Here is a 140,520-nt window from a genome sequence, read left to right on the forward strand (position 1 = left end):
GCTTTGAAGGTCCCTTCCAATCTAAACTATTTTATGATTCTATGATCTTGTAACTGTGCTGCCTGCCCTGTTCTCTCTCACTGCCTCTGAAGCCGAGTGTTTATACCAAACCCCAGAGACGTGGCAGTACTTTGAGAGGCTTGAAAGACAGATGATGGTTAAACATGTCTAAAAGGAGTTCTGGATGCAGAGATGATTTCTGAGCACATCCAAAGGAGCCTCTTCACCTCCACTTGCCACCAGCAGAATTGCTCAGGGCATCCATCTTTTAAACAGATGGATGGTCGCCCAACAAAAACAACAGCAGCTTTTATATACAGCCTCCAGTCCAAACTCTTGCAGGAGTGACTGTTTCAAATAGCAAAAAACTACACATCAAAGCTAGCCCACAGCATCTGCCAGGTTTGTTTGAGGAGCCACAACACCTGTATATCATGGGTACGTCACAAGCTTTCACTCCTGGAGTGGGCATCCCTCTTCCAGGAGAGAACGGGGCCATTTTTGGCTATCAAAAACACAGATGAAGTGCCTGTCTCCAGCTTTGCTTTTGCAGTTACTGACCTCAATTGGGTGGCAGGACGTTCCTGGACATTCCTGGTGCACCCTCCCCAGGGAGCATGTCAGGTGTCATGCAGGGCAGCACTCAGCACCAGAAGCAATAGGTACCAAGAGCTGACACGGAGAGTGTGAGCCAAAAAAACATCCAGCCTCATGTTGGCCCCTTTAGTCCAGACTTTGAGGTGTGCTGATAGCTTGTTTGGCACCTCTGATTGCAAACAGAGTCATTTAGAAAAGGGTGGAGGGAATCAAGTACCCTGTGCCAGAGGAAGACCCATGTATCCCAGAGAGGAGCTGGTTGTCTGGAGGGTCAGGCTGTCAGCTCCTGGTTTCCACACTGAGGTTGTCAAGGTCAGGGCAAAGATGAATGAAGCCTCCTCTGCTGTCATCTTCTGCAGTCGCACCCAGTCAGAGGAAAATCTGGGGTGGGTAATTTCACCAGAATATACAGCAGGACCTCCTGGGCAGCCCTTCCCAACTCAAACCAGCCCTCAAACCCAGGACTGGTACACTGGGCTGACACAGGTTTGCAGTGGCCCAAGTGCTACTTTTTCTGAGGAGCAAGGCCAAAGGCAGGAGCCCATGCAATTATAATCAAATCAGTAATTAGTGGAGTCTGATTTCTTTTCCAGGCCTGGCTTCAGGACAGGTAGGGGAGAGTGCAAGGTTGTTGCAGGCAAAAGAGGATTGGCACCAGCCTGTGCTGGAGTAGGGTGGATGCATGACAGCAGATGGGTCATGGGAGCCCAAGAAAGAGCCTGTGGTGAGGAGCAACATGGGTGTCGGTTGTCCCTTGGCCAGGAGCAGCCCTGACAGAGCCATCTGCCCAGTGCAGCAGGTGAAGGGACACAACAGCCCACTGCCTGTGCTGAAGCCCTGGGAAATGACTTTCCCTCAGTATTAGCATCTGGCGGGGCTTCCATGGCATGTACAGCTTTCTTGAGTCAAAGAGACCTCCTTGACATGAGCACGTTTGGCCTGGGGTAGCTCCTGCTACACAGGATCTTCGCCAGTGTAAAAAGCACAGTGTTAAATGTCACCCGCTGAACCCATATTACTGTCCCAGTGAAAGCTCTGAGTGTTCTGGACTTAGTGTAAATAAATAATGTAGAAATAATAATAAAGAGCTATTAAAGCTATTATCTGTAAAGATTGCAGCCTAATCTCCAGTACAATGAAGATACTGAGTGTTGAATCATACCTGGAGCATCGTCAGTAAGCGGCAGTGGTTTTGATAAAGGATAGGAGTGGATTTTTGGTTTCAGCCTGTTGTATGCCTACAGATTCCTGTGGTGAGCTGTGTCGGACCCTAAGCTGCGGGTCCATCTTTATCCTGGTGGCAGAACTGACTCAGTCTCCTGCATCACCTCTTGCTCTGGCTTGGGGAACTGGGCTGGTTTGGCCACACCAGCAGGACCAAACGAGTGGCACATGGCGGGGGTGAGCACATGGGAACAGGATGCAGGTGGGGAGGAGAAGGGGATGGGGAAGAAGAGACGGGATGGGAGGAGAAGGGGATGCTGCGTCACTTCAGCCCCCTTTTCATCCTCTGCTGGACCACATGGCAATAGCTGCATCAGCCTTCCCCATATAATTAATTTCCATGAGGAAGAAACTCCACGTGTGTCCTGGGGCCGCAAGGGCTGTGACTGTCGCTTGGGAAGGACACTGGCCTTGGCTGCTTAGCTGGAGTGAAGCACCCAATTCCCTGGGGCTCCTGCGATGGCAAAGGGAAGGTGATCCCATGGCCAGAGCAAATTCCTGCTTGCAAAATCCTTTGCAGAAAGGCAGGCACAGCGCAAGGGAGTTGCCGGGCCTGGATTCGGCAACTCTGCGAGCTTATACCATCATTGGCAAATGGGAGAAGGTGGCAGGAGGGGGCTGCTAAATGCACAGCTTTCCAGCAAGCCTCAGAAGCAAACAGCTGTCCCAAAATAAAACAAAACACCCCCGGACAAGTTGAGGATACACAAAGGAACTGGCAGGCTCCAAATCTGGCCTTATATCAATGGGTCATAACTTGAAAGCTTTCTTTTGACTGCTAAGAAAAACAGCTGCAGAAAAATACTAGAGACCGGCTTTAAAGGGGGATTTCAACAAGGAGAGAAGCACTGGGCACCTGCTGGAAGCAGAGCACCTAACTCCCCTAAATGCCCTTTGAAAATCCCAGCCTACAGACCGCAGAGCACTGCAGAAGGGCAGGATTTGAGTGATCTGAAGAAAATAAAAATACTTATGAAAAAAAAACAATGTCAGCAATTTAAAAGTAATAAAAACCTACCTTGAGGAGGTGGGGAGAGCTTAGTGGAGTTGTGAGCAAGGGACAGGAGTGGGTGCTGTGCTTGGCAAGCTTTTGGTTTGGGGCTGCGATGCTGGCAAGAGCAGCCTGTGTGCATGGACCTGTGCAGTGTTGGGGAAAAATATTTGCAACTGTCAAACAGACCGAGTTTGCTACGGTGCCCAGAAGAGCTCTATCGCTGAATCCCTATCTGCACAGCAATAAAAAGCAGGGAGGGGGAGATAACTCCATGGTGAGATTCTTGCGAGCTCATAAATCACTGCAAGTTCGGGTCTTGGATCTGATGAAATCCCCGGGAACCCTGGTGGCCTGGTTTCCGCAGCGCTGCCTGCCCTGCCTCCACTAGCGACGGCATCATTGGAAGAAAAATGGAGCCAGGCAGTTGGGAGAGGGGGTGGCTTTTTCTGAGCAATGGGGAAGCTGTTACAGCCCAAGGCTTTCTTAGGATGAAATGATTTAAGCACCTCTCTGGCATCCTGCTGATCTTTCAGACTTGGGGCAGGGGGGGAGTCCAACAGCTGAGACTCCTTGGGATGATAATTGTGGTGTATTTGCAGAATCAAAGGTTTCCCCTTGGAGCAGAGCCAGCAAGCTTTGGGAAGAAGAATGGATCCAATACAAAGGGGTTTTTTAAAAGCCCATTAAGTCGCCTAGGGGCTGAGCTCACGTTCCCACCGCCTCGCCTCGGCAGTCGGTGTCGGGGGAGCAAAGTTTCGTTCCCATCGTCTAAGCCCAAGTGGGAAAGTTCTTCTTCCCTCATCTTCCCTTTCCCAGGTCTGCACAGGGAGGGGAATTGCCCCAGGGTCTGGGGGCAGACCTGGCTGCAGCTCCGGATGGAGCTGGGGAGCTGCCATCTCCCACCTCCTGCGTTGCAAATGCCCGGCCAGCTGCGGGGAGGCTGGGGCTGCTGCGAGCCCAGGGCTGGAACTGGGGCAGACATGTGAGCCCTGAAACCTGTAACCTTCGCTCATCATTTATGTTGTCCCTTACACATAAGCCAGGCATCTGGGAGGTGTATAAATGCTCCCAGGACCTGACCTCACCCTCAACTCTTGGGCTGCATCAAAAGCAGAGTGGCCAGCAGGTGGAGGGAGGTGATTCTGCCCCTCTGCTCTGCCCTGGTGAGACCCCCCCTGCAGTGCTGGTTCAGCTCTGGGTCCTCAGCACAAGACAGATATGGACCTGTTGGAGGGGGGGCAAAGGAGCCACAGAAATGATCAGAGGCTGGAACAGCTCTGCTGGGAGGACAGGCTGGAGAGTTGGGGTGTTCAGGTGGAGAAGAGAAGCTCCAGGGAGACCTTAGTGCAGCCTTTCTGTACTTAAAAGGGGCCAATAAGAAAGATGGGGAGAGACTTTTTAGCAGAGCCTGTTGTGATAGGACAAGGGGTGATGGTTTTAAATTAAAGGAGGGGAGATTCAGGCTGGACATGAGGAAGAAATTGTTGGCCCTGAGGGTGGTGAGAGCCTGGCCCAGGTTGGCCAGAGAGGTGGTGGCTGAACCATCCCTGGAGACATCCCAGGCCAGGCTGGACGGGGCTCTGAGCAACCTGAGCTGGTGAAGATGTCCCTGCTCATGGCAGGGGTGGCACTGGATGAGCTTTGAAGGTCCCTTCCAACCCAAACTCTTCTATGATTCTATGATTCTAGCTCACCATAGGTCAAAACAGGGAGAGCCATGAACAGACCAGGCTCGCTGCAAGAGCTGGGGGTCTTCTCCAAGACAAGTCTGTGTCCCAGATATAACCTCTAGGAAGACTCAGATGTTTCAGAGATGGTGGAAAAGGCTGAGCTCTGCATGCCCATCCTCTCCTAGTGACACTACCTTGGAGGTTACTTGGGGCAGCCCTCTCCATCCCAGCCCCCCTGGGCTGGCTCTGTCCTGTGCCTGAATCCACATCCTGCTCCCAAGCACAACCTTCTGGTTCCCCTGATTTTGCCCAAAACTTAAACAGCCTGGTAGTCCCATCAGCATTTATCTCCTTAAGGGTTTCTGGAGGCAGCACCCAGACCAAGGAGTCAGCTCTTACTCATGCCGCCCCCGTGGAAAATATAAGAATAGGGTTAGTAATCCAGCTGTGACTAAGGAGGTTGCAACTAGGGAGGTCCTCCTTGCTGTTGGTGTGACCGTGATCCCTGCCAGCTTGGCAACACCCTTGTGTCACCAGCTATTTGGGGCAGCGAGGACATGGCCAGGGTCCATCCAGGTTGGGGGTTCAGGGGAGGCTGCAGTCACCATCAGGTCTTCTACCAACCCCCAACCCTCCACTGCACGGCAGAGCCACTCACCCTTGTTCTCCCAGGGGCTGCTTCTGTCCCGGGGAGGTGTTGCTTTCCCAAAGCTGCGATCTGAGTTTGCAGCCGCTGAGCAGCACCAGCCATGGACAGCTTTTAGATACCGAGGACATCAGTCCTGCCAGGATATCAGCCAGACCCTTGTCCATGGACTTAAAATTATTGCAAGGCGGACAGCGGAAGAGGAGAGGTTTGTGTGCTTGGGCAACCAGGGAAAAGGCTGAGCAGAGGAAAACTAAAAGCTTTCCTGTTGTGTCCAACCCCATGTTCATCCAGAAAAACTTTCCATCAGGGCTATTCCTGTGGGTACAGCCCAGAGCAGTCAGAGGCGGCTGCAATACTTCTCCTTCCCCATCACCAACAGTGCTCCCAGCACAGTGGGATGAAGCCACAACAGCGCAGACATCCTGGGGGGGAGCAGCAGCTGGGTACCACGGAAAAGGGCATGCGAACCTGTGAAAGTCCTCCCAGCAGGGAAACTGCAATCGGAAAGCAACCAGAAGCCCTCCAGGGAAAACCCATAAGCAAATACACCCAGCCAAGACAGATGATCTCAGGGCACTGATGTCACCCCAGAAGTGCCCAGGGATGGAGCAGGGAAGCTGGAGCGGCCCTGTGCTTGCTCCAGCCACACAGGACACCTGACTTGTGCTCTCTTGACAGGGATGCAGCAGTTGCTCTGCTGATTGTAATACTGTTGTCCAAGTCTTGTGTCAGATCTGTCCCAAATCCCACTTTTTAGAAAGAAAAACATTGTGAGGGCCTGAAAAAGACACACTGCTGTTTTGAAAGATACTGGGACCACATAACAGAGCTGTCAGGGATGGGAGGAAAATTCCCGCTTGTGCTGGTCGCTGAGTCTTCACATTCCAGCCCCTGTGCTGGGAGGAACAAAACCTCTTAGCTCTGCATTTACTGGAGACAGGAGGCACAAACTTGAAGTCATCTGGAGTCAGGCACTGTAAAAATTTAATGATGCAGGACAAATCAGGGTGACCAAAATAGCGAGCAAGACAGAGATGGTCTCGTGATTTAATGCGCTCGGCCAGGACTCAGGGTATCTGGGAGCAGTTCCCAGGTCGACCACAGGTTCCATGTGTCACCTTGGCTGAGTCACTAGGGATAAATGCTGCCAAGAATTGGCTTAGGCATGTTGCAGAAGATAGGTGCTTGGAAGACTGAATCACATCAAAAATCAAGACGATTAAAATATTTCAAATGCAGCTAGGCCCTTGATGGGGGCTTCTAATTCCCATTGGATAAGCTCCTCTCCCTAATGGATGGCAGATTTGGGCTGAAACCCACCTGATGACCTGGGGGTTAACTGTTTTATGCTCCATTAAGAGGATGGAGGCTCAGCATGAGTCTAAAGCAACTTGGCGCTTCCTCACTCTGCTACAGATCTGGAGCAAAGGATGCTCTGCTGATAAGGCGACAGCCTCACTTGGCTCCCTGGCCATCACGGTGGGTTTGCAGCCTGCTCCCCCAAGCAATGGAGCCAGAATCTGGCCAGGCCACTTCCACCTCCCCATTTGCACTTCCTGTAGAGCCTTAATCTGAGGTTTTAAATGGGAATTAAGTGACACTCTGGCTTTTTGCTGGCCCCTCTGCAAGGGCAATAAATTCAACCCCTGCTAGATGTGAACAAATAAAAGCAGCTCTCCCTGTAGGCTGTGTATGCAAGCATCCCTGTTAAACCCTTCTCTGACAGCCCGAGCAACAGCTGGTGTAAGTCTGAAGTGATCTCTGGGCTTGAGAGAGAGGCACTGATTTACACCCCTCTCCCACCCCCTTCTCTCCTCTTCCTCCCGCTTCACCTCTTCCCTGGCCACTACCCCTCACCTTACCTCTTTCTCTGCTCAAAGGAGATAAATAACCTTGATGTGAGGAAGATAACAGGACACTGAACTTTCATCTGTTGAGAATTTGCTCCATCTACCTTGAAACAGGGTGAGGAGTTTGTCTGGTACCTTCAATAGCAATTCAGTGCAAGAAAAGTCATCTCTGGGAACAGGGGGCAGAAAAAAAAAAGACATGGGCAAAGTCACAGATCCCTAATCAGGAATGGCTTCTTTTCTAGCAGGGCTGAGGAGTGTAGGTGGGAAGAGACAGTGCCCTCAACCCACTCTGATCAGCACATTTGCCCCCAAACACGGCATCTGATGCCAGCACAAGGCTGCGAGTGAAGCCTGGACCTGGCAGGAGGATTCACCCTTGGCTTCGCGAGCTGTGTGGCAGGAACCTGTCGACCACAGACCAGGCAAAAGCGAGATGATCCAAACCAGGGCACGGCCACACGTGCAGCATCTCGCGGGATACAGCCGGGAGGATGGATGGCGAGGGAAGCACGAGGCGCTTCTGGCGGCCGCAGAAAGCAGACGAGAGGGGAGGAAGGCAACCGCAGGAGCCACAGAGAAGGGTGGGGTGAAAGACCCTGGCCGAGGCAGTGAGATTATTAATGGCTTCCTGCATCCCCAGAACGCCTGAAAGTGCTTTATATCTCACTGCCACTCATCCGAGTCATCCATTCCCTGCAGGGCATGGTGGTTTGTGCAGGGGAAGCGGTGGGTGGATGCTCCGCTCTTCCAGCATCTCCCAGCAGAGAGTGGGCTTGGACAGGGCAGGTCTGGAGGAAGAGCTCAACTAGAGGCAGTTGCTGTTTGCAAGAAGTCTCACAATCTGCCTTCTAATTATTTCTTACATTTTACCCTTCTCTGAACATGTTGGGAAAGAAGTCAGTTGCATGGGCTAAATATCCCCACCTCCACCAAGGTAGAACTCCCTCGTACGCCGTAAAGCATTTATGTGCATGTGATTAAATGCCATTGAAGCGAACGGGAATTTGCTTACAAGCAAATTACAAATTCCTTACAAGCTTAAGGATTTTGCAGAATCAGGGCCTAAATCCACTGAGTCTCTGCTAGCACTCCCAGCCAACACAGGCGCAGCTCAGTCCTGCCTTGGGAATGCATTTATTTTCCCTTTTGAGGCTATGAAACATTACGCCGAAGCTTCACCTCCCCCTGCCAGCTGCCGGGAGCTGATGTGAATCCTGGGGCGAGATTGGGTTCGGAGCTGTTAGAGATAATGCTGGTTTAGGGTGCGGTTTGTTTTCAAGCAGAACCTCCCAGCTCAGACACAGAGCCGCAAAAGGTCCTCTATGTACTCTAAAAGCCTCATAGCAAAGAAAGATCAAAAACCATAATGCTGTCTCCTACCTTTGAGCTAAAACCAGTCCTGATTGCAGTTGATGGAAATCTTCTCTAAGCTCCAGTGGAGCAGGATAGTGGTAACAGCACGGAGTGTGGTTTAGTTCATTCAGACTAAGTCTTCAGCTTAGACCAAAACAACAATTAAATAAGAGCTACGGCCCGTTTTTCTGCTGAGCAGATCATCTGTGTAAAATGAAAGACTATAACCTCAAGAAGAGAGGGTTTTTTTCTTCCAGAATCAATTTTATTTAATTTTTGTAAAGGGATGGGTTCCATATTCCATTACTCTCTGCTGAAACAAGAATGTCCTAATAAGTCTCACTGGAGCAGACCCATAAAAACTCTCCCCCAGGGATAAGACAGTATTGATCGCACACGGACTGAGCTCAGAGAACATTTATAGGGTCTAGTGAACAGCTAACAATGAACGATACCAAGTATAGTCTTACAGATTTAGAACAAGAAACCCATTTTCTTTCTTTCCCTCAGCTCAGAGAAAGTCCTGGTTCAGTTTTGCATCCAGTGAACAAACCTATCAAAAACCTCCTGTTACGAGGCATTACAGGGATTATTCTCCAGGCAGACCTGGTACCCATGTTTTCCCCTTCTCAGGGCTGGATGCTCATCTGTCTTACAGGATGACTATTGCATGTGTCCTACTTAGCCAGAGAGGCTCTGGGCAGCTGGTTATTGGTTTTTCCTGTCTGAATATAGGAGCTTAATTTAATAGGCGGTTGTTGGAAAAACAAGCAGGAAAGCAACACAATGGGACTTGATAAGCAGCCTCCAAACAAGCTCCGAGGAGGCAATTACAAGAAAACGGCTGAGCTGCTTCGATGAAAAAGATGCATTTCCAGATGCCAACTGTTATACAGCTGCTTGCCCAAGCTGGGAGCCTCCAGATCAAACCATCACAACATGGTTAACGAATGTTTTTGAGGAGAGGAGTGGGAAGGGGAGACCTGGGAGGACAATTTGTAGAGGAAAAAGGATGAATGCAAGACTGTAAGAGAAGCTGTGCAGGTTGGACGCGGGGACCATCCCGTTCAGCATCCTCTCATAGTCAATGGTGTGTGATAAGCCAAGAATTGTACATGGATATTTTCCTGTAAACTCTCCAAGCCTGCAGCAGGCTGCAGCTCCAGAACTTCCTGAGTCTGTGGCTTGCATAGAAATAATGTATTGAATAGTCCTAGCCTAGTCGGTTACCTAGGAGAAAAATGCTCCATATCTTTCATCATTAGCTCTCTGGTGAGAACAGAGACCAGAACTGCTCACAGTATTCAAGAGGAGAGCAAACCAGGAATTTGTATAGTGGTTTTTCCTCTTTCCTCATTAACTCCTACCCGTCTATTTGCTTTCTTGACTGCTGCTCAGCAATGAGTTGATGCTTTCATCAAATTTGTTATAAGTCAGGACTCTGTTCCTGTGGCATGACAGTCAGTTCAGAGCCCATCACAGTGTGCATGGCATCAGAAGTGCTTCCCCTGAGGCTCATCACTTACATTTACCTCCACTGAATTTCATCTGTCATTTTATCACAAGGTCCTGAGGTTCTTCTGCGATTTGCTGCCATCGGCCTTCCCAAGCAGCTCAGTGTCACTAACAGCCATTGCCACGTCCCCACCCGTCCCCACTTCCCTGTCATTGATGAAGATGCCGAGCAGTGCAGACCCCTGCACAGATCTCCACCAAACTCCCCTGGGCATCCCTTCACTGCACAGACTGATCAACCCTGTCTGGTCTTTGTGGTTTTTGTCTTTAAACCATTTAATTTTTCATGGCTCCTTACTCTCCTCAAGAACCTTTGATGAAGGATTTTGTCAGAGCCTTTAGGAAATCTGTATTTATAACATCTATTAGGTCTCCATTGTCCACCAAATCTTTGGCTCCATTCAAGGAATGCGTGATTGCCACCAGCACCAAGGTGACGTTGAGAGCACCTGCACAGTACAATGAGTACATTGCCATTTGCACCTCAGGTCCCTGCAGCACCCCTGTGCAAAAAACAGCTGGTTGTGGCAATTTGTAATTATTCCTTTTGCCAGTATGATCTGTCAGCCCTTTTTATGGTACTTCAGCTTGAGATGCAGCTTCTGATGTCGTCCCTCTGCAAAGAAGGGTCTCAGCACTGGGACACCTACCACACCACATCACATTACAACAGGAATTCCAGTGACGTATCTCTTGCTGTGGGCTGGGACAGACACACAGACAGGTTCTGGGGTACCTCTGGCAGTTCGCATCTTCTCACACTTCTGGGGAATGGTAAGTCCTTGGCAAGACAAGTATGTCTATAGAAAGATGCTGATGATTTCAGAAGTGGTCATTTCAGCTTCCCGAGTATTGACTAGTTTCCAGGGAGGTCCAAGAGGGATTCCCTGCTGAAAGATTCATTCTCAGGATGGCAGCTCAAGGGTTGGTGCTTGTTTGCCAAAGGCGACGCTGTGAAGAGCGATTTAAATAAAGCTTAGAGGTGAAGTCAGCCCAGTAACAAGGGATTGGGGTGACTTTGAAATTCACAACCAATAAAGAGAAATAGTTTTTTCCTTTGCAAGTCACACTTGTCCTGTGGAGCTCATTGCAGGAGACCAGAAGAAGTTAGGAAAAGGACTGGACATGGTGAGAAGAAGGAGAAAATCCCTTTTATGAAAAGTGTGGCTTTGTTGAAATATACCTCCTTGCTTTAAAACCAAAAAAGTCCAGTTGACATCTTAACGTATTTTTCTAATAGGCATAACCATTCCTGAGACTCTATTGCATTTTTCTTGAGAGGTGGTACAGACAACTTGTCTGGAACAGAGACTTTGGTATGAAACCATATAGGATGGGTTGAAACTCTATGTGCCCAACCCTGGTTTTATTGTGCAGATTAAGTCCTGTGTCAGAGCTTAGACAGGCAGAGGAAGCCACTGTCAGGTCTGTAGACACTTAACCTGTCAGCACTAGCATGGGGTCTATACATACATACATTTCTGTCTCTCTCCTTCATACAGAAGGCCACTTAGGAGTCTGAAAGGCTGTGTATAACCTATCCCAGTTCTCAAGTTACATTTTGTTCCATGCTTTGGTATCAGCTCCCCTAAGGAAGCTCTTCCGTTACTTTCCCATCATTGGTCTTTCCTTTGTCTCCGTATCAATTAGTGCGGGCTCCATATGAAAAACAATCCCTGCAAATCCCTTCCAGCATTTCGGACCTTCCCATGTGGTTGTTGCTGAGAAAAAAGTTCATAGAAGATATAAATAGCTTGACCTCTTATCCAGAAAAGAAAAAAATGTTTACGTAAGCTAAAATGTTACACACTATTAATTTGATCTGGAGTTTTGATTTGCACCAAAAACAATAACTACTTCTCCATTAACCCCACAGCCTTAGCTCATACAAGGAGGTTATTACAGTGCAGGTGGATATCCAGCCATATATCATAGAATCATAGAACAGTTTGGGTTGGAAGGGACCTTCACAGCTCATCCAGTGCCACCCCTGCCATGAGCAGGGACATCTTCACCAGCTCAGGTTGCTCAGAGCCCCGTCCAGCCTGGCCTGGGATGTCTCCAGGGATGGTTCATGCACCACCTCTCTGTCCAACCTGGGCCAGGCTCTCACCACCCTCAGTGTAAAAAATTTCTTGTGTTTGGCCTGAATTTCCCCTCTTTTAGTTTAAAACCATCACCCCTTGTCCAGTTGTAACAAGCTCTGTTTAAAAGTCTGTCCCCATCTTTCTTACGGGCATATCAGATTGCTGCTCTGGTTTACATGAAATGGGAATCCCCGGAAAATTGATTTATTAAATCCGAGGTGACAAGCAGGGAATGTTGAAGCTTGGCAGAACACGGTCAGGCAGCTCGGACACTGATCCTGCGTGTTTGTGATCACCCGTGTCGCCAGTCGGATGAAACTTTATCCTCACCGCTCGTCTGGGTGGCAGCAGGACCCTCCCTGCTCCCATCCCGCCTCCAGCTCATGGAATCACAGAACAGTTTGGGTTGGAAGGGACCTTCACAGCTCATCCAGTGCCACCCCTGCCATGAGCAGGGACATCTTCACCAGCTCAGGTTGCTCAGAGCCCCGTCCAGCCTGGCCTGGGATGTCTCCAGGGATGGTTCAGCCACCACCTCTCCGGGCAAACCGTCCCGGTGTTCCATCACCCTCGAAACCCCAGCCGGAGCCGCCGCCCCGCTCCAGGACCGGCCCCGGCCCCGCTGGCGCTGCCCGGCGCGACCCTGCGGCTCCCGTGGCGGCGGGAGGGGGCGTGGCAGGGGTGACGTCAGCGCGCGGGGCGGGGCCGGCGGCGCGGGCGGGGCGGGACGGCCGCGGCCCATTGTGGGCAGGGGCCGGGCGGGCTCCGCGCCGCTCAGCGCCGCGCCGGCAGGTACGGCGGGTCCGCGCCGCGGGTGAGTGCAGCGCCCCGGGCAGCGGCTCCGCGCCGCTCGCGTCTCCTCTCCTCTCCGTTCGGCTGGGTGTTGTTCGGCGGGGAGGTGCGGGGGTTTGGTTGTCTTTCTCCCGTGCCCCGGGGGCGCTGGCCGTGGCGGGGGCGGGGGGGGGGTCGGATGCGCCGGCAGTGGGGCGTGGGGCTGCGGCTTCTCTACGCTCGGGGGCTGCTTTTCTCCCGCCGTAGGGTGGGTGGAGAGAGGGGGAGCCGAGCCCACGCCACCCCGGGGCGCTGCGTGGGGTTGTCTCCCCCCTGTGGGGGGCCCCGCGGCGCCCAGTTCCGCCCCCCCGCCATCCCGGGTCTGCGGTCCCGCGGGGCCTGGGGTGGCTTTGGCGGGGTGTGTGGGGGGGCCGTGGGGCCCCGCCGCCGTGCCCGGGCGGTGCCCGCCCCTGTGGACGCCGGGCAGGGGGCGCCCACCCGCGAGCGTGGGATGCGGGATGCTGCCGCGCTGCCTTCTCCATGGCAACGCCTCCGAGGGCTGCTTCGTCCCCGGCTCCTGCTGGCACGGCGGCTCCCACCCCTGCGGCAGCTCCCAAACCGAGCTTGGGCCCTATGAGGGTGGGATGTGACCCCCTGCTAACCCGCAGAGCTCCCGGGATGGGGTTCCACTGGCTGATCAACACGTGTTTTGGGGTTCTCTCCCCGCCATGCCTCCCCGGCAGGCACAGCAGTTTGGGGCTGCCTGATCATCTGTGCGTGCTGAGCCACCAGCACTGGTGTAAAACACCTTGCTCTGGTCCATCTCCATGCTCTGCTGTGGGAGCAGGTGTGGGAGTAGGATTTCGGCATGTCTTGCTGTTGGGCTACGGATGCATCAGTGACGGAGAATGAGCGCGATTGTGGCTCAAGCATCAGCCAGATCGCTGCCAGATGGGGAGGTCAGTCTATCACTGGGTGCACCAGGCTGGAAATTTGGGGAGATTCAGGTCAGGGCGCCTGCATTGATGAAGGACAATGCTCTTGCTGCATGAGAGCCTTGGGGGCTGGCACTTGCTGCCGTTGGCAGGCGATGGTTGCAGTCAGATCCTGCCTGATCTTGACTCATTTGGCACAAAGTCATCAGTATTAACGGTGGGGTTTCATCCTTGGGGTCCGCAGCTGCTTGCAGACAGCTGTGCTGACGCATGTGTCGGTGTCTGTGTGAAACGGGCTTTCTGCATCTTTAAATGATCAAGGTTAATTTAAGGCAAAAACATATGATAATTCTCCTGACGAAAGCCACTTGAACTGGCGGGGCTGCGTGCTGCCAGACAGGGGGCGAGGAGCTCCCCATGGAAACTGGAGGTGGGTAGGAGATCCTGGGGTGCGGCTGAGCCCCATTTGCCTGGTGCTGGGACAAGGGGAGCCTGTGGACACTGGATGTCCCGGTGGTTTCGGCCAGGCCAGAGCACTGCAGACGCTCAGCGTTGTGCAACCAGCCGGCTGCACTGAGGAGGATGGCAGAACAACGCTTTTTCATTTTGTTTCTTTCCCCTCTCTAGAGGTTGCTTCTGATACTGCATACAAAATCGGGTGGTGGTGTGTATTAAGGCTGTTGCGGCGAACTGCGATGCAAGCTCATTATCTTCCCTCACCAAAAACAATATATGCCAAAGCCATTCATGTGTCCTGCCTGCCCCACTTTCAGTCCCACCGGGAGTAAATGGGTCCTGCAGTGTCCAAACCTCTTTCTGGGGGCGTGGGGATTCGTTTCAGTGTCCATTGCACCCTGAGCCAGGCGGATTGGGCATCCACCTTGCTGTTGCTTGATTAATGAGTGACTTGCCTTGCTCTCCCCGTGGCTGTATGTCGAGAGCAGGAAGCAAAAGCCAAAGTCCATGATCCCCGACCGCCCCAACGTGTGACACCGGGACAGCAGGAAGCACTGACGCTTCCTGGCTCCGGCCAGCTCTGGGGTAACGTGTGGCTCTGCCCGTGGTGCCCCTGCCATGGCCCCAGGGTTTTTGGGTCCAGCCAGCCAGGCGTACATGCCACTCTGTCCCGGCCTCCGCCCCGGGGAGGCAAACAGGATGGGTGAGGTGTAAAATCAGCGCTGAATCCGCTCATCTGGGCTCGAAACGGAGTTAAACTGGTCTTGACCTGAGCCCGCTCCTTGTCTGACCTTTTGTTAGCAGCAGGGGTGCGGGAGGGAGCAGGAAAGGGGTGGCCGTGGCGGATGGTACCAGTGGAGCCCTCCCGCCGGGGACGGGCAGGAGCTGGGGACAGCCAGTCTAACTGGGTCATGTTTATCTCCCTTTGCTTCTGTGCTTTGTTTTGGTTTCTTCCTCCTCTTCTCCCACGCTGTCATTGCCATGGCTGAGGAACCCAGGCACAGGGGGGGCACAGAGCTGTTGGGCATTTGCAAATACTGTTTATCAGCTGGCAGGAGCACGTCTTCTGCTCCATAGTTTGCAGTTTGCATGCGTCAACTATCAACACTGGCTTGATGCCCGAAGGTCTTTGGCTGATGTATTCATGGCAGCCCACTACATGTGCAGGTAGCAAATTTATATTTGCAAAAAAATTATATTTGCTGCGTTTATAACCTGAACTTGTTAAAAACTGGCTGGCGATGCCGATAGATGCACCATCCGGAGCTGGGTGGTCTTCTGCCCATCCTCCTGCTGCGCAGATATGCGCTGAGCCGCTCCTACACAGACACTTTTATCTCAGAAGTATTAATAAATGAAGCTTGCCTATTTATGTGAGCCTTTTTAAGAGGCCGGCAGGGCTGCCTTGAAGGCTTGCTCGGCACTGCAAGTATTCAGAGCTTTTTTTTTTCTGTGCGTGCTCTCGCAGTCGATAAGCCAGGGCATCCAGCTGTCAGCTTTGGAGATTGCCAAAGCCTGCTCAACGAGATTTCTGCAGGCTTCGCTCACAAACGAGGATTTTGTTGGACGCTTTGGTTTCTGACTTGATGCTGGTAATTAAATACCTTAACTTGGCTTCGGAAACCTGCCACTGCCACGGAGTGACTGGTGAGGCCATGTGAAGTAGGATGCGCTTGTTTTGCTGGAATTGAGTGTGACTTAACTATGGTTCTTCAGCCTGCAATTATTTTTTTTAATACACTTTTTTATATAAATAAAACTCTTTTAAGCGGGGAAGAAAAATCTTGTGTTATACTGCTGTGCTATTAAGCTTGCATGGACCTGCTGGGACAGCTGTTTATTTGCAAGTCGTGGCAGCCGAATTCTGTAAAATTCAAATCATGTCCATATTGATTTTGGTTTTTCCCTCCTTTTAAGATAATCATATGTGTACTTTTCACTCCTGCACTACAGCAGACATCATCACTGTGCTGAAAAAAGAGGTGATCTGAACAAAGGGCTGTAAATTGGAGAAGAAATACTGAATGTCTGATCCTGACCTCTATGTTCATTAGTCTAGAGGCTAAGCCATATAAATTTACTTACTCTATGTGCTTACCATACGAGAGGAGGAGAGAAACAACTAGTAAAGGGTTAGAAAGAAGTTAAATATGCCAGCAACTTTTCTGCATATTGCAGTAGCTCCCTCACCCTTAATGGCATATTTCCAACTTTCTATGTAATGCAAAAAATAGAGGGTCCCCATCCCCTTGGAAGATGCTGGGTGTGATTTGCTGTTTGCCTTTGATTCTTCTTTTCTCCTACACTTCTTCAACATGAGCTGGGTTGGGAGGAAAGCTGTGCTGGTGCCTTCTTACTCTCCTGCCCTCTCAGGGCACTTGATATCTCATGTCCTCATGGTGTGTTATAACGTTTTGGAATACATTGGAGAACCAGGAGTTCTGGGGTGGTGTAGAAAATCTCAGCTCGGTGAGTCATAAAGCTTTGTGGCCGCTGAGAAGAAAACCGAAGGAGATGGAGACGAGAGAAGCGGCACGGCGCACCATGAAGATGTGGTTAGTTGCCTGGAGAGTTTCATGATCTGAGCTGGCAGTGCTTTGTTTCATGAGTGGTGTGGCCTCAGCACCAGCCACCTGAATTATAGCAAATTAACCAAATTAACGTGTGAAGTTGGCCTGTGTTTTCCTCGTAGTGAGGTTGGGTGGGGTCCCTCCCAAGGGTGTCCCGTCCCACGCTGTGCCCAGGTCTGGAGCAACCTCTGGTGCATTCAACCTGAACCTTCGATCACCCCATCCTGTTTGTGCTCCCTCCCGCCTTCATCCCTGGCCCTTTGGGTGTGTTTGTTGTGGATTTGCTATGTGGAAGATGTTTGTGATACTTGGAGCACCTGGGTCAGGAGGTCTCTCTTCCTACATCAGCCAAATGGATGGTGTGGCCCAACCTGGTGACAGTCATTGATGAGTCAGTATTATCGTGACTCAATAAATTACTCAATATATTGCTCCTCATGGACTGAGTTGCCTTGAGAGTCTTTGTGTCCAAAACATTGCCTTGGCCCAGTGGAGGGGCAGTGTTGGTGGACAGGCATGTTCTCACCCATAGCATGTTCTGGCCGGTCATCGTGGCAGGGCTGACTGGTGCCAACGTGTCAAATCACCAGAGCAGGGTTGCTCTTCATACCTCGTCTCTTCCTGGAGGACATGCCCGTTGCTTGGCCACTGTTTGGATTTTTCTTTTACATCGTTTTGGACCTCTCTCGCTGAACTCTACTGGACTCAGCACCGCACGTCCACAGTGCGGTTAGTAAGAGGAGGTACGTTGCTGGTTGAGGCATCCTTGTCTTTCTCAACTCAGAGCGCCGAGCTCCTGGGTGCTTGCAGGGCCTGGCAGATGATTGAAGGTTTATTCGCTTTGCCAGACAAGTGGCTTCATGTTTCGCCTTCTGCATTCCTCCGGGTGAGCATTGCATAGCGCTGCGCTTTCAGCTACGTGCTGCTGACCTGAATCATGTCTTCCCTCTGCACGCAGCTTCACCGCCTGGAAGTCAGGGCTGTCCCTCTCCAGGCTGCTCCGTCAACCTCTGAGTTTTTACAAGAGGGTAAATGAAATAATGTGTGGAGGGTGTGGTGGAGGAGCAGCAGAAGCGTCCGGCTCTGGCTTCAGTGGCGAAGGCGACTGTTGCTGCTTTTACCACCCATCCTTAAGGGACAGTTTTTAGAAGCTGGACCCAGTGACCCAGTTCCCAATGTCTGGATTTGGGCTGTTGCCAGGAGTTTTGCATGGAGGCTCCTTTGAATCATAGACCTTTGAAGGTCCCTTCCAACCCAAACCATTCTATGATTCTATGATCTCCTCTTGCACGGGCCCTGGGTGAAAAGTGGCTGCACCAAAGCTCGAAGCAACCTGGCAGCAGCCAGATAAAGAGATGGGAAGGACCCAATTAATTCATCTGACCTGTGCACATCCTCAGGAGAGCAGAGGAAAACGAAGTGGGATTCCCCAGGTGTTTGTTGCTCCCTGCTGCTCATCTTTCACGTGGGGCTTTCTTGTCTCTCCATGTGGATGGGCTGGGCTGCTGGCAGATCCTGGCCCGGGGCACTATGACAGGAAGAAGACAATTCAAAATTGTGCCGTTCAGAGGCTGACTTGGGGAGGTTTTGCATGAAACGCCAGCAGCTGGACTCTGTACCAATATGCAAAACTGAGCTATGGAGCTTGGCAGCTTTTGGGGAAGGCTCTGCGGCGCGTTGGCTTCTTTGGTGCTTCGCAGGAGAGAAGATCAGCTTCCCTTCCCATTGGAGGTCAGTCTAGCAAGCAGGACATCCTCAGAGATTTTTAGGGTTGAGCATTTGAGGGTAGACTATCAACAAGCAGGAAAGTGCACACACTGGCTTTGGACAGAAACGAAACTGCCTGTACTGCAAGGCTGAAGGACAGGGGAGCAGGTGCTGTACTGTGCACCCTGGAGCCACTTTTGCACCAACTGGGCTAGGAGAAAACGGTGATAATTGTCCTAAAAATCAAAGAAAACTGGGCTGTGAGTATGGGGGATGCAGAGGGGTGTTGTTCTGGGGTTGGACCTGCAGTTGCTCAGGTCTGGGGTGTAACAGGGAGAGTGCAGTGGGCCAGGGTGGTGGAAGGACCCACGGTGTTTTGTGGGTCCTGGCAGCTTGGTGCCCATTATAGGCAACCTCTGCTAGTAGGAGATCTTGCTCCAAGCTCCAGCAGGGAGGAGGAGGATGGAGGAACAGTCCAGAGACCATTTTCCTCACCCCACACAAGCAAGAGGAATTGCTCGCTATGGCATGGCTATGGAGGCAGCGCAGCTGGGATGTTTTCAGGCTCGGATGTGTTGCATGACATTTAGCTCAGGCTGTGGTAGGTCTGCCCTGCTGCTGCTCCTGAGTGTTTCTTTTGTGCAGACCTTTCCGAGGCGGCTCTCTGGAGCCGCACGTCCATCTGACTTTCACCTTGTCATGAGATCTTTATTTTTTTTTATTTCTGGGTGCCTGTTCCTTGCTTGGCCTCAGCATCTTCTAAACAAATGATGCTTAGAGGAGCTGTGAACTCTCGCGTGCCATCCTGGAGAGTCTGCAGCAGCTGAGGTCCGGTGCAGCTGTTTCCTTCAAGGATGCTTGTGTGGATGTAAGCGACTGTAAATCTGTTTGTGTAAAGCTTTCTCTCCTGTGGCTGCCAGACACCCTTCACGCTCCTGTTCCTTCGTGCTTCTGGAAACAGCAACACCTTCTTGGCCAAGCCAGAGCTGAGGACGGAGGAGATGTGGCTGGGAAGGTGATACCGTCACCATGCCCAGCTTTCACAGAAATTGTATGTGAAGGATGCTTCATTTTCCAAGATTTTCATCCCCCTGCCCCCAAAGCACTAGGAGTGTCGTGGCTGTGGCTGTGTGCCCAGGACAGGGAAGAGAGCCTGCTCTCTGCTTTAATATCAGGTTAAGCCTTTTGGATGCAGGGTGGTTTTCAGCTGCCCTGTTTTGCTTGGCACCGTTCTCCTTGTGTATAGAATCATAGAACAGAATCACAGAGTAGTTTGTGTTGGTATGTCATGCATGACTTTGGGCTGCCAGGGCTCTGCCAAGGGACACTTGCCCAGCCTGCTGTTGGACCTTTTCCAGCTGCAAGGGAGAAGAGCAGCCCCACGGTCATGCCACCTTGGGTCTTCTGCTGCTGTTAAGTCCTGTGGTCATGCACGGGGCTTCTCCCATCCCCGTTTCTCAGCCTCCCTGTGCAGGAGTCGACAGGGTTAAGGCTGCCGGGAGTCTGGGTGTTGCTCTGTGGTGCCAGGTGAGCGTCAGGCAGGAGAAAAGCTGAACTTGCAAATCTGTTCCTGGGCGCTCCGGTAAGTCACGCCAAGGACTGTTTGAACTGTGCTAATCCCCGCAGCCTCCAGAGCAACCTTGTTTATAAGAGCCTGCGCTTCAAATAGGAATCCTGACAGATATTCTGCGTAAGCCGTTTGCTTACCAAAGCTCTCTGGATACGAGAGGTTGGTTTCGAGATATCAGCCCATGTGCTGCCTCCTCGCCTCAGCATTTCTGAGGCATCCTGCAAAGGGGCTGGAGGCTCTTTGGGGACAACTCAGATCCATTTATAAACTCCAGCTCCTTTCATCTTCTGTGGAGAGCGCTGCCTGGCAAATCGCGTGGGAAATGGCTGGTGGCTCTGGAGCCATGAGAAATCTCTACCTGTCACACAGAGCAAAAAGATGTTGAGGAAAATTTTTGGAGCGTGCTAAATACTCTAATCCCTACAGTCAGTTTGCTTTTGGGTATGGAACTGGAAATGAGTCTTTCTGCTCATCGTTTTCTCACGTTTACGTTTGTTTTAAACACTGCTCTTCCACTCACAGAGTTCAACAGCATTTGCCATTTCTAAAGTGATGCAGCAGTGGTCATAGTTGTGTTTGAACCGCGGTGATGTGTGATGGGCTGTGATTTGGGTTACACAGTCATGAAATTGTGCCATTTCCTTAGTTGGCATGCCAGGACTCTCCTAATATCCATAAAATGCAGTATCTCCCTGGCTTTTCAAGCCATCCTATAGTGTGACAGCCTTCAGCATCAGAAAAAGAGAGTAAAGGGGGATTTTAACCTCAAAGTACTCAGCGGATGGATTTCCAAAGGATCACTTGTAGTTGCATCAGAGGAAGCTCTGTTGGCTTTGCACGAGGGACGAGCCTGAACTAGGTGAGAGACGTGGGAGTGTGGAGATGATGTGTCTCACAGCTGTAGCTCAGTTGCCTCATGTCCACTTTTTCTGCCCTTTGCCTCATGTTTTGGACTACATCTTTCATTTTGGTGGGAGTCAGGGGTGAGACTGTGTCTTTGGGGTCTGGTGTCCCCTGTAGGCCATGGGGTGCTGGAGCAACTAAGGAGAAACCTGTACTTGGTGATGCCGAGAGCTGAGTTCTAGCTATGACAATGAGCTCTTAGAGTATGTCTTGAGATGCATCTTCTTGCCCTGGGAAGTCGACTCTTTGGGCAACATGGAAAGGGAGAAGAAAGACCCTTGAGAAATGGGTGCTCGTTTTTCCAGGGGGATAAAAAAAAGCCCAACAAAACACATCCTTGTCAGATAACACCACAGGGATGTCCTTACCCAGCCTCAGGGCTATGTTCTGTGTAGCTAATTACAGCTTGTCTCGCTGCTGAAACTAACAGTTAGAATCTGTTCACTCTGGGGTTCCCACAGCAGCTTTTTGGGATGGCACCAGCCCTGTATCTCCATGCCTGGCAACCCTTGTCCAAGGCCAGGACTGGGCTGCCCTTTCCTTGCACCAAGCCTTGGGTTTGCAAGCACCCGTCATTGTTGAAGATGGTCTTGGAAAAACGCCTTTCCAGCCCTATGGTGAACCCACCTGCTGCCATTGGCCCTTGCAAAGATGCTCTGGAGCCTGAGGGATGTTGCTGTAAAGGTCCAAAACACAACCACTAGCCTTTCTGGCGCTGGCCTTGCTTTTGGCTCTGTCGTGCCAGAGGATCCGCAGTTCTGCTCTTCCTCGGGTGCAACACTTGCCGCTGAGCAGAATTGGCTCTAATTTGGGAAAATTAACAGAGCTGGGAGTCCCAGGCTGTTGCAGAAGGGGAGAAGGTTGTAACCAAATGGACCCTTTCATCACCTCTCTACCTGTAGTGCCGCTGGCTCCGCAGCGCTGCAAATGTTTTGCCGTCTAATTTATAATATGCTGCGTTTGGAGGACAGCTTTATATTCTTGTTTCTGAATTCTTGCATAGCTCCAGGAGGGGAAATGATCACTAACCTTTCCGTTCTGCGCATGGTTTTGTTTCTGTTCAGGGTTCCGCCTTGTGAAAGCTCGCGGGGTGCTGCTGCCGGGTGGGTGATCCCGTGCGGCACATCTGGGCAGAGGAGCAGGATGGGCTCTCACCTGAGCTCCTGGGATGCTCGCTGCTTTCCTGGCACCAGCTCCAGCTCATATGGCGCCTGACGCAGATGGATATGAACAGCTTGCCAGTGCTGGTCTAACCCCAAGCCTATTAAGAGCCCATAGGACCGAGTCTTCCCCTTCCTCCTCCTGCTTCCTCCCCATCCCTTGCTTTTCAACACCAGGTTTTTGAATGAATCATCTAGGATGTGATCACACAGGAGACTCGCTTTTTTTTTTTTTCCACAGCCCCTTAGGAAGTGAATTCAGCTCTCAAGGGTTTCAGTCCTGTGCTTTTTAATCACAAGGTTCTCCATCCTTTCTACTCCGTCACTTGTGACACAACATCTCCTCAGCTGTATAAGCCTTTCTCCTGCTACTGCCTGCCTGCAGAAATAATAGCCACTGGAAATGCTCTTCAAGAACCCAAAATGGATGGCGATTGCCTGTGGAAAATGCAGATTTGATCTACGTTAGGGCCTTTTGTTGGTGTTTTGTTTACCACTTGGTTATCCTTTTCCTTCAAAGAAAAGCAAAGCCCTTGTTCTTCCAGAATTCATCATGTCTGATGTGTTACTGGCTGGAAGTAACATGCTCAAAATACTGCATTCCTTTGTGCATCTTTATTTTCTTTTTCTTTGGCGGTGGGAGCTTAGGCAGTATAATGGGCAGATTAGCAACTGTATTTGTGGAGTAACCCATCTTTGTGCAGGTCTGGCTAGAAACCAATTAAGCTTGTCTTGATCTCTAAATGAGATTTTCACCCAACGCCTTACCCAACTGCCTTTTTGCATCCATTAATAGCGGGGTGGGATGAAAATAGCTGAATGTGTAAAGATTGCGTGTTGGATAAATAGAGAGGCGTTGGTGGCGGGGAGGTTCCCCAGGTTGCGTGCGAACCGCTGCCTCTTTGTGCGGTGGTTTTGTGGCTCCGCTTCTTGAAATCTGGGATTAGGTATATTTGGCTGACAATGTGCAAAGCTCCGCGGTAGCGTGCCTGGTGCAGGGTTGGAGGCAGAGCTGCTGGATAAATAGCGAACATCCCTTGGACTGCATTAATGTCCTGATCCCCATCCCTGGGGTAAGACCAGGGTGAGTTTGGCAGCTCCTGGTGACTCGCAGCTGTGGGTCCCCCAAAGTGCCTTGGTCTGGGCTTATCCCCCTGGACCTGGGTTGCTTTTTAGCTGGGGAAATGCCAGTGGCTTTCCAAGGGGCATGTTGCATGGCCAGGCTGGGGGACCCTGCCTGGGTGGTGTTTGCTGCCGCTGCGATGAAAACCAGTCCGGGAACAGCACTTCAGTGCGGTGTTTTTGAAGAGAACCAACTAAATAAAGATGCCTTTAATAAACCGTGCCTTCAGGGAACCTTTGTATCTCTGTCCCAGACTGCTTCTGCGTCAAGATAAGATTGCAGAGCAGCTGGATTTGTGCTCTGCTTTGGGAGGTATAGGTGGGGGAAGGGCACTGGGATTTCTTTTAGGATGCAATCATTCATTACAATCGCCTCTATTTGTAAAATAACTACAGGCAAGGAGTGCACAGCCTAATATCTTCTTCCCTGAATGCCTGGCTTCTCTGTTGTGGCCAAATAGTGGGGAGAGCGATCTCAAGGGAAGGAGGGAAAGAAAACACTGAGCAAACTGTGTTCCCTGTGTTGGAAAGGATCCCTTTTTCCCCATGCCAGCTCCCCCAGCTCCAAGCCGGGAATGCAATCTCTGCCGGTGGTGGGTTATGGGGTGTTGGTGGTGGGATCACGGTGTTGTGCTTGTGCAAGGCCATAGCTGCTGCAGTTGAGCCAAACTGCGGAGCTAGGAGAAATAAATCCATGTGAGGCGTGGTCCATGGCAGACGGGAGCTCCTGGCATAAGCAGGCTCAGCTAATTTAATCTGTGGTGGACCCGATCTCCTTTGTCTTCTAGTTGAGTTAAATATACCCTTCGAGCTGTGGTTATGGAGCCTGACTCCAGTTTTGATGATGCAAAACGCGCTGACGCGGGATGCAGCTGCCTGCTCTGAACGGAGACGGGAGGAGAGCGGGATGGGGCGTCCCATGGCCAAAACCCGCGTTGCTCTCTCCTGCTCACCTGTGTCTGGACCGTGTCCAGGGCATGGGATGCTTGACAGGCAGCTGCATGGATATCTCTAACTCTGGATTTTCAGACAATGCAGATTTTGGAACTACTAGGTCTTGCAGCATAGCCATAAGCTTTCCATCGTCTGACAGGTTATAAAGCTTAGTGGCCGTGCTGCAGCTACCTGGGCATGGCCGGTGGCTTCAAGACGGAGAAAAGGGACTTCTTCATCTTTGCAGAATTCCCAGAGGCAGCAGCTCAGAATTTCTGGATGCCACAAGTGAAATAAGTTTGTCTTGGAAGGCAAAACGGAAATTAAATGCCAGGTGGGAAATTTAATGTTTTAATCCAAAGGTGCCACCTGGAAATTATGCGCCTGGGATTAAAATCAGCAAGTTGTGACCATGTGCATTTTGGGGACCACCTGTTTGGACCCAGGTCTATCTGTGTTGGTGCTCTGCTGGAGCTGCTGGATGGGTCTCTGGTTGCATCGTCTCCCAAGGTTTGTTTTCTGTGATAGCATCTCAGATTCTTCAAAAGACTAAGAAGTCACTACAGGTAAAAAGCACTGCTACGTCTTGACAGTGTTAGGTTAATGGTTGGACTCAATCTTAAAGGTCTTTTCCAACCAAAATGATTCTGTGTTTCTCACCGGGGTACCAGCCTCAAAGCCAAGAGTTGCTTTATCTTTTCAGCCTTCTCTATTGCAGACCTCAAAGCAGCCAAGAAAGCAGTTCATCAGGAGAGCTAGAATGAAATGTGGCTTCAGGGTCTCCAATATCGGCAACTTCTGAGTTAAATATCCAGTGACAGTCGTGCAGGTGACTTGTGCCGGTGTTTGCTGTAGGCTGGCAAACCGCAATTCACCATTTGCTTATCTGCAGTATGTGACCAGCTTAGCCCTGAGCAGCTGGATTTAACCCCCTTTTCTGCCTGTGTGTTGGCAGCATGGTGTGCCGTGCCGTCCCACCGAGCTCTCCTGCTTCTCCATCCCAGCGTGCCAGGAAGAGCCCAAATGACCGCAGCCGCGGCTGGAGGCTGGGGCTTCCGAGGGAAATGGGTGTTTGCTCTCCCTATTCTATGATTCTGTGCCTGTTCTGTATTGCTTCAGGTGTGCATGGGCAGCAGCTGAAGTGAAGTGTGTGGTGCTCAGGGATGCTCACAGGCTCGCCTGCCCTGTCTGGGTACCAGGTGCACCACAGCTTGAGCACAGAGCTTGTTTTAGGACCACAGCGGAGAACGATAGTCCCTAAATACCACTGTGTCTGGCCTCGGAGATGTTCACCATCAGGGTGAATTTCTGAGACAGAGCCACCCGAAAGCGCTTGGTCCCAGCAGCCAGGAGCGTAAGGACCTGTGCAAAGCATATGTGCCAGCTCGCTCTCCCTCTTGCCCAGGCTGGGAAGGGCTGACAGGGTTTCCGGCCTCCCCAGCTCTGAGCTCTGGGTTCTTTGGGGTTATTTCTTGTGCCCCTGAGAGCTGTGAGCAGTGGTTGGTGCCCTTTGTTTTCACCACCCTCTCTGCAAAACTGTCGGATGCCCCCCCATGCTGTGCACAGCATGTCTGCTGCAAGGGGACATTTGCAAATGCTGCAGTGATACAAATCCATTGATTTTTAATTTTTTTTTGTAATTCTCACTGTGTAAAGGAGCAGTTTTCTCTCCAAATAGCAGAATTTGGGCAGGTGGTCCATCCAGGGTGGTGGTTCTTGGTCCCCAAGGCAGGAGAATGCTGGAACCAGAAGGATGCTGCCGAGCCCTGGGGCTGGGAGGAGGGACGGTGTCACACCAGGGATGCGAAACCCATTAGCATTTTATTCCACCAAGCCAATGCACGTGGGAATGGCAACCCCTTGATGGCGAGTTAAGTGAATAGATGTGACGAGACATGTTTGTTTATCAAAATACTAATCGGTGCCTGGGGGGAGGCGGGAAAGGGTGTGTTTTGGGGAACGGGTGAGGCAGCGTGGTGGGGCGTGGGTGACTGCAAGCGATGGGGACCGCAAACACAGCTGTGTGTGCCTGCGCGCCCTGATAACGTGAACTCATCGCTGCTGGGAGTCCCTGCCTCAGATTGCTGCCAAAGATGTGGTACCCTTTATTAATCTACAGAGATAATTGTAGTATTAATGTTACCAGCGGGGGAGTTTGCATGAAGCAGAGGAGTTCCTAGAAGACCTCTGCAGGTACCGTCCTGGAGGCGTTGAACATGACTTGGTGTTTTCGCTGATGGTTTTTAAAAGTTGGTCTCAAATTAGCACCGATTTTTAAAAACTAAGAGATGATCTGAAGGCGGGGATGCAAGGAAGTGATCCCAGAAGGTGATTTGGAGGTGTGGAAAGCAATTTGAGCCGTGATCAGCTGCACCTGTTCCTGCAAAAGGCATTTTGGAGCGGGGCCACTGCCGAGCCCGCGGTGGAAGGGCAGCGCCTGGCCCTGCCCTCGGCGCTGGTGGGGCTGGTTTGACTGATGAGGGTATGAGGAAGTGTCGCACGTGCACAGAAGCTGGATAAATGCTTTGTTCTGGGGAAACGTGAGCATTCCTCTCGCCTTTTCATCAAAAAGCTGAAAAACGTAAGCGCGTATTGCTTTGTCAGGGGGATGGTGGTGAGCATCCAGCAGCTCTTCAGCCTAGCAAGCAACCCGTGTCTGTAAGCCAAAGCTGAATGAGTGCTGTCCAGAATAAGGCACAGGTGCAGCCATAAATTTATTTATTTTTCATAGCGTCATAGACTAGTTTGGATTGGAAGGGACCTTCACAGCTCATCCAGTGCCACCCCTGCCATGAGCAGGGACATCTTCACCAGCTCAGGTTGCTCAGAGCCCCGTCCAGCCTGGCCTGGGATGTCTCCAGGGATGGTTCATCCACCACCTCTCTGGCCAACCTGGGCCAGGCTCTCACCAACCTCCGGGTCAAAAATGTCTTCCTTATGTTTAATCTGAATCTCTTCTCTTTTATTTTAAAACCATTACCCTGCCTTTAACCAATGGAACAAATGCTTGCAGAGAACAGCCTTGACCTCATCTCGATGTCCTGGGTCCAGACTTCTGGTGCCTCCAGGAGGGAGCCTGAGTTTGACAAAAGTGCATTCAGCCCCTGGTATTGCGAGAAGTGGTTCAGACAAACAGGCTGTGATACTTGGGAGTCCCATACTCCAGGAGAAACCACTCTGTCAGAGCAGACACTTCTAATGGAGCTTCATGGAGCCGGAGGAGGATGATGTAGAAGATGGCAGTGTGGATCTGTGCCATGTCTCTCCAGGCAGACAGTCCCAGCTCCCTGCCTGTGGTGGGCAGACCCTGGACAGGTGGCCAGGATGGTGCATGGGGTGCTGTTGGTGGCAAGAACCTCTGTGTCCTACTCTGCCTGGTGGCTGCAGCCCTACACAAGCCAACAAGCAGGTGTGGATGGAGCTTCCATGGGTGCAAAGCGGATATCAAGCAGAATTTTTACCTACTTGCTTGCAAAAATCATCCATCAGATCTGTCTGCCATGGCACAGGGAGGTGGGAACTGGGTGAGATATGGCTCAGATCTCTGTTGGCCTCCTCAGTGTCATCCTCCTCCAGCCCCGTGAAGCCCCATTAGAAGTGTCTGTTCCAAACGAGTGGTTTCTCCTGGAACATGGGACTGAAATGATGTTGCTGCAGCCTCTTGCTGCCGAGGATAGCCCTCATTTTGTCTTGTCCTGTTGATCTGAATGAAGTAATTTATAAGGACATTTTCCATGAATCAATAAATCCATGCTTGCTGCTGTGCCTGGGAGGTTTAATTTGCTCTAGATACTGCACCGAGTATCTCTGTCCTGAATTGCACTGCAAAGTCCTGCTCTTTGGGAGAGGATGGGGATATGACTGGATCCTCCAGGAGAAGGCTGTGGGCAGCTGGTGGTGCCCTGTCCTTCTTGGTTGTACATCTCCCAACGCGGGTTAAAGAGGTTAGGGAGGGTGTAAGTGCAACAGTTTCTCTAGGTATGCATGTGGAGCTTGAGGAATTTGTCCCTTGTGCCAAGCAATTCCTGCTGTTGCAGGGCTCGGGGAAACCAAAGCCAAAAATTGAAGGAGGGGAGGGAGCCTTTGGAAGGAGAGCACGGTGCAGAAATCTCGGTTACAGGTGGGTTTCCCTTGCAGATTTCTGCGTATTGTTTCCTGTTGAGAGGAATTGAAAAATTCCTGTTGTACCACGTCACCTCTCCTTCCAAAACCGGCTTTTGCGAGCCAAGGAGCTCACATCTTTAGAAAGTGATGCACGTGTGTTGAAGAAGCCTGCCATGGGATCTGCCTGGAAAAAGTGTTCAAAACCCCAGCCCTGCTACACACAGAGAAATCAAAGATAACCCTGAGATCCCCAATGCCCAGCTTGTTTCCTTTGTTTTGTCTGAGCACCATGGTCTTGATGGGGCTGGAGCTATGGTCATGGATGGGTTCATCCCCTGTGAGAGGACCTTCCTTTCTGTCCCATGCCATGGGTTTGGGGTGTTTTTTTTTTTGTGCTAAGTGGTAAAAGGCTGTTGCCATGTATGGAAGGTGGTTTCTGACCTGTTCTTGGGGCACAATGGGTGTTTTTGGGACCTCTGAGGTGATGGAGCATGGACTGGGGTGAGCTGTCCCCATGGGCACCCAAAGCCGGTCTGTCCATCCCGCCCCACCTGCCCGGCTGAGCACCCCGAAACCCCCCTGCTTCTCCTCCAGGGTGGCTCCAAGACTGTTTTGCAGCTCTTGGAGGTCAGAGCTTACACTGGGGAATCCTGAAACGTTTCCAGAGCCAAACCCCACCATGGCAAGTGAGTGTGTGCCTGGTCTCTGCTTCTCATTTCTTTCATTGCTTCAGACAGCAGTTGAGCTGCTCACAGGGTTTCAGCAGGGTGTCCCCTCTTTTGTTCCTATATATTAGAAAAGTCTGTGCATATGTTCATATTTAAAAGCAAAAAAGCATGTATTTTAGCATAGCTGTTTGTGAGCTATGCCAATTGAGATTGGTCTGATTGGATGAAGAAGGGATCATAGAATCATAGAAGAGTTTGGCTTGGAAGGGACCTTCAAAGCCCATCCAGTGCCACCCCTGCCATGAGCAGGGACATCTTCACCAGCTCAGGTTGCTCAGAGCCCCGTCCAGCCTGGCCTGGGATGTCTCCAGGGATGGTTCATCCACCACCTCTCTGGCCAACCTGGGCCAGGCTCTCACCACCCTCCAGGTCAAAAATGTCTTCCTCATGTCTAGTCTGGATCTCCCCTCCTTTATTTTAAAACCATCACCCCTTGTCCTATCAAGGGAGGTTGCTCACACCTGTGTGCACACACCTGTTGCACTGCAGCTATGTGATGGTCCTACTGGTCTGGCCATGCTTGTACTTGGAAATAACAAGTAGTGTCAGGGAGTGTTCCCAAACCTGATCAAACCCAGCTACAAAGGCTTCCTCTGATGTGAACAGCCTCTGGAGTAAGTTTTGCAGCACTGGTGACAAGGTCTGGTTGTTGTTATTTGTATCGCAGCCTGGTCCAAACCTTTCCATGTGTGTCCATTGTGCCTTTTCTCTCCCCATTTTCCTGCACACTCGCTGACATGTTGGGATAAAACTGGTGCATCTTGTGGTGGGAGAGCTGGACGTGGGCTTGCTGCTCGCCACGTTGCTGCCCATCCTCTGAACAGCGAACGCAAGGTCAAAGCATCGTGGTGCCAGTGGCAAACTGGAGCAGCCATATAAAGTTGTCATTTGAAATAATTGCCAGGATGTTTTCTCCTCCCTTTCCTTCCTCCCCCATCCCCATGTTCTTCCCCAGCTCCATGTCCTTCCCCACCCACCACCCGGGGGCTGCATGGATCTGTTCAGGATTTATATTAAAAGGGAAATTTTATGTACGTAATTAAAACATCGTATTGCTGGGTAGAAATGGGATTTGGTGCTTACTGCTGTGACTCTTTCTCATGTGTGAGGGTGAACTGATTGATTACTGAGGTTTGAGATTAAATATTCCCCTGAGCTCCGCTGGCATTTAATGTGGTGGGGGAGGGCAGAGAGAAGGAGAGGAGGAAAACGATGGTTTTTCTCCAAGGCAAGGAGAGCAGAGGAATGTTTACTGAGCACATCCCCTTGTCTCACTCTGCTGTAACAGGGGCTCGCGGTGCTGGGGTCATGGACCACGATAAAGCAGGTGCCTTATTCTATATCCGTGATGGTGGGCGAGATGCTGGTGGGCTTTACAGGTTCTTCTTGCCACTGGGGCAAACATCTCATGTTGTCTTGTCCCTGCGGCTCAGCTGCATTCCGGTCCCATCTTGGCTGCCTCAAGCCCTACAGCGGGGTAGACTTGCTGTCCCCTCCTTTCTCCCTAGGAAAACACTTTATTTATTTATTTTCCTTAATTTCTTTTAATCTAGAAAACACTCTATTTTTGGTTTCGATGGGCGGGGAGGAAAAACGCCGACACGCCGCTCCTCAAGCGTGGGGTGGGAGCCGTGTCGGCGTGGGTTGGAGACACCCACTTTCCTTGAAGTCCAATTTTAGCTGAAGGCGACGGGATCCCTCCAGGGTACGGCGGAGGTTTCCTATCAGCCTAGACCTTAAGAGACACGCACGCAAACAAAAACAAGACAGAAGCACTTAGGTTTATTTGGGTGAATTCTTTTAGAAAAGGGTGTGACTGATTTTTTGCGAGCAGCCCCGGCGAGCACCCGCTTTGTTCTGCTGCAGTCGGGTATTTCAGGTCTTCCAAGATTTCATCAGAATAATTAGTTACTGTCTGTTTATACCTTCTGTTTTTGTTGCAGGGTTTCCAAAGGGCGTATTTATCTTCCAGAGCGCTGCCTAAGTGTCGCTTAATCATTAAGCATCTGATTTCCTCCAAGTTATCTGTCATGCTGCTTATGTAAGTAAATAAAGAAAAAAAGAAGAGAGGGTGGGGATTGTGTCGGTGGATTCTGCTTGGGGGGGGTTGTAAGGATTTTTCCTGATTGTCACGGGTTTAATTGTGAATTGCCTTTGGTTCCCAGCCCGTCATGCGGTGATCAGAGGACTGGATTGGTGCTTAATGACCCAGCCAGTTTAATGAGGTTGCTTTCAACCAAACCTTCATGTATACCCCACTAAACTGGCAAAAGCTGTGCTATTCCCTGCCATTTCAGGAGGAAAAAAAAATAAAAAGCTTTACAGAAATAAAGGGCATTTGCTTGTCTGCTTACGCTTCTGACTCCTTAACCTGGTGGTGTCTGTTATAAAAGTCACAGCTCTGTCTGGAGATAAGTTACCACTGTAAGTTTGCCAGGGTTAGAAATCGGGTGCTTTTCAGCCTGTATTTGTGTGTTTGGTTTGGGAAGAGGGACCGGTGATGCACATGTTTGCCATCTCTTTAACACGGGAGATGAGGGCATGGATGTGGTGCTGAGCCCAGCCTGGTTCATGCTCAGTGCCTAAATGAATTTAATGATATTTTCCCTTCAGTATTTACCACTGAGAGCAGCAGAGGGTGGCTGCTGTGCTGGTGGCAGTGTGAGGCTGGACAATTTGCTTTTTTCCCCTTTGTGGCAGAGGTTTGGTGCTGGGATGCTGGCTCGTTGGCTGCCCTGGCCACGTTATTTGTCATGTCAGACGGGGTGCACGCTGCTTCTGTTATGGGTTTAGGTCCTCTTAAATCCAGAAACAGCCATTGCCATCATCTCCTGTGCTCTCCTGTGGGATGGGGACCATAAATCTTCGAGGTGGGTAACTTTGTGTTAGCCCTTCTTGGGGATTGTGGATGCACAGTGGGGCTTTGCTCTCCATCTTCCCTGGGGGAAGCTTGTTAGAGGAAAGGGGCCAGGTCAAGGGCAAGGTCAGACCACCGGGATCTGTGGGGCTTTGGTGGCTTCGAAGACCCAGTGAAACACACTTGCATGGATGTTAAGGTTGAAATCCCTCTCCCCTCTGCATTTGTTGGGGTGAGCAAAGATGAACCACTGTGTTGGGGCACGTCTTGGACTCTGTGCCATGGCAGAGCTGAACCCGAGCAGGTTTCCAATGTCTCATCCACCTCACCCAGCTCCCAAGCAACATTTTTGGAGATGCCGCCAAATCCCCTGTCCCCTCTGGGACTGTCATGGCTGTCACAGCCAGAGACGTGTTGCCAGTGGCCTTTGCTCTTTCTGCTCCGGTGTGCGTGTGGGTGGGAAAAGTCTGATTTGATGGAACTGTTCTTAAGGAAGGCTGTCAACATGATTTTTTCCTTGATGTTTACTCAGCTGGAAAGCTGGTGGAGGTTCAGACGACATTTCCTGAGGTGCTGGGGATGTGTGATGTGCAGTGTGACTGTTGCTCCTGCCCAGCGTGGTCCTTCCAGCCGCAGCAAGGGATGCCGGAGGGGGCAGCGGGTCCCTAATCCCCATCCTCCCAGCGCGTCGCTGCCCGCTTCGCTCAGCCTTTCACAGATCTGCTGGGTTTGAAAGAGGGAGAGATGGGGAGGAGGAGCAGAGCTGCTGGGAGTTGAGGAGGGTGAAAGCACAGAGGGGAAGTAGAGGCAGATGCTGGGAGGAAAAGGAGACGGTGTGGCTATTTGCCCGGTGCTTTAGAAGCTACTTAGTTAAACGAAGCATTCACTGGGGAGCTACATTTGGCTTTTGAATAGTTTTGGAGCATGTGAATGCTCTGTTTTGCTTTCTTCTCCTTTCCATGATGGGAATCGCCTCCTGTCCCCATCTCTGAAGGCCATGTCCCTGTTACAAGTCCACCTTGCAACGTGGAAGGTGCAGCTTGGTGACCAGGTGCTTTAAAAAAGCCCTTCCAATTCTCCCCAAGCTCTTTGTCACTCTGGACCAACCATCCCTTGACTTCTCCCCAGTCTGGCCACTGTGAGCCCTGACCATTGGGAGTGACCACAGGTCCCTTCTCCTGTGTTGCCTGCTGTGTGACAGATTTAGTGCTCATCACGCAGCACCAGCTGCTCTGAGATGGGCTGGTTGGGCTTCCATCACCTCTCTTCGAGCATCCCACTTGAGGCAGACCTGATGCTCCTTTGGCTTTACTATACATTTGCAGGGCTGTGTGTTTCTTCTTTCAACTACCAGAAACACTCCTCCCAGAGACTGGAAACTGATTTTTTACTTGGAATATCTTATTTCCCCGATTGTCCTGTGGCTTTTCTTTGTGCACTTGGGTGCCCTGCCACCTGGTAAAGCAAACTTGTACCGCTTAGTTTTATTTAATTTCTGTAGAAAATGATGGTATTTCAAGCCATTTTGTTTCTTGGGCCACAGAATGACATAACCCTGTGGCAGAGGATGCCAAAGGCAGACCCAGATCCTAAGGATTTGTGTGCAAAGGATGTTTGCTTTCCAATCTCAGTCAAGGATAGAGAATATTCCTCCACACCATAGCCACCCTCAGGGGACAGGCCGTGTTCCCCCATGCAAGCAGACTGTGGCCACCAGGTGCCACTGAGGTCCCCCCAGGGCTGGGGCCAGTTCTCTGCTCTCACCCTCTGCCATGTGCCCACCAGGCACTTCCAGACGTGGCAGGGGAAGGTTTGGGAGGAGCACACCCCATTTTCCTCATAAAACTCCAAACAGGAGGCTTGGCCTGGTTTAGATTTTAAAAATAACTTGCACATTTGGAAGCTAGAGTTTCAGAAGGGCTCCAAATGGGATAATGGCTTTGATCGTGGCAGTCCAAGATCAAGGGAGGGCTTTTTAGGTTTGCTGGATCAGCTGGAAAATATATTGTAGTGTCTAGACTTTATCATCCTTGAGCAAGGGTTTGGTTTTTTGTTTTTCAGCTCTACAACAGGTCTAATCAAAAGCCCACGTCCAATTGATAGGAGGGCTCCTTCGGTAAGGAGTCTGCTCTGGGTTTCGGTTGTGTCCAAAAGTGAGCTGAAAGAGGTGGAGATCAGCTTCGGATTTTGAAGGACCTCAGAGACTCGGCTTTACAGGCGCTGCCATTTGCGATGAGGCCATTGACGTGGGTGGAAGCTGTTGTGTCAGGAGCAGGGTGAGAAGCTGGGGCCGGGGATGGGTTGTGTACCAGCCCCCCGGTCCCCAGAGCCATCGGTCATTGCATCTGAGCCCTGCTGAGTGTGCAATAACTGTAAATGTCCACGTTTGTTGATGTCTGGACAGAACTTCAGCATTTCTTGTGTAAGTGTAGAAAATGTATGTTTTTCTCTCTTTATTTCAAAAACTCACTTATTGAAAGTATTTTTTTTCTATAATTCCAAAGGATTAGAGGCAGATGAGTGAAGTCCTAAGGTACTTAGAATGAACTAAAAAGCCTGCCGTGAAGGTGAGGACATCTGGCCATGTGCATTCACTGATGCTCTGTTCCCAAAAGCCCACATAGAAATCGAGCTCCATCACATTGGAGGATGCCCCATTGAGAAAGCAGAGGTAGTTTTTGTTCAAAACGACGTGTTTTCTGCAGAAGGGTCTTGGGTGTGTTTTGGCAGGTGTGTCGTTGGAAAGGTCATCGCCAACCATCTCCTCAGTGTGTGCTGTGACCTGCTGTGATGCTGCACTCAAATAATGGCACGGGCTGCAACCATAGCCCGAGGCTGTGAAAGCTTCAGCTGGAAGCTTTGGAAAACATTTGGAAATGTTTTGGAAAACATTTGGATCGAGGATGTCATAGCTCTGCGTCTGGTTGTTTTCCTTTGCTTTGTCCTTGAGAGAGGGAACTGCTGTTTTTTTTCGTTCTTTCCATCAATTACTCTTTTAGACATATTTATTTCTAGGGATGAATCAGAGCAAATGCCAGTGTGTAAACAGATTGTGGTGTAAAATGGTTTCAAAATAGGGCTGGAAGGGATCTTGAGAGGTTACCTTGTCCCCAAGGCAGGGTCAGTTGAATCCATGCACTGAACTGCAAGGTGATCGTGTTTACTGGGAGTTGTTTTCTCATGAATTAGCTAAGGAGGAGAGGCAAAAAAATCTGCCAAATAATGCTGTCAGTATGTATGCACAAGGCTCCCTCAATTTATTCAAATAATTTGCTGAGTAAGTGTTGAAAATTGATGCTGGGTTTGTTCCCAGAGCTATTATTCCAAGTAATATTCTAGAGTAACCTTTTCATCCTTGGAATTTGCCAAAACACTGCAGCTTTCATGGATGAGATGCATTTACCCATAGTCTGTATCTGATGTGGAGCCACCCCTGTTTTGCCCCATTTTTGAGACAACCAGACCCCAAGAAGCCTCCCTGGGATGAAAACCAGTTTTTCTTTGTTTCTTGTGAATTAGACGTGACTTTCCATTTCTCCAGGTGGTCTCTGCTTCAAGCTGGAGGGGCAACAGCAGAAAGTCCCCAGCTCGGAGTAATTTGGGATGTTGCAACACCAGCCCCATGGAAATCAACTGCAGCATTGCCCCTTGACATCTGAAAATTTATCTAAAACTGTGAAATCCTGGGCACTGGTGGTAGAGGAAAAGTCTTACTCAAAATCCTTGTCTGCTTTGAGATTGAGAGCTAAGCGATGGCTTTCAGTTAATTTCTCCTCTGTCCCAGCTTTTTGTCTTTAACGATGGATCAAAAAAACTATACACAGGAGCCATAGATTAATCCTGTCACCTTTGAAAGATGCTGCAGAGCTCCAGTGGGTCTTTTTTTCTTGCTTATACCTCCCCATTTGAGTGATGAAAGGTTTTGAAAGAGGTTCACCTGCAATCAGCCGGATGCTGGTTTGCTCTCCATCCAGCGTTGTATTGGTATTAGCATCCACGCAGCCCAGACAGTGACTGGTTTTCCTTCATCTGGTCCTTTCCCTAACCAGTTTACAGTAGGTGACAGCAAAATTCATCCATCTTTGGCCATGTGGCAGGTTTGGCAACCCCCCCCTGGCCCATCTGTACATTTAAAGTCAAGACGGCTGGCATTAGCGTTATTGTTTGGCCAAACGTATGCAGTGCTATCACGGCTTAGATTTGTTACAGATGGGTTTCTGGATATAGACTAAGGCATTCTGCCAGCCAGTTTTGTATCTGTGTAAAAGTGATTGGCATCCCTATAAATAAAGCTGCTGTGAGGTAATAAATCTAAATATACTTATTCATTAAGTTATTTTTACATCTCAAGTGACTTGCTATCCTGGGTTATCATAAGCGAACCATGCTCTTCACATATGTGTTATCCACAGCTCCAGAAATGCAGCTTCTGAGGCTTTGAGATATTTTTTTCCTTTGGAAATAAGTGTGTGTGAACTATCGGTGAGTCCCTGTGCCGCAGTGGGATGAAGGACCCAGTCACTGGGACCTCTTCACAGTCATCAGTGGCAATGACCCTTTCCCAGAGGCTGTTGTAGACAGAGCTCCAGAAGTGGTAGTGGCTGTAGATACGGGAATGTGGACTCTTTATTTTTTGGCTGACAAGTGAGTATGAATTTACTGGAGTATTTAGTCCCCATGGCCAGGTAAATGCTATTTGCATGGCTCCTTTGTTGTTGGGAAGGACTCCTCCACTAACATCTCTATCCATGCCCTTAGGTTGGGAGTCTCACAAAGCATTTCTTCCCTCTGCACCGGGGGCTGGGCTGCATGGGCAAGGGGCTCTTTCCACCTCGTTTAACCATCCCTGCTGTTGTTTCAGCTACAGGAGCAGGACAAAAGTCCCCCAGAGCAGCTCCAGGTGCTGCCGTGGAGGTGCAGAGCTGGAGAGAGAGCCCAACCAGCTGCCCACGCAGAGACATGGGCACTGGTAAATCTGGCTTGTTCTTTGAACAGGCTGATGAAAACACTGCGAGCTGCAACCTCTGATTTCTTTGGGTTTGTTTTCCTTCTCCTTTCAAAGCATTTGAATATTCATTCAGTAAATGCTGAAGCGTAGGGTACATGTGCTTGAGTGGCAGAAAATCAGCCGCCTCGCTTTCCTCAGTAATAACGTGCATCGTGGAAAGCTAACCGATGATTTTAGCTTAATTTCATAAAGAAAGGAAGCTTTAAAGTTAGTCTGTCTATCTACTACTCCTCCCCTGTCACTGGCAATTTATCAAGTCCGTTGGCTGGTTTTGTCCTCTTTTCCAGGTTGATTTTCATGTTAAACATGTGAAGCTGCTGCAAGTTCTGTCAAAATAGGCACCAGGTTAAAAGGGTGTTGTGGAGGTTTTTTATTAAGGGAAGGGATGCGATGAAAACTCAGTCTGCACTAGACACCAGGGACTACACGTAAATGGTATGAACCTCCAAGCCATAAAGAGTGCTTTAGCTGGATTTACCATGTTACGAGACACCGGAGAGCCCATGTTGCACGACTCTGCACAGACACATAGGTGTTGCAGGGGTGATGTTCACCTATGTGAATTCTTTGATGTCTCATGAATTTAAGTTATCACTCTCTTATCACTTTCTACAGCTACCTGAAAAGAGGTTGTAGCATGGAGAGCGTTGGTCTCTTCTCCTAGGTAGCAAGTGATAGGATGTGAGGAAAATGGCCTTAAGTTGTGCCAGGGAAGGTTTAGATTTCTTCACAGAAAGGGTTGTGAAGCACTGGAACAGGCTGCCCAGAGAAGTGGTGCAGTCACCATCCCTGGAGGTGTTTAAAAGACACAAAGATGAGGTTTTTAGGGACATGGTTTAGTGCTTGATTTAGGTTAAGTTATGGTTGGACTTGATGATCTTAAGGGTCTCTTCCAACCAAAATGATTCTATGATTTCAAGTTGATCCTGTAGCCTTAATATAAATGTAGCTTACATTGTTTAGTTTCACAGAGGAAAATCTCTTCTTTTTTAGTGTTGGTATTCCTAGTGCTGCTTACCCCACTGGGTAGCATAGCAGGGTCAATACAGTCTTGTAGGGTCTTCAGAGGCTGGTAGCAACATTTGCATGTCTCGACTCTTTGCTGGAGCGGGTTGCAGGTCTACATGCCATTCGGTGTTGTGGAGGACGAGCTGCTGGGATTTGGCATCCTGAAGGTGGGAGCTGGATGATGGTGTTGAAAACCTCGCTGTCTTCCATCACTGGAAAGCTTGGCATGGCATGTGAGCAGCAGATGGAGAGAAGGACCTGTCAAGCCTTTCTGGTGCACAGTGGCTAAGTTGTAGCTGCATGATGGAGGTGAAAGATTGGCATTTGGGTTGTATCCTGGAGGTGCCAGAGGTGGTATATGGCTTGGTCACACTGTTTGACAAACCTTAGAAGTGAAATGAATCGCCTTGTCTGGTGTAGGTAAGGGCAGAGATGACCTTGGACATCGCATGAGTGTGACTGGTGGCAGCAAACAGGGAGGTGGTGGCTTCCATGGTCCCCATGTCCTGCTGCAGACCCTGATGCAGTAAGGGGGCCCTTTCCTCCCCAAAACCAGCAAACAGCTCCTGGTTGGCACGTGTCACCCAGGCACTGGACGTCCTGATGTACCGAGCATCCATAACGTAGTCTGGAGGTTATGGTGTGACTGGCTGTGCTTGGTGCTGTGCTGCTGGTAGATGGGTCCTATGCGAGTGTGTGAGATCCTTGGATCACCTTATGTCTCACAGAGGGGAAGGGAGAGACCCTGAAAGACCATCCACCTACTTCCCTGCAGGGATCCGATAGGGCGCTAGCAGGACTCAATGCTCATTGTGTTCTTGGTGAGCTGCCAAATGTTTGCATATCTGCTTGGCTTTTACTGCTAGGTGTCAATACTTTTTTTTCCACGCCTGGTTTTTGTTCTCTGCTGTCCACCAGAGTTTGAATTATTTGCAGAGTTGTTTTTTTCCTCTTAGTTTCTTATTTTTTTTTCCTTTCTTTCCCTCCCATTTGGTGCCTTAGTGCAAACACAGCTGAAGTACTGGGAGCCCAAACTAAACCTGTCCATTTACGCATTACCCGATTAGACGCCATGGTAATAAGCATTTGAATCTAAAGCTAGATTAGGCAGGGAGCAGTCTGGGGCTGGATTTGCATAGCACACATTCCTTCTCCATGTGACGTGTTGGTAAATCTACTGAAAGTGAATTTATAAAGCGCCAGCATGCTTCAAGTGCTCCTGTTGATGCCTGGGTTGCTCCCCCCATGAGGCACTTAGCTGGGAAAAAAAATGCCTGCGATTGCCTGTAAGATGCTTTTTCTCCCCTCCTCCTGTGCTCTCACAGCTCATGTTGCAGTTGATGGGGACAGATAGCTCTTACCAGCTCTAAAAACCTGCACTAATGGTGTTGTTCTCTGTAGAAGAGGTTATTTTGGGGTGTTTTCTCTTTCTGTGGCAATTTCCTCCAGTAGGGAAGTGAATCTAGAGTTTTCAGGTACATAAATCCAGTGTGAAGCGTCTTCAAGCTTTAACTGCAATGTTACAGGTCTGGTGCTGGAAAATGCTGCGAAGATTTGTTATCCAAAAGCCATTTAATTTCCTTTCCCTCTGGACAGTCATGAGATTGTGGGTGACCTCAGGGTCGCTCTCTCTTTGAGGTATTGTGTTTTTAGGGCATCCAAACTGCAGGGTTAATCTGGAGCAATGGGCTACCAAGGTTAGAGACGGAGGAAAATGCTTTTAAAGATTGAGTGCAGTGGGGCTGGGCAGCAAACCTTCCGGCTCTGTGTTGTAGGGACAGGTTTGAGATGGAGGTCCTGGGTGCTGGAGCTTCTGGATGTTGAAGCTTCTGGATGTTCTTGTTCTGTTGGAGGTGGGGTTGAGATAGATGTGCTCATGCTAAGAGCTAAGCAGAAAACAACCTTATCCACCCCTTCTCGTGGTGACCTCTGTCTCGTGGTGAAGCATATGGCAATGATAAAACTGTGGGTGTCTGAGCAGAGAAGCTCTGATGTCGTTGCAGCCCCTGGGCCAGAAAGCACCATCCCCGCTGGCTTGGTTTTGCTTTTTTGTTGTTAGGGCTCTGCTTGGTCACTTCAGGAGTTCATCCCACTTGAAGCCTTTGCTCAGCTGGCTTGTGACACTCATAATGTGAGCAGGAGGAAGCACAAATTGAGGATCAAGGAATAACGCTCATCTTACTGGGTTTCAAGCTCAGTTAGACCTGCTGAGTGCCACTTCATTATCAGTGGTGTTGTCTGGGCCATGTTGAAAGATCTGTCGAGCTGGTTAGTGGAAAGCTGCTGCCCTGGGTGGCTCCTATCAGTTGCCACCTCTGCTGCTAGAGCTGTTTCAGCTTCAAAGCTGCTAAAGAAATGGAGGGGTGTTTTGGGGTTTTGGGGTCACATTTTCTCACTTGAGAGCTGGATGGACCTGATGTCAGTCACCATGAAGCCAGGAAAGGAGGTGAGCTTTGAAGGAATGTCACAAAGGTGTTGACCACCAGTGGTACCATGAAGCCTTGCCCACGTGGCACATGTAAAGACCTCTGCAAGATCCTGCCACCACCAGGGCTTAGGAATCTCTGAAGAGGTGAAGTTCTTCATTGCTCCGGATTGTGAGTAAACTGGACTGGTGTCGATGGGGAGAAGTACTTTCCTTTTGCTGGCCAGAGTGCAGGACTCCAACCCCAAGCAAGAAGTCATCTGCAAGCTTGGAAAGGACCAGGACCATCAAGGACTGGTACAAAGACTCAAGAAAGTGAGCAAAGTGATGGTGTTGAACGATGCAGAGAACACAGTGGGTGTGTGGGAGGGAGCTGGTGGATGGAAGAGAGCAGCATACGGTGCTGTCCCCCAGCAGAAACAGGTGACTCCATGGCTTTCCGAGCCCATGTCACGCCTGCAGTGGCCCCTGGGAAGGTACGTCTGTGCTTGTGGGTGCGTCTGTAGTGTGGCTAGTCCCAAATATATGAACACCCGGACTGCCCTCCTGCAGCAAACAAGATGAAATTAAAAACTTCAAACACAGTTATCTTCTCTTGGGGTGTCTGAGCCTCTCAGGATCCCCTTGGGTGGCTTTTTCAGGCAGCTCTTCGCAATTGCGAGGTTGTGGGGTTTTATTTTTTTTTTTAATGAAAAGGGAGATCATTGTATAAATATCTACAGGGATGGCAAGCTTGTGTTGCAATTTGTGGCGGGTGCAGTGTGAAAACCAGCAAAAAAGATAAATCCACTTCTATACGTAGCCCTGGCGGGGAGGTGGCTGGTGTCACTACAATATTGCACCTTTGATGGGTGTTTTCTCACCGGCGCATTTGCTCCAGTGGAGTGGAGAGGCTCATTTTTTAAGCAGCACATAGAGATGGAGGCAGACAGGATGCCTGAAGCATTAGCGATGCTACGGATGCCCTGTTTGGACTTGAGTGTGTCTGGGGAAAACCAGATTTGGTTAAATCAGTGCACAAAAGACAAAATAGAAATCCTGTGCGTGTACTCGGAGTGTTTAAATTTGGTTTGTATCGATGCTACTGATGCTGATACTTTCCTGGATTAAGCATTAAAATAGCCTCTATTGATTTTTAAATGCATCCCCTTGGGATCTCCACTGCTTGGATGTTCCTGCTGGGGAAAAGGGACCATCCGTCAGTCCACCCCTGAAAATAATCCCGACTTTGGTGGGAGGCAGGATCATTTGGCAATTAAAACGCTGTGCCTCCATTAAGCCAGGTCCTCCAAATTGCAGGCGGTGGGTTTGAGCAGTTCTCCTGCGAAACTCGAGTCCTGCTGTCCTGTGGCGTGGGATGGTGGAGCTCAGTCCTGCTCAATGTGGGGCTTTTGCCATAAGCTACATTGTTTTACATCTACATACAAAAAAAATATAATCAAGCCATCCAATTAGTCTTGCCTGCTGTTCTCGCCTGCTTTTCTTTATCATGTTTAAATGCAAACAGTCTTTTAGTGTAATGTAATTAAAAATTGCTGCTTTTTCCCAGGCCGGGCGGGAGCAGGCGTCGCGTTGGAGATGTTGGGATGGCGTTGTGCCTGGTGCAAGCTCACGTATATTGTTTTTCAGCGTTCATCTGCTGTAGCATGGGGAGATATTAGTGTCATACTGGAAGGAAAGCGGCAGGCTATTTCTGCCATCAGACATATTTATCAAGGAATTCTCAACCCTCTGTTCGTACTTCAGGGGGTAAAATCACTCTGGATTAACATCAGGATTTAAAAATCTTTAGATGGAAATCAGCGTTGCAGATGGGTAGGTCAGCTGAGAGATCTGACAAGTGTGGTTTGCTTGCTCTGGGCACTTTCTGGACTACAGGTTTAATGATATCTTGAAGTTTAATGATATATACCCATCAGGGTCCCTGGTAGCAAGGACTCCTATTTACAGCAGCCTCCACCCAGTTTCCATTTTGAAAGAGAAAAAAAACAACCGACTACACACTACAAGCTGCATGAACACTCATGGTTCCAGTAGCCTCATCTTAAGCTTGGATAATCCTAAAAATCCCCAAACGCAACCCAAAACTGGTCTGTGGGGACTCAGCCAGTAGCTCCTTTTTGCTTTGCTGTGCGTTGTGGTGCTGATGGACTAGAAGCATCTGCTGCTGAGCAACTTGGAAACTCCAGTTTGCAAAGCCAAATTAATTAAGAGGCTTTAAGAGAGGAAAAACCTGCCTGTCTTCCCCCTCGGTTTTACACTTGGAGAGCCCCTCGCACCCCGGGGATTACTGCTGGAATGGGGAGCAGTGAAATGGAAAGTTCAGCAGTGAGGCTTTGCATATGATAAATCAAAGTCACAAGGCCAAATATTCATTGGAGGAGCAGGGCATGAAGCTGGGAGGGGGAGGAAAAAAAAGGGGGAATTAAAATCAAGGAAGGTTTTTTATTGAACTGTTGTTCTCCAGGAAAAGGCTAATTGGCAAACAAATATCCTCCTCCAGTGGGAAATACAGCGTCTCTCTCCCCGCTTGCCAGGCTGTTGGGTTTTTATTGACAAAAGCTTTGCATCATCAAAGGGAGTAGTCAGCGCCGGGAGTGATCTCGGAAATGAAGTGACTTAAATCCACGTCCTCTCGGATGGAGAGGGAAATATTTGAGAGGGGAGGTCTCCTGCCAGCAGCCAGGCTGGGGGGTGAGTTGTGTCGGGAGGTTTCTGATCACCGAAGCTGCTCTTTCTGGCTAATTATATGTAACTTGTGATACCCTCGGGTGGGTTTCACAGCTTGGTATTATCTGCATCCTGGAGATGTTTTGTGCTTTGCGTGTTTTCCCACAGCTGGGGCCGAAACCAGTGATGGAAAAGGAGTGGGGCTGGATATTGGCTTGTGATGGGGATGGAGCTGGGATGGAGGAGGATGCTCACCCCGGGGTGCTCGGTGGTGCAGGAGCAGCCCCTGAGCTGCCCAGGGAGTCTTGCATCCCTGTCTTGACTGTTTTTGGCTTCAAGGGCTGCCCAGCCAAGGCTTGACATTGCCAGCCCAGACATCTGCCCTGAGAGACCAGGTTCAGATCACAAAAGAACAACTCTTGTGAGGGTCTTCTCGAAGCTGCGGGCTTTCAGGAGAGCCCTGGGCTGGTGCTAATCCCTCCTCGTGTGTGACCTGTCTCTGAAAGGGCCGTCTCTGCCTCTTTGAGCCCCACCACAATGCAGCACTGGCAGCTGCTGCCCCAAAACAAGAGCGGGGTGAGGGGAACACTAGAAGGGATGGCCCCTCCTGTCTCCTTTCCTTTCTGCTGGGTTTTTCTGTCCTGCCTTTTAAAGCTGGTCTGGGGGCAGGGGGATTCTGCAGCATCCTTCCTTGAGAGCCCCCTCCGCACCACCTGTGCATTTCTGGGAAGGCTTAACCCACCTCCGACAAGAGTTTTGCCAGGGTTTCAGGATGCAAATCATTCAAGATGTTTAAAGGAGGAACACGCAAGTTGACAAATATTTATTCCACCACCAAGCCACCCTGCTTTTTGGTTTGCTAAAGGAACACAAATCTGCCCGGCTGCTGGAAAAAAAGCATGTGTGTGTTTGCAGAATTGGGTCGTTTAGCACCCTAGTGAGCATTAAGAAATATCTATATATTTATATAGGTTCCCAAACTGGGTCTTGTCTGTGGTTCCACGTTTGTTGTCCTTGTTCCTGAAATAAATGGCATTTGCCTGAGCTGATCTGCTGGAGCTCCTGTAACAACCGGTCTGTAGCGGTTTAGAAGATCTGGCACCGGTGCTCAGCTCATCACCAATTAAATTAACCCTGCTGATGGAGAACATGTGACGTCCTTCAGTGTTAATGTGCCACTCACCATCTAGCTGACTGGGAAGCTTCCAGCAAGGTTTGGTTTTTGGTCCTCAAAAACTAAACGAAGTTTTGCTCCAGCAGCATCTTCCTGGTTTGATTCATCAGTGCACCGAGCTGTGCTGGTTTCTGCAATCACAAGGTAAAGGGCTCTGTGGGTATCCCCGATGTAGCTCCCACCATGAAGAATGGATGCTGCAAGCCCTCAGCGTCTTCTCCGTGGACCCAAGCTTATCTCCATGCCCTGGGACAGACACAGTTCTGCAACACACCGGCAGCAATCCCCTGCTCTGGATTTTTGCTGGCTTGCCAAACCGAGCAGCGCTGCCCTGAGTATTGATTTCAGTTGGAAAGCGTTAAGACAAACCTCTTCTCACCCTGCTGTGCACCACGCTCTTCCCCCCAAAAACTGGATTGCAGAGTCAACAGCGCGTGTGCTGCCCTTGGCAGGGAGCTCACTCCCGCAATGGAGAGACACCTTGCAAACCGAGTTGTGATATTCTTGCAGTGTGATGGAGGTGGTTGCTCTTTTTCCTGGGCAGCATCATCAACGCTTCTAGATAGGAAAAATTCTCTCCCCACACTTTTATTGCTTGCAGTAGGTATAAATTTGTTTAGGTGGAAAAAGGAAGGCTTTTTCTGGTGTTTTACAAATTTGTGCAGCTGGGTTCTTTTCCCCATCAATGAATGTATGAGTGTTTACTGGCTCTGTGGATGAAGTGATTTGATTTTTCTTGCTGAATTTCACCATCGAGCCCCTAAAGCTCATCTGCCCTTGAGCAGCATAAACTTCATTCTTGCGAGACAGCAGGCCCAGATGTATACTTCAGGTTGTGACGAATTCCACAGTAAAAGGAAATAATACAAAGAGGAGGTGACACATTCTAGGCAAGCGCTGGGTTTTTGACGGTGCTGGCAGATGGGTCTTTCCAGCAGCGAGCTGAGAGCCTGCGACCAGCTCCTGCCAGCATCCTTTGGGTACCGGGCAGCCTGAGCAAGATTTGGAGATGCAAAACCCTCTTTGTTGAGTTGACTGAGTATAACAGGACTTCTGGGAAATGGGAGGAGGATCTGGGGTAATTCAGGATTTGGCAGATGTATTTATAAATCTATGAAACCCAAGTCTTTGAGATTTGCTTATGCTGAGAATTACAGCTCTTGTGATTTAGCGATGAGTCAGGCTCCTCCTGGCAGCTGGTTTTCCTGCGGCATCACGGGAAGGGTCCTGTCCCCATCCCCTTTCACGGCCGCTGTTTCACAGGTGGATGTACGGGGGAAAGGCAATCATCAAACAGTTTAAAGCCTTTAGGCAAGTGTTTTGCCTTTTTTTCCCCCTCTTGCCCGTACACGTGGATTTCCACCAAACACAAACATTCCCCTCCTGTGTAGACTGTGTGTGGAAACAGCTTTACACTGGAGAAGGGGGGGTTTGGAAGTGGGAATGGAAGCTTATGGCCAAAAAAATCATCCTGGTTGCTTTTAACAGGAACGGCAGTGCCAGGGATACCGGCACCGTGCTCAGCGTGGGGTCTGGGCTGGAGTCGCTAGTGATGGGCTCAGGTCCTTTGGGCTTCTGCATTGAAGGGAAAGGTGGCTCCTGCTTAGAGGAAGGCAACCCTGTTTCTGAGCCTCTCATCCGCACAAGGGCTCTATTTCAAAGTTGTGGGGTTCTGTTTGTTTGTTTGTCTGTTTTTTGTTTGTTTTAGTTAAATAATGCTTAGATCCTCCTCATTAAAGAGAGTTTCTTTGCATCGGCTTTTGTGCAAACACGAAACAGAGCAGCACTTCTTGGTCTCGAGAGGGATGATGGGCCTGAATGCTGCTGCCTGTTTGGAGAATCAGAGCACTGCGCATGTGTTTTTGAGGGCTTGCGATCGGGGCCAAACTTGAGCAGAGGTCAGGTTAGCAGGTGAGGCCGAAGAGGCTGCCAGCTGTCTTGGGTCCATAAGGTGAAAAATCACATTATGTCCAGGGAAAGCTTTCCTGTTTCTCAGAGGATGCCTCAAATGTAGAGCTGGTCTGAAAAATGCTGCGGGAGCATCTGGCTTTTATTGCTCTGGAGATCTGGATGTGACTTATCATGGGAGGAAAATCATCTAGAACTGTTTGTTTTAAAAAAACGATGCAAAGTACAGGGTATTTCAGAAAGATGTACGCAATTTGAAAACACTGTATCTCTGCAAATGTTTGTGTTATTGTAACACGTTGCCATCGTGAAACATACTGCTTTGAAATGGGGTCCATCTTTTTCAAACAAACTGTAATTAGTGGGTTTGATGTGCACCCCAGCACCGCACCATGCGCTGGGTGTTACGTGATGGGAGATGCACCGAGGGAGGGGGCACCATTGCTCAGCAGCGGGATGGCATAAGCATAGGCTGCAATGTGTGGGATGCCAAATTTCTGCCGACTACATGCTGTAAAAAGTGGTCCAGGACACCCGGCTCTAGCACTCGCTTGGGGTGACGGTGTCTTCCAAAACTGCCCACTGAAGCAAAGCACCTCCTGGCCACCGCCAACCAAGAAGGTCACTTTGCACTGATGGAAGACAGTCAGAAATGTCCATCAGTCGGGAGCATCCTGGGCTGCACTGAAACTGTGGGGTGAGAGGATGGAAAGCTTGGTGTGGCCCAAAATCAGCCAGGGCGCTACAGAGATGGTCAGTGAGCATCTATGCACTTGCACAAAAATACTCTCCCCTTATGCAATGTGCTGAAATAAAGCTCCCCATTGAGAAAGAGCTCGCTCAGAATCTTGCCTCCTCGTTTTGGGAGAGGAGCCAGAAAAACAACATGCTAATATTAATATTTGAGGATTTATCTCCTAGCTTCTGGGCGGGTTGGAGGCAGGTGTGAAGGGGAGCGTGCACACTCCTTTTGCATGCGTTTGTACCCTGGCTCGGTATTTTTAGGCTGTAGACCGCAACACTGCAATACCAGTACTGGCTTTAAACCAGCTTGTTGGGGCATCGGTCACAGACAGGCTTTGACAGCATGTTGCTCCACGAGGGCTAATTTAGCTTGCTGAGGAGGCTGTTGAATATGCAAGCAGTAATTGCTGCTCTCGTTTCCTTAAAGCAAGGGCGGAAGCGACACCAGGGTCCAATTTTCTCCTAATGAGTGATTTCATTTAAGCACTGCTTAGGGCAATGTAGGCTTTTTTTTTTTTTTGCTTTCTTTTAGGGCTGGGAAAAACAACAAAACTTGTCTCTCTGTGCATTGCTGAGCTGCAGCTGAGGCCTCTGTGCTGCATGGGGTCCCTGGCTGGTCTTGGTGCCATGTGTGTGTGGGCTGAGTTCCTTCTCCTCCTCCTCTTCCTTCTCTTCCTTGTTCTCCTCTCCCTAGGCTTCCAGGCTGAGCCCGTTGCACACACATTTCCACCCTTGTTTCAGTGAAAGAGAAGTTGTTTGGAAATGATTCAGCCCTGTTGGTCCTTCCTTGGGATCTGGGGTTTGGCTAGAAGTTTCCTGAATGACCCTTCCCATCCTGTCATCTTCCCTGGCTCTGTACAGAGGCAATTAAACTTAATTTATTCTGGCCTGCTCAATAGTAAAGGCCAGAAGGCACCATTAGATCACAATCTGGCTTAAATTTATTGATCTAATTAGCGCTCAAAGGTATAAATGAGAGGTGCGAGCAGGACACTTAACACGTGATGCTGCGTGGGACTGGTCCCTTCTGCTCTCCTTAACACAAGCCTCCAGGTTGCCAGGGGCTGTCAGTTTTTCTCCATGAATAGCTGATTTCTGTAGGATTTGCAGGGAAGGAGAAGACTGCGTAGCTGGACTTTGTTCTGACGGTGCAATCTGTGCTGTCTGCAGATCCCGACGACCTGCCAGGGAGCCGCCGTGTTTTGATTTTGATTCATCGTTTCAATGAATATTCATCAGCCTTCTGAAGGTTTAATGCTATTTGCTTAGTAGCTAACACGTTCTCTCTCTAACCCTTTTTAGCCTTTGTTGCTGATAACCTGCAGCCCACTCAGCCTGCACTATAGGCTGGTTTGGTTTTTTTGATTGTTTATAGGTGAAAATGAGAAACCTCAGTAGCTCCAAAGCTGGAAGCAGCTCAAAAATACCTTGTCTTGGTTGCTACATGACTGTCTGCTTTAAAACCCAAAAGAAAATCTTGCCTTTTGGTCTGTCATTCAAACTCATCGTACAACATCATCAGGAGCGTGTATCTCTGAAGAGCAGGTGTTGTTCTGATAAAAGCTTTCTGTACATTTTGGTAAGCCCAACTCAGAGCTTGCGCATAGCGGTGGGTTTCATGGATGAGGTTGACACAGCGTCAAAAAGGGGATCGAGAACACCCTGTGGAAGAGGAGAAGGGGTCTGTTTGCTCTGGACTGGCATCAGGAGCAGGGTGAGGCCCTACCCACAGACTGGGAATGACCAAGTGACCAAACTTTGCAAAGTTGAGGACGTGTGGGTCAGGACTGAGCTCCTGCTGAGGCACAAAGCGCTGGGCAGCCACCGGCATCTCCCTCTTCGCCTGCTCCTTGTGGCTCTTTAAAACCCAAACCAGCAACATTTTCCACTGCGTTGGAGTGAACAGAGGCCTGTGTTTCTTTGTTTTTTAGTTTCCCTCCCTCCTTGAGAAAAGAAACTCCCCAGCAGGTCCCAAACCCCTCCTAACACCGAGGGATGCCAGCAGGCTGCTAATGGATTTACTGCGGTGCTGGATACCGAGGAGCTGCGATGAAAGAGATTTGATAACAGCTGAAATTCCTCCGGTGGCTACATTTTTCCTAAGTCCAAGATGCTAAATGTGAAATGAGATTTGGGGATGTTTAGGAAGGGTTGACCCTCGGGACTGGGCACAGAGCAGTTGCACAGCCTGGGATTATCCTGCGTGAAGACCCAATAGCCGTTTCACATCATTTGTGCTTCAGCAGATGTGCTAAAAGCTTTCCATCAAATATAATTTCAAGGTTCAGATTCTCTGTTATGTGGATAGAGCCTGAGTTTTCTGCACGGTCCCTGTTTTGGGATGGCAGTGTTTGCCTCACAAGTGGTGGTACAGGGTCCAACCTCAGCTCTGCCCCCAACCTGCCTCCGGTGCTGGCTCTCTATGGCTGTTTATTTGGGTGTCTAAATCTGTAACCAGAGGGGAACAGCTGGCTCCAGGGAGATCAGACACTTGTCTCCAAATACTGACCATTTTTCCCAAGTCTCTTCATAGATTTGTTAATAAAACTGAGTCATCCATATTTCAACCTTCTGTATTAACCTTGGCTGTTTGTCCTGTCTCTTAACATCTCGGCGTCTTGTTTTGCAGAGATAAGATCTGTGGGTGTGTGGCTTTATAAGACAAATGTTTAGGCTTTTTAAAAAGTCTCTACGTTGCTGGTTGACTTTTCTCGTTAGGGTGTTTTCTCTGCCATCCTCATTCCTCATAGGTGGGTCTCCGCTTGTATCATTGACTCGACAGTCACAATTTTGGGGCAGTGTTTGCCTGGTCCTTGCCATTATCAGTTGGGCATGACATGTGTCTCCTGCCCTGAGCTCTGCTCCTAACCTGGGTTTCAGAAATCAGCAAAACCCAGGTGACCTCTGGCACGAGCAATGCTCCACGTAAGCACTGCGTAGGAAAGTCTGAGCTACCGGCACCGTGTGATTTTTATCAGCTCAAATCGCGTCTTGTAAATATTTACTGGAATTTCAAGTAGGGTTTATCTAATTAAAACCAAGCAAAACTTTCCACGAAAAAGAGCCACCCAGCCGGCGGTTGTTGGTGGATGTTTAGGGACACGTTTAAGAGCTGGAGGGAAGAATATAGGATATTTTCTCAGCTCTGCTGCTGTCTGTGGCATCCTGAGCCACATCAAGTCTTCAAGCCCTGAGTCACACATGCTGGGGACCACGTACCTGGTTGCCCCGAGCACATCCAGCTATTTCTGGCAGCAGCCTCCCAAATTTGCCATACCCCTGGCTGGACTGAGACAGGGGCTGGCCTGGCTGCCACAGCACGGGGCAGTCAGTGGGAGTTTGCTGGGATTTGCAGCAGTGGTGGGGGTCCAGGACTCCTCTCTCCATGGGGACGGTGGCACATCTCCCTGCCGCTGCTGGCTTCAGCACAAGGCAAGCAAATGTATCTTCTTAATTCGTCAAGGTTGCCAGGACCGTAAACGTCAAAACCGAGCAGAAATATTTGGCACGTAAACCGTCTCCGCTCTTCCCCTCCGTGCCGAGCGCGTGGGTGGCTTTGGTTCCTCCTCCCCTCGATGGGACGGGAGCTGTGGGGCGGCCGCTCCAGCCTCCGCTCTTCTCTTCCCCTTCAGGATCTAGCGCCCAGGAGGGAGGGACGCCGAGGGTTTTGGCCATGGCCCCAAGGAAGAGGAGCAGTCGGGGGATCTCCTTCATCTTCTGCTGCTTTCGCAGCAGCGACCACCCCGAGATCACATACCGGCTGCGCAATGACAGCAGCTTCGCCCTGCAGACCATGGAGCCCGCGCTGCCCATGCCACCGGTGGAGGAGCTGGACGTCATGTTCACCGAGCTGGTGGTGAGTAGGATGGTTTTTTATGTCTATTTATTTTTTCTCCCTGTTTTTTTTCCCATATTTATAATCTCCCCAGGCTTAGTTTTGAGTTTCTGGGCAAACCTTGGTGTGAAGGAAGCATCAGGGACCAGTTCTGCGCTGAACCTTGGGCTTTGCTCATCCCTAATGTTCTCCCAGTCTGGAGTGGTTTCTCTTTCTCGTTAGAAAGCCTCGATTTCTTAGAGCAGGGCTTTGGGGCTGGTCTGGCTTCGTGCACCTCCAGGGTGATGCGGGGGCGTCCGAGCCGGTAAAGCAGGTTGTCTCCATAGGTGCAAAGTGACTGTACCTGCTGGGCACTCTGTGTTGTAGAAATTCTTGGGTGTGGGCTAAATTGTGATTTGGAGAGTCAGGATACTTTTTCTCTGTCCCTCAATATGAAAACTCTGACAAATATGAATAAAATTAAAAAAAAAAAAAAAAAAGTCAGCCAAAAAAAAGCTTAATTTGTTCCAAGCAGAAACGTTTTGGAGTGGCTTGTTTGATAGACCCAGAGTGCTCCACTCTGAGTTGATTCACCAGTGAAAGGGGTTTTCTCCATGGTGTTTTGATGTGTAGAGGGAGCTGGGAGTTGTGTTGCTGGTCAGTCATACCTCATGGTATAGCACATCCTGTTAGGTGCCAGGCAGCACGGCATTGGTCAGCCAGACCCCTTGCTAGAGGAGACCTCGGGGTTGTATTATGGGAGACTGTTTTGCCAAGATGTCCTTCTCCATGAGTGGGATGTGATGGCAGACTGGGACACCCAACACAGTATGGTGGGGATGAGACCTCCTTGCAGCAGAACCTCTTCTTGCAAAGAAGCAAAACACTGCCAGTCAGATTTGGTTTGTTCAGGTGGATGTGCGCTCTCTGCTCCACATTTTTCTCCACTGATAACTTGGCCAAATCAGATTATCCTGGGGAAATTCCTTCCCATGGAAAACTTTCTCCATGCCCCAGCCGGAGGCGGTGTAAGGGCTTGTGCTGCGGCTCGGCATCGCGTATGCCCATGGTGTTTTCCTTAGCCCGTGATTTTCAAGGCATCTCTCTCAAATTCGTGCAGAGGCCAGGGCCAGGGCATGCCCTGCGGTGGCCCTTCTGCTCTCCATCCCTTTCTCCATGCTGCCAAGATTTTGGGATTTTTCCCCCAGCCAAGGGTGAGAATAAGGCTGGGAGGCAGCTGCTGCTCCAGGGAACGCCGGCAGCAGGAGCCGTGCTGGCTCCTGAGGGCTGAAGTCATTTGTCGGGGGGAACAGTGAGTCCCACCATGCTCCTGTGCAAGCAGCTGCAACCCCCTGGCTCCCCAAAAAACCCATCAGGCAGATCTCAACCCAAGCCAGCACTCGGGGGGAGGGAAACTGAGCTCTGCCCTGTGGGTGCAAGAGGGCAGGTTCCCATTCAGGGGGAGTGAAGCTGCAAATCCACCCTCCCTCTCTACTACAACAGCTCCTTCTTGCTCTCAGTAACCTGTTGGTGTCGGGTATTAAATTTCAGTATTAGTTAAATGGTTTGGAAAGTGTCCCACTGTTTCTGTATAAACCCACTGTGTAACATTTGGAAGAGAGACAGAGAAAGCACTCAGAGGCGCTGGGCTGATTTTTACGCCTGCGGGAGCCCGATGCCACCCGGCCCATCACGCTCGACCTTCCGAGGTGGGACGGCTTGTGTCCGCTCTGTGGGACCAAGCTCCTTCAAAATTCCTTGGTTGTCTCGGTCAGTTGAGTTGAGGGAAGTCAAAGGGGTTGGAGGGGACCTGGAGGCTTTGCCAGCCCGGATTGGTCCTTGGCCAACTCTGCTTTTGCAGCTTATTAGTGACTTTTCTGCCCCGTTTGTTTCCATTACGGACTTGGAGTGGCAGGGGTGGAAGATTTCAGGCTTGAGATGGGCTGTATCTTTGGGGACAGTGCAGCAGTGGGTTTGGTCACCAGGATGGACAATCCTCTCTCAGAGACCAACAACCCCACAGGGTCCCTGCTGTACAGATCTCAGCCTGCTGAGCACATCAAAGGGCAAAACCTCTTTCTTTTTGAAGCCATCCCACAAAATATTCTCTCGGCTTTGGGTGTTTTTAAGTGTGCCTGTTCATCTGAGTCAGGAAATATCTCTAGTGTGAGAAATTAGTGATTGTCCTATGCCAGCAGCAGAGGACCAGGGCAGGAGTTGCAGAGGGACATGGAGGAGCTGACTCCAATGTCAGATAAAGGCTCGATCTGCCTTCCTAGTATGTGTTTCATGACCTGCTCTGTGTTACATGAACACCTTGGATTTTAATTAGAATAGTTAAATAGAATAAATAATTGGGCTTTTATTGTGTGGCTGTGCAAGTGTTTCTCAGGAGGAACATCAGGGAAAAATGGGGTGTTTTATTTTTGCCTGGGTGCAAACAGGAGCAATCAGCCTGTAAGAAATGCCCTATGTCCATCCCAGCTGCAGGGACGTGTCCTGTCCCAGCCAGCAGTACACAGCAGGCAGGGGCTTTTCCCTGGCTCAGTCCAGATGCAGATGTTGTTGCTGTTGTCAATGACTGATCACTGCTTCCTCCCGGAGGGACCTTTTCCCTTTCCCTTCCTTTTCCCCGGACTGGACTGAATGGGTTTTCGTCAGGGTATTGTTGAGATGTCGCTCAAGCAGGCACCGACCCCATCTGAAAGGCTTTTCTTTGTCCGCTGTCCTGCCGGGGCTCTGGCTCAGCCACCCAGGGAGGAGCAGGTGCTGGCAGGGAGGTACAGACAAAAGTGGGGTGTTTCAGGAAGATTTACTAGTTTGCAGCTCCCTTGGCTGGGACAAGGCTTTTCAAATCCGTGCAGCTCTCCTTGCATCGATATTGATGCGTCCCACTGGCTTGGGCCGACAGTGTTTGCTTCCGTCGTGCAGCGATGTGGTACCTGCCAGGCAACATCCATCAGATTTAGGGGATTTCAGGAGCTATCGGTCCTCTCATAGGACACATCAGGAGGATCGCTGTGCCATGGGGCTGCTCAGCCCCGGCGAGGGGGAATATCTGGGCCTGCACGAGCTGCCTGCAAACCAAGAGAACAAAGCTGAGCCATCTGCCACGGCTTCTTTCAAGAGGCTCCTGCATATCCAGGCTAACAATACAGCGTTTCTTCAAAGGCTGAAATCTTACTTGCACGCTCAGAGAAAGCACTTGCAAAGCTCAGCATAATGGTGCCATATGGTAGATCTTGCCGTAACAATCCTCTCTATTTTCTGCCAGCAACAAGACTTTCCACCAGATGGGTAAATGACTGATGTCCTTTATATCTGCTAAACACTCCTTGTCACTCTGAGGTTTGTAATGAAATGCTCTGTGTGTGGTGGTGTGCATCGGCCCTGTGGGATGTGCACTGGGCAGGGGGATGGAGGCACAGGGGGACTGAAAGTTTGCATTTGACGAGTTGCAGCAGCGTCTCCATCCCAGCAGTGATGCTCCAGCAGCATCTCTGACCACCTGGGTGCTGGGAGGAGCTGCCGGGGCCAGGCTGGCTTTGCACAGCCCTGGAGCATGAGGTGCTGCCTCTCCCTGGTCCCACATATAGCTCCCAGTCTGTGTCTCTGCCAACAGAGGGATGGGCCTGGAGGAGATGCTGCCCCAGGTGCCCCTCAAGACATGTCTTCCCAAATACCTGGGCTTTGAGGAAATTCCAGTTACTGGTCCCAATAGGGCTTCTCAGACTTTTCACCTCTGACATGTCATTAATGACGTAGAAGAAATCAGAGCAACCTCCATCTAGCCCTGCATCCTGCCTGTGCTGTGCAGCAGCCCATGTTTAGCCTATGAAACCAGAGCCTCATGTCAGGCTAAACATGAGGAAGAAATTTTTGACACTGAAGGTGGTGAAACACTGGCCCGGGTTGCCCAGAGAGGTGGTGGATGAACCATCCCTGGAGACATCCCAGGCCAGGCTGGACGGGGCTCTGAGCAACCTGAGCTGGTGAAGATGTCCCTGCTCATGGCAGGCGTGGCACTGGATGAGCTTGGAAGGTCCCTTCCCACCCAAACTGTTCTGTGGTTCTATGACCTTCCCCAGGTCCCTCTGCCTGGACTCAAGCAGCCAAAAAGTTTCTGGAGACCTCGGGAGGTGATGCTGGGAGAGGATGTTGGGAGACAGATGGCTGTGCAGTGTCCCCAGCCCCTCAGGCTCCAGATGGGTGCAAACCCTTGCCCACTGACATGGCCGGTGTCACTGACTGCTTTCACCAGAATCTGCTGGACGGAGATATTCACACAGGATCTCCAAAGTGCTGGGCTTTTTGCCTTCCTCTCACGCGACGTGAAAGGCTGCTCCATCCCTCCCTGCTGCTTTATGAAGTAGTGGAAACTCAGGAGCCTGGGGAACAAAAAATAAAAGGTCTCTGGCAGCTTGAAAGATTTATCACAGCATTTGTTTTTGCTGTACTTGGGGCAACTAATGCATTTCTTCAGAGCTGCTCTTTGGACGCTATCTGTTAGGAGATAGCATCTCCCGTCACAGAGATTAATTCTGTGTCGCCTCCAAAATGCTTCATGGTGGTTGATCAGTCTGTGGTTCATGACGTGGGGTGCTTGGGTAAGATGCTCCATGCATAACAGCGTTGCCTTCCCATCCTCTGGGCATGCCGGGATCATTGCTATTATATGCTGGTTGAACAGGGAGTGGAGGGCAACCCCAATGCGAGGAGGCGGCAGTGGTGCGGTCAGTGTGAGCACTGTGACGTGTCAATAGCAATGCCAGGTTGGGAACTCATTGCTGGTGATAACCAGTTTTACTTAGGAGCTTAAGTAATGCGCTTTTCCCTCAGTTTCTAAACCAATAAGGAGAAAGTGTGAGGTTTTGGGCCTTGCAAAACAACACGGCTTTTAAGGTAACAGCTGAGGGATCAGCTGCAAACCCCAGCTTTGCATTTCATGCTTGCAGGTCAGCTGTCATTTTTTGCTGCCTGGTCTTTCCAGCATTAAGGACTTCAGGATTTTGAGAATCACTGAACGGTAGCCAAAGCTGTTTTCCCCTATATCCGCAAAGAAAAGCGTACGGTTTATACCTAGAAAAAATACAATTGTAGTAGCCCTTGTGTTCTGGGCAAAACCACCCCTTTTTACAGAGTTTATCCAGGGCCAGATACTCAGCATGGGGCTCCTGACCCCATCCCACCACTAGCTCCCAAGAGCTCCCTTAGCTTATGAATTGCTTTTAAGGAGAAAAAACAAATTATTCAGTAATATCTGCTTTTAAATTCAGTCTGCAGGGAACCTTGTGCTGTACAAAGCACACTTTTACCAGGCTGCCCAGGTTCTGCTCATTAGAAGAGAACAGCCTGGACCTGCCACGCTCCTGTCCCAGCCCCACCGCTCACAGCGCTTGTTTTCGTCACCTCGCAGCGTTACACCCTCACAGATAATCTCTTAAACATGTGTTTTGATAGGTAAGCATCTGATAGAGAAGTCGCACACCTACTCGGTGTGAAAATAAGTATTTTCTGCCTACCCGTGTTTCACGGACCTGAATGAAGTAATCCACCGAGGAATGCTACGTTTCAACTGAAGCATTTGTGTAATTGCAACATCTGTTACAGCTACAAACTAGAGTGGAGGCTTGCCCAAAAACCATGCTGTTCCCGACCCGTAATTTTACGAAGGAGCTGTGTTACAGCACAATGTGAACCCCAGCTGAAGTTAGAGAGCACATAAGAAACCCCTTTGTTTCCAGTAGAAGTAGAGCTGAAGTGGAAAAATTACATGGTCTACCTGCTAAATGCTTTCCACTTTGCACTTCGTCAAAGAGGAGGCCTTATCCCTGGGAGATGCCTGGGTGGCTCATTCGGTGACCTTAATTGGGACATTCAGGCTTTTTGGCTTGCGCTGGCTCCAGTGTTTCTGGCACAAGTCACCACAGCAGGTACCAACCTCTTTAGATGGGGCAGTGATCTTCTCCTTCCTCATCACTAGGTGTTTGGGTGGTGGTATTGGAGTTATGGGCAGGATTGAGCAGCACGTGGGTTGTGCTTCATCACCAAGCTCAGCAGGAAACATTCTTGCTGGGAATAGCCATATCTGCCTCGTATCCATTTGCAGATGCTGTTTGTACCACTGTAGTATCCGTCGCTGGCAGAGTCTGGGTGTTCCTTGGCATGTGAGCATCACCAAGGTCAGGTTTTGGCAGCTGAGGCTTTCTGCAGCCCCATGGGCAGGTTCCTGCCTGAGCACCCAGTGGTCCTGATTCCCATCAGCTCCGATGTTCAAATCAATACTGTTATTTACAGGGATCAGCATCCTTCCCCAAAACCACCTGACATCTATAAGCCCATCTGATGCCCACCTGCGCTAGGTATCTTGCTGGATGTCAAACCTCGGTCAGAAGTTACCTCCCCATAGGGTGACATTCTGCTTTGCGCCTGCTCAAGTTGTTAAAAATTACCTTAGGATGCTAGGTGTGACCCAAGCCATAGTTGTGGGGAAATGAGGACCACTTGTCCACCCAAGCCACAGGTATGTGAGGAGCGCAATTCCATCCTACGTTGCCATCAACATCAGGCTGTAGCTGGCTCCTGCTCCCCTCAGCCACATCCTTAGGGTCCCATGCACAGAGCGGTAAATCTTGGGCAGTAAATCTTTCAGGATCGAGTTGGTGTGGGGCTTTGCAGCCACTAATTCCTATCCAGCCCCTTCTCAATGCCTTTCCTAGGGTCTTAGCTGAGGAAACCCTCAAGCAGTTTAGCACCAGACCAACCATGCAGAGCTTTCCTAAGCAAGCATCTGCACTGGGCAGGGGACATCTGGAGCCTCACTCGATCCATTGGTTTGACTTCCAACTTCAGTAGCTCTCAGGAATACCAGCTGCAAAGACAGGATCTAGAAACTGTTTGAAAAGAGAAATTGTTTGAGTCCATAAATAGGTGAGAAATCCACATCCAAAACCACCTTATTTATTTGCCAGCTGCGCTGTATTATGGTATAAGGTGCACCCACCAAAGGGCAGTCATACCCAGCTGTGGTTGACTTGAATTTAATCCATTTTAGTGATCACAGTAGTAAATAATGGGCCAGTACACCTTATTTTTTTTTGTTTTGAGGGTTTATGTACAATTGTGTGGAAAAAGCACAGTGGTGATCCATCTGCAGGGTTTCTAGATCTGAAAGTGCTCTTCGAGTTAAAACTTCATTGATGGATAACTCAGACTGTAGAAGTACCCTGTGTTAATTAAAATGGAAGGTTTTCCAGATGATGTCAATGAAAAGGTCACAGAAGGCCAAGCTCAATAAATTAAAAAAAAGGATATATGAGGTTATAGATAATTATTACAACAGAAAAGATTGAGAACCCTAAGTAGATACTTCTCTTCTAAAATACATTAGTATTGGAATATGGAGACCTTTAGAACCTTTAGCCTATTAAAATAATTAATTAGACAAAATAGTATTGAAGCAGTACGTGCGCTCTGCCTCAGTTAGGTGTTTGAACTGTCGGGAATGTGAACCAGCTGCAGCCAGAGTTGATTGAAGAGCTAAATCAGCTCTCGATGGCCATAATCTGTCCTGCAGAAGAAGAAATGAATACATATTTTATTTATGTCTGTCCAATCTGCTCAGGTCAATAACTGAAAGCTGCAGAGCAGGGTGGGTTTAGGTCTTTTCTCTTACAGTCTGGAACTAAAAATTCAATGTAGGAAGAGGTTGACTAGGTGTAAGCACTTTGAAGTGCTTACATGTTATTCCTTGCTGCTACTCATTCCCTTGCTGTAGGCAATTTCCTTTATTCAAAAATTCATTACATGATAAAGGCAAAATTAATAAAAATCTTCTATCTGTTACGCTTATTCATTAAGAAATATGAATAGCTGATTTTTGTTCACGTTCTGTAATTCCAGCTGCAGGGCGTCATGGGTGAATTAAAAATATACAGTGATAATATGGGCTGGGATCGGTTTGTTTGGGGGGTTGTTTTTCAGTTCTGAAGGTACTCTGGCTGAAAAGATGTGTGCTAGGAGGGAGGTATTTTTATTGCTAATACTTAAAAGATTTCCTTCACTACCTTCCTATAAAACAAAACAAGACAACAAAAATGAAAACTAAGATAAATCTGCGCACATTGAGAATAATAAATGTTGCAAATAGAGGATCTTCTCCTGCAGTGCATGTTGCCTGTGAAGGCGGTTAGTTTGCACTGTCACAGCCACTGATTAATAAGCCCGTTTCTTTAGGAAAAGAGCTTAAAAAGAGAATAAGGGGCTAAATAAGGTGGGTTCTGGGGTGGAGGACTATCGCGCACGGGCGCAGGTCGCAGGCAGGGCTGCGGGCAGCGGAAGATTAGATGAGGTACAGGGGGAAAAATGCTGATTGCCATTTCCCTTGACACTGCAGCGTTCTGGGATAAATCAAATTGATGAACTTGGAGAAGAATGCCTGGAAGAGAGTGAAAAAGCGATATGACCCCTGAGAAAGGAAGCTGATGCAGACTGCAACAGGCCTTTTTTATTTGTTTTTAATTCCCATGCTGTACCGGTTAATGCCAAATGTTGCCAAAAAGTTCCCACTTGTTTCTTTGTTCCTATTTTTCTTCTCTTTCTTTTGTTTCTGAGCAATCTTGGATCTCTTATGCTTTATTTGAGGTTGCCTTTATGTGCTGTAGTCTCACAGAGGTTTCTCAATTGTGTGCTTACATCCATCAGGAGTAAATTCACTTGCTCTTTATTATGTTGGTCATTTATTGATCTGGTGATGTATTTCTATATGTGTGTGTGTGTATATATATACACACACACATATGAATGTATTTATAAACCCAGAACAAGACAGCTAATTTTAATTAATTTTTATTTCTATTATGACAATGGGTGACCTTCTTATTTTCCCCTGTCTCCTCCATGTATTACAATTACACAGTTTATCAACCAGAAAGGTGCATTAGATGTCAAAGTTTTTCATCTTCTTTCCTACAACCTCTGAAGGTATTTTGGGTGCAGACCCCTGTATAGGGAATTGTCCTTTATTGAAGCTCTGTTCCCCACTACTTCTTGTAGAATGTTTGGTGGCCGGTGGGACCTGTGGGATGTAGGGGAAGAACCAGTGGTGGTCATGCCGGGGTGCTGCTGCCATGGGTGCACCAGCTCATCCTGGAGATCATTTCTGAAAGTCAGGAGATTTGCAGCACCCTGCTGGCTTCCTGCTGTTGTCCCCATTAAAGCCCTGTGGTTCTCAGCCCATGGAACATGCTCATCGAAACATCCACCATGGCATGGGTGAAGTGGCAGGGACAGGAGCTTGCACCAAGGACCGTGGTGTGATTCTGGGGCTGGACTTCATACCCTTTCTGCTGGAAGGGTCAAACATTTCTTCTAGTGGCAGTGCCTCACTTTTCTGCTAGGTCTGGCTTTGCCTTCAGGAGATGGTTAGAGACTACGGTGGCTGCAAAACAGAGAGGTGGTGGACTCTCCCTCTTTGGAGATACTCAAAAGCCATACAATCATAGAATCATTTTGGTTGGAAGAGACCCTCAAGATCATTGAGTCCAACCATTAACCCAACACTGGCACTGAACCATGTCCCTGAGAACTTCATCTGCACATCTTTTTAAAGACCTCCAGGGATGGTGACTCCATCACTTCCCTGAGCAGCCTGTTCTAATGTCTGACAACCCTTTCTGGGAAGAATTTTTTCCTAATATCGAATCTGAACCTCCCCTGGTGCAACTTGAGGCCATTTCCTCTTGTCCTGTCACTTGTTACTTGAGAGAAGAGACCAACACCCTCCAAGCTACAACCCCCTTTCAGATCATTGTAGAACGATAAGGTCTACCCCAAGACCTTATCTGGACATGCCCATCTGTACATGGTCCTGGGCATTGCTCTAGGTAGCCCTGCTTGATCAGGGAGTTGGACCAGAGGACTGGTGATCTGGGCTCCTAATGCCACCCAATTGCCAGCTTGGAGAGGTATGGACCGTGGGAGCATCCCCTCTGAATACTGCTGTGTGTCCTCCAAGGGAAAGGGCCAGGGAGGTGGTGGATGCCCCATCCCTGGAGACATCCCAGGCCAGGCTGGACGGGGCTCTGAGCAACCTGAGCTGGTGAAGATGTCCCTGCTCATGGCAGGGGTTGGACTAGATGAGCTTTGAAGGTCCCTTCCAACCCAAACTGTTCTTTGATTGTATGATCCTATAGATCACTTGATAAAAACTTATTTGGCCCATGGGATCGTGCTCACAGCCTGAGCCAAATGTTTCTTTCGGAGAACCCTGTGGGATCACCTTCACTGGATCTTGTGCTGTGCTCAGAGAGAGGGGAGGTTTGCTTGGCTTGAGCGGAGAGCCGTCAGCAAAGCAAGCCGTGCGGAAATATTTACCTCCTAGAAACAGCAAATACATGCCGAGAATCAAAGCTCTCCTGTGAGGTTTTTTTTTTTAATCATATTCAAATGAAGATTTAATGTGGAAACATGTTTCCTGATCTGAAGGTGAATAGTTTAACTGTATGGGATAAATATTTAAGAGAAGCGTGTTTCTTTCCAGAAAAAACACTCTGGGCAGAGACTTCCTTTTGGTAGCAAAACGAGGCTGTTATTTTACATGCCTTTGACCTGATTCCAAAAAAATATTTAAAATAGCGAATCTGGCAGATTCTGCCATGGATGGCACCTGGGTGGATGGGGCAGAGCTGTGAAAGGTGAGGCTGAAGCGAGGGGTGGGGGCTGTGAGTGTGATGGGCACCGACCCACCGGTTATCTCCTCGCTCTTCAACAGCCGCCAGCATCATACGCTGTAGCGGGAGTTCATGGCTTCCAAATGGCCAGTAGAATTAATTGCCGGTTAGAATCACCTAATTATCAAGCTCGTGATTATTAATTGAAGGCACATGTGGGTTTGAGGCTGTGCACAGCTTCTCTGCTGCGCTGTTACTCCGCTGTGCAATTGCTAAAGGCTTTGTCAGAGCTGCGTGTGTACAGTGGTCTGTGAGCCCCTGGAAAACGGCTGATGTTCCTGTCCCCTCTTCATCTTTTGGAGTTTGAAGGGCAGTTTCTGAGCAGCCTGCTTGGGGCCAAGGAGTGCTGAGACTGCCATTAGTGAGCATCAGCGAAGGGCTGGAGGTGGGTGCAGGAATCCCCATATACATAAAACCAGCGAAGACCTGACTCCTCACAGTTAAGTCACTGTTCCAACTCAGAATAACAGTCATTAGTCACTGTTTGATTGTGAGAATTTTCATATTCACTGGGTGCCACATAGTATTTATTTAAACACCTCTCCCAAGTATCCTTCAAGATGTCATTAGGTAGGTGTCACTGAGTGATGCAGGGCTGCGATGACTGAACATGTTAGAGCAGGGGCACAGTGAAACATGCTGTGCAAGATTCAGAAGCATTTCTGCACCTTTTTTGGATGTGTTTGCACATTGTCAAGTACCAGCACCTAATATGTTCTTCTGCTTTATCCCTTCTTGCTCCTGCTTAGGCTTCAGCTCAGTTTAGATTTTTTTTTTCTTGGTTAATAAATCTTCGCGTTTGCACAAGTTGTATTTTTAGGGTACGGGTATTTTGAAAGTTTCAATAAATATTTTTCTAAGGACCTAAGTACAGTCGTGCGTGACTGGTGCTTTCATGCCTGAATCCCAGATTCCCGGGGCAGGGAAGCAGGGTCACAGTGGAAGCGCTTTCCTGCACTCACTCAAACCCTCACTGCAGAGGTAAATAATTATCAGGAGACCCTCGTCCTCTCCCACACTCCCAGATGGACTTTTCCAACAAGCTGAATTTCATCCAAGTCCCTGTGTCAGGTGTCATCCTGTTGGCCACCTTTACATCTGCAGAACTGGGGCTGAGGCAGAGCTTGGGTATCTGACGGGCTCATCACCTGAGGAGGGACAAGGGGAGAAGGACATGGAGTGCAGTTTCTGTTCTTCACATGCACAAGACGTGGAAGGCTGACAAGACTTGCCCAAGGCTAGGAAGTTCGCTTGCTGGATATGAATCCTTGACCTCCCAAATTGTAAGGACATGGGGGTTTGAAAGTGGTGCTTGTTGGAGGAGTCACTCAGTCAGGTTCTCCTCCTTGGGTGCAGGGGAAGGGTCTGAGATTTGGCTCAGGCTTTCTCAGCCCTCACTTTTTCCAAGACTATGTTGTGGCCGCACATTTGTTTCTGTTGTAAGGATGTCTTGCAAATCTGCTTCCAGAGCTCTACCACCGTCAGCTCTGTGCAGCACGGTGGCTTGAAGAGTCAGTCAATATGGGGGGAAAAAGTCAAGGAAGAGGCAAAGCTCCTCCATGCATACGTAACAGAAAAACCTCCAAGCCACCTTTCCTTTCGAGGAGTAATTTCATCGGGAAGTGAAATTAATACCTGAAGTGGATGTATAAGCCTCTCTGAGATGTTCAGGACTGCCAGCAGCCCTCTGTCGCAGCATGTTGTACTGGAAAGCCCTTGGGTTTGGGTTACAAGATAGCTGAAGGCTCCTTTCCTTGGCTACTGGGTGCAATATGAGTTTTAATTAGTTCAGCTGAATTTCTTCGCGGTATGTGGGCTTGCTGATGCAAGGACCCGTCTTTCCCCATAGGCATCTTGCTCATCCTTCACCAAATGGCGCTGTTACCTTTGACTGGTGTACCAGGGGCTACCAGCTCTAGTTGATAAGTGTTATTATTCAATCAGGGGAACTTTAATGGGTCTCCATGTGGTTTCCTTTTTTAGCTACTCTAATTGTGTAATTTTTAATGGGGATCCTCTTGATTAAATACCCTGTTGAAGTGGGATGTGTTGTCTGGAGGCCATGGCTGGGCTCTCCTGTGACCTTCTACAGTATCTCCAGCTCTCCCACCACTGCGCCAGCATCCCTCCAGCATGCAGGTTGTCACCAGCGGTGGTGATTTTAAGAGACATCTGTGGTTGTAAGATCAATATTGGCTTTAGCAATGAGCCTGCCAGCCCTGCCTGAATGTTTTATTTAGTTAGTTCTCTGATAAAAGCTTTGACCTACATCTAGCACCAGGAAGCGATGAGGCTTTGATAATACTCAGGCATCCCGGTGGAAGGCATGCTGCTAACCGAGCCTCCAAGTTGAAAATGGATGTGTCCTTTAAAATAAAATCAGATAAACCAATAAAGGTCTTAGTCAGTAAACAGCTTTATCTCTGCTAGACAATACATGGTCCACTTTTGATGGAAAGGATGTGCCTCTTTATGAACTGTAGATGTTAGGAAAAACTCTTTCTATTTTGAGTTATAGGAAAACAAACCCAAAGCCAAAAAAAATCCAAACCCAGTTTTCTATGATACGAGGGTGTCAGCGATGGAAATGTGCTGGACCACTCGAGGTGCTCAGTGAAGCAGTTATAGGTGATGCTAGAAAAGAAAGGTCCTATTTGAATTGTTGTTCTCTGTACGTGTCTTAGATATGGTTTATCATCTGGAGCTCTCAATCCTCTGTGCCAGGCGGTCTTGCAGGCAGCTGTATCGGCTTCGTGGATGTCCTTTCTAAAACACTTGCTGCCTTTAAAAACAATGAAGGCGATGTCTGGGAGGAACAAGGCAGGAAGGTTTGCAGCCCCATCCTCCCAGCAGCCAGCTGTAGCCCAGGAGTCAGGGGGAGGTCAGCAACAGCAGGATGAGAATCAGCATCATTGCCCTAACAAATCAATAGTCACGGGGCGATGCTGCGGGACCGCTGCTGCGCTGTAGTGTGGCCCCGCATTGATTTACACTGCTTTTCTGGGGGGTAGTGCTGTGCTATCACCTGTTTGTGTACTCAAGTTGTATGTTTTGTGGGTTTTTTCCCCTTTCCAGGATGAACTCGACCTCACGGACAAGCACAGAGAGGCCATGTTTGCGCTCCCAGCGGAGAAGAAGTGGCAGATCTACTGCAGCAAGAAGAAGGTAAGAGACTCATCCATGCTGTGGCCAGGGGCTGATCCACTTCCCTCCCACGCAGGGTGGGGAGGAGACACAGGGTGGACACAGCTCTCTCTTGGGATGCCAAGTGGTTTTTGGGATGTTGTAGATATGCATCTGTTCCTCAGGATGGCCCTGGTGAAGCAAGGGCAACCAGCAAGGTCTTCAGTCTCCAAGATGCGTAGCTCTTTGTCCTGAGCCCTTTCATGCTGGAGGAGGTGACTCCACACCCCACATGGGTGTCCCCCACCCCATGTGGGTCTCTGCCTGTGCGAGTGGGTCACCGTGGAGCTCTGTGGCCACTGAGGCTGGCAATGCAGTGGTGGGGGCCAGCTCCAGTCACCATCGCTCGTGGCTTCGCTTTTCTATGTTGATGTCTGGGGGTGCAATTACAGCCACCCCAAAAGCCTCCCCTGGGTTTCCAGTTTGCTGCTATGAAACAGGTTTGGGCGTCATTTTTGTCCTCCCACCAGTTCTTCCCGGAGGACGACACAAATGGAAAGCACCGTGGGGAAGCCGTGTCCCCTTAGCACAGCCGAGGTTGCTTTTAGGGTGAAGCTGTGTCACCCCTGGGGCACTGAAGGGCTGTAGGTTCATGGGTGGAACCAAGATACTGCTGATAAGAGACAAATGTTGATGCTATTCCACTGATCTGTCTGCCGAGCTGCTGGCGTGATATGTCCACTCTGCAAGGCTTGAGATGTCTTTCTCAAGCTGAAAACATGCACAGACATCTTTCCAGTGCTGAAATATGCTGACATCTGAGCTCAGTTGCATCACCCTTTAGATAGTGGTCAAGAATTGAGGTTCATTTGCGGGCAAATCAAAGCCCAGGTGAACGACATATCAAAGCCTGTGGTGGCTGTGGCAGGTCCATGGTTGCAGTGTGCAGCAATGCTGGTGCCACCTCTCATGGTCCCTCTGGGATGGAGGAGATGGCCTCACCACCTTCCTCCTTTGGTTTGTTTGCTTTTACTCCTGGTGGTGTGCAGCCCAAGCAGGGTGGGGTTCTGTGAGCTGGCTGCCTGCAAGGTGGCCAAAATCACTCTCTTTTTCACCAGTAAACTGAAGATTTTTGCCTCTCTATTCTGGCACAAGAATTACCCTCAGCTATCTGTGCTGGGACTCATTTTCCTTCCCAGCCTTCGCCAAAGCAGAGATCCTGCGGGATGTACCACCGTGGGGAGAAATGAGGCAAAAATCCTCAGTATCGCAAGTAGATGGAAGGACGCCGAGGCCTGTGAGGGAAATGCCACCAGCTGGGGTCATGGGCCTGTCGGAAAGGGTCCAGAGGAGGCCACAAATGTGATCCGAGGCTGAAACATCTCTGCTGTGAGGACGGGCTGAGAGAGTTGGGGTGTTCAGCCTGGAGAAGAAGAGGCTCCAGGGAGACCTCATTGTGGCCTTTCCATATTTAAAAGGGACTGATAAGGAAGGTGGGGACAGACTTTTAGCAGAGCCTGTTGCTACAGGACAAGGGGTGATGGTTTTAAATTAAAGGAGGGGAGATTCAGGCTGGACATGAGGAAGAAATTTTTGCCCCTGAGGGTGGTGAGAGCCTGGCCCAGGTTGGCCAGAGAGGTGGTGGATGAACCATCCCTGGAGACATCCCAGGCCAGGCTGGACGGGGCTCTGAGCAACCTGAGCTGGTGAAGATGTCCCTGAGGATGGCAAGGGTTGGACTAGATGCTCTTGAAAGGTCATTTCCAACCTGAACTGTTCTGTGATTCAGTTCCCAAATTCACTGCTATGTCCCCTAACCTGCAGGAGCTGGCTCAGCAGTGCTGGCGGTCACCTGGCCCCGATCGAAGGACGATCGCTGCCATTAATGCCTCTTTTCTCCTGCTGGAGTGATGGCACCAGATTTTCCAGCTGTGTTTTAGGCCAAGAGGAGGCTTACCTTGCTCATGTAGGATTAAGTTTTAAGCCTCTCATAAATACCCCTGAAATCTCTGTATTATTGTTAGACAGAGGCCTGCCATGCTCGAGGTTTAAATCGGAAGGCAGAAGAGATATTAACAAATTACAGGCACTGGTCTGAATCAAGAAAACAGGCAGGGGATGATCGCTCGTCACTGCCTGTCGGATAAGCAGAACCGTGCTCTGATGTGGCTGGATAACAGGAGACAACGGAGACTTAAATCAAGCAAAGCCATGTAATTATTATTGTGAATGGAGATTACATGTTATCTAATCTCCCGGGGCAGGATTTAGATAGAGATGATGGTTCCTCTTCCTTGTTCCAGTACCTCCTTGCGCTTATGGTTTTTTAGAAACTGTGCTGAGAATCTCTCTGGTCCCAGGGGGTGCTGAAGGATGGAGCCACAGAAGGGGTCAGAGGTCCTTGGGGCAGGTCCATTGAGGCTGAATCCTGGCTGCTGTTCTGCTCTGGTCCTCATTCTTCTGGCTGTTCTCAGCTGCTCCTTCCCTACTTGTGATGCCATCTCGGTGAGCTGCAACATATCTTGTGCTGTGGCTGTAGCCCGCACAGCCAGGGCACTCCCTCGCCTCCATCAACAGCAAAGGTGTGTGCGGCACAGAAAACATCTGACTATCTGTCCTTTCAGCATGTTCCCTGCTGGCATGCACCACCTCTGGCTCTTCTGCTTTGCCGTTGGTGTCATCCGCCCTACCCAGCTCTCCAGAGTGCATCCCGCTTGTTACATATTCCTGTGATGGGCAAGATTTGGTGAAAGGTGACGAAAATGAATCATTTTATTGTGCTGGGTTGTCCTGTAAAGGGAGTTGGCAGCACCTGGCCTTGGCAGTGCTTGTCGAGAGGAAATAAGGGAAAAGCAGCTATTCCACAGGCATATTTCCTTCCCTGGAACATTTTCCCCTGGCCTGCTGCCCTGTATCGTAGCTTCTCTGTCCTGCAAGCAGCTGCTTTTATCCCAGCCTACAGTACCAGCTGGACAGGGTGGAGGTTTTGTCCCTCCCTGATTCTCCATCCATGGAGAAGCTGGGGCTGATCCCAACCCTGACCCTGCTCAGAGCAGGAGGTTGTTCTAGATGAACTCCTCCTGGTCCCATCCCACCTGCATCACCCTGTGATGCTCCTGGGGATGGGGAGGAGTGGGGACAGAGAGATAAAAAGCATCTTGTGATGGGGGCTGGCGAGTCTGTCAGCAGCAACCCGAGCGGGAACCGAAGTCTGCATTAAATCCAGCAGCCGTGCAGTGCTCAGGTCAGCAGAGAGATTTAAAGATTATTGGAGAGACCTTCTTTGAAGCCATCAGTCCCCTCTACGGCTGTAATAAAGCAGGGAAATGCAAAGGCGGAGATGCATTAACAGCGGGATGAAATCTGCTTTTAGAAGTGGTATTTCTGGACGATGACTCGTTTCATACCTCATCCCAAAATATTTCACTCCCTGCTGGCCCCGCTCTCCGGGAGAGGATATTGCTCGGAAGCGCAGGGAGGAAGCAGGAGGGTTTCCAGCTTTACCGTTTCTTTGGCTGCCACTTTGCTTCAGTGGAAGAGGGTGACTCAGGATGACCCTTCTCAGGAGGCCAAGCTCCAAAGGGAGTTAATTATTAACACTTTGCACTTAGTCTGCAGCACCTCTTAATTGCAGGAGGTTTGTCTCCTGCCAGCTGATGTATGTAATGTCAAGCTATTAAAGCAGCTCACCAGGTGATTTTTGTGAGCCTCAAAATATGGGTGGATACTGTGTTCAGGCAGAAGCTCCGCATAAATAACCAGATGGAAGGGATCGGTAGTGAAAACCAGCTCATGTGAATGCAGGATCTGGCTGTGAGCCCCCCCCATTTCGATTCGGCTGAGCTCTCTGAGCATCTGTAAAGCCAGGGGAGGGGAAAAATGACCTGTGGGACACCAAGCGATGCTGCGCTCTTTAAGCTTGTGTTGAAAACCCGTTGGCATCGCTAATGCCGAGTGCGTAGCTCTTGGCAGTGTTAAGCTGTCCCCAGCAAGCAAAGCTGACATCTAAAATTTCCTCAGACATCAGATATGAAACCAGGATCCCTTCGCATTAGGAGTAGGTCGTGGTGATGCTGCTTTTGCAGAGGAGAACGGGGGAAAATGTGATAAATAGGGAAATGAGTGATGGGTCTCCAGTAATACTATTTTTCCCAGCCGGACGGCCTCTTTCCTCTCTAACTGCACCGTCCACCCGCTCCCTCCAGAGAGCTTCGCTTTCCAGCTCGCTCTTCCTCTTGTAGCTCAGTCCTGCAGCTTATTCATGGGGCTGTAGTTTCCATCTATTCCATTCATTTAAAAAACATAAATTATTTAAAAAAAAAAAAACCATCAAGCAAAAAGCTGCAGTAGCAGAACTTGGAGCAAAAGCTGACAAAGGTGGCGTGCAAGGGAAGGAGGGAAAAAAATAGCTCCTGGGTCACCTGGGATGGAAGAGAAACGTTTCATGGCCCCTGATCATCCAGATATACCTGCGGTTATTTCAGCAGCAGGTTGAAATATCATCTCAGGTGTCATTTTCTCAGGCTGACCGAGAAAAACGGGCCGTTTGCATGGCTGGGGGTATTTTTCAATAGGAAATGTTCATAGTTTTTATCTTTAAAGGTAATTCCCTTTTTAGCTCCAATCACAACACACTTTTGTTTAAGTAAGATTTTTCTCCCTCTCCAGCCAAAAAAGGCATCTGTTAGCAATCTTTTTGGATTTTAAAGCGAAGCTTTTCAAACAATGAACCAGCTGACTAAGAAAGGCATCTGGTCATGCTATATTTGCTTATGGGGAGCATAATTTTTAAACCCTGGGAAAAGTGTACAAGGGCATGTGTGTAATTGTAGAGGAGAGGGTATAGGAAGTGTTAGCCTATGGAAAAACAGAGTGGTCTGGGATGGGACGGTTTGGACCCCAAGATCCCAACTTGGGGAGAATATGATAGAATTACAGCCCTTCATGGCATCACTCCACAAGCCTTTGGTAGGGCACAGGGAAATGGCTTTAGTTTCATCTATTTTTTGTTGCAGGGATACCTGGTGGCTGGAGGGATGAGGAAAACCTGGACAAAACCTCCACCAGTGCACATTTGGGAAAGGCTTGGTCATGTTGATGGAGCTGGGCTGGATTTAAACTTCCCACGCAGCTTTAAAACCCATCCCCACCACTGTCTGCTTCTTTTTTGGCCTTGAAAACAGAACCCAGGTGGAGCATCCACAACAGACAGGGAGGGGGAAGTTGCCAAAACGTGGTGGGCTGCCAGCTGCTGCCAGTTTTGAGCAGCAAGGAGGGGTGGGGAATACTGCAAAATAAAAACACAATTAGGAAGATGTGTCAAAACAAAGGGGGTTGCTTCTGGTTTTGTTGCAGCAGGTCCTAGCTGAAGAGACTTGTTGGTTTTTTAATCTCTTACTATGACTTCCGTGGTGTGAAGTTCTCCTGGGGCAGACCGGCCTCACAGGTGGTGCCAAGGGGGAGGTGAACCATCTAAGTCATGGATGTTGTGGCTGAAGGGCTCTCTGGAGCTGGCTGCTGTAAGCCAGTGCCTTCCTTCTGATTTGGTTTCACCCTGAAGGATCTAACTTGGTGTGTCGGACATCAGGTGTGTGGGGAACCCAGCCAGCTGTCCTCTGGAGCTCCATTATCCCCGAGCAGCTCCAGATCCATCACCACCAGTGTGGGAAGGAGGCTGCTGGATCAGATGGAGATGGCTCCTGCAGGTTGGCCATCTAAAAGGTGTTGCTAGCAGCTGTAACAAAGCACTGAGGAACTTCACAGGTGTCTTTCTCCCTGACATGGAGACATGCTGTGAGCAGCTGTGGTCCTGCAGGTCACAGGGGCCAGAGCTCATGGAGATGAACCTTTCAGGTGTAATGGTGCCCAAACAGTGCTGAGACCAGCCTGTGAACTGCTGGCTGAGCCACCATCTCCTCCGTGCTGCTCCCCATTCTCCCGAGGGCGGTCACTGGGAAGAGCAAGGGCAGTCTGGCTGGGGGATCTGCTGATGTGCCAAGGGGAGACAGGCAGGCTGTGGAAGGGTCAGCCTTGTCACCAAGGTGTGGCAGGGCTGGGGAGCGTGACATCTCCCTGGGAAGAGCACAGGGATGGGTGGAGCTGGCAGATCAGTGACCTTTGCTTGGAGAAGCTCCTGCTAATGAGGGATCTTGACTGGGCGCTGCTTTCCCCATGGGAACCAGCACTGATGGAGGGGACTTCATCACTGGGTTCACACCATGACAGCCCCTCACCACTGCCACCATGGCATGAAACAGCCAAGCAGCAGCAGCATCCGTCAGCCCCCTCCATGAAATCCGGGGACAAAGGGACGGCGGAGGTGAGGAGAGGGCACAGCGGTGCTGGGGCTGCAGCTGATGCCGTTTGTATTTTTGCCAGGTCTCTGGAAGGAAGAACTGGGTGTCAGGGGCAGCGGGTGGGAAATGAAGGAGGGGACGGGGCAAACATTGCCCTTGGATGCACAGCTTTGGCATTTCCTAATTTTTGCAGCAGAGCACGTGTGTGTGTTGGGGCCGTTTCTTGGAGGACAGTAAGGGATGTTGATGTAAATGTTACAGACGAGAAAGGATACCTGTCCCCGCACTGTGTTGTTATAGCCATCAACCTGCCTCTCAAAGAGCAGCTCATAGTAAGCCACAGTACAGCACCGGCCTGTCTGGAATATTGCGTCCAGTTCTGAGCCCCTCAGTTCCAGAAGGACAGGGAACTGCCTGAGAGAGTCCAGTGCAGAGCCACGAAGATGCTGAAGGGAGTGGAGCATCTCCCGTGTGAGGAAAGGCTGAGGGAGCTGGGGCTCTGGAGCTGGAGAAGAGGAGACTGAGCGGGGACCTCATTAATGGTTATAAATATATAAAGGGTGAGTGTCAGGAGGATGGAGCCAGGCTCTTCTCGGTGACAACCAATGATAGGACAAGGGGTAATGGGTACAAACTGGAACACAGGAGATTCTACTTAAATATGAGAAGAAACTTCTTCCTGGTGAGGGTGCCAGAGCCTGGCCCAGGCTGCCCAGGGAGGTTGTGGAGTCTCCTTCTGTGCAGACATTCCAACCCGCCTGGACACCTTCCTGTGTAACCTCATCTGGGTGTTCCTGCTCTGGCAGGGGGATTGGACTGGATGAGCTTTTGAGGTCCCTTCCAATCCCTGACATTCTGTGATTCTGTCAGCGAGGTTCAGATCAGCCCTCACTTCTGTGCTTCTTGAGAAGAGAGCAAACACAGCAAAGAACTAGACACAGCTCAGAGAATAAGAAATTGGGAGGTATTTGTGTCCCTAGTGCCAGTCAGGTGGGCTGTGATGGAGAATCCTGGAGAGCTGGTGTTGGCAGTGCTTATCTCCACGTCTGGGCATCCCTCATGGAAGGCAGGCTGCAAAACTTGCATCCCCAAAACCCACCCTGGCTGCTGGGAAACCATCTTACCAATTCACCCTTTCAAACCATGATACCCAAAGAGGTGCGTCCCTCCTCCTGCCTTGTGAGTCACTTCCCTCTGGGCTCATCACTTTGTCAGGGGATTTCTTTACTACCACCAAATGCACCAAAAAGGGGTTTATCAGTGTGCTGTAGACCATTAGCCGCAGTAATTACCACTGAGAAGTGTCCTGCAGTGAGCCGAGGGAAACCCGTGCCCTGATCTTTGCCGGCTTTATTGTGCAGTTCCCCTCTGCCTGGGAAGGTCCTTTCCGACGAGCCTGCTTGGCTGTTCATCTAAATTAATGAGGTTCTGCTGCACTTAATTGAGAGCACTTTCTAAATTGGGGGTTTCAGGGAGGAAATGCAAGAGCCCGAGGGAGCCGAGCAAAGGGAAATATTTATAATGCAGCATGTTAATTATAAATGAGCAGTTTAGCCAATTTTGTTGTTCAGCCTCCCCTCTGCCCACCCCCACCCCCGGAGACCTTTATTTTTTGCTCCACTGCTTCCTTTCAGCCCTAAACAAGCAGCAGGTCCGGATCCCTGCCCGCCTCGCAGGTGTGTGCGCCATGTGGAAAGGCCCCGGGACGCGGGATGAACCATCCCTGCCGCCACCCCATTCCTCAACACGGGTCCTGCTCCCTGCCCAAATCTCCTGGCTGGGTGCATCTGGACACCTCTTGGTGCTGTGCCACCGTGGGGACCTTGCTGCCCTTCCCAGCTGGTGCCGCTGCTGGAAGAACTGGTGGGAGAGGGATGCTCCTTATAAGAGGTGCTGATGGTACCCTAGGGTAACAGGGAGGACCTCTGGTGACATGTCCAGGAGGTGACAGGACCTAATGCTTTTAAGGGCCATGTCCAAGACACACATGGGTGCCATAGCTCTGCTGTCCCCAGGGGCACCATTTGTACTGTGGGACATTCTGCAATTCTCATGGGCGAGCTGGGTCCCATCCAAATTACCTATCACTGACTCTGTGTGTTCTCATCTTGGCAAGCTGCAGCTTGGGAAGGTTGGATGCACGGATGTTTCCCACGTATGCCTCTTGAACCGCAGTAAATATTTGGGACTCTGCTCCTTGGGCTCGCTGAAATCGTCTGGAGGATTGGTAGTTGTCTGCATGCACAGGCGTGGGAGCAGAGGAGGAGGTTGTCCACCTCCCACCCTCACAGGCAACTGCAGTGTAGGACGACCTTTGCAAACATCTCTCAAAGTTAGAGAAGGGGCAAAGCTGTGCAGCAGGTCAGACTGTGAACTGAAGAGGGTTAATGAGGGGAGATGTCTGGGATTTGTATGGTATTGGTTGACTCTACAGCCTAGATCTGTGTGGCATTTCTGCTGTCAATCCTTTCTCTTCTTTTGATAGAAGTTTTTAGGAAAATACAGTGGGGAAAATGGCCAATTTTTAAGTATTCTCTCAGTCTGCCTACTTGCTTCAAGCAGTGTGAAGTGTAATCTATCTGGGCTCAGAGGTTCTTCGGTCATAGAATCATAGAATTGTTTATGTTGGAAAAGAACTTTAAGATTATCCAGTCCAACCACAAACGTAATACTACCAAGTCCATCACTGAACCATGTCCCTAAATACCACATCTACACATCTTTTAAACCCCTCCAGGGATGGTAACTCTACCACTGCCCTGGGCAGCCTGTTCCAATGCCCAACAACCTTTTCCATGAAGAATTTTTTCCTAATATCCAATCTAAACCTCCCCTGGCACAACTTGAGGCCATTTCCTCTCTTCCTATCACTTGCTACCTGGGAGAAGAGACCAGCACCCTCCATGCTACAACCTCCTTTCAGATAGTTGTAAAGAGCAATGAGGTCTCTCCCCAACCTCCTGTTCTCCAGGCTGAACCCCCTCAGGTCCCTCAGCCGCTCCCCATCACACTTGTGCTCCAGACCCTTCACCAGCTTTGTTGCCCTTCTCTGAACTCGCTCCAGCACCTCAAGGTCTTTCCTGTAGTGAGGGGCCCTAAACTACACACAGGATTCGAGATGTGGCCTCACCAGTGCCAAGTACAGGGGGATGATCACTGCCCTGGGTCCTACTGGCCATGTCCTACAGCAACATGCTAGAACCTGAAAACCCCTTGTATATCCTGCCAGATGCAGGGAACTGTAGACCGCGATGACCGAAGGAGGCTGCGCATCATTCATTGTCATAGATCAAGGGCCCAGGGGTGGCATCCTTTAATGGGGGACATTGCTGGGTGCGTGTTCCATCCTAACAACTAATGAAGCCCCCAGAGGAGATGTCTGTTGTGCCTGGAGTCTCCCTTAGGATGTTGGTAAAGTCATGGTCCTGCGCCAGGAGTGGAGCCTAATTTGTGTCACATTATTCACTTTTCATTACTCGTAAGAGATTGTTTTTTCCCCCCAAATCACATTAACCAAGGCTGTGCAGCCAAAACTTCAAGGGCACTGTAGAGTTGGTGCAAGAGAAATCTCGATGTAAAATTTCAGTTTGGTTTCTCCAAAGCTGATAACCACAAGACTGATGCAGTATCATTGGGGCAGAGTTTGGTCACAGGCAGGTGGTGTAACATAGATCGTATATAAAATATTGAATAAATCAGGTAATGTTCCCATAGCTGGAGCTGTCAGTGGTGAGCTCAGAGTGTAGAAAGTCACACTAATATTGATATAAAATAATGCAATAGCTCAAGGGCACTTGAGAGGTGGTTGGTCACCAAGGGCAGGGCATGTTAATAATATTTCTACTGATCTGCTGTCTTTGTTTCACTTTTTTCCCCCTCCTCCAGGACCAGGAAGAAAATAAAGGAGCCACCAGCTGGCCAGAGTTTTATATCGATCAGCTGAATTCAATGGCTGCTGTGAGTATTTCCCCAGCACTTTGGTGATTGCGAACCCCTTTAGAGCACACAAGGTATTTCATCCCACCCCAAGCTGGGAGGCTGTGAGATGGGTGGCAAACGGCAGCAACTTTCAGTATAAAGCCACCAGGCTGTAAGGAGCCCATTTGGTTGCACTATGCTACCGTTTTGTACCTGAGACACCCTTCTGCACTGTGCAGCCGTGGCAAAACATGAGCTGCAGCTCATCCACCCCACGAGGGCCGACAGAGCTGCCGTGGCTCTGAGTGCCCTGTGCCCAACCTGCCTGTGTGCTTAAAAGGAATTTTATGGCATACTTTCTTGTTGATATCTTGCTTGGTGAGACAGAAGCAGCGCTCTTTTCTAGAGGAAATACAGTTTATTTCCTGCAAAGCTGTGCAGTTCAGAGCCCCTTCATCCTCACTCTTGCTGTTAGAGGCCGAAGGTGCCGAGGTTTGTGGCCTCTCCACTAGGAATGGCAGCAGCATGGAAAACAACAAAGAAAAGCGTCATTTTTGTATTTTTTTCCATATGTTTGCCCTGCTGTCACGGGGCCAGGGTATCGGGGAAGGCCGGGCTGGGTGAGGGAGTAGGGGTGGAGCAGGGGGCTGTGGGCCAAGAAGGGAGCAAGCTGCTCACATTTGGGAATCAGGGGTGCCCGGGACTGGCCATGGGCTGCCAGCGGTCAAAGCCCTGAGCCTGAGCAGAGCTTGTGATCAAAGCCCGCCAGGTGCCTGGAGGGTGGCTTTGTTGTCCCTGAGACACTACAAAGGTCAGCACAGCTCTGTATGTCTGCTGCGACCCTTGCTCTCTTTTTTTTAGCCTTGGTTGGTGTTGGCAGGGCTCCCTCTGACATCTTTAAGGGCCCAGTGCTGTCAGATGGTGCAGGAGGCACCTGGGGTGTTGCTTTAGCTGTGGCCTTGGTTGCACGAGTTGGGGTGAGCAAGCCATGCCCCCATGCATGCCCGTGCAGCCACTGTCCCCAATGCACATTAGTGGGTTGCACTGGGAGGCCTGGGAGTGACAGGGTTGGCAGGACCCACCCTGGCTGACCCGAGCGTGGCTGCAGTGTCCTGTCCCCTCCAGGCTGCGGGGTGTCCCCTGGGCCCCCCACCTCCTCTGCAGAGGCACATGGGTACCACTCTGCTGGGATGTATGGGTACCACTAAAGGAACCCTCCTTCTCCCTCACCCCAGTTTAGCACCTTCCCTCTGTGGACCCCCAGCAGACATTGGCTTAGCCCCCTGCATCCTACTAGACACGAGGAAGAAATTTTTTACACTGAGGGTGGTGAAACCCTGGCCCAGGTTGGCCAGAGAGGTGGTGGATGAACCATCCCTGGAGACATCCCAGGCCAGGCTGGACGGGGCTCTGAACAACCTGAGCTGGTGAAGATGTCCCTGCTCATGGCAGGGGTGGCACTGGGGGAGCTTGGAAGGTCCCTTCCAACCCAAACCATTCTGTGATTCTGTGATCCTCGCAGTCCCCTCCAGCCCTGGAAATACATCAAAATTCACATCACCCAAATGTCATCTGCAGTATCTCTGAGCAGGGTTCAGCTGTACACTTTCTTATGGGATACTGTGATGCAGTTATTTACCTTTTTGTTATACAAAGTGTTTTTCCTGGAGGGTTGTGGGCCATACCAGGATTTACGTCCAGAGCCCATGAGTTGGGTTGCTCCTTGCCTGGATTGCAGCTCTGATTCTGAGGGTTGCAGGGGGATAGTTGCGAGCATCCTCTAACATGGGCTTGTCTGGATGAGTTGCAGGTCAGCAATTTGGGGTGACACTACTCCTACATGCAGGGTGTTAACTCTGGAACTTAATGATCACACAGGACAACACTAAGTGTGTCCTCTCGAGGTGGTTACCCAGCTCTCCCAGTTGTCTCAGGTCAGCGTAGGCCAGCATGTTTCCTGCTCTTGCTGGAGACCTGTTTGGGAAAGAGGGTGCTGGGTTCCTTGTGGCCTCACTCAGCACCAGCCGATGTTCATTCTCTACTGCTTTGAAACAAAACCCAAGTGCTCGGGGAGATGCGAGGCCAACAGCAACGCTGCTCCAAAGCTGATGTGGCTTGAGGTGTTGCCAGCTTGTGATGCCCCAAACACTGGCAGCTTAATTGTACGTGTGCTAACGAGTTGTCTGGGTGTTTGCAGGCAGCATGTCTAGGCTGAAGCCACCCACTCATCCTGCTGTCCCCAACCCTTCTTCCTGCTGTCCCCAGCTCAGGCCGTCTCCTTGCAGACCACGGGAGGTTTTCGAAACTGCCCCTTTTCCCAAGTCCTGCAATTGCCATAAGGATCTGGACCATAAGGTTGGAACAGATGATCCTTGAGGTCCCTTCCAACCTGGTATTCTGTGATTCTATGACTTTCAGTCTTCCAGAGTGGGTTTAGTGTCCCAGCTCCATCCCCATGGCTTGGTATGGCGGGCAGGGGGTGCTCGTGTTTCATGGGGAGACCTCCCCTCTCACATCTGCCTTTCTCTTTTGCAGAGAAAAACACTGATCGCCTTGGAAAAAGAAGATGAGGAGGAGAGAAATAAAACAATCGAAAGTTTGAAGACTGCACTGCGAACGAAACCAATGAGGCAATGCTCTTCACTTTCCTGGCTTTATCGCTGTGGTCATGGGTTTGGATTTGAGTTTTCTGGCAGAGCGGGGGATTAAGTAGAAATATAAATAGGGCTGCACAGGACGAGGGAGGCAAGGACCTTGAAATGCCGCTTGCTTTTTTCAGTTCACCTCTTGTCGCTTTGTTTCTTTTCTTCGGTCTTTTTAGTGGCCAAGAGCTACCAGGACCTTCCCATCTGTTCAGGCAAATCAGATGACTTTTTTTTGTTGTTTTTCAAATTTGCTTTTGTTCTCATTGGAACAGAATGTAAAAATTCCTTCCAGATTAAACTGAAAAAAAAAATATATCCAATTTTTGTTGGTCAACCAGGCCCTTTGTTTCAACTTCAACTTCTCTTGTGCTTTTTAAAGGAATAAAATCACATGAATCTTCAGGCTTTTATGAAATGCAAAAGCAAAAATATGTTGCTAGGAGGTTTTGATGGGGAGGAGAAAGAAAGGGTGGGACTCTTTCTGAATGTCTGCAGTTTTTCCTAAATTATTTTCTCTGGAGTCTGCATGCTCACATCTGCAAAACCTTTAAGATGCCTCAGGTCAACATTTTCTGATGGGAAAGTATTTTATTAAGAAATGCATGACCTGGTCTGGTTATGAAAGAAACACATTTGCTGTTGCTTGCAAATACATTCCTCTCTTCCATTTCTCTTTTGCAATGTTTCTGGTGATGGTACTTGGTGAGAAATTCCTGGGGTTGAGGGTGACCACCCAATTTCTGTGAAACCTGGACCTCTTGGGTGCCGACTCCCTGCAAGTGCCCTGGGAGCAGGGCTGGTACCCAGCCATGAAACTTGGCAAAGTCCTTAAAAGTGATTTGCAAGTCTTTCTGATTGGAAGTCAGAAGGATCCAGCAGGCTCTCTAGAAAATTTTACCTGTTGGACCTGCTTTTGCTCCCAGGGAAGTGAACATCACATTTCCTATTGACTTTGGCTGGAAGAAGAGCAGGCTTTGAAGCAGAGAAATCAGTTTTCCCCGAGTCTGCAATTACCCCTGTTGTTGCCACGCATCGGCGTGGCTTGTTTCAAATCAAAATCATCCCAGTGCTGGGATGTTCTTGGCTCATTTGCTTTATGAGCCTGTGCCTTTTGCCAAACGAGAATACACCCAGCCTGGATGGCGTTGGGCAAGGAGGTCCTAAAATGCCTGAGCAGCCTGCAGTGTTGTGTCTGCCTGCTCAAGTGAGTCTGCCTGGGGCACTGCCATGTATTTGCTGTCTGCTTTCTATTTAGTGGCACTATAAGTCATCATAAAAATCAGAAATCCCTTAAAATTGGTGAGATGTGTCTAAGGGAGGAGAAAGATGTGGGTGGTGAGGCAGGAGGGGCAGAAAGTCTGACAGGCATCACGGGCTTGGCTGACATTGGGGTGTCAGACGGATGAGGAGGTGACTCCAGGGCTTGGGAGCTTCTTCCAGTCCTGTGCAAAACTTGTCCCATTTAAGGCTCAGGCTGGGGACTGGGAAAGTTTTGCAGCAGCGTGGCTGCAAACTCGTAACCTCCACCCCAGGGCTTGTGCTGATGGCTGGGTTAGCTGTTTTTCTTCCAAATATCCTAGCTCTAGACAACCTTGTGCAGATGATACCTGCTTGCCTACACTATTGGGCACTGATTAAATTGATTTTTGCAGCCCCTTCCCTGTGTCTGTGGACCGTAGGCTTTCTGCTATCTGAAGTTCAGGAAAAAATAATAGAATCATAGTATCATTTTGATTGGAAGAGACCCTCAAGATCATCAAGTCCAACTATTAACTCTGGCACTAAACCATGTCCCTAAGAACCTCGTCTATGCATCCTTTAAATCCCTCCAGGGATGGTGACTCCACCACTTCCCTGGGCAGCCTGTTCCAATGCCCAACAACCTTTTTTTTAAGAAATGTTTCCTAATATCCAATCTAAACCTCCCCTGGTGCAACTTGAGGCCATATATATAAGAATATATAAGAAGGTCCTGGGTTTCCAACAACAGACAAGTCAGCCCTGTTTGAGGGTAAAAGGGTCCATTAGCATTTAGTTTTACAGCTAAAAAACTTCTTTCTGACAGGTTTGTTACCCGGTTCATCGACCTGGATGGCTTGTCGTGTATTCTGAACTTTCTCAAAAGCATGGACTATGAGACAGCAGAGTCTCGAATACATACCTCGCTCATTGGATGTATAAAAGCACTAATGAACAACTCTCTGGGCCGGGCTCACGTCCTGGCCCATTCAGAGAGTATTAACGTAATTGCTCAGAGTCTGAGCACGGAGAATATTAAGACGAAGGTGGCAGTGCTGGAAATCATGGGCGCTGTGTGCCTGGTTCCCGGGGGCCACAAAAAGGTACTGGAGGCGATGCTGCACTACCAGAAATACGCCAGCGAACGGACTCGTTTTCAGGTAGGTCGGTCTCAACTCACCTCTCAGCTCCTGTAAGTCAGTATTCTTGTACCTTCCTCCTCCTGGATATCTAAATGCCATTTGAAAATGATGTATTATGGCCGTTTGCATCTTAGATACTCTGAGAATTACCCCAGAACCATGTCTGACGATGTCTGCAGCTCAGCAAAGAGGGAGAAACCAGTTATTTAAGGCAGCACCTCCCTCAAAAAAAAAATCCTTGCTTATGCAGAGTTGCTGGGATTGCAGCTCTGCAAGGCTATAGCACATCTGGATGGGCTGATGTTAGCCGAAATGGGTGCTGAGGTGGGCTGCAGCTGGTGATCTATCACCAGTGTGTTGCTGCAGGGGCTGTAGGAGCATCGTGAGGAGGTGTTCCTGCATCCGTCCCCTGGCTGTTGGTGCAGCATTGGAGCTGTCACTGAGCTCTTAACTGACGTTGTCTGTTTGACAGACGCTGATCAATGACTTGGACAAAAGCACGGGGCGGTATCGAGATGAAGTGAGCCTCAAGACAGCCATCATGTCCTTTATCAACGCAGTCCTGAGCCAGGGGGCAGGCGTGGTGAGCACCGGGGCTCTTGGAGGGGAAGGTGTTTTGGTGGGCTTGGGGTGGATTTATTTCAATAAGCTTTCTGAGGATATGCACTTTATTGTGTTGACCACAGCACTGTCCATTTCAGGAAAGCCTGGATTTCAGACTCCATCTGAGATATGAATTCCTCATGCTTGGGATCCAGCCAGTCATTGATAAACTAAGAGAACACGAAAATTCAACTCTTGACCGGTGAGCAGTGACCCCCAGCCCACTGGTTGTTTTTGCCCTTGCCTTCTGGTTTATGGAATTGGCCTTTAGGGAAAGCATGTGGGTCTGGACTCGCCCCTCTTGAAGAAATTCTTTGCTGTCACCAGAGAGGGAGGGGAAAACCCTGCTGTGGTTTTGCTGCGCTCTAACGTAGGGTTGAGCTGGGAAGGATGTGCCATCAGGAGCCTGGGGGATGCTGCCAGCCCTCCTCCTCCTCTTCTCATCCCAAAAGGCTCCTTGGAGAGGCTGTAGGGACTGAGAGCTCGAGACTGAAGATTCAGTTATGTTTCAAGTCCTACTTGTCTCTGAGCTGCTGCCAGACTGGCTGACTGTGATTTATTAATTGTCACGTTCATATCTGCTTTTAACTGTGTGGGTTTTTTTGCCCCTTCCTTTCCTCAGGCACTTAGATTTTTTCGAAATGCTTAGAAATGAAGATGAACTGGAATTTGCCAAAAGATTTGAGCTGGTGAGTATGAACATTGCTGATGCAGACACCAGCACTCGATGACATCATTCCTTCTAAAAGCGCTTACGTGGCCTCGGATGAAGTGCGGTCTTTTGGATAAAATTTGGAGGTTGTAAATCTGTTTCCTGTTGCCCTGCTCTGTTGCAACCTCCATCCTACAGCTTGTTTCATCCGTCTTCTCCTTTGGCTGCCAACCAGTGCTGTTTGCCTCTTGCAGAGCAACGGGGCTTGTCTGTCCATCAGGCGTGGGCTGGGGACAGGTCATGGGGTTTGGAGCTGAGATTTGGGAAACAGGAGGTGCTGTCGCCGGTCCGATGGCCTGACCTCACTTGGCTCCTGTCCACAGGTCCACATCGACACCAAAAGTGCGACTCAGATGTTTGAGCTGACGAGGAAGAGGCTGACGCACACCGAGGCGTACCCGCACTTTATGTCCATCCTGCACCACTGTCTCCAAATGCCTTGTGAGTCCCGGGGGAGGCGAGGAAGCCCGCGACTGCCAGGGGCTTGGCAGCCCATGTCTCCTCCCCAGGGGTGGCAGCGACCTCTCTGACGCTCCCCAAACTCTCTCCCTTCCTTCCCCTCCAGATAAAAGAAGTGGCAACACCGTCCAGTACTGGCTGCTTCTTGACAGGATCGTGCAGCAGATCGTCATCCAGAGCGATAAAGGGCAGGACCCCGACGCCACTCCCCTGGAAAACTTCAATATTAAAAACGTCGTCCGAATGTAAGTGCTCGCCCGCCTTTCCCAGAGCTGGATGCTGAGCAGCACCAACACAGTCCCCTGTGGCTTTGCTGCTGGCAGGCGAGAAGGACAGGGACAGGGGTTATCCCTGCTGTGTTGGCATCACTTCAACCTCTTAAGTACAATGTGCAGGTGAATTAAGCTCAGCCTCTGTGTCTTCAGTAGATGCCCCATCCCTGGAGACATCCCAGGCCAGGCTGGATGGGGCTCTGAGCAACCTGAGCTGGGTGAAGATGTCCCTGCTCATGGCAGGAGTTGGACTGGATGAGCTTGGAAGGTCCCTTCTAACCCAAAGTATTCTATGATTCTATGATTTCCCTTGACTGCTGCTGTCACTGTTCCTTAGTCGTCACTTACATTCACACGGTGACGTTTCTGCTCCTCGGCTGGACAAGCCAGTGTCCCTGGAGCTGTTGAGACAGCACCACATCCCAGCCTGCAAAATCCCACCCGGGGGAATCAGAGCAGAAGTGTTAGAAATACCAGTTTGGGAACCTTACATACCACTGCCCAGGCTTGCTCAATTGTGTTTCTTGCGGGTGATTGTCTCTTGCTTATTGTGGTAGGATTGTCTCACGTGCCACATGTCTTTTAGGTTAGTCAATGAAAATGAAGTGAAACAGTGGAAAGAGCAAGCAGAAAAAATGAGAAAAGGTGAGTGATGGAGACATGTAGGGTATTAACTTGAACCTTAGTATGCATGGTAAGCTAAACAGATAAGTATACAGGTATTTAGCTGGATGGAGTCTGCAGGCTTTATTGACTGGCTGAGATAATATCACACTCTGGGACTCACAAGGGAAATGGGTCAAGCAGATATTCATTTTTTCATGGGGAGGCTTTGGACAGGGTATTAAGGCGCAGCACGCACTCCCTTTTCTTAACTGTGCAGCTTCTCTGCAGACAGCGTGGGGCTTAGTCCCCCATGTACTGCCATTGACCAAAAGAGAGTGTTTGTCACCCAGAAGTGGTCTCATGGGGTTGTTTCAGAGCACAGCGAGCTCCAGCAGAAGCTGGAGAAGAAGGAGCGGGAGTGCGACGCCAAGGCCCAGGAAAAGGAAGAAATGATGCAGACGCTGAACAAGATGAAGGAGAAGCTGGAGAAGGAGTCCAGCGAGCACAAGCAGGTCAAGCAGCAGGTGGCAGATCTCACGGCACAACTCCACGAGATGAACAGGGTGAGGCCCCAAACCTCTGTCCTGTTGTGGCCCAGTCCCAAAGCTCCTGCAAACACTGTGGGCTGATTTCTGGAGGCTGAGCTGCACGGGGGACTGGGCAAGGTGTTTGCTGGGAGGGCCACCGAGATGTCAACACCCTCAGCCACAGGGTGTGAATTTTAGTGTTGTCGTGTGCCGGGACAGGAGTTGCACTCAGTGATCTTATGGATCCCTTCTGACTCAGGACATTCTATCACTGTCCCTGGTGATGAGGTGATTTTGCCTCTCCAGCTGCATTGGACCTTTCAGGAGTGCTGAAGCCCTTGAGTGCCTCCTATGCTGGTTAAATTTTGGCAAAAAAAAAATTTAAAATTGGCATGAGGGCATTTCTTGGGTGGTGTCGCCCGTCTCCGTATGACTGGTCCCCTTTCTCTTTCTCTCCCAGAGGGCGATCTGTGCTGCTGGCCCCGGAGGACCTCCCTTACCACCAGGAGCTCCTGGTGGCCCTTTACCTTCTCCAGCTCTTGGATCCCTTCTTCCCCCTCCACCACCACCGCCACCCCCAGGGGAATGTCCCCCACCGCCTCCCCCACCACCACCCCCTCCGGGTGGTCCCCCACCTCCTCCTGGCCCCCCACCCCTGGATGGGGTGATGCCTCCCCCCGGAGCACCTCTGGGCTTTGCCCTGAAGAAGAAGAGCATCCCACAGCCAACGAACGCCCTGAAGTCCTTCAACTGGTCCAAGCTGCCAGAGGTAAGATGGGCAATAATTTGGGCAGTGAAACTAGAGGTGCTGGATGGTCACTGGTGAGGTCAGGGCAGGTGGGCAGGAGACCCTCAACCTGAAGTGATCCCTCATCTTGCAGAACAAACTGGCGGGCACTGTGTGGACCGAGATAGATGATGCAAAAGTTTTCAAAATCCTGGACCTCGAGGACCTGGAAAGGACGTTCTCTGCCTACCAAAGACAGCAGGTAACAGCGGGCACGGAGCGTGCATGGGAATCTGGGCAAAGCGCCATCATTGCAAGTCGTGCAGTTTCACTTGTGGTCTCAAAATACATCTGTCATTATTTCATACCAACGCCATGTTTGCCAGATTGACTCAGTCTGCTTTATCCTCTCATCCACATGCCAGTGCATGGGTTGAAGTGGCCGTTCACGGCTCGGTGTGCCTGGTCTCACCCCTGCCCACGCACCTGACTGCGTGTGTCATGAAGATGGATTACCAAAAAAAAACCAACAACAAAAAAAAAGAGACGGAGAATGTATGAAAATAGCACCCAGATGTGGTCACAGTTGGGTAATGTTTTTGGATCGCTCTTAACAGCAACTGCTTCGAGTCTCTGTATTGGGTGGAAAATGTCTGTCCCTCTCTGGCCAAGAAGGAGTAAGTTTTGCCCACATCTGCCATGGGTGGATCTCTTCTTTTATTTTTATAGTGAGCCCAGAGCAAAATGGGAGCTTTGAACAAAAAAGAAAATCCCAAACCAAAATAATGACACTGCAGGCAAAAGTCTCTGCTTTTTAATCTCCTGCTCGAGCAATATGGCCCCAGTTTGGAAGGCATCAAAGCACACGAAGAAAATTAGATGCTTGTTTTACCCCAGGCAGGACCACGATGGGCAAAAGCAATGAGTTTTTCAAGAAGGCAGGAGAAAAAGCAAGGAGAAGAGGCTGAAAAATTCATGTTCACCTGCTGAATGTCTGGCTGCATCGGAGGAGAGGACAACTTGTCCCACTCTTGCCAGGCTTAGGCACAGGGACAGTGCTGGGAAGGAGAGGACCTGACACATAAGCTCCTTAGGCAACATGAGGGTTTAATCTCTTCCAGAGGCTAATTGAGGGAAAGATCAGGGTGGATTAAAGCAGCGCAAATATCAAGAGTAACCCACCAGACGTACGTGCTGCCCTGCTGTGTTTCGGGATCACATGGTGTTGGGTGCTGGCTCTTTCCCCTGGTGTTTTTGGAGCTTGACTCATGCCTACTGAAGGGCACGTCTGAGGACAAGAAATGGAAGGGTAGCGAGAATAGAAACCTGGCGTGTCAGTGGGACAGTTCGCCCTCTGGCTTGCCTGCCCGAGTCTGTGAATCACCTGGTGTGCTGCAGATTATTGCCAGGCAGGAGTTTAAAAATAATGTGCCTTGGCTGAAGTCCTGCTGGGTGAAGTGGCTAGTTAGGTTCAGGGACAGCAAGAAGGAGGAGATGCTGCAAGGAGAGCTGTGACATGGACTTTTGCCCCAGGTGGGACAAGGACCAAAAGGGAGCTGAACATGGGAGCCAGGGACTGGGGTGAGAATGACAGAAGATGCTGCAAGAGTGTCTGGAAGGGAGATTTGGAAAGAGGAGGTGACAGGTCACCTGTGAGATGCTGCTGGGGCTGGAACCATCCTTGCAAACGGGATGCCCAAGTTCCTTGGTGCTCATCCAGGCTTCATGGTAGCACCAGTTTGTGCAAGTGGTGGGACACATCCCCCTGGACCCAAGAGCATGTGATTGCTCAACTGCAGGTCCCTGGGGTGCCCTCCTTTGCAGTCCAGCATGGGTAAGGGGTTCCCGGCTGTGTGCCCCGGTGCTGCCGGCAGCACGGCTCTGCAGGCAGCTGCTGCACACACCAGCACATGGGGTTAGATGTGCTCTTTAGAATCATAGAATCATTTTGGCTGGAAAAGACCTTTAAGATCATGAAGTCCAACCGTTAACCTGACACTGGCGCTAAACCATGTCCCTGAGAACCTCATCTGTGCATCTTTCAAACCCCTCCAGGGATGGTGACTCCACCACTTCCCTGGGCAGCCTGTTCCAATGCCCGATAACCTTTTTCATGATGAAATTTTTCCTAATATCAAATCTAAACCTGTCCTGTCACAACTTGGGATAATAGACACACCACAGGGCACTTCGCATACAGCGTGGGGCTGGGGGAGCTCTGTGTGAATGGCCTGTCCCTGCAAGGAAGGAAGGTGAACTAATGGCTTTGTAATTTGCCGTGGTTTTGAGCTCTAGCAAAAGTTGGTTTCTGTCCTGAGCAAGCAAGGGAGGAGCAGGGATTTCTCCTCCCTCATCCCCATCTTGAGCCTTTGGCCAAAAATCACTTGCCCAGCGATCACACCTCTCCCTTATCCCCAGACACAATGTGAGACATCAGAGGCTGCCTGCCTGCCCATGCCCTAAGCAAACCAGGGCTCCGAAATCCCCTGGCTGGGTGATAGATGGCTGTGGCCGGTGCCCGGCAGGGTTTGGGAGCAGTGTGCAGAGGTGTGTGTGGTGCAGGGAGCTCTCAGACCCGCCACGAGTAGCTGTTGAGGGGCTGCTGGTGGTGGGACTTGGTTATTTTTATTGCATATTGCCTGGGAATCCCGAAGTAGTGCACAGACCTGAGACTTAATGATGTACTTAGTTTTAAACATCTCTTTCAATGCTTTTCCCACATCACCGGCTGGAATGTAAATGCAGGCTTTAAAGTGAGCTCTGCAGCTCTCAGGAAAGACCGGGAGTATGGGAGCCCTCTGGGCTTCTTGGGGCTCATCCCAGGAGCGTCCCTGTCCCTTGCTGTCAGGAGAGCCTGTATCCTCGCTGTCCTCCCCGCTGAAGGTGTCTCCATCCCAAGCCCCTCAGTTGTGCGTGATACCAGCATTTACCAGTCTTGTTAGATGTAACAGAAAAACCTGTGGGAGCTCTGCATTTCAGGATGTGGCATGAGGAACCAGCAGGACTGGGGATAGCTGCTTAAGGACATGCATGTGGTGATAGAGAAAAGCAAGTCTAAGGCCATCAGGGCTTAGATATGTTATGCAGAGGTCTGCACCTCTGTCTGAGATGTTTTGAGAGCCTACAAGGGGAAGAGGCTGGGAGTGATGCTGATAAGTAGCAGTGACATGACTGGGGCAGTCCTGGCAGGTCCTGCAGTGGTGAGTGATGTAAAAGAGCCAGGGCCAAGTGGAAAAAATACATGTTGTTGAAGCAGGGGCTTAGCAGTGAACTGGAAAGGAATTTATCTCCCAAAAAAGGATGAAAGAAGAAAAGCCTCCAGCTCCTCCATGCAAGCGAGGGTGACCTGTGCAGGGGCCAGGGGCAACAGGGGTGGGGAATGTTTGTGGGGACGGTGACAGCAGATTTAAAACTACTCCTTCTTACACCCCCATCCTGCAGCAGAGGCTAATTGCAGTTCATGCAAGGGAAAGGGGCAGAGATGAGGCTGGTTTGAGGCAGAATCATAGAACAGTTTGTGAAGGGACCTCCAAAGCTCATCCAGTGTCACCCCTGCCATGAGCAGGGACATCTTCACCAGCTCAGGTTGCTCAGAGCCCCGTCCAGCCTGGCCTGGGATGTCTCCAGGGATGGTTCATCCACCACCACTCTGACTGAGAGAGAAGGGTTTTGTAACAAGCCTTTTCTCTATGTTAATGTATGGAGAGCCCCTCTGTTCCTAGAGCAGGAGCCTGCACGAGGACCAAGTCTGAGCATCAGAATGGAAGGAGGGCCTCCTAATTAAGGACCGGTTAAATGAACAAGAAGATACCCTTGCTGCTTGTGGGTGTGCATTGCACCTGTGCCATGAAGAAGACTGCTGGGAAGAGGATGCTTTATTTAACACTAATCCTTTACAACCTTGACTGGTCCACAGAGTTAATTCTGCTCGGGGAACCAGTCAGCACAGTGCCAGACCAGGGTGCCCACGCTGCACCCTTTGGGTGTACATGCCTCTGTCAAAGGAAGGGTCGCTTGCTCCTTTTCTTGGCTGACATCTCATTGCCTCCTGGCACATCTTGTTCTGCTTGATGGCTGCAGTGTTTCTCTGGGCTTGAGGAAAGCCTGATGCATTGGTTTTTAGCTGTGGGGCTCATGATCAGCACAGCTCAGCCCCCTGTTGGTGCTGATCCCCCCACCCCAAGTATTCGGTGCCATTGAATGGAGCCCTTTGCCATCCTCCCGCTCAGAGCCATGTGTGGGTCCTGCACTGATCCAGCCTCAGCAGCTGGTCAGGGGAAAACTTGCATAAAGGAGGTTTCCTTTGAAAAAGAGGCGGTCATGGTGCTGTGTTTGGAGATGACCAACTCAAACCAGGCACGCGGGCCGTTGTCTGCCTCAACACAGAGGGGCTGGAGGGAAGTGCTCTTGTAAACCAGCTGCCTTTGGACCCACCTACCTCCTCTGCTCACTGCCTGCCTTGTTTTTAAAAGGAAAAAATAAATAAAATGACCCTTTTTTGCACCTTTGAAACCTCCCTCCCCGTCACAGTGGTGCTGGATAGTCTCTGGAGCCAAGCACAAAAAGGAAAAATGAGATGCAGCCCAGGGAAGGATGAGGAAAAACCTGGTGTGTGTGTGTACACATGTGTGTGGTGCCGGCTTCGCTGCACGTGCTTCCAGTCTGCCTGGTTGCCCAGCAGAACAACCAGGTCTTTGGAGGAGCGCAGCGCTGTCAGGGAGTCAGGGTGGCATTTGGCCAGGCTGCCGAGCCCTAAAGAAGAGGGTTTGTCCCTGTCAGAGGAGAAATCAAGGGGAAATGTGTTGCCATGGCAAATGGTAAAGTTTTGCTGCAGCCAGATTTGCTCTGGGATGAGCCTCCCATTATTTTCACTTGAAAGCCCTGTTTTTCCTGGCAGTCGCATTGGCATTTCAGTCCCTCAGATTCACAAAAACTAGCAATTTTCTTCCCGGCACAGCGGGCTGAGCGGTGCTTTGGGCCAGCGCTCGCCGCCTCTGGCACAGAGCAGCAGCAGGGCTCGGCCAGCATCTCCCACCTCGTCCCATGTCCCCTCCTCACCTCCTTGCACAGCAGCACCTTGGCCCCATGCACTCACAGAGCCACCTCTCCCTCTCCCGCCAGCCCTCCCCATCCTGCACATCCTTCAATCCTCACCACATTTTCACCTGTATCCCCCTATTTCGGCACTGGCAGACCCCAAGTGGCTCCCTGTGCTGCCGAGCCCCCCGTTGTTGCACCCTCCCCTTGTCTGTGCTTCGATTCCTTTTGGTTTTGCTGAGATCACTGAACCGCATGTGTTTTTACTGCCTTTTTCCATGCTTCTGCTATGGCCGTAGGACTACTTTGTGAATGGTAACTCCAGACAGGTAAGCGAGCATCCACAGGAGCCCGGTGCCTGCGAGGGCAAGGCGAACGCGGGGCTGGGGACATGGGGGACATGTGCTGCATCAGGGGGTTAACGTGACAAAGTGAGGGTTAAATCAGGGAGCTACAAAGATCACCGGGTTGAGCAGCTTGAAAGTTGATGCAGGAGAGGCTGGCGAGGGCCAAGCTGCCCACTCTGCTGTCCAGCCAATGTCGAAGCCAACATCTGCATCCAGGGACTGAATTTTTAGATGCAGCTTAGCATAGAAAAGCTGCTACCGCTGGGTATTTTTGCTTTTCAAAAAATGAAAATAAATATATTCACACCTGTGGGTTGAAGCTCTCTGTTTTGTCAAGGGCAGGGGGCAAAGCACACAAAAGGGGCAGCTGGTGGTAGGTGGCTTGGGGCTCACCTTCCTTCACCTGCCACTGCCTTCCTTCTACGCCGCCTGTCCTGGAAGCTTCCCACTTCTTATAGCTGTGGTTTTTTTTCCATTCAAACAAGTAAAAGTGTAAAAAATGGGAATTTTCTGTGCTCACACTCAACCCAAGCAGTGGCTGTGTGCCAGGTCTCCTACATTTATAGGCGTTTAGTGCGGATCTGTAGCATGTGGGACCCTGTGGCTCCAGGTTGTGTTCCTTCCAGAAGGATTGAATAGCCAGCTTTTAATTGATTAACCTTACTAAAACATTCGATATGGTAAATTAAAACTGAGGGCAACGTGAACCCCTTGGGCAGCACTGCAAAACTGTTGTTATGTAGATCTGCCTATTCACCTGCCACCACAATTTTGTATGTTGTTACTCATTTGAAGGTAACATTTTTAAGCTGCTTGGGAGCTGTAGGTGCTTATGCCCCACAAATTCCTGCTCTCAAGTCCCTTATTTTGGGAGCATTTCCCTGAAAGAGCAGCAAATGCTGCAGGTTGTGTTTGCAAGTGTGGTAGCTTGTGTTGGTTAGCTTGCTCAGACGACTGACGCGTGAAGGGCGAATGCAGATGTTTGGAGCGGGGATGAAGAGCAAGAGCGATGCTGAGTGTGTGCAGCAGCCCATAATGTAATATTTCATAGGAGGATTTAATGAAGTATCACAAATATGTATGCTAGGAAAGCCCGGCTTTATTTATTCAGCAGCGCCTGTGTGTTTGTAGGTTCTTAAATCTTCCCTGTCTGAGAAAATATTTACATTTCTAACCAGTGGCTTCAAAGCCTGCTCTGGTTTATGAAATGACTTACTGTGTTTCAGTTACAGGCGATGGGTTTTACCCATAACCCGTGGTGACACTCCTGATTAATGGGGGCCCGCTGTGTATCACGCTGTGATGTGCTGAGAGTACTAAATGTGTTTGCTGCTCCACGGCTTTTCTCCAGGGTTTTTTTGTTTGTTTTTTTTTGCAGAAGGAGGATGCTATCGATGACACCTTGAGTTCCCGGCATAAAGTCAAGGAGCTTTCAGTCATAGACGGCCGGAGAGCTCAGAATTGCAATATCCTCCTCTCCAGGTATGTTTAATGCCTTCTCGCTCTCTGAGGAGCTGGGGGGATGCTTGATACCCTGCCCAGGGCTGGGGGGCTGCTTCTCATCCCTTGAGGGGCGGTTTAATGACAGGAACCAGCACTGGAGGAGAGCCAGCGACACCTGAACCCAGCTATAGCCTTACACCAGTCACGATGGGGTGACACAGGGGGGAGATGCAATTATCCGGATACATGGCAATTCACTGTCCCTGGAAAACCCCAGAGGGACTGAGGTACCCAGTGAGCTTTTATAAGGTTGGGAGAGTGTTTAATTTCACTTCTTATCTTCCTCAGCCTGGGTTTTGTTTGCTCTTTGATGTGGTTGAGGGTCTCTGTTAGGCTGGGGAAAGCGACGGCTATCAGCGGGGTGCGGGGAACAGCAGCGTAATTCAGGCAGGGCCTGGCTGCCCACCCAGGTGTCCTGTGCCACATCTGGGTGTTGGGAAGGGGACATTCCCTTCTTCTAGCTGCCCAGCCCCATTGGGATGACAGCCTCCTGCGTGCCCCTCACCGGGCAGGCTCAGCTCTGCTACCAGCAATTTAATCCCATTCCTGGCTTGCTGCCAAGGGCCTTTTTTGGCAAGATAAACTACACCAGTAAGACTGACTTCTGAGAAGGGAAAAGCCAGGCTGGGGTGGTCTGAAGGGATCAACCATCAGCGTAGCTACTTGGAAAAAAAAATACAGCAGCAGAAAATGCCACTTGTTTCTGACTCACCCAGAAAAAGAAAGTCCCAACAGCAGTAAAATATAGCTCCATTCAGAAATGTTCACTCTGCTGTCTGGAAGTGCAGAAGCTTTTGTGCTACTCGGTCCAGCCAGGATGGAACGGCATCGCTGGCAGGTTGGGTTTGCAACCACATAGCCCAAATTCTGTTTTCCGGGGCTGTGGGTCAGCAGAGCCGGTGCCTTGCCTGGGCATCCCGGCTGGTTTCCTTCCCTGGGAAGCACGCAGAGGCTGGTACCTGCAAAAAAAACCCTCTTGGTGGGTAATTCATGGTCCCTGGTGTTTCCTTAAGCTCTCCCAGAGATGGTCCACAGCCCTGTGGACAGCAGGAGGGATGATGCAGCGAGCCGTGTGCTTCAGAATTCGGTGGTAAAATTGCTGTGTTTATGGCCATTTCTGCTCTAGGTTGCTCCTGGGGATTTTTGTAGTTCTTAGCTGTCCGAATAGAAAGGATGACGATGATAGCGGAGTTTAAAGCAGCCAGGCGAATGAGTAGATCTATGTCAGCCAGCTATTAGCAAGTGAAGTGATGGGATTTGGGGCACTGGCTGGACTGCTCCCCACCGGAGTGGGTTTAGGTGTAATTCAGCCAGAGGTTTAAGTCTATAATTGAAAGTTAAGCACACAAATAGCTCTTTTGGTGAGAAGAGGAGCTAGTCACACACTTTAAAGGCACCTTCTATGCCTTACTGAGTAAAGTACATTGTTTTGAGTGCTTTGGGGTTCATCCCGTGGTGCTCCTGGGGATGCACAGGCAGAGGGGCCAGCTGGGCAGAGCATTTCTGTAGCATTGCAGCAGCAGCCGAATCTACTCTTCCCCCATTTCTCCAAGGGACCACAATTGAGTTTCTCTTCCCAAAATCCCTTTGGAAGACTTACTCTCTCTCTCTCTCTCTGATGACCAATGACAGAACCTGAGGGAATGGCAGGAAGATGTGTCAGGGGAGTTTTAGGTTGGACATGAGGAAAAGGTTCTTCACCCAGAGGGTGCTGGACACTGAACAGGCTCCCCAGGGAGGTGTCACGGCCCCAAGCCTGACAGTGTTCAAGAAGAGACTGGACAACACCCTCAGACACACGGTGTGAACTGTGGGGTTGTCCTGTGCAGGGACAGGAGTTGGACTCAATGATCTTTATGAGTCCCTTCCAACTCATGATGTTCTACGATTCTACTCTTGATGCCAAGAGGCTAAAACGAAAGGGCAGTGTCAAGATGAAGCCCAAGCATCCTGCTGCCTCCTGAGGGCCCCAGGACCAGCCAGACTCCATGTGACTTTGCCCAAAACCTCTCACCTCTACCCATTCCAGTTGCCCATCCCTAAACTAGGCAGAGTCTCTGGTCCTGGTGGTGTCAAGGGCTTGGCTTAACCTGGTCTTGCTGGGTGGCTCATCACAGCCGGGCTCACACAGCCACCACGGGGACAAGCAGACTTTCATATGCAAAACGACCTGCAAGCTTGGTCACATATTTAGGCCAGACATTTGTAAGCTCACCAGGCATTGTCTGGCTTGCAGCATGGAAAGATTACAGCCAGCAAGATACTTTATCTCTCTCTGTAGATTTGGGGGGGTTTTTTGCCTGCTTCCCTTGCTTTGGGAGAAATTACTGCACAGTGAGATCACTGGATTTTCCTCTGGCTTGTAATGCAGCACAAGAATATTTTTAACACTTGCTTTTTTCTTCTTGTTTTTTTGGAGAATGCTTTGCCGATGTCAGTGCATTATCGGGTCTTCCTCTGTAAACCACCCATGTCCTTGCTTTTGCTCCCTGTGTGTGTCTGTGTATTTTTAGTGCTGCTTTCTGCAAGATGCTTATCAAGCCCTCGCTCCATCACTTTCTGCCTGTGCTGGCAGTGAATGGCTTGTTTGATTCCTCTCTCCGCCAAGGCGATGTGGAGCATTTTACTCCAATGAATGCGGCTTTTCAAGAGGGTGCGTCCCTTTCCCGGCAGAACTTGTGTTTTTTTCCCCTTCACACTTATTATGTCCTCGGCAGGACTCGACAAAAGCCACGCAAAGGAGCCCCGCGCTTGTCAGGCCGGTGAGCTGTCACTTCGCATCGGCGGGCTGCTGCCTTTAAATCCCCGTGACAGCAAGCCCTGTGACCCCGTTCCTCTCAGACGGCTCGCGTTCGACAGCTGCTGCCAACAATGATAATTATTGTGGTTATAGATAAGCTTCTAGCTTTCACTGGCCCCTTTCCCATCAAATTGTCTGAGAAGCTGTTTTCTTCTGGCGCCCCGCGCTCGCTCTCTGCCGATGCTGGGACAGGCTCTTGTTCTTGGCACTGGGTTGTGATGGTTCCTGAGAGAAGTTTTTTCAGCCTCCTTTTATTTGTTTTTGTTTAAATATATTCTATTATTGACTTTGCTTTTAATGAACAGGGCTTCCAAACTCACCCTCATCTTTCAGCACCCTCCTGGAGATGATGACAGTGGAAGGGCAGCACTTTAGATGTTCACTTTGGCTTTGGATGAGGGGTAGCTGCACACCAGCCTCCTCCCAGGAATGTGTTTGCCTCCCAGGGATCCCCAAAATGTCCAAACCCAGCCAGTGTCTGCTGTTCACTGGGGTGGGGACTGATGTCACATTTTTTGGTGGCCTGAGCTCTCGTTTCACTGCTCAGGTGTAAAAAGGGTCTTCTTGCAGCTTCATATCCCACCTCAGGTCATGTCCATCCCAGCCACTGCCCTTGCACTGGACAGGGCCAGTGTCCCCAGGACATGGCTGCTCATCACTGCAGGCCTCAAAGGGGACATTTTCCATGGATCCTGGTTTGCTCCTTGTGCGATGATCCTTGCAATGATCCTCAGCACAATCTTTGAGCTTCCTCCCCTGGCTGAGGTGACATTTTAGCTCACTCATTATTCAACAAACTCTCTCTTGGGGGTTTCCCTCAAGCAGAAAGTGAGAGAAGGCCAGGTACAAGATGAGAAACATGAGCTCATAAGGAGCAAGTATTTAGTTGCCAGGTCTGTAAGACTCACCAGTCTTGAGAAAGCTAATCCTTCACTTCAGTCTTGAACAAAAGATTTAAAGCTAAACCAAGCCCTTTCTAGCCTGGTCTTAGAGACCAGCACCCTTCCTGCTTCAGCTTCATCTTCCAAAAGCCAGCTCCATGGTCTCCATCTCCTCCCTGATGAGATGCCAGGAAAAACACCTTCCTCGTTTAATTACTTGAAGTGATCAGGTCAGCTCCCAATCTTCTTTTTGATCCGCTGATCAGGTTAATTCCAAGGTCTCACATCCCACCGTAGGCTGTGTTTCTGGTTTCAGCTCATTCCTTTGAGCCACATCCAGTGTCTCAGCATCCCTTGGCAGTGCTGATCACCAGGACTGGGACAATGGGTTTCCTTATAGCCCATGAACAGGTTTTTTCAATCATGTGACTTTTTCATGCATGCAACTACAGTGGACCTTTCCTTTCCTTTCCTTTCCTTTCCTTTCCTTTCCTTTCCTTTCCTTTCCTTTCCTTTCCTTTCCTTTCCTTTCCTTTCCTTTCCTTTCCTTTCCTTTCCTTTCCTTTCCTTTCCTTTCCTTTCCTTTCCTTTCCTTTCCTTTCCTTTCCTTTCCTTTCCTTTCCTTTCCTTTCCTTTCCTTTCCTTTCCTTTCCTTTCCTTTCCTTTCCTTTCCTTCCCTTCCCTTCCCTTCCCTTCCCTTCCCTTCCCTTCCCTTCCCTTCCCTTCCCTTCCCTTCCCTTCCCTTCCCTTCCCTTCCCTTCCCTTCCCTTCCCTTCCCTTCCCTTCCCTTCCCTTCCCTTCCCTTCCCTTCCCTTCCCTTCCCTTCCCTTCTTTCCCTTTCCCTTTCCCTTTCCTTTCCTTTCCTTTCCTTTCCTTTCCTTTCCTTTCCTTTCCTTTCCTTTCCTTTCCTTTCCTTTCCTTTCCTTTCCTTTCCTTTCCTTTCCTTTCCTTTCCTTTCCTTTCCTTTCCTTTCCTTTCCTTTCCTTTCCTTTCCTTCCTTCTTCTCTTTCACTCTATCTGTTGCAATGGTTTTAACCATCACTACAAGCTGGGCAAGGGATAGGATGTTGACAGACAGAGTTGCAGGAGTTTCTGGGCTTTCCTTCTTTTGCATTTAGATTATTTATCTACCACAATTCAAAAACGTGAAGAAAAATATGTGTAGGTTTGCAGTCATAGTCCTTGCAGAGAGCCATCACGGGGAGTTCTGCAGATATATTAAACTGTAATTGATGGCTGCTCCAATTTGAGGCTACGTCTTCAATTCCTGCACATTGAGTCGCCACCCTCCAAAAAAACCCTGATGGGTTTCTCGGGATGCTGAGCATCCTCTTCCCCAAATTTTGGATTTCTATCTCTTTCTCCCTAGAGGGACACTCCAACCAAAAGCAGCTGTGAGGGGTGGGGGAGGCAATGTCCAAATCCAAGAAAAGCAGCAGAAATTTGACACATTTTCCTTAGGGGTCATGGTGATGGTTCAGGACCAGTGCTGAGCTGTGCTTCTGAGCCCAGGCTGGGCTGTGCTGTTGACGGGGACCATGACTCCCCCTGTCCCCGTGGCCCTCGGGGATGCCAGCACCACAGGAGCAGCATTGCTATGGGCAAGAGTTACATAGAAAAGTCATTTAATACATGTATAATACACCACTTACAATACTTACATAAAAGACTGTAAAATAGGGGATGGCTGCCTGTGGTGCAGGGAGAGGGAGTTGGCTGGTGGGGTTTGACCCCCCGTTTACAGCAGGTCCAGAGATGCTCATTGCTGTGCCTTGGCAGACCATGGTCCTACCATGTTTCTCACACATCCTTCTTTGTAACATGCTGTATAGTGTTATTAGTGATGGTGCTGCTGGCTGGGAGTAAAGCTGTTCTTCATGTTGCCTGGGCGCATAAGGAAATGCTCCTGCACCTTGCCCGATCACTAGGCTGGCAATAACTCTCCTTCCCTTCCACCTCCCAGGCTGAAACTCTCCAACGAGGAGATCAAGCGAGCAATTTTGACGATGGATGAGCAAGAGGACCTCCCAAAAGACATGCTGGAGCAGGTGGGCAATGTGTCTTGTGCTCCTCTGTGGTTGCCTCACAGTGAGACCACACTATGCACAGCACTCAGGACTAAACTGCGGCTTTGAGAAGTGTATTGGGGCCCCAAATTATTTGCCAACTGTTGTGTTGGAAAACTGCCCCAGTGGGCTGGAGCAGCAGGCTCTTAGTGACAACCAACAGTAGGACAAGGGGTAATGGGTTCAAACTGGAACACAAGAGGTTCCACTTAAATTTGAGAAGAAACTTCTTCTCAGTAAGGGTAACAGAACACTGGAACAGGCTGCCCAGGGGGGTTATGGAGTCTCCGACTCTGGAGACATTCAAAACCCGCCTGGACACCTTCCTGTGTAACCTCACCTGGGTGTTCCTGCTCCGGCAGGGGGATTGGACTGGATGAGTTTTTGAGGTCCCTTCCAATCCCTGACATTCTGTGAACACAGTTTGGTCATAGCATCAGTGGTACCAGCTCTGCCCTGGGACCCCAAGGCTGAGCCAGTTGCCCGTTTTGTGGCCGCAGCTTGAAGTTTTTGCTCAGTGGGGTTTTATTTTTGAAAGTTTCTTTAACGTTCGTGCAGTCCTCAAAAAGGGAATTCCACTTTTCACCCCCCGCTAGATCCCTTTTGAAGCATTTTACTCACCTGTCCTTAAAGCTGAGCTGGTAACAGCACTTTCAGCAGAGAGGCGGGAGGATTCATTGTACAACATTTCCATCTGCAAATATGTAGGGTTACAGCAAATTAGGGTCCCTGACATCTCTGACAGAGCTGATGTTGAAACCTCCTTGGAGTAGTTGTAGTACATCTGTTGTAAAACCAGAGTGATAATGCGGCAGAAGCAAGAGACACTTCTGCGATGGGGTAATGAGAGGAATGATGTGATGGGCTAATGAGAGCGAGGTCATGGGGACAGCGATAACACTAATTTTACAGGTGCCTTGGGTCACTGTACATGCTGAAAAGGCAGGCGATCCAAGCAAATCAATCAGCATTTCACTCATGAAAAACTGTAAATGCACCTCATGTCCATAAGTGCGCTTTTCCTTGTTTAGCTCCTGAAGTTTGTCCCTGAAAAGGGTGATATTGACCTCCTGGAAGAGCATAAGCATGAGCTGGACCGTATGGCCAAGGCTGACCGGTTCCTCTTCGAAATGAGCAGGTTGGTGGCCCGGGAGACATGTGTTTTGGCCAGTGGCTGCATGGGCTGGTTGTGAGGCAGCTGTTTCGTGGAGTCTGGTTGGGAAATATGCCCTGCTTACTGTTTTTCACATCAAGAAATGAGTGGGCCAAAGCACGGTGCTCCCATCCATAAGATGACCTGTGATGCTGTGCGCTTAAAATCAGGGTTGTGCATCCCAGGCAAGCAGCAGCTGGATGGAGCAGCAAGGAGAGGGATGGGGAGATGGATCCTCTGGAGAGAGGCATCACAGGGGCTGTCCCAACACATTTCCCCTCTCATTTTTGGGATAAAAGCTCAGTCTGGCACAACTTGCATCATCTGCATCGTGGCCCAGCTGGGAAGTGCTGTTTGAATAATAACAAAGCTGTAGTGATGCTCCTTTCCCCTTTACACAAACATATCCTAAGGAACACTCAAGACTGATGTATGTAAATTTTTCTCAGCTGTGTAGATGAGTCCCACTCACCTCCAGGGATGACTCGTCCCTGGGGCTCCTGAGAATATATGAGACGGAAAGGAAATGTCATTTCTTCCTGCTCCTGGTAGCAATCATTTAAGGCTTAGAAGTCTTCAGGGATGAATAATCTTATCTTTTGCATGCACGTCCTCCAGAGGTGCAGGGTTAAAATCTTGAAGCTCCTTATTTAGATCCAACTGAGTATTGAGCTCTTTGAATTTCTTAGCTGAACTTGAAGCAAGTCACTTGTTTGCAAAGTCAATGAGTTTTACAATCTGAGATCGTACCAGGAGATCAAAAATAGAAATGCTCCTGTCCTCCCTGAGAAATGCTCCGATGAGCACCGGGGCGATGCACCGTGTAGCTGCTGAGCATCAAAGACAGGCAGGACAGAGCTGTGAAGTTCAAACCTAAGCCCTTGGGGCTGGAAAATGCTCAGAATTAGGTTTCCTATCACAGGTCACCTTTCTTCTTCACAGTCTCTTGCCCAAGTGTTGCTCCTGTGCCATCATCTTTTGGAAAGCACAATGTCCCGATGCAAATGTTTTCCTTGATTTCTGGCACGGCTTTTAAATTTGCTTTGTGGTCTGTAACTGAGTGTGATGTCTTTGTCACCTCTGATTAGTACAACAACAGCGTAGCCTATGGCCTTGTCTGTGAGCACGTCTCCCGTGGGTCCTTGGTCCAAATGACTCAAGTCAGCCTGCCATTTGTGTACAAGGGAGATCTTGTTTAGCCTAAATACAACTGACATGAGCAGAGCTGTCCCTAATTTGCCCAGAAAAGGGCCGGATTGAGCTGTGTTGGTGACTTTCCAGCCCAGCCCATCGTTTTGAGGATCTGAAGGTCCATTTTTGTTAGCGCTGGTAGTTGGCCTGTCTGTGTTCAGCCACAGCTCATCACAAAACCATTGGGAGCCCAGACCTCATCAGCATCTTTGCTAAGGAGTGGTCGTAAATGAACTGTTTGTTCATAGCAATAGGGTGTAAAAATGCACTTGTTGAACCTGCTGAGTTAAGGATAGGCTTAAGCATGTGCTTAAAAGCCCACCTGGATCCACCCCAGGACAGCTGGAGCTTCAAGTTGTCATTTTTTCCCATCCCGGCATAGTTTCAAGGAGAAATGCGGTCATTATTTTTTTAATCACCGTGGCTCAAGAAAGCACAGCTGTGAGCAGCAGAGCAACTGAGCTCCACCTGGAGCAAGCAAAGCTCAACCTGCACCTCTTTTTTTTTTTTTCCCAGGATAAACCATTATCAGCAAAGGCTGCAGTCCCTCTACTTCAAGAAGAAGTTTGCAGAGAGAGTTGCAGAAGTCAAACCCAAGGTGGAAGGCAAGTGGCTGCACCTGATAAGGGGTCTAAGGGGCTCTGTGCCAGCATGGGGAGCGTTTGTAGGAAGAGCATCCCTCTGCGGAGGTTGCAGCAATGCAGGGGAAGGGAGGGAGCTGGTGGTCACTCTTTGGCCGTAGAGTTGCTACGAGGAAAGGGGACCGGTCTGCTGTCACATTGGGGGTAATGTCCCGCACCTCTCTGCTTTCAGCCATCCGCGCCGGCTCCAAGGCGGTGCTGCAGAGCGGCAGCCTCCAGCAGCTGCTGGAGGTGGTCCTGGCCTTCGGGAACTACATGAACAAAGGCCAGAGGGGCAATGCCTTCGGGTTTAAGATCTCCAGCCTCAACAAGATCGCGGACACCAAGTCCAGCATTGACAAGTGAGCAGCCCCTGCTCTCGTCCTCAGTAGCATCCATGGCACCCAGGATGCTGGGGGAACGGAGCGATCGTTAATGTTGCCTCCGGGATGTGGGTAGGTGAGAGTGGTCCCCTCCCTCCTGCCACCCCATCTGGCACATCCAATGATGCAAGTGTCTGGTTTTGGAACAGGACAGATTTCGAGGGAAGCCGAGCTGCAGATCAGCACAGGGATTGATGGGGACTTTCCTTCCCAGGCTGGCTAAACAGCAACCAAGGCTAATTGGGAGGATCATCCTCCAAACGCTTTTTCCCCTTTGAGAAGCCAAGAGCCATTGTGCTGTGGCTTCAGAGGAGAGGTCCCAGGGGTTCCTCTCCATGGGAATCTCCTCTGCCGCCCCTGATGCTGCTGCTGCCATCACCTGGTTCGCTCTCCCCCACCGAGCTCCACGCACAAAGCGAGAGGAGCTGGGTCAGGTCTCAAACCTGCCTGGTTTCATCCATCGGTAAAGACAACAGAGATGCGAGCAGTGATGCTCAAGTCACCCCGTCTGGGTCCCTCCTGTGGAGGCACCTTGCTTGGAGGGACCAGAATGCTCTGCACTGTGGCTGCACATGGAGCAGACCCATCCCATGTCCCCAGACAGGCAGCAAGCAACATCCTTGCAGAAATCCCAAAACAGTTCATTACCAGGGGTGGGATTTTAACCAGAGTTTTCAACTGGGCTCTCAGCTTCCCATGATGCCGCCATGCTGACCTCGCTGATCCTTTCTCCTAGGAACATCACCCTTCTGCACTATCTCATCACGATCGTTGAAAAGAAATACCCCAAAGTCCTCCGCCTGCACGAGGAGCTGCGAGACATCCCGCAGGCAGCCAAAGTCAAGTAAGCAGGGATTTAGGTGGTGCTTTGGGAGCACCGGGAGCACCTTTCCCCTCGCTTCAGCCTGCCTTTCACGTCACCTTTCCTCGCTTGTGCTCCTGGTCAGATCCTGGCCACCAGGTTGGTGGCCACGCTGGCCCGAGGGCAGCCCAGGAGGCAGAAGTAAAATCACCTGGTGGCTTTAAATCTCAGCCCTTGCAGCAAAGGGCTGCAAGCCTCTGAGCGCGAGGGAGGGGAGCTCCTGGGAGCAGCCGTTTCCTGTTGTTATCTCACCGCAGAAGCATTTAATTAATTTCTAATGGTACGTTAAGTAATCCGGGAGGAAGCGGTTGCGGTGTGGCTGCAGATAAAGGGCAGCTGTTTATCTGCGTGTGGCAGGGAGGCTTTGCCTGCAGTGTGGTGCGAGGAGCTCACCTGCCTCCAGGTCCTTCCTGGCCCTCATTTTGCCACCAACATGGAGCTTCTGGTGTCTACAATGAGCTTTTAAACCTTGCCCATCTCCCAGTGACGTGTTCGGAGCAGGCTGCTGCCATCTCTTTGCTGGCAGAGGCCCCTATTCAGCAAAGACCTTAAACACACGCTGAACTTTTAAGCACAGGAGGAATCTGCTGTTGTTCTGCAAAGCCCTCAAGTATGTGCTAAAGTCCCTCTGAAATCAATGAGGCTCTGTTTGGGTTTTAAAGTTCAGCAGGAGCTTATGGGCTTTGCTGTTTCAGGGACCTGAGCAGCAAAAAATCACGTTTCTGCAGTCAACACGCGTTCATGTTTGCCGTGGACATGAAAAGGGGCTGAAGCCGCACCTTTTTAAAGAGGGGATGGCAAGTATGCGTGGAGTTTATGGCAGCTTGAGGGTCTTTCAAGTCTCAAAATACTCTTCTTGCAATGATGGCTTCCCGGCGGAAGATCTGTAATGTGCAAAGCAAGCACCCTTACATTTAAAATGTAAAATAATTGTCAGCCATAAGGATTAAACAAAGTGACAGGACAAATCTTGGCGCTCGAGGGGAGTTTGTGGAGGCTGCACTCGTAGGCGTTGGCTGAGGACGTGGTGGAGCAGGGCTCGCTCCTCACCGCGGCAGGCTCCGGCTTTCTCATGCTTGTGTATCTGCAGCTGTTGTACAGATACGCGTATGGGAAAGAACACGTCCGCATAGAGGGTTTTTTTTTTTTCTCCCCTAAACTTTATCATTTTGCTCTAAACTGGACACCATATGTAATATTTGGGTTGGGTCCAATCAGGAGTGAAACCAAAAAAGTTTCTAAAGCTCTGGAAAACCCTAAATTCCCCCCAGCCCTGCAGCTGTGAAGCAAAGTTACGGCCTCTGTCAATCCTGCCGCTAGTAATGAACTGCTGGAGCACAGGGCTCCCAAAACTGCATTTTCCCAGACTAAACCTGCCAGGAACGCTTGCCCCATGACCCGACATCAGCATTTTCAGAGACCCCAGCACTAGGACAGACATCCCTGGAAAGCCTTCAAGCCTGTGGTCATCAGGTCTTTGTGAGAAAGCTTCCACTCAGATGTCATGGTAGAAACCCGTAAGCACTTGAACTTGATGCTCATCAGGGGCTTGAGCCTTGTGTAAACACAGTCAGCGCCAGATGTGATGATTTATTTTTATTTCTCTATATTTGGGTTGTCTCCCTTTATGAAAGCCTTGCTGCTCAGGAGGATGCTTTGCATGGCATTCACCTAACCGTGGTTCCTTGAAAAGTTGTCCACCATGTACTGGGACAACAAGCCAATCTTCTGCTGGCCTTCGAGAGGGGAAGAGAAATCTGTGCCTAACAAAGCCCTCTCCTGAGCTCTCCTTTTGCTTCGAGAGGTCTGGAGGCTGCTGAGCTTACTAAGCCTTCACAGTCCCCTTGATTAAAACCACTGAAAAGTGCTTTGCTTTAAAACAAGCAGCTGCAGCCACTTTGAGATAGGCAGATGTCGTAGCTCAGAGGCCGACAGTCCAGTTTGCTGCTCGAGACACGCTGCTCAGCAAACAGGGAGCAAGGTGTGCAGTGCTGGGGTCTTTTCAGTGGAAAAACGTGGTTGAGTTGATCAGAGAGCTGTAGAACTTGCCGGGGAAGACTGAAAATTAACATCTTGCCATTTCTAACAGCATGACCGAGCTGGAGAAAGAAATAAACACTTTGAGGAGTGGCCTGAGAGCAGTGGAGACTGTAAGTATTATTTAAATCAAATATAGCCCATCCTGGCTCTGAGCATCGTGTCATCCCTCCTTGGGGAGGCAGGCGAGGGAGCTCCCAGTGAAGCTGCTTTTGTCTCATCCTGGAGATCTGTTTGTCTTTCCTTCCTGCCCTGCACGTGCGCTTGTCCTCTTAGGGCTGTTTTGGCACCAAAGTTGCCGTGTGTGGTTCAGCACGTGTGTGGTTTATATCTAATACACCAAGGGAGGCTGAGTAGGTGTAGTGATGATGCCTGTGGAGAAGCTGTGATGTGCCAAGGCATCTCTTTTTCACTGTAAAACTGCAGAGGGCTGGGGCTTGGGTTGAGGAACGGGTGATAAAACAGTGGAGATATCCCAAAAGGACTCGCTGTCTTGCTAAATTATGCTGCTTCCATGATTTCTCCTGCAAGATTTCACCTTAAAAGCAAACTGCAGGTGTGATATTGTAAAATGGGGTAGGTAATCCGTGGTCCATGTCAGGAGGGAGCAGAAGTGATGGTGCAGCCATGACACAGGCGCACACCCAACAGCACTGCCAGAGAGTGGTGCTTTTTGTGTCCCTCATCAACCAAGGCCTGACCAGATTGACGTTTTTTTTTTTCCCCAAAGGAGCTGGACTTCCAGAAGTCTCAGGTTCAGCAAGCGGGTGACAAGTTTGTGTCTGTCGTCAGCCAGTTCATCACGTTAGCCAGCTTCAGCTTCTCGGATGTTGAAGATCTTCTGATGGAAGCAAAAGAGCTGGTAAGGTCAAGGTCACCAGCGTCCTTGAGATCTGGGTGGCATTTCAGCCTCTCCTCTGGCCCAGGGGGAGGGATGGTCCTGCATGGTCCTGGCCTTCCCAGAGCACATGCTGTGTGTTGACATCTCAGATACCTCCCCCATGAGATCATGCGAGTGTCCTGCCTGGACTCTGACATGAGAAAGGTGCTGAGCTGCTCTTCATGGTTGGTTTGGAGTGAGTGGGTGGGTACATCCCTGTCCATCCCCAGGGCCTTTTTCCTGCTCCACAACCAAACATGCCAGGGGATTGCAGGTCAGGCCAACAGACTGCTTCTGGGACACAAGGTGTGCTGTGGAAAGCTGTGAGATACCTGTCTCTCTTTTGGAAGTGCGAGGCGGGGGTTAGCCATGGGAGAGTTGTGCCTATCAGCAGAGGAGATGATAGGTCATTTGTGAGGATCTGAGTTTTGGTGAAGAGGTTTTACTCAAGCCTTGAAGGCTTGCTTTGCTTTTTGTGTCTTAAAATTGAAATATCTCAGTTTTTGGTGGCGTTAGAGAGTGGCAGCTGGGGCATCTTGGCCAATGAAGGCTGAAGGTGGCAAGATAGCAGGCTGTTCTGTCTGGTGTTCATGGAAGAAGAGGAAAAGATGTAATCAGGTCTTTGGGCTGGACATGAGTTTGATACCAGAGACAACCCAGGCTGCCCGAGTGACCCCACTTATATAGGGCAAAATAGATCTGATGTGTAACTTCGGTTGGGGACCTTCCTGCTCTTCTCTCCAGAGGAGAAGGAGAGGAGCTCAGTGACATTAATTGAAGCCAACTTCAGACCTGGTTAGAGAAGCTACTTCAGAGGTTCACCTTCCCCATAGTAATGCCTTGGTGAGTGCTTTGCATGTGCAATGATCTCTTGCCGTGTTGTCCTTTTCTTCCTACCAGGCTGGTTTAAGTCACAGCGAAGGGGTGGCCGTTGGCTGAGATCTGTGATTCCCAAGCACCTTCTGCTTCTCTTCTGCCAGCAAAGGCTGTTTTAGAGGTTCCATCCTTGTCCCACTGCATGAGCTACCTCTTTAAAAACAGAAGTTAGCCAGGTGTCACCACCTCCTTGTCCCTTGTTGTAGCAAAGGCCAATTGCTACTGTACTTCAGACCATCCACCCGTGCTTGGGGATTATGACTGACCATTGCCTTCCTAAAGTCATGGCTAACCCAGGCCACCCTTTTAAACTCTTGATGGTAACCTGGCAGATCTTGCCTACTGTGAGTTAGGACTGTAGAGATGGTGATGAATGCTCTGCAAACTGTATTGTCTTCCGCTGACTTGGCTGGATCTGGAGGAGAAGGTCTGGTTGTGGTCCCCAGAGCCCATCGAAGTCCGCTCTGAAGCAATGTGCAGCAGTTGCCATGGTTATTGGTTAGGATGGGCCGTGCAAAGTGCACCAGCTCTTTACTTTTTAAACAGATTGTTTGAATGTCCAGATTCAAATTGTGTTACTGCTTTCTCTTAGGAAAGCAGAAGCATCATTATTTTATAAACTTCATGTCCTGCAAGGTTAGCATTTGCAGCCTTTCCCACCACCAGAATCTCCCATAACCTGGCAGACAACCCAGTATCTTGATGAAAATCAACAAGAATAACCTCAGTTATTTTGTCTGACACAGTGGCACCTCTCAGATTCCTCCCTATATCTTGAAGTGCTATGTCTCTTAAGTAAACAAAGAAATACAAATGCCCTAAATGTCTTTTGAAGAGCCTAGAGCACCTCTGCAAATAAAACTAAATCATACAAGCAGCCTTTAAAAATGTTCCTCTTGGTCTACACAGCAAAATCAAAGCAACTAATAAATCTGTTTGTGCTTTGATTTTGTTTTTCTTTTCTTTTAAGTGTCCTTATCTCCAGAATGCGCCACCACAATTTTAACAAACTTTCTGTGCACAAAGAGTCTTCTTCAAGCTGGAAGTGAGAACAAAGGACGTCAGTCCCAGGGATGACTTGTGGGCTCCTTGGAGACCTGGATACATCAGCAGATCATGGATGTCCTGTCCTGACCTGCGCTTTGGCCTCGTTCGACTCCCTTACGTTAATGGTGTGCGAACAGCACGAAAGGCCGGAAAACTCCCTGTTTCCCTACCCAGGGCTGTGCCTGAGCCCGGGCAGAAACGTCTTTTAGAAGTTTCACCAACACATTTGGTTTCAATAGCAGAGCATGTGTCAGTGATAAATAATACCCCAAAAATACTTCAAAGAAAAACTTAAAAGTGCGAGTTTCCCTTCCCCTGCCGTGTTTACTATTAGTTTTATGTCTTCGGTCTTCAGTCCTGCAATATTTTGCTTCCTTGTTTTTACTGCTGCTTAGTTAATAAAGTCGAGCTGGAGCAGGGGGAGGCTCAGCACAGCCAGAGGCGAGAAGGGTTGTGTGGGGGATGTTCTAGGAGAGGGATCCAGGGCCTGTTACAATAGGACAAGGGGTGATGTTTTTAAATTAAAGGAGGGAGATTCAGGCTGGACATGAGGAAGGATTTTTTTTACAATGAGGGTGGTGAGAGCCTGGCCCAGGTTGGCCAGAGAGGTGGTGGATGAACCATCCCTGGAGACATCCCAGGCCAGGCTGGACGGGGCTCTGAGCAACCTGAGCTGGTGAAGATGTCCCTGCTCATGGCAGGGGTGGCACTGGGTGAGCTTGGAAGGTTCCCTCCAACCCAAACCATTCTATGACTCTATGTTTCTATTACAGGGCAGCAGTTAAAATGTCAGATTATTTATTGCATGTTCAAGTCAAGGTTTGATGAAGCAAAGCCCCGCGCTCCACCATGCTGCTGGAAGCATTTCTTCCTGCTCCGTCAGGTCGAAGGCTTCCCTTGGGGGGTTTCACCAGAGCAGTGAGTATCTCCAAGACTGACGGACCCCTGTCTTTTCTCTCCCAGTTTGCCAAGGCTGTGAAGCACTTTGGAGAAGACACGGACAAAATGCAGCCCGATGAGTTCTTTGGCATTTTTGACCAGTTCCTTCAAGCTGTGACCGAGGCCAAGCAGGAGAACGAGAACATGAGGAGGAGGAAGGAGGAGGAGGAGCGCCGGGCGCGCATGGAGGCACAGGTGAGTGGGCAGCGGCAAGTCCGGCAGCAACCCTGAGACACCCAGGGATGGCAACCATGCCATGCTGTCCTTGGCCGTGGTGGCACAGGGAGCACTGAAGGCTGGGCAAGGAGCTTCTGCACACTTAGACCCACCTGCATTTCACTGTTTATTGCTTAATTAACTAATGATCTTGGGTTGGTGAGATCTTGTTAAAGCATGCAGCAGAGCTAGTGCAGCCTGTGAGCTGCTGTGATCCAACAGTCAATGGGCTGTGGACCTCATTCCCTGGGTTGTATCAATAACCCCAACCAGCTCCTGCGTGCTAAGCACCGGGATGGGAAACTGCTCTTCTTTCATGGATTTGAGGTTCACCACGTGCATGTTGGGCACCCCCAAAATTGCCTACATGAGAGTGAGATGTCTCCTTTCCTTTCCCCCGCCGTGGTGCGGCACGCAGCTGAAGGAGCAGCGGGAGCGGGAGCGCAAGGCGAGGAAGGCGAAGGAGAGCGGGGAGGAAGGCGGCGAGTTCGACGACCTCGTCTCGGCCCTGCGCTCGGGCGAAGTCTTCGACAAGGACCTCTCCAAGCTGAAGCGCAACCGCAAGCGCATCACCAACCAGCTGGCCGACAGCAGCCGCGAGAGGCCCGTCACCAAACTCAACTTCTGAAAAACGAACAACAACAAAAACTGGCGAAAAGAAAAAAATAAAAAAGAACACGTGTCGGTCTTTTTGAAGTGGCAAAGGTTTTGGTTTCTTTTAATTCCCGTTATACTGCCTTGCCATTCAAAGCGAAACAGTGGCACGCTCTTTCTCCCCACGGGCGAGTGTGTGTGTGTATATACTGTGTATATAGTCGGGTCGGGGGTGCGGATGGATGTGCAGCCCACCTTGACGGGTTCCAGCACCGCCTCCTCCCCTCCCATCGCCTCTGAAAAGTAGTTCTCCCCATGCACAAGCACAATTCCGCATCCGCGGAGCAACAGAGGACACAACCCCGAGATGCCAGCGGTCCCCGTGGTCCCCAAAGGCGATGGGAAGATGCTCCCCACCGCTCTCCTGCTGGGACCCCGCTGGGCCATTTGTGGGGGACGCCTTGCGCACAAGCCAAGTGGTTTAAAGAGGAAAAGAAAGAAACAAACTAAGTTGACTGAACTTAATCTGGTTTGGGGTTTTGGTTGGGTTTTTTTTTCCTCGTTGTCGTGATTATTCAAAGAACTCGCACGCCTGTGCTTTCGCGCTGGTTCCTGAGCTCGGCGCCGCGGGCGCTCCCGGCGATGCTCTGCCCTGGGAAACGCTTCTTTCTCCTCTAACCGCCACCTCGCTAAAGGAAAAGAATTACCCCAAAGTGCTTATCGCTCTAACGCCACACAGATGTATTTATACTTTTATAAGGTTTTTCTGGCCCAAGATGGTGGGAAAGGTCAGTTCTCAGAGGAGACGAAGAGCATAAACTTTTGTGTTGTAATTTTTATTCTTGTTTTCTGTTCAATGGGACAAACTGTATCCTCTGTAAAGGTGGGTCAGGACCGAGGGTCTCTGATGTACAAAGGGGCTGGTGCAAAACCTGCCGGCTTTCACCCACCTTCTTTTCCTTTTCCTTTATGAGACACACAGAAGCAGCAATGCCAAGAAGCTTTGTGTCTTAGCCAGGTCCTTTTTTGACTTGTCTGCTGTTCATTGTCATTGCAAATTTGTAAGCAGAACTACCTGTCAAACGTCAGTCCAAAAAAAAAGACAAAAAAAAATGATAAAAATAATTCAGAGCTCTCAGGGAGTAATAATTTAAAGGTTTAGAAAATTAAGAATTGGAGAATAAAAAATAACAACCATTAACATATTAACATTTCTATTCTTAAATTATGCTAAGTATATAGAGGACTGTTACTTTTTACTTTTATTTATTTGTGGTGTGTTTTTTAAGACAAACAAAACAAAACCTTTTTATACCACCAATACTTTTGTGATCCTTTTTTTTTTTTTTTGCTTGTTTGTTTGTTCTTTTTCCTGTGGAGAGATGAGTTTGTCCCTGTTGCACTAGATATTAACACTATTTGAAATAAGGTTGGTTTTTTTTTTCTTCTTTTGTCAGATAATCGGTATTACCGGTGGGGTATGGGGTGTCAGTTAACTATATGTACTGTATAGCAAAAGTGCTGTTTAAACTGATTTGTATAAAAAGAATATGGTTCTAAGCACCTGAAGGCCACGGGGTCTGCGTGCTGAGTAAAAGCTGTGAAAATCTCTCTAACCAGAGTTGTCAAGAGCTGTGGTTTTAGCATTTTGTTCTTTTCTTGCAACTTTTGACGCACTGTAGATTTAAAAAAAAAGGAAAAAAAAAAAAAGACAAAAAAAAAGACTGAGTAGCATTTAAAGCAGTAATAAATAAAGCAGATAAGCGCAAAAAAAAATGTCCAGCACCTCGTATCCAAGCAGCTGCAAAACCTGTAGATTATGTTCAAAGGTGGAGTTAAGCACTTTGCTTTACGAAGGAGGAGGAAGTAAAGACAAAAGGTAATGACAATACTATTCCTTAACTAAAGTGCCTCTATTTATATTTTTTATTTATGGCTGAAAAAAAATGGGGCTGATGATAACAATTAAGGGAATGGACTTTGGGGGGGGAATTTAAAATATTTTAAAAAAAGAGTAATAAAAAAAAAAGGCTAAAAAAAAAGTCTGGCTTCTGATGGTTTAAGGAATGGTTGGTCACACGTGTTTAATTCCAAAAGCGGTGGGAGTTGGAAAGGGCGATCGCCTCCCGGGGTCCCTGGGTGGGGGGCTCAGCCGCCAGCACCCACCCCAGCTCCTGCCTCCGCCACCCCAGTGCCACATCAGGACCTTTCCTGACTGATTTCCCCTCGCCCTTCCTAACCTGTTTGGTTGTTTAATTATTGTTGTTTTACAACAGCCTCGTTACGGGGCTGGGTTTGCCATTTCTTTATTTTATTTCCAAAAAAAGAAAAAATATTATATCTCTATAAATAAATACAAAGGCTGTGTGCAGGTAATTCCATGTGCCATTGTTGAAAACTACTTTTAGATTGGTGCTGGTGTAAGTAGCCACTCTTTTCTCTTGGGTGTGTATTTTAAAGATGATTTTTTTTTTTTTTAATAATGCCAAAAAGAAAAAAAATCCATAATAATTTGTAAATTGAAGTATATGTCTCGGACCTTATTAGCTTCGTAGTGACCAAGGTAGTCTGTTAGGTGCAAGGATGTTAGTAGTCTTAGCTAGCAGGAAATGCTGTGTAATGTTATGAGACTGTACATTTTCTAAGATGGCAATATGCAATAAAGAAAAAGATTTCGGTGAGTGTACATGGCAGAGTCACCAGTTATTCTTCAAACTAGCAGCGTTTTCCCAGGGTCACTGGTGGGGGGGAAAAAAAAAAAGAATAAAAGGATATTTGGGGTCTGAGCCAGCTGTTGCAGCTCGGGTGTGTTTGCAGTTCTTGCTGGCCTTGGGTGATCCCACACTTCACCGCTTTCCATGGTGCTGGGTTTTAGCTGATCGGGGGGTTTTTCCACCCTCCTGGCTCACAGCATCCTCGTGAGCTCTGGAACACCCTCCAGAGAGCGACACAATTAATTTCTTCCAGCTTCATTGCTGGCAATGCTGGTTCCCACCATGATGACCAACCAGCCTTCCTCTGAGCACTGGGGCAGCTGATGGTTTTGCATCACGGGATCAGATCATCTCGCTTTCTCCAGCTGACGGAGCTGAGCCAGCTGGTCTGGCCAACATAGAATCATAGAACAGTTTGGTTTGGAAAGGACCTTCAAACCCCATCCAATGCCACCCCTGCCATGAGCAGGGACATCTTCACCAGCTCAGGTTGCTCAGAGCCCCGTCCAGCCTGGCCTGGGATGTCTCCAGGGATGGTTCATCCACCACCTCTCTGGCCAACCTGGGCCAGGCTCTCACCACCCTCAGTGTCAAAAATTTCTTCCTCATGTCCATCCTGAATCTCCCCTCCTTTAGTTTAAAACCATCACCCCTTGTCCTATCACAACAGGCCCTACTAACAAGTCTGTCCCCATCTTTCTTATCGGCCCCTTTTAAGTACTGAAAGGCCACAATAAGGTTTCCTGCAGCTTTCTCCAGGCTGAACAACCCCAGTACTCTCAGCCTGTCCTCATAGGAGAGGTGTTCCATCCCTAGTAAGCCTATCTAGACACATCGGAGATGTTCTGTTGGCAGTAGCCCAAATCCCTCTTGACCTATTCATGCTCACCCACCACATCATTGCCTTTCTTGCACACCTCCCCATCTGGGCTTGGTGTCATTTTTCGTCTTTCTCCAATGTTCTTTGCATTAAGTGACCTTTGCAGCACCCAGCACTGCCAGATCCTGCTGTCTGTATCAACAGGAGTGCCTGCATCATGCTCAGACCCAAATGCTTTCCCTTTTGATCAGGGCTTTCCCCAGTATAACCAGTAAGTCAGCACCGAGCCAGCACAGATGGGGTGTCCAACACATCCCTGTGAAAGCTGCGTGAGCTGTGTAGCAAAAGGACCTGAGCAAAAGGGGAACAGCTTCATTTGCTCTTCACAACTCCCTGTGTCCCCAGCACGGGGTGCATCCCTAAACACGTGTGAACAAGCCAGCCAAGCCCTACAGCCCAGAGAGGACCTGAAATTCTGGTTGATGGCAGATTGCAGGTTTCCTGGCCTACACCAGTGACACAGGATGGTTACCAGAAAGGGGACAGCATGGTGGTGGCAGATGTGAGCAAGGCCAGGGCAAAACTTTTAATTCAACTGAGATATTTAAGGGAAGAAAAAAAAACAAAACAAAACACTAAACCCTAGTAACATGCAAGCTTAACAACCCACAAACCCTTCCTCAGGGCTGCAATAGCAGCATATCTATGTCTGGAGAACATAAATTTGAGATACAAGCCTTATTATCCCAGAGGAAATGGGATTGGAGTGGCCACTGTGCTGGACCGTGTGAAGCCATGTCACCAGGAGCTCATGTCTATCAGTGCCCTGACTGGCTGGGTTTTCACCTGAAAAAGGGCTTCTGTGCCCCAAATCCTGGCTGCTTCCTCCAGTTAAAGCCATGAGGAGGGTGTGCCCAGACCTGCTGGTGCCAAGGGAGCTGCTGGGCACGACGCTCCCAGAGGAATTGCCCCACGGGCCACCCGGGTTGGTGGCACCAAACCTGCTGAGCCAGCCTTGGCTTTGCTCCGCTCCTGCCCAGCAGCTTTCCCCATTGCCAAAGGCTGGGCTGACTGGGAATCCTGACAGAGCGAGGAGTGTCAGGTTTCCTCTCCCATGCTCAACCTGTCATCCTGGGCATGGAAAAGATGAATCAAGAGGTTGGGGTGGTGACCTGGTGCAGACAAGGCATTGCATGCAAAACTCAGCTCACCAAGCTCACCAAGCAGGGCAGACATGGCTCGATGGGTGTCCCAGCCCCAGAGGCAGCACTGCCGCTTTGGTGACAAAGGCAAGGGTGGCAGGGTGCTGGGTGGGCAGGAGCTTGCTGGATTTCACATCCAAAAATATTTATTTACTCCCAAGAGAGGGTACAATGAGGCTGATGGATCTGTCAGGCTTTGACGTCCCTCCTGGAGACACTCGGGAAAGGGGCAGCAAAGCAGGGACATTGCCCGTCCTGTTCCCACCTGTGTTGTGGCTGGACATGGCTCTGTCCCCAGTGCCAGTGTCTATGTCACAGCTCAAGCAAATGTTCTAGGGTCAAACTGCACTTTGCCGACGTCACGAGCTCACACAGCCAGATCACCAGATGTGTGGCTTTTGTGCAGGGCTGGCACTGCTGGAGCATCCCAGGAACAGGCTCATCCCTCAATGCAAAAATCAGTGTAGCAATAAAACCCCAGGAAAGCACTTGGGTATTTCTGTACCAGCCTGTGCTGTGGGGTCAACACGCCTTTCAAAATGTGCTTCTTGGGGCAGATGGGAGAGGCCAAGCTGACAGGAAGACTGCGGGGTGCAGGAGGGAGGCTGTGGCCCAGCACCATCCCCATCCTTGTCCCCTCTCCTGCAGACATCTCTTCTGTGATCCCTCCCTGGAATTGCTCAGGGTCCTGCAATAAGTGTACATGAAAAGGTAATTTCTCCACTCGAATCAGAGGTGCTCTAACCTGAAACCCCTGAGAATTTTAAATGTTTTAGTCTTAAAGCAGGCTTGATGCGTGTGTATAGGTGAGCCAGGGAGCAAAGTGGGAGCTTGTGCTGCTGGGCCCCAGCAAAAGCCTCAGGAAAGGCAGCACCACCATCTGCTGACACTTTCGGGACTTGACGGTTTTAGAGCTGTCCTGAGAATAAAATCAATCCTGCCTCTTGCTGTCCTCTGTCAGATCTCTACTGTGTTCTGAAAAACTCAGTGTTCTCTGGCTGCAGAACAGTCAAAATGCTGAATATTATATATATGTTGTCCCCAATGTGGTTGAGGAGAGATAATTTTAATTCTATCCATCATAATTGACCCTGCCAAATAGCCAAAGTTCACGACATGTGGCTTCATTGTGGCTTTCTTCACTGCCTGAGCTCCAGGTTGATGCTCTGTCTCTGTATGTGCAGGCAACACAAATGCATGCCTGTGTAAGAGAACTCAAAGAGAATTGTAAAACTGTAAGAGAGAACTTTCACAGGTCCTGTCAACTTAGCTCTGTTGCTTTTGAAGTCATGGAGTGCCCCACTCCACTACACTCCCTCCCAGGACTTGTCTCAACACTGGGGTCTGTGTTGAGAGCCTGGTTTGCGCAGGCTCCCCTTGCTAAAACCCAGCTTTCCCTGCACTCTCTTGTCACGTTGAATGAACTTGATGTCAAGGTGGAGTCTCCCGGGGCAGCTCTGTGAAGATAAGTCATTGAATTTTTTACACTGAATGTGGCAAAACACTGGCCCAGGTTGGCCAGAGAGGTGGTGGATGAACCATCCCTGGAGACACCCCAGGCCAGGCTGGACGGGGCTCTGAGCAACCTGAGCTGGTGAAGATGTCCCTGCTCATGGCAGGGGGGGCACTGGATGAGCTTGGAAGGTCCCTTCCAATGATTCTGTGATTCTATGAACTGTCATTTTTCCATTAACTTCTTTACCAGCGCATCACCTCTTTGGCTTTTCAGGACACCGATTAGGCAAAGCCTGGCTGGGATTGTGCCCACAAGTCTCCCCAGGCTTTGGGCTGAGGGGAACCAGGAGCTTCTCCATCTGCTCAAATTTGCACTTGTGTATGCTCACAGGGCTTTACTTTGCCACGCTCTGTGCAGAGCATCCCCTGGGCCAAAGGGAAGGGGAGGACACCCCAGCTTTGTGCTTTGCTCAGCTCCCAACCTCGGCCTGAGACCCTTTAAAGTATGAGATCAGAGTGTGAAGTGCTCAGGCAAGACCTAGTTTCTGCAGCAAATCTTTCCATTTTAATAGCAAGGGGCAACTACCGTTTGAGTTATATTTTCTGGAAAGAATCCACAATTCAGATGTTGTATTCAAAACCTGACGTGACCTCAGGGACAGAATATTACCAAATGTTCTGTAAAATGCACCAGACTGAGCACAGCAGCCACAGGCGCAGGTCAGGGAGAAGCACAATTGCTGCGGCACATCAGCTTTCACTGGAGAAAGAAATGACCTGGTTACTCAGAGCATTTTTTTTTCCCTGATGCTGAATTAGTTCAGAGTATGATGCTGGACTGGGTGAGTAAATTCCATTTACATGGTTGTGAGGGAAAAAAACCAACGTTTTTGAGCTCATGAATCTCTTCGGATGTTCCCTTGTTTATTAGTTTCTGAGCTGACTATTTATGGAAGAGATAAAGTTGAAAATAATTTATAAAGGCAAGGATAATAAATGCATAAAATTAAGGAGCTCAAGTATTTGGAAACTGCTCCCCACTCAGTTTCGTGGGCTTCTGCCAGTGCTTGCCTTTTTGAAACAAGCCGAACCTGGAGGAGCTCAGTGCCAGCGAGACAAGAAATAGCACAGATAACAAAGGGTTCCTCTCAGAGTGAGTTTTCTTCCTCTGCTGATTCATCGCTGGAGCCAGCTCATCTTTCCTGGCCACCCCAGAAGCCTGTGGGCACGTCGGTGTGCTGCATCACCCAGGACAAACAGCCCCAGCAAGGCTTCAGGGCTCAATTGCTGCAAGTGGGGTGGGAAGAGGAGCACAATGATCCCTGCAGAAAACACACGGGTTGTTCTTCAGTCCTGGCTGTTACAGCTTGTGCTAGAAGAGCCTGGGTTTAAGGCTCAGCCAAAACCCCACCCCTGAGCAAGAACCGGTGTGTGAAGCTGAGCACAGAGCGGCGATGCCCGCAGTGATGGGGACAGGAGCAGGGCAGGGCTGTGCGGGCACACCAGCCCGGCCTGGGGCCCGCTTGGCGCAGTGCTACCACCTCCCTGGGCAAAAAATGCTGGAGGGTGTCACCACCTGCCTTTCTTCTGGTTGAGGAGGGGTCTTTGTGAGTGAATCGGTGCTGGATCTGTGCCGGTATTCCCTTCACCTTTGAGTCCCACTTGCTGAGTCTCCCCTGGCTTCAGTCACAACCCCCTGGGGTCTTCTTGGCTGAGCAGATCATCCATCACTCTCCAGCCAGACTAATGCAGGCCCTGGTGCCGTGCCCTGGGGTTTGTGCTGCTTTCACTTTGATTTCCCCAGTGACTCATACATTTTACACCACCGAGAAGGATTTACAGTCTGTCTCTCCATGCCACTTTTCCTCCTGCTTCTCACAGTGGTGATTTCCTAGGAAAAAATACCCAGAAAAGCAAAGCTGTACCCCAAGCACTTCAGCTGGGGTGAATGTAGATGCTTAAAGACTCAAGCAGTGTGATGCCAGCAGCACGGCAGTAGCAACCCCTTTGCTCCTTTGCAAATCGGGAACAGCAAGAGGGCTGGCCATGGTACGGGTAGTGCCTCATCCTCCCCACATCCAGCCCCACGGAAGCCCCTGGGACTCATCCCACTGGTCCTGGGAAGCTCACGGCTTATGACAGCAAAACAGGGGGTCACCCAAGCCTAGATCCCATTGCGGGTTACTCCTGCAGGATTTGGGATCATTTTATTCTTCTGGCGCTCAGTTACTACCTTGTGCCTCTGTAATGCTTTGCAAGCAGATCTAAAGACTCACCCATTTACTGATAGTCAAAGTCACCATACAAAAATACAAATGCAGCTAGAGGGAAGAGGCAGCTCTGACACTGAACTAAGCACCCTGCCAGCATCAGGATTGCTCTCATCAGGCACCTGGACTGCAGGTTTACAGCTCTGCAGAGCATGCAGCACAGGCATTAGCCATTGTCGCACAAAATTACACTTTTCTGATGTGCTTTCCAAATTATTAATTTCAGCCTCTACAGCAACCCTTCCAAAGAACAGCATGTGTCGAGTTTAACAATCACTACTGAATCCATCTTCTAATCTAGGTTTCAGAGAGGTCCACTTAGGGTTTGCACCTTTGCTCTGAATGTTTTTATTTGGGATGCAGCAGTCCTGAGGGCAGAGTGGCTGATCTCACTAATAGAAGAAGGCTTTTCTTAGGATCATTAGCAGAAAGGCTGTGCTGGCGGCTCAGATCTCTGCTGGCATCTGCTGGATGTGCAAGCCAACGCCAGTGCTGAAAGAGAAGCAAGGATGGTGGGTCTGGTTCACCTGAGCTATTCTGGTTCTGGTGATGACTGTCAGCTATTACGGTCCATCAGGCTGTCACTTATCAACTGCTAATTGTTCATACTTCCTAAGTTATGCACAAAGCATTTGTTTTGAATGGAGACTTTATCCAGAGATTAGGAAGGGAGTAGAAAATCATTACATGAATGAATCTGATGATTCAATCAATGGCAAAATTACCATTGAGTTCAGTTAGAACAGTTCCTTCTGAAATGCCTGTCATTCAACAAGACAATGTTTTCCTTCTAAGATTCAACACCTTAGTTATATCAGTGGCACTCTTAAACTGAGGGTAAGTATGCTGGAAAGTCAACAAGGGACTAAAGAGACAAACTTTTAATTCGGCTTTGACTAACATTGTCATGGGTATCCAGGGCTGAGCTGATCTTCAAATCATGTGAACTGCTCTCTCTCTTATGCCTAATATCCTGTATTGAATAACCCACGGGAAATTTTAATTGGGGTGCTAAAAAGTGTCCCGACATCCTCTGTGCAAACCAGATTGCAGTTCACCTTGCATTCAGGCTCATCTCAAGGGAGGAAGAAGGATAGAAGTATTTCAGAGCCATGGCTGGAGGGTTGGACGCTCAAAGCCAATTTTGCAGTATCTAACACCTCAGCGTCTTGCTGCCTTCTGAGCTCCTTCAGCCCAGAGCTCTCTAAGTGGGGTGACACCAGCATGGGCATGTAAGACGTGTGGAGCTGATGTCCCTGTAGATGCTTGGCCAGGAGACACCTCCTGAAATGTTGTCATTCCTGGGAACAAGCGGCTGTGACCATGGGCAGAGTTTTCAGATCCAGGGGAAAACAGGGAGGTAAACCTCAGGTCTCCTTGTCCTGGATGAACACATGGAGCTATTGTCAGGTGCAAGGACAGACTGACAATGCTGGCTCATGTGCTAGCATGGCCAAGACCTTCTCACCCACTCTGCTGAGGGGCAGCAACCTCCAGCACCACTGGGACTGAGCAGCATTTCCAGCACGGGTCCAGCAGGCAGCCTGCAGCCTTCAGCATGTTTTGTGTGTGTTCACGTGTGCCTCTCTGCTGTCTGTGATTTATTTAAGACATTTCACTCTTTGGTTGTATTTTTTAAAATATACTTTTAAAAATGTGGCTATAGATCCATGTACCTGACCTGCTCAACAATTGTGTGATATGAGAAGCATCTGAGGGAACTGAGGCTGTTTATCCTGCAGAAAAGGGGGCTGAGGGGAGACATTCTCGCTCCCTACACCTACCTGAAAGGAGGTTGTAGCATGGAGGGTGTCGGTCTCTTCTCCCAAGTAACAAATGATAGGACGAGAGGAAATGGCCTCAAGTTGTGCCAGGGGAGGTTTAGATTGCAAATTAGGGAAAATTTCTTCCTGGAAAGGGTTGTCGGGCATTGGAACAGGCTGCCCAGGGAAGTGGTTGTCACCATCCCTGCAGATGTCTAAAAGATTGTGTAGATGTGGCACTTAGGGACATAGTTTAGTGGCAGATTTGGCAGTGTGAGGTTAACGGTTGGACTCTATGATCTTAAAAGGTCTTTTCCAACCTCAATGATTCTCTGATTCTCTATGATTATGAGGAGCAGAAGACAGGCACAGCTTTACAATACAGGCTGGCTCTCTACTGGAGCTGCAGCAGGTCCATGTCAAAAAGGATCTGGTCAAGAGTCTCCCCTTGCTGCAGCCCAAGTTACCGTTTAACAGAAACCTGCTAATTTGTGACAGCTCAAAGACCACAGCAGCTGCCCCTCATTCAGCTCTTCACATACAAGACTAACACAAAGGCACCGGCCAGTGCTTGTTTAAGTACGTTGAAATCTGTGTTATTCCAACTTCACTACCATCTTCCTAGAAAGCCATGTTAGTAGTTCAATCCTGGTGCAGCTCCTGCGATGCTTTGTGATCGACCTCATTCCTGGCGTCCCCACTCCTGCCCTTGCCAGAAGCAACTGCCACAAGGATGCTCAGCTGGCCTGTGCTACGCTGGTCAGGGCATTTAATCAGGAGAAAACCAAACCAGTGTGCAAAAGAGGGAATCGGTGGGGTTTTTTGGTTGATTAGTGCCTGAGCTGGTTAGCGAGAGTCAGTGGGGTGGTAGGGACAGAGGGGACTGGGAAGGTGGCCAGAGCTGAGCACCAAGGGGAGCAGGACCACCCTTTCCAGGGGCCTTCTGCTCTAAGATCAAAGCAGCCAGAGAGAGCACCGAACGGCACATTGCGGATCAGGAACAGCAGCGCTGGACCTTCAGCTTCCTCATTTTCTTAACACCAGAACTGTCCCTTAGTTCAACTTCTCTAAGTTTGTTCCAATTGGCAGAAAAAGCTCTTCTTGTGTGAAAAACAAACAAACAAAAACCACCACCAACAACAAAACAACCAACCAAACAAAACAACAACAATAAATGCTGTAAATCTGTGTGGTGCCAAAGACAGGAAGGCTCTAAATGACGAATTCTGATTAAAGTACAGGCTCTGCTTCAGAGCCAGAGAGGGGCCAGGCTACAAACAGTGACATCCTTTCTCCTATGGAATGGACTTCATACCACAGGAAGGATACATGTCAAATGTCATTTGTACCCCGGTCAGAGGATCGGTGTTGGGGTGCTGCTCTGCAGGCGATACATGGACTAAAATACAAGTCATCTGCCTTTGCCTGCTGTCTGTACACACGGCTGCTGAGCACTGAGCTCAGTTTTCCTGGCTTATGTTCTCCCGTTACAGAGCACAGGAATTTACTCTTAGGACTGTTGCTGCCACTCACAGAGAAACATCCTTTCTGGGAAGGCAGAACCCCGCAGCTTTTCTTTGCTGTCTCCTGGATTGAAGTTGTCTACAGATAATATGTCAATGACTAGCGTAACTTGGGCAAAAGCTCTTTAAGCTGTTGAAACACCAGAGTGCTCTGCTTGGCAAATTATCCTGCAACAAATCTCCTTGTTACCACCTCGGTAAGAATTAAATCTAATCTCATCATTCACAACCACTTCCTTCACTTTACACTAGCCAGACCCAGCTAAACAAGGGCAGGTACGCAAGAAATTCCTGTCTGACCCTTCCAACAAGTCACTAAGTGTTCACTTGCCACCCAACAGCTTCTGTGAAAAGCTGTGGTGGTTTTGTATGGTTCCCCTCTGAAACAATATGAATACACTGCTCGGCTTGCAAAACCCAGGATCTGAAGGGCAAAATATCAGCGCCAAGAAGCAGCCAAGGGTCAAATCTTCTCCTCATGGACTTCAGGAGCATCACAGCATAAAATATGTCTGCATTAAAATTTCACGAACAATTAGGTCTGTCTCTACTATAATCCATCTGGCAATTTTTTACAGGAGTTCCCTTCTCAAGGCTGGGCTGAGAATGATGCCAGGCAGAGACACTTTCATCTCCTGCATAAAAGACAATTTATTTCTTGTCTCACAAAGTAATGATAGTATGTTCACTTGGGTCACAAACAGCTGAAAAAGCTGGTTAAACAGTAACTTTGTATTTTTAAAGCCTGTACAAGGAAAAACACCACCTGCCTTTCACATCTAACTCTGGCAAAGATAAAGACCCAATCTTAGATTCTGATTCAAAATACTAACTTAAGGCTCTAAGCCTTTGGACAAAAAGAGTATACTGATAAATTCAGATGAATTTATACCATGCAGTTGCACTTGCATTGTGTTATTTTCCTTTTTTTTTTTTTTCAACGGCAAACAGCTGGTTTTCAAATATTATACTCCAGATGGATTCCTGCCATCAATACAACACCTATTCTCTGCACATGCACATTTTCATATGCTTAAGAGCACACGAAGAACACATGGTATTGCTTTACCCCTCCGTTCAGATACCTCTCGTGAATGGCTCCTCTAAACACGGTTAAATTCTTAGAGATGTGAAGCACTTCAGATGAGCTCAAAAAGAAAACGTACATCTTGTGCACAAACTCAGTGACACCACAGTCTACACCCACACCCTTTTCCTCAGTCTGTGTGAAGAACTCCCATTCTCTCATTTCTCATATTCATAGTATTTTAAGCTGACAGTACCTAAAAAAGAAACAAAAAAATAGAGACAACACTGCTGAAATTATGACAACTGAGGTTTCATCTTCCCTTCCATTCCTTCCAGTAACACACATCTTCCCTGTCACAACAATTACTCTTTTGTTATGCTTGGGAGTCTGGAAAAAAAACCATCATCTTAATAGATCACTTTTTTAGCCTGTCCCACAGCATAAGACTTTTTGACTATTGGCACTTGCACATATAATGGGTTAAAGCAGCATTTTCCTGCCATGATGCAGTTTTCACAGTGTGGTGTTTTCAGAGCGTCTTCCAGCTGCCAGTGCTCAGCTTTCAATTGCTTTTTTGGCACTTAACAAACAGCTCACACAGTCAGTGGGTTTAGGCTGTGTGTGTGTGGCTGCCTCTTAGCTCCACTGTGGCACTTTCTGCGGGTCTGAAGCACTCGCTGGTTTGTTCTTGCAGTCGAGCTCTTGCACTGGCTGTGCTCAGCAGCTATTACCAGTGTGTCACCTGCTGAAAGGAAAGGGGGAAATTCCTTTCCCCATGGATCTCTCGCTGCTCACAGGCTGGGTCACCAAACCAGAGCTCACACAATGAAGAAATCACACCGCGGCTCACGCAGTCCCATGTCTCTGATGTTCTGGTAGTCTGGATGCAAAGGGCTCCAAGCACCGGGGCCCCCCATATTTCCTCACTGATGGTTCCAGGGCCCGATGCCTCCATCCTGGACAGCCACCCTTTCAGAGGCTGGTGTCGACAGCGTCCGCTTTGGCCTGCAAGGTGGCCTCAGAGATGGTGTCCGGCTGCCCATCCCGACAGAAGAGGACAGCGGGGTTCTTGCAGGCCCACATGGCCACCTCTCCCCCGCTCGCTGGGCTGGAGGAGGACGGGGCACTGCCCGGGGGGCCATTGTGCCGGTTGACATAGCGCTCCCGGACGCGGTCAGCCCGGCTCCGCGGCTCCGGCCGCTGGCCTGGGGCTGAGAGGTAGGCTGCCACGTTGTTCCTAGTCCTGTAGCCGCCCTCACGGCTGCGCCGCAGCAGCACGGAGATGTTGGGGTTGCGGGCGGCGTAGATGAGCGGGTTGATGGCCCCGTTGGCCCAGGCCATCCCACTGGCCACGGCGTCCATGGTGGGTGAGAAGGGCAGGTGGCCGGCGGCAGCCGCCAGCCCCAGGATGCAGTAGGGCCCCCAGCAGCAGATGATGGAGACGATCATGATGAGGACGGTGGTGGCCGTGCGCATCTCCCCGTAGGCCCGCAGCAGGTGCCCGTAGGTGGTGAGGGGCCGCACGCGGCTCTCGGCCAGCCGCACCGCCCGGCAGATGTTGTAGTGGCAGAAGCACATGAGGGCGAAGGGCAGGAGGTAGCAGAGCACGATGAGCGCCGCGCCGTAGGGCGGCCCCAGGCGTGAGGAGCCCCAAGGCAGCACGTAGACGCAGCGGTACGCCCCCGGCCGGGCTTCCCGCTGCCCCTCGCCCGCCAGTCCGTACCAAGGTCCGGCCAGGGCCAGGGCGGCCAGCCAGACGGCAGCCAGGAGCTGGGCGGCGCGGCGGCGGCCCATCTTGTGTCGGGGCTGGCGGACGATGGCGCAGTAGCGGTCGAAGGAGAGCAGGGCCATGGTGAGCGTGGCGGCGATGCCCAGCCCGGCGTGCAGGGCGGCGCTGGCCAGGCAGAGCCGCTGCCCGAAGAGCCAGGCGCCGGGCGGGCGGCTGAGCAGGCTGAGGAAGGCCAGGGGCAGGCAGAGCAGGGCGCCCAGCAGCTCCGACAGCGACAGCGACAGCACGAAGGCGTTGGTGACCGTGCGGAGCTGCCGGTGCCGGGCGATCACCAGCACCACCGCCCCGTTGCCCAGCGCGGAGAGGGCGAAGATGAGCAGCAGCGCCAGCGCCTGCGAGGCCAGCGCCGCCACCGACCACCCCGCCGCAGCGCCCGCCGCCGCCCCGCCGCTCTCATTGCCGCCGCGGGAGAGGTTCCCCGGCACGGCCGCCGCCGGCTCCATGCGCAGCCTCATGCCCGGCCCGGGCCGCGGCTGCAGAGGCGCCCCCGCCCGCCCCGCCCGCCCCGCCAGCCGCTGACGTCTCCTGGCCGCCGTTGCCCGGGGAACCGGCCCGGCCCGGGGGGGAGCGGCGCCCACACAGAGCAGCGGCGGGGCAGGGAGAGCCCGGGAGGCACCGCGCTGGCGCCGGGACCCTCACAGCACAGCGGGGTCAGACTCATCCCGGAGCGGGGAGCGGCCCCCACAGCCCCCCTGCCCTCACAGCCGTGTACCCCCCTGGGGAGAAGCCGCTAAATTAATGTACACTGTGATTAAATTACAAAAGACGTACCCATCATTAACCAATTGACGTGAGATAAATGCTTTTTGATCACCTGCAAAACGAGGGGGTATTTTTCACGTTTTAGATCCTTCTGCACGACAAGAGGGAGACAGAAGATTAATACGCTGGTTAGAAGCAGAGTGCTTAGTTTATATTTAGCTAATAATTAATGGATGTATTGCAGGTAAGAAACTAAACAATTATAACTAGCATCATCAATTATCTCTTAGTAGAGATACATTGTATGTTAAAAATTTCTAAAAATTGTAATTAATGAATAAAAGCAACGCCAGAGTGTCCAGTGGTTGGAGCACTTATGGAGGATGATCCCCAGAGCTCCCCAGTGCCAATAAAATAAAGAATGCTGCTTGACAGTATAACTGACTCTGCTGTTAAGCTTATTTCTTCGTTTCACCACCATGAAGGGACAGGGGGTCCCGCTCCCACCAGACACTCCGGCAGAGGTCAGGACCACCCCCACACTCTCAGGGCTGGGGTCTCACAAGCTGAAGGGTCAGGCCGGGGACCCCGAACAGGCAGCAGGACCCTGTCCCCCTGCTCCCAGCCGTGCTGGAACTGTGGGCTCCTACGTTAACATTTCCTTAGGGATGGGTATGGTGAACAGATGATGATGAGATCAAATTAATGGCCCAAGAGCTTCTGACCTTTCTGTGCTGGGCTTCAACACTCACTGCTGCAGCTCCTCCCCAGGAGTTGGGCTGGGGTGGCTGATCACAAGGGAGATGCCCAGAAGGTTAAAACACACGGAGTTTGCTCATGTAACTGCAGAGGATGTGTCTATCACCTCCTGCTCCCCCAGACCAGAGGCTGTATGGGATTTACCCAGGGGTTACAGGAAAGCTGGGAGCAAGAGCCCCAAACATCAGCCTAGAAAACCTCCATCGGCAGCACGGTCGCTCCCAGAACATGGGGACTTTTACTTCTTCCTGTTCCAAAGTTATAATTTTCAATGTGCCAGAAGAAATTCCTCTCAGGCTTTTCCATGCCAACCTTTCCCACGCTCTCCAGTGTAACTCTCTCCCTTCTGCTGCATGAGCCACTGGGAGATGATCATTTTCACGTCTCATTTTGACAAGGCACACTCCCACAAGTGTCTTCAATAAATGAACGTGATTTTGTCCAGAGACACAGTGGAAATTACAGGCCCCAAGTGGTTTGAAGCTCCGCTTCTGCCACTGCAAAGCCAGCCTACAGCCCAGGGCTCCGTTTGTTTTTTCCACTGGCAACCCTCCCTCGACGGACTCTGGTAATGCACATGTTGACTACACTTTGATGCGCAAGCTGTCCCTGGACTGAGGCAAAATTATCAGCAAATAATTAGCAATCAAAGGTCATAATGGCTCAGACCTTCGAGAACAGCTGCTCCTGTTGAAAGTCAACCCTGGGCTATTTGCAGCCAGTGGTCTGAGATACACAAGAGAAGACGTTTAGGGGAGCAGCGTGGTGTGAACAGGACTATATGGTAGAAGTTCTGAGCAAACACCTGCATCCAGCACCCCCCGGGACACAGGAGGCTCTGGCAGGGATAAAATGAGTGCAGCGAGGAAGAGAATGTCTGGACAGGACTGAGCAAGGAATGACAAAGAGCAGCACGACCGGCTGAGCAGAAGGCATCGAGCAAGGGCAGGAAATCCAAACCAACAGCTGCGACACACTCGCCAGAGTCCTGGAAATGAGCTCTGGGAGTGAAAACAAGAGGAGAAAGGCAGTGTTTTCAGCTGGCGTTTAATAGGAATCTGGCTTTGCAATTAGTAATTTGCAGATGTAGAGAAGGCACATAAATTTGAAGAGAGCTCTCCATTTTCTGTGAAAAATCATTTTAAAAAAGAAGAAAAATATTATGGCTTCTCAGAGCAGCCCATATACGCTAATCACATTGTGCCCAATATGCTAATCACAGCAGAGGAACACAGCCTGTTATCTTCAAACACGGCAGACGCTGTCACACCACCAAAGCTTGTTCCTGTTGCTCTGGCATATTGTGATGAGCCGTATGGAGAAGCAGAACAGAAATAAGTGGGCAGAAGAAGCGCAGCACTATTAGTGAGACTTTGCTACTGCCCAGTGGCTCCGGTCACTTGAAGAAGAAGCCATGTTTGAGCGGGTCCTCCTCTTCGACAGTGAAGGTGGCTGTACCGGTGTAAAAGGCTTCTCCCGAGACTTCGACAACAACAGCGTTGTAGTCCCCAAACTTGGCTTCCTGCAGAGGGATCAGGATCAAGACAGAGGCAATGGGAGGTTCTCTGCTCTCCTAATCCCACAAAATGTCAGTGCTACCTGTCACTTCGGCAGGGACATCCCAAAGTGTGCAGCAGCCCTTCTGCTACCACACCTGCACAGCCGCTCACAGAATCATAGAATCATTGTGGTTGGAAGAGACCCTCAAGATCACCGAGTCCAACCATAACCTAACTCTAGCACTAAACCCTGTCCCTAAGAACCCCGTCTATGCCACTGCCCCCGCTCTGAGCTCGCGAGCCCCTGCACTGCCACAGAGTGCGTTTGCCTCAAAGGAGGATGACAAGCTGGTGGCTGCTTGCAAGCCCAAGAGCTGCCTGGGGCATGTCCAAACCTTCACAGCCACGTGCTGCCAGATCCCATAGCTGAGCCTGGAAACCTGGGTGCACAGATCCAGATTCTACATCTCCAAACGAAGAGCTCAGCTTTTGAGCAAGGAAGAGGGGACTAAACCAGGAATCCACCCTTAGCTGCCACTGAGATTGGACGAGACTGCTTCATCTACATCAGCAATTCTTTCTCACCCCATTCCTTTCCTGAAGGCTGAGACAGGATTTGCAGAGAAGCCACACAACAGAACAAGGTCTCGCTGTTACTTGTTTCTCTAATAAAAAAAATCTTGAAACGTGAGGCTTGTGGGAAGGCAAGACCCCCCGGCACCTCCCTCCTTCCACACACCCTTCCTCAGACACTGAAAGGCTTTTCTGCTTCTCCACTGAGCCAAGGCCACAGCACCTTTCCAGCAGACCTCAAGACAGGGGGAAAATCCAGCACAAGCCACTTGCCTTCACTGCCCTCCCGGTGAACAAGGACCCAGTGGTGCTGCTCCGAAAGGTCCTGGTCTGATTCAGCTGGATGAGACCCCTATGGTACTGCAAGGCGATGCGAGCAGTCACTCCTGAACCTGTCGGACTTCGGTCAACCTACATTCATAAGAGAAGATGAACCAGCTCTAGGGTTTTAACAGAAAACAACGTTGCTCCTCTCAGTTCTCTCTGTCACGGTTATACAGAACTTGGGGGAAACCCCTCCAGATCAGGGTTTTATGCGGAATCTAGACACATAACAAAGGAGAAGGCAAAATAAGCAGGTTTGGTGTACTTTTGCACTGTGATCAGCTTTGGCAAACTTGTAGGGATGAGTGATCTAATAAATATTGGGGCTACTTGGGGAGCACTTTAGAGTTTCCCAGCATCACAGCAAAAGGACTGAGACAGGCAAAGGCCCTTCCCCATTCTCACACATCAAGGCAGGATCAGCTCTCCTTACACTACTTGAGAGAGCTGCTGGCCAGCCTGGTTTTTAAAACCTCCAAAAATAGAGCACTGGCCAGCTTCCCAGGCAGCCTGTTCAATGCTCCACACTCCCCACTCCTGGGAAGTCCAACCGAAACTTCACCTGCTATTTGTGTGATATGTTATCCACTGCAGACAAGGACAGAAGTTTACACCCCTTCTTTTCTCTCCTGCTCTGCTGATCCCCAGCAGCTGCTCCCCAAATTAGGACTTTGAGGACATGCACTATGTTGGGGTCACACCTCAGCCCCTGAGCTCCTGGGAAATACCCAGCTATGGGGCATGGGTATGAACATTTTTAAAATGCCACCATCTAAGATGTGCAGAAGTATTTCTGTCACTAGGAGCCAAAACAGCATGTGTTAAGTGATACTCAGCTCTTCAGAGACATCACTGCAGCAGAAGCAACAATCGCTGCTGCCCAAAACGAGAAGAAACAGAACTGCCCCTCAACTCTGCAGAGGATGTAAGATGGGAAAAGGAAAAAGCTGGTGCCTTGTGTGTCTGAGAAGAGCCCATTTCTGTACCTGTTCATCTGCAAACACGCAGATGTTGGTGGTGGGCTCCTCACTAAAGGCATCTTTCCCATCTGTCAGGATGGTGCCGTAGAGGAAAGCCAGGTCTTCGCTTTCAGGGTGATGAAGCTTGAACTGGGGAAAAAAACAGACAGGTTCACCAACACGCGCAGCGGTTGGGCAGTCTGCAGCACGTGCAGCACAGCTTCCTCAGGGGACCAGAGGAAGGGGACATGGCCACAGGGCTGGATTCCCACCTCTGCTTCTCCAGAAACAGAGACAGCAGCAGCAGCAGCAGGAAAGCAAACTCCTTCTCATGCCCTTGTGAGGCTGGAGGAGGACTCTGGAATTCAATATGTGGCTGGAAAGATGGGAGCCCCTCCCATCCTGAGCATCTCGGAGGAATAAAGGGCCTTGGTCTGGAGCAAGGAAGATATTGAGGTACCACAGCATGCTGCCATACCTGTTTCTTCACCGCTTCCGTCACCACGCTTGCTGCATTGACAAGGTCTCTGGTCTTGGAAGAGCAGACATCAAGGCCCAGCTGCTCGGCACTGAGAAAGGCGTAGAATGTCCCACCATAGCCAATGTCGACCACCACCTTCCCGTGACCAGGGACGTCGATAGCCAAGTCTGGGCAGAGAAAGGGAGAGTGGTGATGAGGGGGAACCATGCTGAGCGGTGGGCTCTCACACAGAGCCAAGGAACCCAGCCAAGCACAAGGAGAGTGGGGGACACATGATGACTTAAGTGGTCTGATGCCAGAAAGTGGCATGTGGGACCTTACGCTATCCCTGATGGCCTCTGAGGAACACCAGAACTGCGGAGGGATTTGCCAGATGTCCCTCAGCCGGGCCACCATAGAATCATTTTGGCTGGAAGAGACCCTCAAGATCATCAAGTTCAGCCATAACCTAACTCTGGCACTAAACCGTGTCCCTAAGAACCCCCCTCCAGGGATGGTGACTCCACCACTTCCCTGGGCAGCCTGTTCTAATGCTTCACAAGCCTTTCCATGAAGAATTTTTTCCTAATATCCAATCTGAACCTTCCCTGGTGTAACTTGAGGCCATTTCCTCCTCCTCTTATCACTTGTTACTTGGGAGAAGAGATCAACACCCTCCATGCTCCAACCTCCTTTCAGGTAGTTGTAGACAGTGATAAGGTCTCCCCTCAGCCTCTTGTTCTCCAGGCTGAACAGCCCCAGCTCCCTCAACCGCTCCACATCACACTTGTGCTCCAGACCCCTCAGCAGCTCCGTTGCCCTTCTCTGAACTCCCTCTAGTACCTCTATGTCTTTCCTATAGTGAGGCACCCAAAATTGAACACACCAAACCCCACCCCAGCGCGGTGGCCCCAGTCCCCACCGGTGGCGGCAGCGAAGGCGGGCACGCTGTGGAAGCGGACCGGGTTGCCACTGCGGCAACCATCCCAGGGCACAAAGGTGGTGACGGGCCCGCAGGGGCAGCGCAGCTGGACGGCAGTTTCGGGGGTGCTGGGCGCCGCCACCAGCCCGTAGTCGAGGGCGAAGCGGCCGAGGGCCAGCACGGCGTGGCCGCACATGGTGCTGTAGCCGGCGCCGTGCAGGAATAGGGCAGCCAGGTGGGCGCCGGCAGCGGCCGCCCCGCCCCGCACCACCACCGCCCCGTACATGTCGGCGTGGCCCCGCGGTTCGTGCATCAGCGCCCGCCGCACGTGGTCTTGCGTGGCTGCCACCTCCCGCCGCAGCGACAGCAGCGACAGCCCCCGCGCCGCCACCGCCTCCTCTGCCGCCTCCAGCCGTGGGACGATGCGCAGCGGCTCGCCGCCCGTGTGCATTTCCACCGTCTGCAGCACCAGCCCCGAGGGAGAGTGCGGCGGCAGCCGCCGTCCCGCACGGTCACGGTCACCGTCACCGACACCACCGCCTCCCGCCGCCGCCATCACCCGCGCCCCGGGACACGCCCCCTCCCGAGGCCACGCCTCCGAGACTGAGTAGCCCCGCCCCTGCGTATGGCAGAGAAACCCGCCCCCCGCCCTGCGCGGGACCACGCCTCCGTTCGTCGGGGGGTGGAGCTTGTCCCCGCGTCGGAAGCGGAAGTGGCGCGTGCGGAAGTGGCGGTGGAGGGGCTGTTGCCAGGTTACCGGGATGTTCCGCGCCGGTAGGACGGGCCGGGGGCTCCGGTACCGGGCTGGGAGCGGGGATGGGGGTTGCCAGGGCCTGGAGCGGGCCGGGGGTGGCGCTCGGTGCCCGTCGGCGGCGAGGGAGCCGCGGTGTGCGCGGTGGGGCCGGGCCGGAGCGCGGCGGTGACGCGGCTGCGCTGTCCCGCAGCGGTGGAGGTGCAGCCCGCCTGCCTCGGGCTGTACTGCGGCAGGATCGTCCTGGCGGTCAACGGCTCCGCGGAGACCTACGGGGACTGCGGGGTGAGTGCGGCGCGGCCGGGGCAGCGGGAGGGCGTGCGGACCCCGCTGCGGGCGGCACGGCAGCCCGGCCCCGCCGTGCCGGGGGTGCGGGGGGCGGTGGGACGGCGAAGGGCGGGCGGAGCTCACAGGATCGCAGGGTGGTTGGGGTTGGAAGGGGCCTCTGGAGATCAGCCAGTCCAACCCACCTGCTAAAACAGGTTCACCAGAGCAGATCACACAGGGTCGTGTCCAGGTGGGTTTGAATGTCTCCAGAGGAGGAGACTCCACAGCCTCTCTGGGCAGCCTGTTCCAGGGCTATGGAACCTCCAAGTAAAGAAGTTTCTCCTCATATTCAGATGGAACCTCCTGTGCTTCAGTCTGTGCCCGCTGCCCCTCACCCTGTCGTTGGGCACCACTGGACAGAGTCTGGTCCATTCTCTGACACCCACCCTGGAGATATTTATCAGCAGAAATAAGATTCCTCTCAGGTTCTCTTCTCCTGGCTGAACAGCCCCAGCTTGCTCAGTCTCTCCTCATAAGAAAGATGCCAAAGGAGGTGCTGAAGGCTCAGTGCTAAACCAGAGCCAAGACGAGGGACTGCGAAAGCTGGAACAGAATGGGATAGTAGAGAGAGCTGTGCTGAAATTATTTTCTGCCCACGGATTTTATTGGAGTACTAAGGCAGAGCAAGGTCCAGGGAGGGTGAGATGAATGGGGAGCAAGAAAGTCTGGGGGACAGGGGATGCGAGCAGCCTGGTGAGTGAGCTTAGCGGTGGAAGGGAGGTGTCTTGGCAGGCAGACGGAGAAAGGGATTCTTGGATGAAGCCTTTTAAATGTGCTTCACCTTTGTTTATATTAAGAAGCAAGAGCTAGAGAGAGCAAGGCTGGTGTAAACTGAGAAATTACTGAGGTAAATGTTTCACCTCTTTAAAAATCTGATAAGTTTCTTGCCCCAGCACCAGTTTTCCCAGGAACTGCAGTGGTTCATTATTGGTACTCAAAAGCTTCATGAATGCAGTCTCTGCTTTTTGTAGGTGTGTCCTAGGGGTCAAAGAACCGATGACAACAAAATCTGCCGGGAATGTGTGGGATCTCCAGACCGCTATGACTGGCTGTACCTTGGCTTCATGGCCATGCTTCCTCTGGTTTTACACTGGTTCTTTATTGAATGGTATTCGGGAAAAAAGAGGTTCGTATACCCCTTCTCCTGATAAGTTATTTTAAAATGGAAATCTTGTATCAATGAATTATCAATGTGAGATTCTGAATTGAACTGTCCAGCAGTTCCTGCTTTTGGTTGAGCTGATGCGGTAGCACATGAGCTTTGAGAAGCTGGAGGGGAGGTTTATTCACAAGTGTCAGTCCTGCAGGTCCTTCTTGTAGAATCACAGAATGGTTTGGGTTGGAAGAGACCTTCACAGGTCATCCAGTGCCACCCCTGCCATGAGCAGGGACATCTTCACCAGCTCAGGTTGCTCAGAGCCCCATCCAGCCTGGCCTGGGATGTCTCCAGGGATGGTTCATCCACCACCTCTCTGGCCAACCTGGGCCAGGCTCTCACCACCCTCAGTGTGAAAAAAAATTTCCTCATGTGTGGCTTGAATCTCCTCTCCTTTAGTTTAAATCCATCATCACTTGTCCTGTTGCAAGGACATTCTTGCCAGTCACTGCTGCAGGACATGGTCTGTGTCGCTTTCACGTGGTGGTGCCCAGTCCATGTGGCAATCTGTGCTGAACTGGGTTTCTAGTCATGGGCAGGAGCAGCACGTTGTGTCACCCCCTCTCTCCTGGGCTGGACCTACCACCCTCAGGGGTCCCGATCGGTGGTACTGCACATGTGCAACCAGAGAATGGGTTGGAGTTTTCTCTTTAGAAGTATGAGTACTGGGTTTTGGTCTTTATGGCATAGTTGATGTAGGCTTTACGTCAGTGTGGTGCTTCAAAGAAGTTCTGTTAAAACAGGGGTTTAAAAACACAGGTCATGTGGCCATTAGGTGTACTGGACTGGAACTTCTAAGAAGTAATGACTGTAGTGTACTAAACACTAAAACACAGGGGACTGAGAGGGTTAAATATATGTATACCATCTTTATCAAGGACTTACAGCTTTGAAAATTTTCCTTATATCATATGTGACAATGCCATCCCTTCCGAGACATGAGGTGTCTTAACCTCACTGCTGCTTTCTTTGAAACTGCAACGATTGGTGGGGTTGATGTCCCTGCCCTGCCAGGGAGCTTTTGCTGAAGAAAGCTTTCATTTAAGGAGCTGAAATGTTGTTCAAGCACATTTTTACTTACTAAATCGTCTGAGATTGTAAATTAGTTTTCACATTCAGCTTCAAATACTTTTTATTCATGCAGCATTGTCCTATCCTTGGTCACGCTGAATGTTAACTCTGTTGAAGGTTCTGTACCACATGGGCTTCCACCTCTTACGTGTTTTTTTCTGATTTCTTTTAGCATTAGCAAAGTAGTAGTAAACTTCTCTTTGTCCTTCCACAGTTCCAGCGCGCTGTTGCAGCACGTCACTGCCTTGTTTGAGTGCAGCATTGCAGCGATTATTACGCTGCTCATCAGTGACCCTATTGGTTCTCTGCATATCCGCTCCTGCAAGGTGAAGAAGCTTTCGGACTGGTACACAATGCTTTACAATCCAAGTCCTGACTACATCACCACAGTGCACTGCACTCAGGAAGCAGTCTATCCCCTGTGAGTGGAAAGGCTTTTGTACTCTTGTCTGTCCCTTTTATACAAGCGTGTTTCGGTCCGTCTCTCTTCTCAAAGCTGCAAAAAATGTTCAGATATAACTCAGATCAGTGAGCATCAATCCCTGAAGTCTTTTAGTGCATTGAGCTGTTTTGTGTGAAACACTTAGCAGCACCTGGTGACTTTCTGAGTCACCAAAGAAGGTGGCTTAATCCAGGCTATCTAGCTATAAAGCATAAGACTTTATTTTTATTGCCTCTTGCTGCATCTTGAGCATTTCCCTTAGGAAAAGTGAGCCCATTGTTCTGTTTTTACACCCTTGGCTTGTAAATACTTTAGACTTGCCTCACTCCAACCCCAAATTCCCTGGTTCTGAGTTGAGTCTGCAGGAGAAAAAGATCAGCACATTTTAAGGATTTTTTTTTTTTTCTTTTTCCAGGTACACCATTGTGTTTAAATATTACGCCTTCTGTCTTGTGTTAATGATGCTGCTTCGCCCTCTTCTGGTTAAGAAAATTGCTTGTGGTTTGGGGAAGTCTGATCGATTTAAAAGCATTTATGCAGCGCTGTACTTCTTCCCCATCCTCACCGTGCTTCAGGCTGTTGGAGGAGGCCTGCTCTGTGAGTTGTCTCCTGATGATGCTGATAAACACACACTGACAAGTGACTTAGGGGAGAGTGCGAATGGACATGGCATCATTTTTACTTTGAGAATAAGGACATTGTTTAAGATTATTGTGAGGAGTGTCATCTGTAAAGGTTGCTCATTAGTAGCCCTGTCCTTACCTTACCTTACCTTACCTTACCTTACCTTACCTTACCTTACCAGGCTCTGTTGGTGCCACTATACTGTTCCTTTTCCAAAAAGGGAATAGAGGAGGGAGGAGAGGAATTAATTGACTTCAGAGGGAGTTTGTTCCACTTTCTTCTAAGGCAGAGTTTGTGTTCAAGGGTGGATTAAAGTGCAAGTTTGGGGAATTCAGCTGTCTGTGGTTTAGTTTCCAGTGTATTTGTCACATGAAGGGGACAGGTGCCACAAAATCCTCACTGAGACAGCTTTTCTCGTCTGCTTTTTTCTCAACTAGAGGTTTAAACATCCAGTTACTCCACCTAGGATTACTCCCATCCATTGCATTTGACAACAGTTAAATTTGAAAATCTAAGAAGTATTGACTAGTTGCACTTGGCTGTCTCTTCCCGCTCTGTGTGTGTGTGTGTGATGTGATGAGACGTGGGCAATAGGAGCTTGGTTTACCTCACACCTGTGGTTATGTATAGAAAATCATCACTGCTGAAATGTAAATAATGCGTTCTTTTTTTTCTGCTAATCTGTTCAATGTTTACGTTTAGATTATGCCTTTCCTTACATCATACTGGTGTTGTCTTTGGTTACACTGGCTGTGTACATGTCTGCTTCTGAAGTGGAGGTAGGTAAACATGTTTCCTACGTTAAATCTCATAAACCAAAATACTTGAATGAGCAGAGGCTGCTTTGTCTCTTGCCTTTTCTCAGCAGTGTAGTCTGCGTTTAGGCCTCTTCCTTTATGACTTCTCTTAGCTGGAGGAAGCTCCTGTGAGGCTTTACTCTTGTGGTGCACTGAGAAACTGTGTTCTGTGCTGGAAGGGCTCAAACCCAGGAGGCCTCACACAGTCTCTGTGTACAACCTGTAACATCTCTTGAACATCAGGTACGAGCTAATGGGCTGAATGCTAACAGGATACTGTGTTTGTTTTGCAAGTCTTTCAAGGATCTTCTTGCCAGGAAGAAAAGGCTTGTTGTCCTCTTCAGCCACTGGCTACTCCATGCCTATGGAATCATCTCCATTTCCAAACTGGATAAGCTTGAGCAGGACCTGCCATTGCTTGCCTTGGTACCTGCACCTGCCCTCTTCTACCTGCTGACAGCAAAATACACGGAGCCGTCACGCATACTCTCCGAAGGTGGAAATGGACATTAAAAGGAGCCAGTGCCAACAATGCTGGCCTAATGATCTGGATTAAGCGATTTCAGTGCTTGTTATGCTTTGGAAATTTCTGTTTTAAAATAGGTTACTTATGTACAAACCTTCTAGGTGAAACACCTAAGAGACTGTATAATACTAAAAAGCTGCACTTTGCAAGTATCTGGTATAGATCAAAAGGAATGTGTTTTTGTATCTGTTTATCACTGTGAATCTGTAAAAAAGCTTGTGCCACATTCTAGTACAGTGGTTTGCTTGTATATGTTTATTTCCTAATACAACATTTTAGGTGTTTGTTGTTTGAATAAAACAATGGAGCCTGCTTTTCAGTAGGCTTTCAGTAAAACAAATAGAACTTGCTTATACCAGAGAGCTTGGTTTTTCTCATTACAATTATATCTTCTGTCCCCCACCAGTCGAAATAGAGGATGTTTCAAAAAGGTAGATCCAGTTTGAAATCACTATAGCTTTAAGATTGAGTCCGTCTTTTTGAAACACCCTATAGACTTCCGTCTTCCTTCCGTCAAAAAAATAAGACGTGTTGAGCATCTCCTCATTTATTTCTCATGATGCTTTATTCTTGACTGCCAGGGAGGAGAGGAAATGTGAAGTTCTTTAGAAAGTATAGTTTATGCTCTGTATGCTTCATGTATGGAGGTCTCTTACTGGAGATGGTTACACAGTAGTCTTAAATTAATTTTCTTACACCCTGACTAAAAAGGTTTTAGTTTCCTGACAGCTTACACCTTTTGTCAGCAAACCCCTGGCTGCAGGGAAGCCTGTGGAGCCTCTGTTAGCTACATGTGGGTGAAGATTTCTCCGCAGTTTTCAGCACAGTCACTTTACCTTCTTCCCACAGAAAAGCTTCATGCCTGTGTCCTCTGTTCATCAGTGGGGCCACAGCTTGCGTGTGGCTACAGCCGTACCTGCACTGCGGCCACAGCAGTGGTGGGACAGGACTGGAGAAGGGAACAGCTCTTTGTATGTACAATATCACCACTGCAATGATGGAAACTGCTGGAGTGAATGAAGTACTAAACCAGCCCTGATTTAATAAAAAGAACTGGAGATTCATTATCTCTGTAAAGAGATACTATTTTCTCTGCTCTACTTTCATAAAAAATCTTTATGTGAACACTTTGATAAGAATTGTTAAAACTTCTGCAGTTGTTTACAGTGTAGTTTTGGCCTTGCTGAAGCAAAATATGCACTGACAGACTCTGGTCTTCTCTCTGTATTGTAGAGGAAGATTAAGTGCATCCTGCATATTAATGACCGTAACTTAGTGCTACAGGGGGTCTAGAAGAACATGCAGAGCAGTGCTGAAGGGCTAAACAGAGGGAAGAGTAAAAGGAAGATCACCTCACATTAAACTCTTCTTACTGTAGGTATCAGTGGCTGTAGCAGTGCAAATGGCTGTATATTCCTATATTTTAGAATAAAAAACACATTACTGATACACTATTACCTACCAGTGCTGCTAAAGCCAGAGCCTGCCAGCAGCTCTGGGGCTTTCAGGGGTATCTTGGGCAGGCTGCCTCGAGATGTCGCTCTCCTCTTTCTCCACAGGTTTAATATCATTACATCTGATACGCCTTCCTGACAGCTTTCTTCTGCGAAACGCCAATTGACAGGTTCACTGCTGTTAAATATAATCTGCAAACAAGCTCGGTCTTGCATGTGAAAGTAAGGTTTTACTTAGGGATTAAGAAAGTAATCCATCTCTTTAAGGAAATCAAATTCTGTCTATACTGCCGTGCACAAAAGGTAATTTGCAGACACATTAATCTAGAGAACAGTTCCAAAAGTATGTTTTTAAAAGTCGGGTGTTAAAATACCATTTCTGACCAAGCCATAGGCATATTTTTCTTTAAAATGTCCCACACACAGTTTTGTGTCTACATTTGCACAGCTGTCACGTGCAGAGCCAGCGCAGCACCATGCAGGAAAAGCCATTTGCAAAGGTGTGGTACTGAGCAGTTTATGTGTGTTCCTGTGTACAGACTATATGTATTGGGTTTAAATGTTGGGCTATATCTTGTTCTTAAAAAGAAAAGTAACAACAACTCCCAGGTAACATTAGTTATAGTAAAGAGTACATCTTTTGACAGGTCTCAATAATTGTAAGGGCTGCAGAACAAAGGATTCTGTTACCAGCAGAGCTCACAGGACGGCAGTGCGCCCCATGGATGTTGCACAGGAGACCAGAACACGGACCTTCCTGCTGCCCTCCAGTGCTTTAGCCTTCTGCAAAACCTGGAATATAACATACAAATTAATAAATTCTTTTAAAATCACTTTTCACTAGCATTAAAAAAAACAAAAGTTACACCAGACAAAGAGTTCGGTAGACACAGATAAATTTAACACCTGTAGTATGCGATGACTAAGCAATGTTTTTCTGCAGGCTCCTTGTGAAGAACAAACCTGCCCTGCACAACAGACACAGCAAATAATGCTGGTGCTGGCTTTCAGATGAAGCAGGATTCTCTTCTGCCCTGTTTCCACCACCCTTCCCCTCTCTGCCTGACTTCCTTCCTCTATAAATGCGTAATTCACATTACCCAGACCTAATGATTTCAAAGCAGCCTGCACGCCACAGCCTTTCAGCTTTCATATGTATAAAAGCCACATTCTGTAACAAGACAATGGTCATAGTGACCAAACCTGCAACTCCTTACAAATAAGACCTCTGTGAATCAACAAGTAAAGCAGGTATCTACAGGTCTGCATTAAAAGGAGGCCCTGAAACAAGTGATTTGTGCCCAGGGCTCCTGTGTGATACAGAGTATTGTTCACTGAGACAGAAACAGCAGCACAAATAGCCCACATGTACAATTCTAGGTAGCATAAACATTAACTAACTGTATAGTCCTACATTGAAACCACAAGCTGTGGGAGGTGGGGTCTGTTAGTTTTATTTATCCTTTGTGGAAAAACAAACACATGGTTCTGGAAAGATCAGTGATGCGCAGACTGTTTTACAGCCTCATCACTGTTATTACCATAAGCCCTTCAAAAGTGGAAATTAAAGGTAATAATATCCAGGCTGTGTTATAAAGCATGCCTAGTTCTTCTCATAAATGTACCACTAGGTCTCAATCTGCAGCAGAGACATCAGATAGAACATGGCAGTACTACTTTGTTTTATCACAAACTGCTACGAATTAACATATTCTGAGATTTAAAAAATAATTAAAAAAAAAAAAGGTGGAAAAGAAAAAGTTTAATATATCTTACAGTGATCATCTATTCTAGATTTTTCATCAAACAGAGAGGTCAGTCCTTCCAGCTTATTTTCTAGCCTGCTGTTAATATCGCCGATCTTTTCCTCTCGTCGTTGAAATTTGGTTGTTAGAGCTGCCACTGCCTTCTGGATTTCCTGCTCGTTCTCCAGAAATTCCTGTAATGGCACAGAGTAGAATTTATTTTTTCTTAAAAAGAAAAAAAAAATCCTCACAAAATGTTAAGAAACTTGTTTATCTTCTTTTCCCACAGCTTGAATGGTCACCAGACCTGTGGCTCTGCAGAGTTTTTCACTAACTACCCAATCCTTACATAAAAAGTGCAAAGTTTGCCTTTCTAATGGAATAACTGGTGAAAATCTTTCTTAAATGATAGTTTGTTTTAATTCCTGTTCAAAATGAACGCCATCCCTAACTTGAAAAATATTACAAGGCTGATGAGCTGAATGTGGAACATCAACAATGTTACTAGGTACAGGGAGACTGCACAGCTTTAAGGGTTGAATGTAAGACCAGCAAAAGGAACAATATAATCAAAAATCATTTTTATAGCCGGGACTTCTACACAATGCTGGGAAACATAGGCTTAGTACTTTGCCCCTCTACGACTTCAAAAATCTTAGTGTTTTATTTGCAATATGGAATTTTATTTTTTACCTGATAATTTAAATATCATGCAAAGCAGTACAATAGAAAATTGAAATTCACCTTTTCAATAAAGCTCTCCTCCAACGATCCCTTCAGAAGAAGATCTGCAACAGAGTTAACACTTAAAATGTGGCAGATTGCTGTGCCAAAAAAAACACAGGGACAACAAGATATTCTTAAAAGTGTCACTTTTTGAACAGTAGTTAACATATTACCGTGAAGCACTGCTAGGTCATTCAGGATTTCGACTGTTGCTGACTTGTGGTGTTCTGCTTCCGAATTCATTGCAAAAATACCTTCTTTCATCTGCGCATTGCGCTGTGAAAAAATATAATTACAACAGAGCACTTGCCACAGTTTTTAACTTTTCTAAATAATTTCCAAGTGGTTTCACTGTTTTTATAGAGATCAGGAAGAATAAACTGAGTTTTAGCTTACGGAAATACAAAGGTTAATGTATTCCTCTGGACACACTTTGTTTCAACAACAGCATCCATTTCATCCTGTTGAACAAATTTTAACAGTTGCCAAAAATCAACACAAGCCAGCTATGCCTATGTTAGCAAATAAAAAGGATGAGGATGCTGGGAACAGCTGGGGCAGCAAAGGTCGTGAGCAAACAGGGGATACTCTTCCTAAGTCGCTCCCCTAAATTAGGATGGACTCAATCACCTTGGATCAGCTCTACCGGTGCCCAGCTCATACTGTCCCACGTTTAGCTGAAATGTGTTTGGTGACCCAGGTCAGGCACAATAAACAGCATTTCCTTGTGCAATTCAGCACTAAAAAAAGAATCAGAGTTTCTCAGTTTCTGTGAATGAACTGAACATAATGGGATGTTTGTGGAGTAAGCAAGAGGTTTTTTTTCCTGAGGGAACAGCCTTTGTTTCCATAGGGATATATTCCGAGCTGCAGGGTAGTGGGTACCCAGCACACGCTGTCAGGCTCTGGGCCTGCAGGCAGCAAACAGGGCACAGGGTTCAGATCATCTCAGAAATTGAGTCCAAAAGGCTGCAAAAATGTGGGTTTGGGTCCGGATGGCAGCCGGGTAACAGTTGGCAATAAAACCATTTTTAGGATCCTTCATGTGTTTTACAGCGAAGGAGGTTCTACTGTTCTAACAGGCCTGAAAGTTACACAGAATATTTTCGAACGCATGTATCCCAAACTGCACAGGCCTATTTTACATCTCGCATTCATGTCAGCCCTCTTCCCGTGGCAGGAAGGCCTTTTCCTGCAATCGCTGACCGAATGCTGCACATACACACCATTGATTATGCCTCACGGGAGATGTCCTGCCCTTGGATTTTGCTCCTTATTTCTTTTCAAAGTAAACCCAGCCCCACACATTCAATTAAAAGGCCAGGTTTGCCGTGTCCTGGTTTTGTTTCATCATCTTCCATGGCTAGTTCTCTGTGAAATGAAAAATTAACAGAAAAACCTCCTATTGAAAAGGCAGAGTGTTAAGCTTCAATGTACTCACTAATTTGAGCTGGCAGTTCTCGGTGTTCACAAGGTCAATTTTCCTGTTGAACTCGTAGATGTCTCGTTCCAGCAGCTTCATACTCTCTGTGTGATCTGTCAGCTGGTCAATCGCAGCATCGCGCTTCATCCGCAGTTTGCTCCTCAGCTCCAGCTGTTAATAATGAACTCTTTGCTACTAACTATCTTTAGATAGGATTTGTGTAATTAAATAAAGCAAAAAGAGCTTTTGTTATGTGGCAACTTTCATTTTAAAATGTTCTAGTACCCTCTGAGACAGGTATCTGTGCCCTCTTGCCAATGAGGAGGAAGAGATACAGAGAGAAGCGATTGCTCGTGGTCCACAAGAAAGGAACCAGCTGTGATGTGAAGTGCCCCACCTGCTGCAGGTCACCCCGCAACAGGGACACTGCTTTTCTGTCACTGGGGGCTCAGGTGCACACTACTGCTTCATTGTGCTCCTCCTGCTCTAATAAGGTTGGAGAAACAGGTCTCCCATTTCTGAACAGAGACTATTTCAGTGTTGATGTGGCATGCTCTCAGCCCCAGTGCCTTTTCTTTACTGGGAGGAAATAAAGCTGGTGCTGGAAATTTTGCAGAAGTAGTACAGCTAAGCTTTAAGATATTACCGTGTCCTCCTTGAGCTTCTCAGTGGTTTCAATTGACTGCTGAATGGCTCTTTTGAGTCCTACCTCTTCATTTTTCTTTTCTACAAAGCAGAGAGAAGACTTTTATACACTGTAATGACTGAACATTAAACTTAAGCTGTTAAAATAGAACAAGGTTCTGTCAGTAAGTGATCTGTTTATCTAATCAGGCATTTAAAAACAATGCTTTGTGTTTATGTTATGGCCATGTCTACAGATTCCAGTTGTTGCAAAGAGCTCAGCTCAGAGATCCCCTGAACCATAGGCAGACAAAGGGCTACACCTGGCTGGTTCTGGAAACAATGAGAGAAAGATCCATTATGTTGAGGAGACTTAATACTCACCTACAACTGACTTATTCAGTTCTTCACATTCCACGTTCTTCTGTTCCGTTTCTCTCTGGGCTTCTCCCAAGATTAGCCTGCTTGTGTTTAATTCTTGTTCTTTTTTAAGCAGATTTTCAGTTGCAGTTCTGATGTCATTCTTTAATGAAATAAATATTAATCCATAATCTAGCTAGGTAACGTTTAATGTATAAGTAATCCAGCATAACCAGAGGGAAAAAAAACCAAAACACATAACAAAAGAAAAAAAAATAAAAATAAAAGAATACTGGAAGTGATCCCAAAGGTCGTCTTAGTCCATCTCTCTACTGTACAGCAGAATCAATTAGACCTAAGTACCCATGACAGATGTTTGATTTGTCCTTAAAAACCCTAGTGGTAGAGATACCATGTCTCAGACAACCGATTCCAGGGTTTTACTATTTGTGCTGTCAACGCTTTCTTAGGGCCTAACCTTTTTTAAGTTAAACCTATTCTGTTCTCTGTTATTTTTCTTGACAAGTGGACAAATAAACCTTATCACCTTGCTATCCACTTCTATTTATTTTTGGATACTACCATGTCTTCCATTAGAGTTACCTATTTTAATTGGAAAAGCTGCACATCTCTTTTTTGCTGATCATCTTTACTTAGCTACTCTTGGACCTCAAAATAACCTACACCTTTCTTAAATGAGGTGAGCAATACCAGACACTGTTCTCTAGCTGTGACCTGCCAAAAACAGGTAGAGTAGAAAACTTATATCATAAACCATTCCAGGCTATCT

The 140,520-nt window shown here is 49.5% G+C and overlaps 4 protein-coding genes across 7 annotated transcripts; 2 read left to right on the forward strand and 2 right to left on the reverse strand.

Moving 5' to 3' along the window:
* The first annotated feature begins 12,666 nt into the window (after positions 1-12,666).
* On the forward strand, positions 12,667-109,626 carry DAAM1 (dishevelled associated activator of morphogenesis 1). 2 transcript variants are annotated; one of them, XM_082059554.1, is made up of 26 exons: positions 12,667-12,756; positions 30,845-30,942; positions 50,328-50,551; positions 64,315-64,404; positions 74,544-74,615; positions 77,112-77,206; positions 79,287-79,620; positions 80,075-80,185; positions 80,304-80,407; positions 80,828-80,894; positions 81,241-81,358; positions 81,483-81,621; positions 82,235-82,293; positions 82,630-82,817; positions 83,242-83,550; positions 83,663-83,770; positions 90,271-90,374; positions 96,040-96,124; positions 97,174-97,280; positions 99,003-99,091; positions 99,300-99,468; positions 100,226-100,333; positions 102,441-102,501; positions 103,119-103,250; positions 106,155-106,325; positions 106,765-109,626. In XM_082059554.1, the coding sequence occupies exons 3-26, from the start codon at positions 50,369-50,371 to the stop codon at positions 106,972-106,974; spliced, it is 3,213 nt and encodes a 1,070-aa protein (XP_081915680.1). In that variant the 5' UTR covers positions 12,667-12,756; positions 30,845-30,942; positions 50,328-50,368; the 3' UTR covers positions 106,975-109,626. The 2 variants fall into 2 exon arrangements, 1 of the variants encoding a protein (XP_081915680.1); XR_014184728.1 differs by lacking the exons at positions 102,441-102,501; positions 106,765-109,626 and having other exon boundaries at positions 106,155-106,291.
* A 9,706-nt stretch (positions 109,627-119,332) lies between these two features.
* Positions 119,333-121,961, reverse strand: GPR135 (G protein-coupled receptor 135; the record flags this gene model as incomplete). Its single annotated transcript, XM_082058298.1, has 1 exon — positions 119,333-121,961. The coding sequence occupies one exon, from the start codon at positions 121,959-121,961 to the stop codon at positions 120,690-120,692; it is 1,272 nt and encodes a 423-aa protein (XP_081914424.1). The 3' UTR covers positions 119,333-120,689.
* Positions 121,962-123,998: 2,037 nt separating this feature from the next.
* On the reverse strand, positions 123,999-128,267 carry L3HYPDH (trans-L-3-hydroxyproline dehydratase). Of its 3 annotated transcripts, none has more exons than XM_082058089.1 (5): positions 127,705-128,267; positions 126,801-126,970; positions 126,350-126,472; positions 125,313-125,450; positions 123,999-124,489 (listed from the first exon to the last, which is right to left on the reverse strand). In XM_082058089.1, exons 1-5 carry the CDS (start codon positions 128,258-128,260, stop codon positions 124,364-124,366), a joined length of 1,113 nt encoding a protein of 370 aa, XP_081914215.1. In that variant the 5' UTR covers positions 128,261-128,267; the 3' UTR covers positions 123,999-124,363. The 3 variants fall into 3 exon arrangements, with proteins under 3 accessions (XP_081914215.1, XP_081914216.1, XP_081914214.1); XM_082058090.1 differs by having other exon boundaries at positions 123,999-124,485; positions 125,309-125,450; XM_082058088.1 differs by having other exon boundaries at positions 123,999-124,485; positions 125,309-125,450; positions 127,669-128,267.
* Positions 128,268-128,398: 131 nt separating this feature from the next.
* JKAMP (JNK1/MAPK8 associated membrane protein) lies at positions 128,399-133,957 on the forward strand. Its single transcript, XM_082058778.1, has 7 exons — positions 128,399-128,478; positions 128,649-128,740; positions 129,754-129,908; positions 131,224-131,430; positions 131,867-132,048; positions 132,778-132,854; positions 133,167-133,957. Exons 1-7 carry the CDS (start codon positions 128,466-128,468, stop codon positions 133,383-133,385), a joined length of 945 nt encoding a protein of 314 aa, XP_081914904.1. The 5' UTR covers positions 128,399-128,465; the 3' UTR covers positions 133,386-133,957.
* The last annotated feature ends 6,563 nt before the right edge of the window (positions 133,958-140,520 follow it).

Source organism: Streptopelia decaocto (assembly GCF_964273445.1).
Source record: "Streptopelia decaocto genome assembly, chromosome: 7".
NCBI classification, from domain to species: domain Eukaryota; kingdom Metazoa; phylum Chordata; class Aves; order Columbiformes; family Columbidae; genus Streptopelia; species Streptopelia decaocto.

Bases quoted from the DNA above. Each gene is read 5' to 3' on its own strand.
- L3HYPDH (XM_082058088.1), bottom strand. From the start codon at position 128,260: ATGGCGGCGGCGGGAGGCGGTGGTGTCGGTGACGGTGACCGTGACCGT. The intron at 126,971-127,668 runs GTGTGTTCAATT...TTCTCTGCCCAG, and splicing joins CCGCGCTGGGGTGGGGTTTG to ACTTGGCTATCGACGTCCCT. The intron at 124,486-125,308 runs GTGGCTTGTGCT...CTCTGCAGGAAG, and splicing joins CGGGAGGGCAGTGAAGGCAA to CCAAGTTTGGGGACTACAAC.
- JKAMP (XM_082058778.1), top strand. The intron at 128,741-129,753 runs GTGAGTGCGGCG...TGCTTTTTGTAG, and splicing joins AGACCTACGGGGACTGCGGG to GTGTGTCCTAGGGGTCAAAG. The intron at 132,855-133,166 runs GTAGGTAAACAT...TTGTTTTGCAAG, and splicing joins TGTCTGCTTCTGAAGTGGAG to TCTTTCAAGGATCTTCTTGC.
- DAAM1 (XM_082059554.1), top strand. From the start codon at position 50,369: ATGGCCCCAAGGAAGAGGAGCAGTCGGGGGATCTCCTTCATCTTCTGC. The intron at 83,551-83,662 runs GTAAGATGGGCA...CTCATCTTGCAG, and splicing joins ACTGGTCCAAGCTGCCAGAG to AACAAACTGGCGGGCACTGT. The intron at 90,375-96,039 runs GTATGTTTAATG...TCCACCTCCCAG, and splicing joins TGCAATATCCTCCTCTCCAG to GCTGAAACTCTCCAACGAGG.